This window comes from Oncorhynchus mykiss, chromosome 5 (genome assembly GCF_013265735.2).
Source record: "Oncorhynchus mykiss isolate Arlee chromosome 5, USDA_OmykA_1.1, whole genome shotgun sequence".
NCBI lineage: Eukaryota > Metazoa > Chordata > Actinopteri > Salmoniformes > Salmonidae > Oncorhynchus > Oncorhynchus mykiss.
Window position 1 is genome coordinate 40,942,601 of NC_048569.1, and position 142,757 is coordinate 41,085,357.

The following is a 142,757-nucleotide window of genomic DNA, read 5'->3' on the forward strand; positions in this document are numbered from 1 at the left end:
GGCCAGTGTCATTTTTTTTGAGAGGGCTGGACAAACATGACGTTGGTCAAATTCATACGCATCGTTGTCTGGACTCGTTTACACTTCAAGGATGTCCTTACAAGATGTGTCTTTGACTAACTCTGAAGTTGGTCAAGAAAATCTAATCACAGTCAGATCCCAATGCGTGTTTTGATTGTCTACTCCTGTCGACAAAGTCTAATCTCTCTCTGCCAGTCATCTCATCAGGTCACCACGATTAAGGCCGATTAAATAACAGAGCTCATTGTTCATTTTTTTATGTGTGTTCTAGAGATGGGATGTGATCCTAGCTAAGCCCGTAGGCAATCAAACAATCACATCTAGTTGACAATGGGCATGACTTTGTCTACATATCATCCACAAACCATTAGCATACAGAGCAAGAAAGCAGCAGATGCTATGAGTTTTCGTCCACTGCTCTCTCCATCCTTCTGTTTCTGTCTCCATCCTTTTGTTGCCTTCTGAGGCTTCCATCCACCCTAACCCCAGATGCCCGACTCGACCAACCCCCTTTGTCCTTTAGTGGTGGGCCTGGGTACTGAGGGGGGGGGGGGTGTGTGGCAGAGGTCCTTTAAGTCCCCAGGGCCAGCTGTGATGTTCGGAGACCCCCCTCCCCAACACAACACACACATGTCTTTGTGCCCACGACTATAGAGTGAGCGGTCATTACTTTTACATAAGATCCTTAAACGCCTTACTTTAAGTAGCTCAGAAACAAGCTTAACTGTCAAACCAACAGGGCTCTTAGTGACCAAAGCAAAGACGAAATCGGGCCACTGTTTATTTCGTCAACAAAAATTGTGGCTAAAATATTCGTCATTTTTCAGTGGCAATTGACTGGACTATAAGTGAGTAAATAGACCCAGAAAATACATAACTAAACGAAAATTAGTTTCCATTTCAGTTGACTAAAACAAGACAAGACAATTGTGCACCTCCCACAGTTTGTCCTGGACTTTGGGACTGTGAAGAGACCTCTAGTGGCATGTCTTGTGGGGTATGTATGGTGTCCGAGCTGTGTGCCAGTGGTTCAAACAGACAGCTTGGTGCATTCAACATGTCAATGTTGAACCTGTCAACCTCTCACAAATACAGGTAGTGATGAAGTCAATCACTCCTCCACTTTGAGCCAGGAGAGATTGACATGCATATTATTAATGTTAGCTCTCCGTGTACATCCAAGGGCAAGTCGTGCTGCTCTGTTCTGAGCCAATTGCGATTTTCCTAAGTCCCTCTTTGTGGCACCTGACTAAACGACTGAACAGTAGACCAGGTGCGACAAAACTTGGGCCTGTAGGACCTGCCTTGTTGATTGTGCTGTTAAGAATGCAGGGCAGCGCTTAATTATAGAAAGACCTTTCCCCATCCTCACTACTGCTGTATCAATATGTTTTGACCATGACAGTTTACAATCCAGGGCTACTCCAAGCAGTTTAGTCTCCTCAACTTGCTCAATTTCCACATTATTTATTACAAGATTTAGTTGAGTTTATTGAAAGATTTGTCCCAAATACCATGCTTTTAGTTTTTTTAATATTTAGGACTAATTTATTCCTTGCCATCCATTCTGAAACTAACTGCAGCTCTTTGTTAAGTGTTGCTGTCATTTCAGTCGCTGTGGTAACTGACGTGTGTAGTGTTGAGTCATCTGCATACATAGATACACTGGCTTTACTCAAAGCCAGTGGAATATTGTTAGTAAAGATTGAAAAATGTAAGAGGCCTAGACAGCTGCCCTAGGGAATTCCTGATTCTACCTGGATTTTGTTGGAGAGGCTTCCATTAAAGAACACCCTCTGTGTTCTGTTAGACAGGTAACTCTTTATCCACAATATAGCAGGGGCGTAAAGCTATAACACATACAGTATCAGTCAAAAGTTTGGACACACCTACTCATTCCAGGGTTTTTCTTTATTTTTAAAATGTTCTACATTGTAGAATAATAGTGAGGACATCACAACTCTGATATAACACATATGGAATCATGTAGTAACCAAAAAAGTGTTAAACAAATCAAAATATATTTTGTATTTGAGATTTTTCAAAACTACTTCAAAGTAGTTTGCCTTGATGACAGTTTTGCGCACTCTTGGCAGCTTTGCACACTCCCAAGGCACCTTGAGTTGAACCAGTACCTCCCCCCAGTACATTTTGATCTGTCCCTTAGCTACCCTTTGCCTGGTTAAGAAACACAAGATGCTTTATGAAATTAAAAACAATAGCAGTATTGAGTTTAATAGAAAAACAACAGTTTAGCTATGTCTTCCTCTCTGTTGTGTATCGAGAAGTAGGCTGACTTTGAATTGGTAGGCCTAATTTTGCTAATTCCACCTGTAACTTTAGATCTAGCCAGAATTAACCTTGGGCAACTGAGCGGTTGGTGAATAGTCTATTTCAGTTGATATATCTGATATGAAAATTATATGTTGAGTGCCTCCCGCAGTTGAGTGCCTCCCGCAGCAGTCTAAGGCAATGCATCGTAGTGTTGCTTCGTCACTACAGCCTTGGGTTCGATCCCAGGCTATGTCATTACCGGCTGTGGCTGGGAGTCCCATAGGGCGTCGTCCGGGTTAGGGGAGGGTTTGGCTGAGGGGGCTTTACTCTGCTCATCGCGCTCTATCCTTGATAGTTCCAACTGTGCCACTGGCTTTAATTCCAGTTTGTCTACACATTAATAGTTGACATTTTGAATTCACATCTCCACCACAACCAAAAATCTAAGTTAAAGTATAGGATCAAATCAAACTTTATCTAACATTTGTTTTGATTTGATTTAGTCCTATTCTTTAACTTAGATTTTTTTTTGGTTGAGGTTGAGAGCAATTATTAATTGGTAGACAAACTAGAATTAAAGCCAGACTAAGTCAATGGCACAGATGGAACTATCCAAGCAGAAGATAAATCTCCTTCAAATGTTGACATTTGGTTTGTGTTGACAACCAAATACAATTCAATATCACTTTCGAAATACAATAAATAGCCTATTAACTTGTCGACAAGTTAACAAATTATACAGTATGTTGGATTCATGTCTCCAACCCAACCAAAAATAAAAGTTAAAGGGCCAACCTCATAGTGTGAATATATATATATATAAAACACGCAAAAATCTAGTTTTTGACTGTACTGGGCCTTTAAAGAATGGGATTAAGCCAGTGTCTCAGATTTAACTATCCAAGCAGTAGATACTGTACATCTCCTTTAAATGTTAATATTTAAAGAAACTCTCAAAACATACTGTCCAACTGTATACATGAATACCATTGCTTTACAATAAACATATTTGAAACAAAATGTTGATATTTGTTTGCGTTGTCAACCAAACACAAATGAACATAACTTTAGGCTGTTTACTATATTACAAAAGTTAAGGCTATCTTACAAACTCATGTAACATTCGACATTAAAATGAGAAACCCATCCATGGCCACATTTTGAAGTTCCTAAAACTATAAATGTCTTCCTGTGTAGTCATGTAAAGCATGCTGTGTTCAAGACAGAATGCATGGGTCATTGCAGATCTGTGGAGATCTTGAGCGTGTTCGAGTGGATCACTTTTGTCAAGTCAGTGACCATTGTTAGTCACAGCCTTTCAAAGTGTGTTGCATTATGAGGATAAAAATTGTCTGACTAGCGCCTACATTGTGATCAAAGGTCACATCGTTTTGACTACAGTCGACTGCAAGTTTCTGCAGTTACTCGTCACCAACTTCACCCTGCAGCCATCGCCTGCACTGTGGGAGGCTCTGTCAGTTGCTCGTCACCAACTTCACCCTGCAGCCATCGCCTGCACTGTGGGAGGCTCTGTCAGTTGCTCGTCACCAACTTCACCCTGCAGCCATCGCCTGCACTGTGGGAGGCCCTGTCAGTTGCTCGTCACCAACTTCACCCTGCAGCCATCGCCTGTCAGTTGTGTGTTTTTGTTTGACCCACCTGAACGTGAGCAGAGACTTAACCTAATGTTGCCAGAGTAAAATAACCACCTGAAACTAGATCCTCTACATACTAGTCTTGACTTGAATAAAAAAGATGACGCCTTTGTTAACGTCCAAAAGCGGAAGTCGCGTCACAGGCTCTCTTTCCATTTCCCCTGAAAACCAGAACATCCGGGTTGTTGGGGATTTGGGCAGAGGCTTCCAAAGACGTGACTGAAACAGGAACCAACTTTGCTGCAATTCATGTATACAGTGGATATGTACAAAGGAATGTGATATTTGAGTCTCTCTCACCAATTGAATGTACATTAGACTGGGAAAACAAACACAATTATTGCCTGATGATCTTCTGAACTTCCCAATGTCTTTCAGTCAATTTAAGTAATACAAACCATACTTCCTTCAGCTTGAAATACGGGTCAAAGTACTGTCAGACTGATTTGTGATAGACTCTCAGAGCACCAAATTAAAAAAGTCAACATTGGCTGTTGAGTAAACCACTTTTTTTTTTTTTTTTTACATGATGTGATCGCACATTTCTTTTTACATCAAAATGGGTTCGCGGGCCGAAAAAGTTTGGGAACCCCTGTTTTAGATATTTGAAAGCATCGTGATAACAAATTGTAAATTTAACCAATATAGGTGGTAATATTATTGACCAACGTCTCAACCAAACGTTATCCAACTATCCACGTTGAAATTACGTGGTGTGCCCAGCGGGAAGTAATCTTCTCTGATAAGCTGACTGGTAGAGAGAGTATAGGTTTAGAGGTAGAACAGGAGGCCCTGCCTTCAGTGCCCTGGACCCAACCCACTGATCTCATACTGAGAGGTTTAATTTAATCCCTATCCGGAAGACTGGGAGACTTAACCTCTACTTGAGTACCCCCCAGCCATTCCACGTGATGGATTTATTCTAGAACTAGCACACCTGATTTACAGGACATGTGTGTGTATGTCTACTTTGTTGGCTGTTCATACCAAGCCTCTAGACCACCCATCCCAGCTAACAATTCTAGGGAGAGAGAACATTTTTGTGATTTTACCCGTAATGTTCCCCTGGTGTTTGAGTGTCCAGTTTTATGGAAAGGGAAAGGGGATACCTAGTCAGTTGCACAACTGAATGCATTCAACCAAAATGTGTCTCCTGAATCAGAGAGGTGAGGGGGGGCTGTAATCATGGTTGCCATGTTCTCAGAATATAAGATATTCATGTTCTAGACACCTTTCATGGGAACATTGCAAGAACATTCCATGTCTCCTAGGATGTTGAAAACAGGGTCATGTCATGGTCCCCTGTAAGTTTTTGTCTAGGTCCCCGGCTTGTTCCGGGGACACTCCTAAAGACGTTTTAGGGCGTCGCCTGATGGTCCCAAAGAACATTTCTTCCCCCCATAAAACGCTTTTCATTACACATCGCACCTTGTTCCAGTTTCTGAGCTCATCAAGGCCCTGATTTGTGAGCCACTGGTCCATTCATAGCGCTTTGTCTGTCGGTAAGATAAGGGACACACATTCAGTGCTTTTAACTTGCCTATTTTACACACTTTGACCTACATGATTACATTGTGCATGTTCATTTATACAGTAACACCTCAGATTTAAAGAATGCCTAGAACAATCCCACTGAGCACACACTGGTTGAATCAATGCTGTTTCCACCAATGAGATTATGTTGAACCATTGTGGAATAGAAATTGAATTGACATCTGTGCCCAGTGGGATGTTTCGGGAATAGGGACACTGAGCCAAGCTTTGCCATGTTTAAAGGGTTGAGGCAGGGTCAGTGTCAGAACAAATCAGTTGGGTGGGCATTTCCATGGGGGTGTGGGGCACGTTTTATTCACGGAATTGTGCAAGTGCACCATTTAAAAAAAAAATGTTGTGAGTAAAGACATAATTTAACTGTAACAATGAACCCAGCCAGTCATGTTCTCATCGGATTGTCAAACAAAAATTATTATGTTACCTTCCCATGTTCCTCCAAACAAAATAATACCAACATCCGAACTGTGCACTGTGCACCCACCAAACTTTCCTAGATTCCAGTGATGTAGTGTTATTTTTTTTTAGGTCAGAGAGCACAATGTAAAAAAGTATAGAAAAATTATGTCATTTCTCAACGTTTGTACTGACAGACTATCGAATATCATTCTAGAATAGGCCTATGCATAACATATTTCCTCCTATTGCCATTGTCTGCCTATGCTCACACATTTGTCTCAAAACAATGTTATATTTTTAATACCCCCAAACACCAAGGTTAAATACCTCATTTCAAAATAGGCCATCATCCCAGTCAATTGTAAATGACAATTCCTCACGTTTTAGAGGTGCAATGTCCAAACTGCATGCCAGAAATTTGATCTCAATCAGTTTAATGGGAATATACATTTAGATCTGCTTGAATTACTGTTTCGTGACCGAATTAAAGCAAATTGTGTTAACAAACCATTAGCTTTTCTTCAATATTTTTTTACCAGCTCCGTGATATTCTGCACCGTTCCTCCGCAGGACAGCAGCACTACATCTCTGTATAGCAAGTGGCTTAAACTATCTATTAAATATTGATGGGAAATGTAATGAATGATTGAATTGCAACTAAAATTCCATGAAAACGATAGAATGATAAAGTAACTAAATATGTAAGCTATAGCCGCCTATACATAGGTAAATAGTGGTTTCTTCCCCTTCTCTCTCTCTGGCACCAAAACCACATAGGCAGGATATGTGAAAGCATATATCCTGCCTAGTGTCGAGCGCTGTTGAGTTTTGTCTTTTTTTTTTGCTATTGAGCTTCAGATAAGAAATGACCGAGGATGTGGTTTTGGTGTAACATATTTTAGGACTACCATGCTACAGCATATGCTATTATATTCAGTTATTTTATGTAAAATATATATAATTCAGCTTTGATCTAACTTTACTAAACCAACACCATTGTGAGAAGTGATACTCTTATATTTGTAATAATAATAAGTGATTAGTAGAACTATTAGGCGTAGAAAACAGAATGATGAGGGTTATTTTAAGCGATTTGAGCGCCCTTTGAATTATGGCACTGGACAGCAACTTGACATATCGTTCCGGATTCCACTGCCCAATAGGGGGTCCGTGTTATTTGGCAGACAGGCGGTGAATTTGGATCCTAGATTTCATTGGTGTGACGATAAGGTTCATGCGGTGGATCAGTTTGTTTGCATACGTAATAGAGGTGTACAGAAGGGCGGGTCACGAGTCCCAACCCCAAGTCCATAACGAACTGTTTGGAGAACAGCCGTTTTAGAAACTCCTGGTAGAATTGTCTGTCTTTGGCGTTTCTTGTTTCATCGGATTTGTCCTGCTTGAAGTGGTCAAGCGTCCAACAGACGGTACTCAGAACACGCCTTTAGTTATTCCCACCACCGCCAGAGAGGGAAAGGGAAGAAACCACTATTTACATTTGTATAGGCTGCTATAGCTTACATATTTAGTGACTTTAGCATTCTATCGTTTTCATTGAATTTTAGTTGCAATTAAATCATTCATTACATTTGCCATCTATATTTTTACCAGCTCCGTGATATTCTGCACCATTCCTCCGCAGGACAGCAGCACCACATCTCTGTATAGCAAGTGGCTTAAACTATCTCCCAAAGAAAGCATCCGAGCAAGCGAAACAGCACCCCTCTGTTTTACTACATGTAGCCCATGTACACACACTGAGACAGATGGGCGTTGTTTCGCTCGTTCAGATGCTTTATCTGAGATTGATGTGTCTTTTGGTCGGCACGAGTCTCCTCCAAATAAAGTATCTGTATTTCGATATTTTATTTGAATGAGGAAATGTCAGGGCGGGCGATGGCCCCTAAGGCCTGCCCATAACGCCGGTCCTGGGTTGAGGTCTGTCATAACAAGAGCCTATTATCCCGGGAGATAAAGAACCAAGCGGGTTAATTGGTCATTAGCCTTGCCCTCTCTCAGGTCGAAGATTTGATTTATTAGGATCCCCATTAGTCGACACCAATGGCGTCAGCTAGTCTTACTGGGGTCCAACGAAAAATACATTACGGACAAAATACTTTATAATAAAAACATGAACGTGTAGTGTGTGTGTATGTGCATCTATCAGTTACACATACATGTCAGTACATACACACAAGTAGGTCACATGGGGGAAAGACTTGCTTTGTTTTTTAATCTAGGCTTTCTGTTCACTTGTGCTATATAAAGATGGGAGTTCCATGCACTCACTGCTTTGTATAATACTGTACGTTTCCTTGAATTTGTTCTGGACCTGGGGACTATGAAAAGACCCCTGGTGGCATGTCTGGTGTAAGTTGACTATGCAAACAATTTGGAATTTCCAAGAAGTGATACAGTCAGTCTTTCCTCAACTCTTAGCCAAGAGAGACTGTTCTGGGCCAGCTGCAGCTTAACTAGGTCTTTCTTTGCAGCACTTGACCTTATGACTGGACAATAATCAAGATCAGATAGAACTACAGCCTGCAGGACTTGATTTGTGGAGTCAAAAAAGCAGAGCATCTCTTTATTAGACAGACCTCTCCCCATCTTTACAACCATTGAATCTATAGGTCTTGACCATGACGGTTTACAATCTAATGTAACACCAAGTAATTTAGTCTCCTCAACTTGTTCAACAGCCACACCATTCATTACCAGATTCAGCTGAGGTCTAGAATTTAGGGAATGATTTGTACCACATACAATGCTCTTAGTTTTAGTTTATTACTGGCCACCTAAGATGCTTGTGGCAGGCAGTAATCTGGTGGATCTGAGATCAACCAACTGATTCTTCGAGACTACATGCCGTTTAATCTAATTCACCCACCTTACCCCCACACAGATCAGCACGTGGGGCAGAAAGGTCTGATTTAGAGCCGCATGGGGCAGGAAGGCACGGTAGGCCTTGGTAACCAATAGTCTAAAAGGTAAGCACTGGAGCATCTGAGGACCTATTTTAAATACTACTGGGCTTTTTCCCCCCCTTCAGCCCAGCTCACCACAAAATGATGTTTGAAGTCATCAATTAAAAAAGGTTTTACATAAGCCAGTTGGCAGGGGATGGAAACAGAGGAGTCGCTGCCTGAAAATCCTCATCGTTGTTTCTCTTTTGGACAGCGGTTTTGGACAAGTGCAAAATGTTTAAGTGCAGTAGAGTAGCACCTGTTCTGGCAAGGATAATCCCATACCCAGGTCTTAATGATAACGTTTCAAAACCGCTGAAGTAGATCAAATGACACAGACATCAAGTGTTTGTAGCTGCAACTGGGGTTTATGTTTCAGCACTCGATCACAATTATACATTGGGGAGGGGGGGGGGGGGGGTAATGTGCTCTCTACTAAGATTCTAGAAACGTGCACACACACACACAGAGAGAGAGATTGATATGGTAGAACTTAGACCTGAAACCACAAAAAGGTGCAGACAGTGGCTGACAACAGAGGACAGTAGAAAACAGACATTAAATCAAACGACAATAGTCCAATTAAAAGACTACAGCAATGGACTCAGGCTTGTACAACTAGGGGTTAATAATGTAACAGCTCTTATTGGTCTGAAATGCATGTCTTGTTAGTTATTACAAACATACAGCCCTCTAATTTCCTTCATATTACAAATCTGTAATACATACATAGGTTATTTCATCTTATACATCCAAGTAAAATACCCTTAAGTTAATTATAACATATCCATTCAGAACAAATATAATACATACCATTCTAATCTAAAATGATAAACAGATGTAAGATTCATTATCTTTACAAGACTATCAAGTAAAACATCTTCATAAAGACAGAACATTTAGTACAGCACGACAGCAGGGTTTTTGAATGGGATAATGACCACAATCTCATATGTTGACACACATTAAGACGGTAACATCTTGCATAACGTCAGAGAGGAGTAGTTATGTAATTACACTTCTGTTTGTGCCAAGGATTAGAGAAATGGCTTTTTGGGTCTACATAGTTATCATTATCATCGCTACCATCATCATAATACTAAACCCAAATCCTGGAGATTCAAGTAGAGGGTCGAAGGTGAAAATCTTTTTGTACAGAAAGAGGAATGTCTCCAAATAGAAATCACACACACGTTTAAGACAGCTAACTAAATCCATGTAAGATGTTAATACTAGTAAAGGTCTGGTCTTAAGACATGCAGAGTTAGTAGGTTAGTAGGTAAACAAACAACATTGGTTTATCCTAGACTGGACCCAACCACCTTGGAGCTGATACACGCACACACACACACAGTGTGGTACAGCTAACCTTGTGGGGACACAATTCAGTCCCATTCAAAATCCTATTTTCCCTAACCCCTACTCTTAACCCAAAAACCTAACCTTAACCCTAAAACTAACCCTAGCTCCTAACCCCCCTAGAAATAGCATTAGACCTTGTGGGGACTAACAAAATGTCCCCAGTTTGTCAAATATTTGTTTGATTACTATTCTTGTGGGGACTACTATGCTTGTGGGGAAAACTGGTCCCCACAAGAATAGTTAAACAAGTCCACACACACACACACACACACAATGTTATTTATTCAAGACAGATATAGTCACTAGCGCCACCATTAGAAATGTCCCCCGAGAGAAGATCTACTCTTATCGCTTTTGACTACTAAAGACACCCGCACACACACACAGCATTAGTATATGATTGATATGTGATATGTATTATGACCGTGAGATTTTCTGATTGTATTGGAGTTCAGTAACCGGTTGTGTGATTGCCTTTCGCAGGAATCGACTGGTTGGATGGTTAGTTGATTGATAGGTTAGTGTGAATTCTCCAGTCTGGTGTAACAACTCTTGATCAGGGTCCAATCAGGTGGGTGAAATACAATGATGTATAAAGTGCACAAGATGCTTGATGCTAGCTAGCTGAAGAGAATTACTTTGTACAGGACAACCTCTGACCTTGCAAACAGGATAAAAAGCAGAGGTTACTGCATATATAGGGAATAGGGACTCATATCAGACAGGTCCAAGTATGTGATAATACTGCAGCAGGTCTTTAGTATGGGATCTGGTTCTGGTAATACTGCAGCATATCGTAGGTCTTGCTCCTGAATAAAGACAGAGAACACAGACAGTTAGCATGTGTATGTTGTTTTTCACAATTCCTGACATTTAATTCCAGTACAAATTCCCTGTCTTAGGTCCGTTAGGATCACCACTTTATTTTAATGGGTAATGTCAGAATAATAGTAGAGAGAATGATTTATTTCATATTTTACTTATTTCATCACATTCCCAGTGGGTCAGAAGTTTACATACACTCAATTAGTATTTGGTAGCATTGCCTTTAAAATGTTTAACTTGGGTCAAATGTTTCAGGTAGCCTTCCATAAGCTTACTACAATAAGTTGGGTGAATTTTGGCCCATTTCTCCTGACAGAGCTGGTGTAACAGAGTCAGGTTTATAGGCCTCCTTGCTCGCACACGCTTTTTCAGTTCTGCCCACAAATTTTCTATAGTATTGAGGTCAGGGCTTTGTGATGGCCACTCCAATACCTTGACTTCGTTGTCCTTAAGCCATTTTGCCACAACTTTGGAAGTATGCTTGGGGTCATTGTCCATTTGGAAGACCCATTTGCAACCAAGCTTTAACTTCCTGACTGATGTCTTGAGATGTTGCTCCAATATATCCACATATTTTTCTTGACCCATGATCCCATCTATTTTGTGAAGGGCACCAGTCCCTGCTGCAGCAAAGCACCCCCACAACATGATGCTGCCACCCCCGTGCTTCACGGTTGGGATGGTGTTCTTCAGCTTGCAAGCCTCCCCTTTTTCCTCCAAACATAACGATAGTCATTATGGCCAAACAGTTCTATTTTTGGTTCAGACCAGAGGATATTTCTCCAAAAAGTACAATCTTTGTCCCCATGTGCAGTTGCGAACCGTAGTCTGGCTTTTTTGTGGGGGTTTTGGAGCAATGGCTTCATCCTTGCTGAACGGCCTTACAGGTCATGTCGATATAGGACTCGTTTTACTGTGGATATAGATACCCGTTTCCTCCAGCATGTTCACTAGGTCCTTTGCTGTTGTTCTGGGATTGATTTGCACTTTTCGCACCAAAGTACGTTCATCTCTAGGAGACAGAACGCGTCTCCTTCCTGAGCATTATGACGGCTGTGTGGTCCCATGGTGTTTATACTTGTGTACTGTTGTACTTCTGAACGTGGTACCTTCAGGCATTTGGAAATTGCTCCCAAGGATGAACCAGACTTGTGATGTCAAGCAAAGAGGCACTGAGTTTGAAGGTAGGTCCTGAAATACATCCACAGGTACACCTCCAATTGACTCAAATTATGTCAATTAGCCTGTCATAAGCTTCTAAAGCCATGACATCATTATCGGGAATTTTCCAAGCTGTTTAAAGGCACAGTCAACTTAGTGTATGTAAACTTCTGACACACTGGAATTGTGATACAGTGAATTATAAGTGAAATAATCTGTCTGTAAACAATAGTTGGAAAAATTACTTGTGTCATGCACAAAGTAGATGTCCTAACAGACTTGCCAAAACTATAGTTTGTTATCAAGAAATTTGTGGAGTGGCTGAAAAACGAGTTTTAATGACTCCAACCTAAGTGAATGTAAACTTCCGACTTCAACTGTATATGTGTGTATACAGACAGTAAGCATGTACAGTGCATTCGGGAAAAGCTTTCAGACTCCTAGACTTTTTCCACATTTTGTTGTTACAGCCTTATTCTAAAATAGATTAAATGAACATGTTCCTCATCAATCTACACAGAATACCCCATAATGACAAAGTAAAAAAAATATGTTTTTTGATCAAAACTTATTAAAATCAAAAAACAGAAATACCTTATTTACATAAGTATTCAGACCCTTTGCTATGAGACTCAAAATTGAGTTCAGGTGCGATTCGATTGGTCATCCTTGAGATGTTTCTACAACTTGATTGGTGTTCCACCTGTGGTCAATTCAATTGATTGGACATGATTTGGAAAGGCACACACCTGTCAATATAAGATCCCACAGTTGACAGTGCAAAAAGAGCAAAAAACAAGCCATGAGCTCAAAAGTAATTGTCCGTAGAGCCACGAGATAGGATTGTGTCAAGGTACAGTAAGGGAACCAAAAAATGTTTGCAGCATTCAAGGGCCCCAAGAACACAGTGGCCTTTATCATTCTGAAATGATAAAAGTTTGGAACCACCAGGACTCTTCCTAGAGCTGGCCGACCAGCCAAAGTGAGCAATCAGGGGAGAAGAGCCTTGGTCAGGGAGGTTACCAAGAACCCGATGGTCAATCTGACAGAGCTCCAGAGTTCCTCTGTGGAGATAGGATAACCTTCCAGAAGGACAACCATCTCTGCAGCACTCAATCAATCAGGTCTTTATGGTAGAGTGGCCAGACGGAAGCCACTCCTCAGTAAAAGGCCCATGACAGCCCGCTTGGAGTTTGCCAAACAAAAGGCACCTAAAGACTCTCAGACCATGAGAAACAAGATTATCTGGTCTGATGAAACCAATATTGAACTATTTGGCCTGAATGCCAAGCTTCACATCTGGAGGAAACCTGGCACCATCCCTACGGTGAAGCATGGTAATGGCAGCATCATGCTGTAGGCATGTTTTTCAGCGGCAGGGACTGGGAGTCTAGTCAGGATCGAGGGAAAGATGAACGGAGCAAAGTACAGAGAAATCCTTGATGAAAACCTGCTCCAGAGCACTCAGGACCTCAGACTGGGGCAAAGGTTCAACTTCCAACAGGACAACGACCCTAAGCACACAGCAGCTTCGGGACAAGTCTCTGAATATCCTTGAATGGGCCTGCCAGAGCCCAGACTTGAACCCGATCGAACATCACTGGATAGATCTGAAAATAGCTGTGCAGTGATGCTCCCCATCCAGCCTGACAGAGCTTGAGAGGATCTGCAGAGAAGAATGGGAGAAACTCCCCAAATATAGGTGTGCCAAGCTTGTAGCGTCATACACAAGAAGACTCAAGGCTGTAATCGCTGCCAAAGGTGCTTCAACAAAGTACTGAGTAAAGGGTCTGAATACTTATGTAAATGTGATATTTCAGTTTATTTTTGATATATTTGAAAAAATTGCAAAAAACCTGTTTTTGATTTTTCATTTTGAGGTATTGTGTGTAGATTGATGAGGGAAAAAACTATTTAATCCATTTTATAATGATTGTAACAAACACAATGTGGAAAAAGTCAAGGGGTCTGAATACTTTCCAAATGCACTGTATAGCATCTGTATACAGTTAGTTAGCGTGTATAAATAAGCATGTATAGCATTTGTATACAGACAGTTCGTTAGCATGTATATATAGACAGCATGTATAGCGTGTGTGTATATAGACTGTTAGCCAGCATGTATAGGCTTTGTATATAGACAGTTAGCATGTATATAGATATTTCTGGTTATTGAGATGGGGTTATAGGAGTGAGGAAAGGACCAAGAGACTGGAATGGGGCAAGGCTAGAGTGAGGGAAGGCGCTAGAGACTGGAAAGGGACAGGGCCATAGAGTGAGGGAAGGCGGTAGAGACTGGAAAGGGACAGGGCCATAGAGTGAGGGAAGGCGCTAGAGACTGGAAAGGGACAGGGCCATAGAGTGAGGGAAGGCGCTAGAGACTGGAAAGGGACAGGGCCATAGAGTGAGGGAAGGCGCTAGAGACTGGAAAGGGACAGGGCCATAGAGTGAGGGAAGGCACTAGAGACTGGAAAGGGACAGGGCCTCTGGTGTTACCTGCTGCTGAGGAAGCAGCTCTGGATGACCTTGATGATGTAAGCGGCCGCCTCCTTCTCACTCATACTGGGGTTGAACCGCTGCCTGTGAACCCAAACACACATGTTCAGAAATGGTCAAAAGAGACTTTGCAAAAATGTAATCTATGCACCCTTGTGGTTTATTGATGTACTGACTTGAGCAGTTTGATGGTCTGTCCTCTGAAGCATGGTAGTCCAGTGTCCAGCATCAAAGTGACCAGAGACACCACCGCGTCCATGTAGGGCCTAACGCAGAGGAGGAAAAAAAATCTGATTAACCCAAAAGAACGACAGTTTAGATGCAAATAAGATTGAGACACACCCACTCTTACCTGACGGCCAGGTACCCCCTGACACACATCTCCATGAACCATTTGAAGGGAGTGGCTTCCATCTTGCCTCCCATGATCATCACCATCTCATCAGTCAGCTTGATGTCCGGCTCCCAGCCCAGGTTACCACCAGGAGAACTCTCAAACATGAAGCCAAAGTCTGAAAGTAGATTTTTTTTGTTAGACAACTCATATACAGTGGGGGACTAAAATGATTGACACCCTTGATAAAGATGAGCAGTAAATGACTGTATAAAATAAATAACTCAAATATTGAGCTGTATTGGATGTAAAAAAAAACATTTGGAAAATTGTATTTTATACTAACACAATTACTCAGAGAAATAGATTTAGTTTAAACAAGTAATATTAGTTTTTCCTAAAAAAGATAGGAATCTAAATGATTTACTTTCCCTCTCACCATTACCCATAACGGGAGGTTAGCAGGTCTTGGGGGTATGATCTGTGACCCTTTCTCACTCATTATTCACAATTCATTCAGGATTATCCATAATCTTAGTAGCATCCACATTAATTTAGAAATGTTAAGAAACATTATGTTCTTATTTACAATAAAAGTGACTCCAAAATGACACAATACATGATTTACCATTCATTTCTATTGGGCACAAAATAAACCAGAGAAACAACCAAAACGAACCGCAAATGCATCCAACAAATATTAAACGTTTGACTACTTTATTTTTAAGAATATTTAAGGGTTGTAACTTGAAATATACTTATTCCAGTCACGATATTAGAACTTATTGATTACGTCACATGTACATGTTCAAATTCTATTGGTGTTAGGGGTCAATGAAGAGTGAATAGGAACTTTGGGAATGGAAATTTACTGTGAGAGAAAAGGAAAACAGTATATGACCCCGGTCTGTCGAGTAAAGGTGAACAGGATGTCACTGATAAACATCATGGAGAAGTGACCGGAGAAAGAGGGACTGCTACCAGACTGTTTGACCAGAGCAACAGTTGGGCAACACATAAGAAGTTCCAAGAAGTTGTAACCCTACTCTCGTCATGACATATAAATGGTTGGTTGATCAGCTGAGGCACGCAGTGGGTTGAATAAAATTGGTCTGCGCTTTCACCAGGCGTCCGTTTGAGTCTTCACTCTGTTTGTACAATCATTTTGGCCCCTACCTTTTTGATAACATTTTTTTCTCTGTTTCTCTGAGAAATTGTATTAGTATAAAATAATATAATTTCCCCCTTTTTTGCCTACAATATACCTCAGTATTTTAATTAATTATTGCTCATCTTTATCAAAAGGTGTCCATCATATCAGACCCCACTGTAAATTAAATGAATATCTTTATTGTCCCAAAGATAAATAATGTGTCCCTTGCTATATTAAATGAATGATTGTGTGGATGAGGTTAAGGATGACTGATTGTGTACCAATACGGACTATGTTATGGATGATTTTGTACCTATGTGGATGAGGTGTCCCTTGCTGTCCAGCATGATGTTCCCGTTGTGTCTATCTTTGATTTGCAGCAGAAAGAGCAGCAGGCTGTAGGCTGCCATACTACGGATGAAGTTGTACCTCGCCTAGAATGTGTGGGCGACGGAGAGAGAGAATAGGTTGCGCCTTCTGTGCACAATGTTGGTGAGGTAAAAGAGTTGATGTATATTAAAGGCAACTGTTCCATTTTAATGACAAGAGACATACAGTGCCTTCAGAGAGTATTCATACCCCTTGACTTATTCCACATTTTGTTGGGTTACAGCCTGAATTCAAAATCAATTAAATATTATTTATCTCACCCATCTACACACAATACCCCATAAAGACAAAGTGAAAACATGTTTTTAGACATTTTAGCAAATGTATTGAAACTAAATACAGAAATCTCATTTACAGCTGTGAGTCTTTCTAGGAAAGTCTCTAAGAGCATTCCACACCTGGATTGTGCAACATTTGCCCATTATTATAAAAAATATATATTCATGCTCTGTCAACTTGGTTGTTGATCATTATCAATGCTAGACAACCATTTTCAGGTCTTGCCACTCAGGAACATTCACTGTCTTCATGGTAAGCAATTCCAGTGTAGATTTGGCCTTGTGTTTTAGGTTATTGTCCTGCTGAAAGATCTCCCAGTGTCTGGAGGAAAGCAGACCGAAACAGGTTTTCCTCTAGGATTCGGTTTCTTTGTTTATCCTGAAAAACTCAAGTTCTTAACAATTACAAGCATATTCATGACATGATGCAGCCAAAACTATGCTTGAAAATTTGGAGAGTGGTACTCAGTAATATGTTTGGAGCAAATCCAATACAACACAACACTTTGATTTCAAGATAAAAAGTTAATTGCTTTACAAAATCTTTTGCAGTATTACTTTAGTGCCTTGTTGCAAACAGGATTCTTGTTTGGAATATTTGTATTCTGTACAGGCTTCTTTCTTGTCACTGTCATTTAGGTTAGTATTGTGGAGGAACTACAATGTTGTTGATCCATCCTTAGTTTTCTCCTATCACAGCCAAACTCTGTTTTAAAGTCACCATTGGCCTCATGGTGAAATCCTTGTGTGGTTTACTTCCTCTCTGACAAATTAGTTAGGAAGGATGCCTGTATCTGTGTCTGGGTGTATTGAATCCATGCAACTTATTATGTGATTTGTTAAGGAAATGTTTACACCTGAACATATATAGGCTTGCCATAACAAAGGGGTTGAAAACTTATTGACTGAAGATATTTCAGCTTTTCATTTTTTATTAATTAGTAAAAATCAAAAAAAAAAAAATTCTACTTTGACATTATTGGCTATTGTGTGTAGGCCAGTGACAAAACAAAATCTAAATGTAATCCATTTTAAATTCAGGCTGTAACAACAAAATGTGGAAAAAGTTGAAAAAGTTAAGACGTGTGAATACCTTCTGAAGGCACTGTAAGTATATGTCCAAATCCGTGAAAAAAATACCACAGTGGGTCAGGTCAGGGATGAAGGTTCAGGGGTTGGGGGACAGTCATCTCACCTTCTGAAAGGCCAGAGTGGACTCATCTCCGTACTGGTTCCTGAAATAGTCGTACATCCCAAAGTCTGTCTGTCTGCCCAGCTGGTCACGGGACTTACAGTCGGGGATACACTCGATCACACCACACTGGACATCGAGACAGATACAAGGAAACCATTACTGTGATGCTTCACAGCACAGAGTAACAAGACAACGGGTAACGTCTAAGGGCTGGGGTGTAGACCACCCCAACTTGTGAGCAAAACATTTTAGCGTCCCCCCTCTTGACAGCGGAAAGTAAAAATGGAAGTTTTAGAGCAGATTTCTGCGATTCTACACATTTTAGCAGAGAAGATTTGACAAATGTACAACTAATTTCATGCAATTCTACTCATTTTGCCATGGGTCAGAGAGAAGATTTTGCAAGTTTCTAACTCATTTCATGCAAATCGAAAAATGTTGATATGGGGCAGAGAGAATAATTCACATTTTATTGGTCACATACACATTGTTAGCAGATGTTAATGCGAGTGTAGCGAAATGCTTGTTTATATAACTGGCCTAGACTAACTTACCAATAAAAAAAATCTTAGCTGACATGCTGATGCACGACAAAATGTTGAAATTGCACCTGGTGTATTCCACTATTCTAACTCTGAACAGTAAGTTGAGATAGCTACAGGGTAAAAAAAAAAAAAAGTAACGGTCTCAACTTACTGTTCGGAGTTAGAATAGCTGAATACACCAGGTGCAATTTCGAAATTGATCCGTGGGCCTGCAAAAAAGGGTGTAGAGGGTATTCTTACCCCGGGGGCAGTAGCAACCACTCTGTAGGGAAACACAAACAGGTCCAGTCCCACCAACTGGAAGATGTTCTTAAACAGACCAATGATCTGGAGAGCCAGCATGTCCTAGAGGGACAAAGAGAGAGGAAGAGAGAGGAGGGATGGAGAGAATACAATTATCAGAAAATGCTGATGACATTTTGTGCTGTTTATAAAGTGCTGAGTATGTAAAATATGCGTGTGGTGTGTGTGTGTGTCGTACCTGTCTGCAGTCATCGCCCACTTTGAAGATGGCAGCTTGCCAGACGATCCTGCGAGCTACTTCTTCGCTGTCCTCCCCGTCCTGAGAGTCTGACTGACAACGCAGACCCTCCTTCTCCAGCTCACTGACCCCACAACGCTTCACCTTGAACTTAGCTAGGTACGGGGCCTTGGCAGCACTGGGGGAGACCAGAGACAGCAGTCGGATATACAGTGCATTCAGAAAGTATTCAAACCCCTTCCATTTTTCCACATTTTGTTACGTTACAGCCTTATTCTAAAATGGATTAAATTAATTATTTTCCTCACCAATCTACACACAAAACCCCATAATGACAAAGCGAAAACAGGTTTTACGATATGTATTAAAAATATAAAAAACTGAAATAGCTTATTTACATAAGTATTCAGACCCTTTGCTATGAGACTCGAAATTGAGCTCAGGTGCATCCTGTTTCGATTGATCATCCTTGAGATGTTTCTGCAACTTGCTTGGAGTCCAGCTGTGGTAAATTCAATTGATTGGACAAGATTTGGAAAGGCACACACCTGTCTATATAAGGTCCCACAGTTGACAGTGTATGTCAGTGCAAAAACCTAGCCATGAGGTCGAAGGAATTGTCTGTAGAACTCCGAAACAGGATTGTGTTGAGGCACAGATCTGGGGAAGGGTACCAAAACATGTCTGCAGTATTGAAGGTCCCCAAGAACACAGTTGCCTCCATCGTTTCTAAATGGAAGAAGTTTGGAACCACCAAGACTCTTTCTAGTGCTGGCCACCCAGCCAAACTGAGCAATCGGGGGAGAAGGGCCTTGGTGAGGGAGGTGACCAAGTACCCGATGGTCAACCTGACAGAGCTCCAGAGTTCCTTTGTGGAGATGGGAGAACCTTCCAGAAGGACAACCATCTCTGCAGCACTCCAACAATCAGGCCTTTATGGTAGAGTGGCCAGACGGAAGCAACTCCTCAGTAAAAAGCACATGACAGCCCGCTTGGAGGTTTTCCAAAGGGCACCTAAAGGACTCTGACAATGAGAAACAAGATTCTCTGGTCTGATCTGAAGGAAACCTGGCACCATCCCTACGGTGAAGCAGGGTGGTGGCAGCATCATGCTGTGGGGATGTTTTCAGTGGCAGGGACTCAGAGACTAGTTAGGATTGAGGGAAAGATGAACAGAGCAAAGTACAGAGAGATCCTTGATGAAAACCTGCTCCAGAGCGCTCAGGACCTCAGAATGGGGCAAAGGTTCATCTTCCAACAGGACAACGACCCTAAGCATACAGTCAAGACAATGCAGGAGCGGCTTCAGGACAAGTCTCTGAATGTTCTCGAGTGGCCCAGCCAGAGTCCGGACTTGAAACCGATCGAACATCTCTGGAGACACCTGAAAATAGCTATGCAGCAACGCTCCCCATCCAACCGGACAGAGCTTGAGAGGATCTGCAGAGCAGAATGGGAGAAACTCCCCAAATACAGGTGTGCCAAGCTTGTAGCGTCATACCCAAGAAGACTCGATGCTGTAATCGCTGCCAAAGGTGCTTCAACAAAGTACTGAGTAAAGGGTCTGAATATTTATGTGAATGTGATATTGCAGTTATTTATGTTTAAAAACCTGTTTTAGCTTTGTCATTATGGGGTATCGTGTGTAGAAAAACAATTTCATCCATTTTAAAAGAAAGATGTAACGTAACAAAATGTGGAAAAAGTCAAAGGGTCAGAATACTTTCCAAATGTGCTGTACATCCTGTGAGATAGGTTTATTTTCCTTTCTTGAAATAGCAATAGAAAGGAATAGATATCCACATACCATTGAATGATCCTGTATACTTTATTGCAACGTTTCAACTGGAAGGTCTTTGTCAGGCATAAAAATCATTAATTAAATCAATCGAATGAATAAAATCAATTCGTCAGTACCTTTGCATGGGTGTTCCAGACTTGTAGTCGATGTCTAGTACGATGGCCTCTGGGTTACTGGGCAGATAGCAGCCTGGAGGATGGCCACCAGTGGAGGACAGGCATACAACGGTCAGACACACACATACCTTACACTACTGCTTCCACGTAGCACAATCACAGATATCGGAATCAACTGCTTAGAGAGGTCAAAACACCTTGGGTAAAACTATTCATACATTTACAATACACCTCACTGTAATCGAACACGCACCCGCACAGACATAGGTATTTCATCATTTGGGCAAAAGTCCGTCCTCCACCCTCTGTCCTCTGTGACCCGGAAACCGATAAGTGGTTGAGAGGTCAAGGAGAAGTCAATTTGTTAGTAGGCGAACGGGAAAGTGTCCTCCCCTCGAGGAGGGGAGGACAGTCATGTGTATCCTACTTGAGCCCTTCGCGGAAGAGTTGAAAATAATCTACGACACCCTTTGAAACCAGCTTTTGAAAGCATGCACACGTTTAAAGACAACATCCTATTTATTGTTTTATCTATAAAATGTCTTGCACAAGTAACTTCACTTGTTTTTCATCACTTCACACATTGATTTTGCCATTTGCTTGATGACGCGCGGGTGGAGAGGGAGTCTCGTTTCATACAAGGTCATTTATCACCCAGGTTCCCTCTCCTCAATTACCTTTGACCTGTTTTTTGGTGTTTTTGTTTTTGAATAAAAAATAAATACATTTAAAATGGAGGAGAGAGAGAGAGGACACAGGAGTTGAGCAAATGCAATTAAGGAAAGGCTGTTGTACCACGGATGTGTCCTAGCTGTTGTTACCTGGCTGGACTTTGATGTCAGACAGAGCCTTGAGACAGGCCCTCTTCCTCTCGTCTCCCTTTGGGGTGGGCCTGAAAAACACCAACACTTCAATGTCCAAAAACTGAACTGGTTAACAGCAGTGGACTACATAAGGATGGGTGTTAGTCTCACTTAATGATTGCAGATACGTTAGTGATTTTGTCAAAGAAGTCAAACTCTCTCTGGAAGAAGTCTTTAGCTGCACCAGACTGAGCACCTATTATCTCCTCAACCATCTCCTCCAACAGATCCCCGATGTCGGCTACACGGAGAAACAGAGAGAGAGAGATAGAGACGGTGACAGAGACAGAGGGGGAGAGAGAAAGGAGTGGTAAGAGTGAGTGTGTACATATGCGCGCGTGTGTAAAAGTCAAGACCAACATTATTGATAAAGATGAGCAAAAAAAGACTGTATAAAATCAATTATAAAAACACTGAGCTACATTGTATTTTATGTTCTAAAATGTTATGTTCTTATTCTATACTAATACAATTTTCTTGCTGGAAGATCCACTTGCAAACAAGTATTAGCCTCCTGTCAGAGGCAACCAGGTTTTTGGCTAAAATGTCCTGGTACTTGGTAAAGTTCATGATGCCATTGACCTTAACAAGGGCCCCAGGACCAGTGGAAGCAAAATAGCCCCGTAACATCAAAGATCCATCACCATATTTTACAATAGGTATGGGGTTCTTTTCCGCATATGCATCCTTCTACCAACACCAAAGGGTGCCAATAATTTTGGTCGTGACTTTGTGTGTTTGTGTGTGTGTGTGTCTCACGGTCTTTGTGGTGTGCCTCCTCGTCCAGGTAGATGTTCGTCTTCATGTTCCAGATGAACTGGTGGGCCAACAGCTGAGACTTCTGGGCCGCCCACAGGATGTACTCTCTCACATAGCCCATCTGCCAATCAAACACAAGCGTGGTATCTTTCACACCACACACAGGGTAATGTAGAAACACAGCAGCTAGTTAGTAGTGTCACTCACCTTGTCATAGCGCAGGGCCTGAACTATCTGAGGAATGTAAAACAGGATGGCATCCTAGAGAAGAAACAAATACATTAGGATAAGTGACGGTATAAAGTGTGTGTGTGTGTGTGTGTGTGTGTGTGTTACATACCGGAGGAAACGACCGTAGTACTTTGACCCCGTACTGAGCGGTGAGGGGATGTGGGGGGTACATGGAGGAGAAGTAGGACAGGCCAGTGGGAGGGTCAGCAGGAGCCCAACATAGGATATGACTCAGCTCTGGAGAGTCTGCATCAATGGTGTGCCACGTCACCAGGAACTAGAAAACACACAATTATTTATTTTGTTGAATGACAAAAAACAATTAGAAACACCCACCACTTTTGAACCTGAACTTCGTGGCTCTGACATAAAAAAACAACAACATGTTCTTCAACAAACATCTTTGAGATATGATGAGCATTGGCCACTCCTGTGTAGCAGATGACTGCCGAACTACAGGTTGACTCACCTTGACGGCCTCAGGTACGTCACTGACCGCTCCAGGGTCCAGCCTCACCAGCCGGGTCACCTCAGCCACGATCGCATCGTTCTTAAACCTAAACACACACACACGAGAGGGTTAGCACTAACATGCCACAATCGCAACTTTCTTCAACCTGACAACAACAGTTATTATTCAGGTGGAACCAATCTAAAGCTTTCCACGTTTCCCCTACAAGTGTCTGTGTGAGACTGTGTGCGTTTACCTGGCAGGTAGCTGCATAGCCAGATAAGGAGCTATACTCCAGGCCAGGTTGACGTTGTCTTTCCACTGTTTCTCACTGAGGCTGATGTACTTTGACCTCCAGTTGGCGATGCTGGTCTCCACGGACTGTTCTGTAGCGATGGCCAACTCCTGGGTGCACAGAGGGTTGTACCAGGTAGTCAACCGCTCAATCTCACTGGCCTAGAGGGGGTGGGGTGGGGGGAGAGAGAGAGAGAGGACGTCAGTCCTAGCAACAAAGTGGACGGTCAGAATGTAGGACTAACAGCAAATGAATAGCAAGAAGGCAGAGTCAAAGGGAATGTTACTGTCCGAACAGAAACCTTCCACAGTAAAAATCCCCACTGTTGCTCTCACCAGTAAGGCCAGCAGCAGGGTCCGACGCTTCATGTAGTACTTATGGAGCTGAGTCCCTCTGTTACTCTTCTTAGACATGCCTGGGGACAGGAAGGACATGGTCAGATCGTGTGTGTGGGGCGCATTGCGTCTGTCTGTCTTGTGTGTGTGTGTGTGTGTTACCTGACTTCTTGGAGGCGGTGGACATGCCAGAGGACAGAGGGTAGGTGTTGATCCAGCCACTCTGGCCACTCTGCTGGGAGCGGGAGCTGGAGTCATGAGACATGGTGCTCCTGGGGTCCTGGGCCGTCATCACAGAAAGACTGTTCAAAGACGGGTCCTGGTTGTCTACACACACACACAGGCATACAGTGCTTTCAGAAGGTATTCACACCCCTTGACTCTTTCCACAGTTTGTTGTGTTACAAAGTGGGATTCAAATAGATATCATGATTTTGTTCATGATCTACACAAAATACTCTGTAATGTCAAAGTAGAAGAAAAATTCTAGCATTTGTAAAAAAAAAAAACTCATTACAAATAAAACATTATTACATCTTGATTAGATAAGTATTCAACCCCATAAGTCAATACATGTTAAAATCACATTTGGCAGCGATTACAATTGTGAATCGTTCTGGGTAAGCCTCTAAGAGCTTTGCATACCTGCATTGTACAATATTTGCACATTGTTATTTTTTTAAATCTTCAAGCTCAGTAAAGTTGGTTGTTGATCATTGCTAGACAGCCTTTTTCAAGTCTTGCTGTAAAGCCAATTTAAAGTAAACGCTGTAACTAGGCCCCTCAGGAACATTCCATGTCTTCATGGTAAGCAACTCCAGTGTAGATTTGGCCTTGTGTTTTAGGTTATTGTCCTGCTCCCAGTGTCTGGTGAAATGCAGACTGAACCAGGTTTTCCTCTAGGATTTTGCTTGTGCTTAGCTCTATTCTGTTTCTTGCTGATGACAAGCATAACATGATGCAGCCACCACCATGCTTTAAAATATGAAGAGTGGTACTCAGTGTTGTGTTATGTTTGGGGCAAATCCAACACAACACTTTGTATTCAGGACAAAAAGTAAAGTTCTTTGCCACATTTTTTGCAGTTTTACTTTAGTGCCTTATCCACAATATTAACCTAATATGTCAATTAGGTTAGTATTGTGGAGTAACTACAGTGTTGTTGACCCATCCTCAGTTCTCCTATCATAGCTATTAAACTTTTTAACTGTTTTAAAGTCACCTTTGGCCTCATGGTGAAATCCCTGAGCGGTTTCCTTCCTCTCCAGCAACTGAGTTAGGAAGGACACCTTTATCTTTGTATTGACTGGGTGTATTGATACAACATCCAAAGTGTAATTAATAACTTCACCATGCTCAAAAGGGATATTCAAAGACGGTAAAAATAAAATTAAAACACATCTACCAATAGTTGCCTTTCATTGCGAAGCATTGGAAAACCTCCTTGGTCTTTGTGGTTGAATATTCACTGCTTGACTGAGGGACCTTACAGATAATTGTATGTGTGGGGTACAGAGATGAGGTAGTCATTTAAAAAAAAAAACATGTTAAACTATTACACAGTAAGTCCATGTCACTTATTATGTGACTTGTTAAGCAAATGTTTGCTCCTGAACTTATTTTGGCTTGCCATAACAAAGGGGTTGAATACTTATTGACTGAAGACATTTCAGCTTTTCATTTTAAAATTAATTTGTAAACATTTCTAAAAACATCATACTCCTTTGACATTAGGGTCTTGTGTGTAAACCAGTGACAATTTTTTTTTACATTTTTTAAAATTCATTTGAATTTCATTAATTTTAAATTCAGGCTATAACAACAAAATGTGTAAAAAGTCAAGGGATGTGAATACTTTCTGAATACACTGTAGGTAGGGATAAAGTACACACACACAGTCTTTCTATCCCTTATTATTTGGGCCCTGGGGTTTTCCCGACTATAATCTACTTCCTCATTTAACACTCTCTATCCATATCTCTTTATCCCTCCCTCTTTCACCTACAAACTCAACTATCTCCTGCTGCAATTATCTCTGTCCATCTAACGCCTAATTCCTTCACATTCTCTAGCTACATCTTTCTCCATCCCTCAATGCATTCATCTAAAACAACATTGGCATGCATCCCTCTCTCTACCACTCAATGCATTCATTCCTAAATCCACACGGACATGCATCACCATCCATGGACAAGACATTGTGAAATATAAATGAGGCGACGAGCATCGTCTCAGCATTCGATGGAGAGGAAGGAGTTTTTGAAGAGCGATATGATGAGCTTTATAACGTTAGTCCTGTATTATATGAGATGACCATGCGTTGGTCCCACAGGCAGTGGTAGAATTTACCCCTAACCGCTGATACAGTCAGACATTATTTCACCCACCTGATGGTAAAGGGTTACCATTGAGGGTAGAGTAATCTGATTCTAGATCTGTGGTTAGGGCTAGTTTCTACCCGGCGCGATCCGATGTGTTATGAAGTGAGATCATGTTGTTCTTGGGGTCGCCAGGGACGGACAGGAGGAAGGAGCGGTGTGGGTGGTGGAGAAGAAATACGTCTCAAATTTCTCAATTTGTTTGTTTTCTTTTTGTTGACAAATTGACAAATCGAGCTGAGGGGCGGATCGGCATGATATGTGTAGAATAATAATAATAAATAATCAATCATGCATTTTATCAGAGGTGGCAAATCTGCGCCTTGCTCCGCAGCAGACAAATAGATGGATAGAGTAAAATAGATATAAAGAAAGAGAGACCGAAAGAAAAAGAGAGAGAAAGGAGAGAAAGAGAGAAGAAAAAGAGAGAGAGAGAGAGAGAAAGCGAGACAGAAAGAAAAAGAGACAGAAAAAGAGACAGAAGAGAGAAAGACAAAGAGAGAAAGATAGGAGAGAAAGAAAAAGCGAAAGGAGAAAGAAAAAGAGAAAGAAACAGACAGAAAAAGAGAGAAAGAGAGAAAGAGAAAGAGAGAAAGAAAGAAATATATAGAGAAAAAGAGACAGAAATAAATAGAGTGAGATCCTACAGACTATAAAGATTTATCGATCTATGAGCAACGTATCAAGGAGCCTGATCAGGCGTCAGATTTGACCTGTGTAAAAACATGCTCTTGTAGTCTTGCAATGCTGTTGTTAATCAGCCGGTGTTTCCACCGCTGTAGGCTTACTTAGCATCGATATCGGAGAAGTGCTGGACACGATTAGTGATCCGAATATCCCGGCAGAGAGGGTGCTGGGGGTGGGCACGGCGCCTAGCTCACCGGGAGGAACCAGCTGGCACGCTGCCAGGTACTTCTTGTCCGACAGGATGCTGGCGTAGAAACGAATCATGAAGCTGATGTCCTCACGCAGACGCTTGTCCCCCTGAGTAGGGAACTTAGGAGGGGCACTAGAGGGGGGGGGGGGGGGGGGGGGGGGGGGGGGGGGAATGAGGGAAGTATACAATTAATTAACACAAGAAAATCCTGACCTCTGGATCATTGGCCCCTTCGGGCCAATGACACGTGTTACGAACAACAACATTCTGCAAAATACATACCTTTTTTACATTAGTATTATAATTTTAGCTTACGGCACCTGGTATTCATAGGCGGTCTCCCGTCCCAGTACTAATCAGGCCCGACCCTGAACAGGTGTTCAACAGGTGGAATGGCCACAAGCGTATTTTTTTGTACCCCATTTCCTCCCTGCTCCAAAACCGCCATAAAAAAAGGCAGACTACGGTTTGCAACTGCACACGGGGACAAAGATCTTACTTTTTGGAGAAATGTCCTCTGGTCTGATTAAACAAAAATAGTAGTGTTTGGCCATAATGACCATCGTTATGTTTGGAGGAAAAAGGGGGAGGCTTGCAAGCCGTGAAGCACACCGGTGGCAGATTCATGTTGTGGGGGTGCTTGGCTGCAGGAGGGACTGGTGCACTTCACAAAATAGATGGCAGGAAAATTATGTGGAAATATTGAAGCAACATCAAGACATCAGTCAGGAAGTTAAGGCTTGGGTCTTCCAAATGGACAATGACCCCAAGCAAACTTCCAAAGTTGTGGCAAAAGGGCTTAAGGACAACAAAGCCAAGGTATTGGAGTGGCCATCACAAAGCCCTGACCTCAATCCTATAGAACACTTGTGGGCAGAACTGAAAAAGCTTGTGCGAGCAAGGAGGCCAACAAACCTGACTCAGTTACACAAGCTCTGTCAGGAGGAATGGGCCAAAATTCACCCAACTTATTGTGGGAAGCTTGTGAAAGGCTGCCCAAAACGTTTGACCAAAGTTAAACAATTTAAAGGCAATGCTACCAAATACTAATTGAGTGTATGTAAACTTCTGACCCACTGGGAATGTGATGAAAGAAGTAAAATATTAAATACATCATTCTCTCTACTATTATTCTGACATTACCCATTAAAATAAAGTGGTGATCCTAACGGACCTAAGACAGGGAATTTTTTGCTAGGATTAAATGTCAGGAATTGTGAAAAACTGAGTTCATATTTATTTGTCTAAGGTGTATTTAAACTTACTTTAAAGTATTTTTACTTAAGTACTTTACACAACCGATTGGGAATGAATACAAACGTATCATCAGCAGCATAGTGTCCCGTTTCTTCTCCGCTTTCCTGGTAGCCATGTGTGGAATGTCATTGACCTATTGACCTTATAGTCTATAACCACGGCACAATAATGCACAATCCTCACGCTTGCTGTTTAACCACCACCAGCTATAATAACCTCAAGACCCATCATTGGAACTCCTTTCCCCTGCATAGGGCTACCTGACATCACATCATCTGGCTTTTGAGGATCCTCCCTCGGAGAGGAAACTATTTATTAAAATGGCATATCGCATATTGTTGAGTAAACATGATGCTCTCTCCTTGTGGTAAAGATACTAATTTAGAGAGGGAAAGTTATCGCCCATGTTAGTAGTGAAGGACTATGGAGTAGAACCTCCTGTGTGTGTGTGTGTGTACCTGAAGTAGTCGAAGGCGGTGGAGTAGAACTTCCTGTGTGAGTGTGTACCTGAAGTAGTCGAAGGCGGTGGAGTAGAACATCCTGTGTGTGTGTGTGTACCTGAAGTAGTCGAAGGCGGTGGAGTAGAACTTCCTGTGTGTGTGTGTGTACCTGAAGTAGTCGAAGGCGGTGGAGTAGAACTTCCTGTGTGTGTGTGTGTGTACCTGAAGTAGTCGAAGGCGGTGGAGTAGAACTTCCTGTGTGTGTGTTTATGTACCTGAAGTAGTCGAAGGCGGTGGAGTAGAACTTCCTGTGTGTGTGTGTGTGTGTACCTGAAGTAGTCGAAGGCGGTGGAGTAGAACTTCCTGTGTGTGTGTGTGTGTGTGTGTGTGTGTGTGTGTGTACCTGAAGTAGTCGAAGGCGGTGGAGTAGAACTTCCTGTGTGTGTGTTTGTGTACCTGAAGTAGTCGAAGGCGGTGGAGTAGAACTTCCTGTGTGTGTGTGTGTGTGTACCTGAAGTAGTCGAAGGCGGTGGAGTAAAACTTCCTGTGTGTGTGTGTGTGTGTGTGTGTGTACCTGAAGTAGTCGAAGGCGGTGGAGTAGAACTTCCTGTGTGTGTGTGTGTGTGTGTGTGTGTGTACCTGAAGTAGTCGAAGGCGGTGGAGTAGAACTTCCTGTGTGTGTACCTGAAGTAGTCGAAGGCGGTGGAGTAGAACTTCCTGTGTGTGTGTGTAACTGAAGTAGTCAAAGGCGGTGGAGTAGAACTTCCTGTGTGTGTGTGTGTGTGTGTGTGTACCTTAAGTAGTCGAAGGCGGTGGAGTAGAACTTCCTGTGTGTGTGTGTGTGTGTGTACCTGAAGTAGTCGAAGGCGGTGGAGTAGAACTTCCTGTGTGTGTGTGTGTACCTGAAGTAGTCGAAGGCGGTGGAGTAGAACTTCCTGTGTGTGTGTGTACCTGAAGTAGTCGAAGGCGGTGGAGTAGAACATCCTGTGTGTGTGTGTGTACCTGAAGTAGTCGAAGGCGGTGGAGTAGAACTTCCTGTGTGTGTGTGTGTGTGTACCTGAAGTAGTCGAAGGCGGTGGAGTAGAACTTCCTGTGTGTGTGTGTGTGTGTACCTGAAGTAGTCGAAGGCGGTGGAGTAGAACTTCCTGTGTGTGTGTGTACCTGAAGTAGTCAAAGGCGGTGGAGTAGAACTTCCTGTGTGTGTGTGTGTGTGTACCTGAAGTAGTCGAAGGCGGTGGAGTAGAACTTCCTGTGTGTGTGTGTGTACCTGAAGTAGTCGAAGGCGGTGGAGTAGAACTTCCTGTGTGTGTGTGTACCTGAAGTAGTCGAAGGCGGTGGAGTAGAACTTCCTGTGTGTGTGTGTGTGTGTACCTGAAGTAGTCGAAGGCGGTGGAGTAGAACTTCCTGTGTGTGTGTGTGTGTGTGTGTGTGTACCTGAAGTAGTCGAAGGCAGTGGAGTAGAACTTCCTGTGTGTGTGTGTACCTGAAGTAGTCGAAGGCGGTGGAGTAGAACTTCCTGTGTGTGTGTGTACCTGAAGTAGTCGAAGGCGGTGGAGTAGAACTTCCTGTGTGTGTGTGTGTGTGTGTACCTGAAGTAGTCGAAGGCGGTGGAGTAGAACTTCCTGTGTGTGTACCTGAAGTAGTCGAAGGCGGTGGAGTAGATCTTCTCTCGGAGGACATTTCTGATGGTGGTGTTGGTGACTACGTCAGAATGGAGCAGTGCTAGACCCAGAGTTAGGAGCCTACACACACACACACACACAGAGAGAGATTACCTCAATGAATTTGCTCTGAATCAGAAACTGGATCTTGTGTGTGTGTGTGTGTGTGTGTGTGTGTGTGTGTGTGTGTGTGTGTGTGTGTGTGTGTGTGGACCTAAAGCGAGGTCCGATGGCGGCTACGTGGCGGTTGAGGCTGCTCTTGGCCCCGCCTACATTGAGGGAGAGCGAGCGTTGTAATAGGCTCCCGAATATCTCCACCTGGTCTTCACTGGAATATTTAGCTATCTCAAACCTCTGAACCAGGAACTGGGGAGAGAAAGAGGGAGGGAGAGAAGGAGAAAGTAGAAGACGAGTTGGAGGGGGGGGGGGGGGGCATGGAATAAAAACGTTTTAACAGCACACGTAGGACTCATGCAGTGAATTCCACCTACTCTAGTATTTTAAGCGAACTGGATTGAACACACACACACACACACCTCTATCCAAATACAGTGAGGGGTGACGTCGGGGGGACAGGGGACAGGCTGACTCTCCTCTGAGGCTGCTAGGGGATCAGCCTCCACCTGAGCATCAGAGAACAAGCCCATCTTCAGCTCCACTGTCATCTGCCACGCCCCCGCCATCTCACGCATGAACTACAGACAGAGAGAGAGAATACCCGTGTTAGTGTGGGTTTGAATGAGGGTCCCACCACTATTTTCACAGAAATACACAATGTTACTTCAACTCCAGCAATAGATGTCTACAACATGCTTACCGGGACCTCCACTCCAGTGCGAGCAGCCAGCAGCCATTCCCAGCAGGCGATAGCCGTCTCCATGCCGTGCTCTGTAAACATCTTCAGAGGAGACCAACACAGGTGGTGCAGCAGCTGAGGATCACACTCTTCACACACACAGAGAGACAGAGACAGGGAGACAGAGAGACAGAGAGACACAGAGAGAGAGAGAGAGAGAGAGAGACACACACAACACAAGCCTTCAATATAATGAGACAGACGGACCAGACGAGACAGACAGGACAGACGAGACAGACTGGACATCATTATGGACCGATACATTTTCAAATAGCTGCCCTTTATCTGGCCCGCTAAATACTTCTGATGAACAAATCGATCTGGACAAAAATATGTGCAGCCCTTCAGCTGAATTTTGAAAGCCCGATGTAGCCCTCGAGCCGGAAATGATTGCCCGACCCTGAGCTACATGGTGCATTCCTTCCCTTCCAAAAAAAAGTCAACTCGTCAGCACACACACCTTTAGTGCTGATGAGCAGAGCAGCCAGTTTGAACATGTTCTCAGTGAAGGCCTCAGGGTTCTGAGTGTCAAGGGCCTCTGTCATCTGTTTGACCATCAGGGTGGACAGGTCTGACTGGCTACGCACCGCCTCAATGAAATGAATCATACCTGCCACCTGGAGGGAGAAACACACACACACACACAATGCCGATGTGAACCGCAACATTGTTCTGTTGACTCAGCCGAAGAAATATGAAGAAGTGAGTGTCCGGTCCAGAACTGTAGTAGTGTCTCTCTGTACCTCTCCAGCATAGCGGTTCCTCAGGTTGAGTGAGGCCATGAAGTTGGAGTAGTCTTTCTTCACACAGGCTGGCCTCTCTGTCAGCTGAGTGATCTGGAGGGGAGGAAGGGACTTGGTTAGTGTGTGTGTGTGGACACGTTTTATTATACTTGTGAGTACCAGAAGTCCTACAACTCTGAGAAGTCAGGATATTTTGCCGGTCCTCACTTGTAAAAAGGCTATTTTAGGCTTAGGGGTTAGGGTTAGAATTAGGGTTAGGTGTTAGGTTTAGGGTTAGGTTTAGAATTAGGGTTAGGGGTTAGGTTTAGAATTAGGGTTAGGTGTTAGGTTTAGGGTTAGAATTAGGGGTTAGGTTTAGGGTTAGAATTAGGGTTAGGGGTTAGGTTTAGGGTTAGAATTAGGGTTAGAATTAGGGGTTAGAATTAGGGTTAGGGGTTAGGTTTAGGGTTAGAATTAGGGTTAGGGGTTAGGTTTAGGGTTAGAATTAGGGTTAGAATTAGGGGTTAGAATTAGGGTTAGGGGTTAGGTTTAGGGTTAGAATTAGGGTTAGGGGTTAGGTTTAGGGTTAGAATTAGGGTTAGAATTAGGGTTAGGGGTTAGAATTAGGGGTTAGAATTAGGGTTAGGGGTTAGGTTTAGGGGTTAGAATTAGGGTTAGAATTAGGGTTAGAATTAGGGTTAGAATTAGGGTTAGAATTAGAGTTATGGAAAATACAATTTTGAATGGAAATACATTTTAGGTGTGTGTGTGTTCTCACCCCTAGCGTAGTGCTCTGTCTGTTGTAGCCAGCGAAGTGCAGGATGCTCTCTGTAGCCATGGCCAGGCCAGTGTGCTGGGACAGACCTGACACCCAGTTCTGATGCTTGTTCAGGTACTCCTGGAGATGGAGAAGAACATCAAAAACAGGGAATAAAGACAAGACTCATCTAAAACCTTGACTTCCTCAAAAAAGCCATTTAGAACCTATTCATGAACAATGATTTGACAGAACATCTGCAATTGCTTTCCATCTGCTTTTCCTTTACAAAATGTGTGTGTGTGTGTGTGTGTGTGTGTGTGTGTGTGTGTGTGTGTGTGTGTGTGTGTGTGTGTGTGTGTGTGTAGCTCACCTGTAGGTGTGACTTGGTGACAGAGGGGGCCCACTTCATGGCTTCTTTCAGGATCTCCCCACAGCGAGCAGCAAAGTCCTTCACTATGCTCTACAACCACAGAGAAACGTCAATGCAACATTCAGAAAACACACACACACACACCAAACACCCATTCCTACCTCTCTGGCCTCGTATGTGTCTGGTACAGTGATCCTGTAGGGGGTGTCCGGGATGTCGTAGTACGGCTGGTCCTTATGGATGTCCTATACACAAAGCAGGGGCACAAATCAATACATTGAGGGATCACAGAGAATAAGAAATGGCAGGTGGATACCAGAGAGCATGTGTGCGCACCGCGCCGAGGGAGAGGGAGAGGGTCTGCAGGATGTCCAGCATCGTCTTCAGTACGCGGCCACTCCACAGCAGGTGGGGGAACGTTTCGGCCAGACCTGACAGATATTTGTCGGCCACCCTACGGATCCTCTTGTGGATGTGGTTGAAATTGACCAATAGGAACTGAGCGTGGCGCTCCAACTCCTCCTCGTGGGCTTTAGTCTTCGGCTGGGGAGAGAAACACAGGAGAGAGCAACGGTTAAACCAACCCACCAATCATTGGAGAGGACATGCTCCACAGACGGTCAGGTGTCCTTGACTTTCAGATGCTCTTGCGTCTCTCCGTTTTGATTGAATCTGACGACGGGACGGTCCTCAAATATTCGTTGTACGACTCCATGGCTAGTGTTGGGTGTTAAGTGTTATCCGACAACCTTACCTTCTCAGCCATCATCTGTAGGAAGACCTCAAACACTTTGTCCCCAACGGCTATCACACACTGCATCATACCTGGAGACAAAGAGAGGAGACATTCATTATATCACTGTCTAAATCATGTGGAATAAACGGCAAATATATTTGTAATAAATGTGTAATAGCGGTCTAATACATGAGTAATACCTGTGTAACACCTGTAATACCTGTGTATTAACTGCAATGACTGCAATGACTGTAATGCAGCTTACCAGACTTGTCCTTCTGGATGGCTCTGTCCTCAAAGTAGCGGAACATCACCTGGAAACGGTCAGAGTCTAGAGCACGCAGCATCCTGGTGAGAGAAGAGGGGAGAGATGGATTGGAAACGGTCAGAGTCTAGAGCACGCAGCATCCTGGGGAGAGATGGATTGGAAACGGTCAGAGTCTAGAGCACGCAGCATCCTGGTGAGAGAAGAGGGGAGAGATGGATTAGAGCACACAGCATCCTGGTGAGAGATGGACTGGAAACGGTCAGAGTCTAGAGCACGCAGCATCCTGGTGAGAGAAGAGGGGAGAGATGGATTGGAAACGGTCAGAGTCTAGAGCATGCAGCATCCTGGTGAGAGAAGAGGGTAGAGATGGATTGGAAACGGTCAGAGTCTAGAGCACACAGCATCCTGGTGAGAGAAGAGGGGAGAGATTACCTCATGTACTCCAGCCTGTAGACAGACAGTAGGTAGGTCGACATGGCAAAGTCTAGTTTGTTGATGAGAGCAGATACCTCAGGAGGAGGATCTAGCAGGTTTATAATGGTGCTTCTCAGGTCATTCAGCTCCGCCTGAAAACACACACATACACACAAAACCAGGGAACGTCAGCCAAGTGTGTGTGTGTGTGTTTGTAGTAGGACGTGCGTGTATGTCTGTACACGATCTGTATGTGTGTGTGGTTGCGTTTCGTACTGCGGTGACAGTGTCGTTCTTCAGGGCAGAGTTGTACTGTAGTTCAGAGCGTAGGGGTTCTCCACTGGGGAAAGTGAGGAGGGGAGACTTGGTGGCGATCTCACACACTCCCTCATACCACTCCTCTGGCCACAGACCTGCAGAACACACAAAACCCTTAATAAACCTATGCACTTTTACACAGCAGAATGACTGTTAGCCTGATAAACTCACTTTAATCTTACCATCAGATGGGTATAGGCCACCATTTAAACCACGTCGAGTCAATTCTATAGATTGTACACCAATCCTGGTGGTTTACTGTAGTATATGTTAATATAATCTTAAACAGCCACCTGATCCCTCAACAGCGAAGCCCATCACCACAGAGTAGAGCCAGAAGTCTCTGAACAGCTTCTGCAGGCGAGGCTTCGCTTCCTTGATGGGTGGCAGACGCTTTGTCAGCTACACAGAGAGAGGAGACCCAGATCAACACGGAGTGTAGAGATGAAGTAGTGCTGCACAGACACCAGAGACAAATACTGCACAAACTGTTGAAAATGCAAAATGTATAGAGGCAACCCACATACCACGGCAATAACAGGAATCAGTACGCCAAGGTTTCCTGCACTGCTTGACGCCTGGAAATAAATAAACGATAGCTGAACAATGTCAACGCAAAACAACTAACACAAGCCTGTTGTGAAGGAACCTTGTAGTCTGGCCTAAGTTATGGTTACTGTGTAAATGGAGTGTACCTTCAGTGCGGGGCCCTTGTCCGAGGCCCTCTCGCTGGCCCTCTTGCCCTCCAGTCCAAGCTGGACAAACAGCTCCAGTAGGTTGACCAGCAGCTCATCTACCATCTGCTCTGCGGCCAGGTTAGCTGCTATGTTTGCTAACGCATTGATCACCGCCAGGGAACAGTGTCTGAAACACACATGAGATTAGCATAGTCGTTTTTAGTATAGTGGGTCATGGAGCTGGCTATGTGCAGTGAGTAGGGGTTCGGTAGTGGGGGACTGTGGGGAACAGGGAAGGCCTGAGGATTTAAACAAAATGTGTTTCTTTTTACAATAATTTGAATGATCTTCTGATTTCATCTCTTCAGTTTGAGTCAGAAAGTGAGTGGGTTAATACTGAAGAGAAAAAAATGTCCATCAGGATTTTGCTTTGGTGGTCTCTGGGTAGAACAATCTAACTAGTTCAGCCAGCCATTGGCTAGGCCTTCAGAAGCTGGACAGAAGGCCTTTTGCATTGTTCTGATTGGATGGGGCCTACTGGAGTGAATGGGCTGCTTATTCTTTAACATTATTTGATGCTGTGTGTGACTTCTGTCGTCTGTCTATCAGCCGTGTCTATGTGTTTGACCAAAACTGGAGTCCACAGGTATTACGGACGCTGTCCTTCCAGCACAACGAGCCTGTCACCTTTGATGTGACACTGTTGTTGTCTCTATTGGTGACAGTGGTGTTAGGCTATCATAGGTTGTGTAAACAGTAACCACGTTTACACGCACACCAATATCCCAATATTATTTTTTGGAGTTGACGCATATAAACATAATTAAAAACAGTATTAACCCCTCCACACTCATTTACAGCAACGACTTGGGGAATAGTTACAGGGGAGTGGAGGCGGGATGAATGAGCCAATTAGAAACGGGGGATGATTAAGTGACCATGATGGTATGAGAGCCAGATTGGGAATTTAGCCAGGACACCGGGGTTAACACCCTTACACTTATGATAAGTGCCATGGAATCTTTAAGTGACCACAAAGAGTCAGGACACCCGTTTAACGTCCCATCCGAAAGACGGCACCCTACAAATCATATCCCATTTACCATAACCTGGAAAAGCTTGTATCCGGGTCATGAGAAACCCGGATAAGATAGCTGGGATATGTTGATCTTAGACGGGATACCGTGGCATGTAAACATCTTATTCTGTTTACTGTTGTTTTTCGCAGTCTGCTCAGTTTCACATATCACGGGTGTCGTGTGATGATGTTCTCACCGGATTGTCAATCAAATCCCTTCAGAAAGTAGGCTACCTGCTTGTTGGGAGTACTACACGGCTGTAATGCTAGGGCAAAAACCAAAACGTGCACCGAGTTAGGGGGACGCTGACCTACTGGGTTATGCTACTTTCACGCCTAATTTAAATACGTTTTTGCTTATAATTTCCAACATTTGGTAGGCTATTTGTTTGTTACATAGATACATGCAGATTCTCTTCGGTCATAACTTGTTGCCCCAGAAGACTAAATAAAGCAGTGCTCACCATAATGTCTTACATCAATAGAATGAATGCATTAGTAATCTAGCTGACACCGGTAAAGTTGTCGGTTTCGTTTAGGAAACCGGGGAGAAAAGTCAATAACTCCACAACAGAGGAAAGAATGGACCTGTGCAAAATGTCAACAGTTTGACCGGTTTTAAGGAAATGAAAAGCTGAGAAAATCGATGAAACACGTTTCTGATAAGACAGTTCAGTTCGTCTTGGGTGCATATTTTATGTGGTTGAAATACTGTCTGCTTGCATAACAGTGTCCAAGACAACACGTGACACCCACATTCTCTCAAGAGACGCTGAAAGAAAGCATATTTCTCCACTCCTGTTCCCGAGACTAAATCAACATTTGGTGTATCATTTTACTGCAAGAAATGCATAATTCTGCAGGATTTAATATTATATTACACTACATGAGAGAGGTTATAGACCTACAGTCAGTGTCCAGATGTCAGTTACGATTCCATTTAAACCTGATGATCTTAAATGAGGAATGTTCTGTTTATTCATGGTTACAGGGATACTAGTGAGCGGGATATCAAAAGTGCATGTAAACAGCTTATCCCGAATAAGACCTTAAGCGGGATATGAGCTACTATCCGAAATACTGTGCGCATGTAAACGTGGTCAATGTGATTTTTTTGTTTTGCCGGTCACATTATTTTATGCTGTGTGTCACATGTCGTGTCCGTGCCGGTTCTGACTCTGTGTGTGTGCGGCAGCCCGAAGCGTGGCCAGGCCTGTTTGATTCATTCATGATGTCATCAAAAAGCATCGCTCCTCCTTCACTACAACCACAACGGACCAACTACAGAAGATATCATGTTTTCTGTTGTCTTCTTGATCTTTTTTGTTTGTTTGATATAACGTATTGGAAGATTTCTGGTCCCTCTGAAGCCCTAGCTCCTATAGTCATGGTTGGCTACTGAGGATAGGGGGTAAAGGTTTAGGGGCTGAGGACACCTGTATCCGTGGTCCTTGTAGTCCTTGGTGGAGTAGACCATAGAGGAGGCCTTCACACTGATCTGCTGGAACAGGTTCCACACCTCCTGGTAGATATATTGCTGTGAGGTGAGAGAAAACAATGCGTTTGCTGAGGGATGTATTGCAAAGGGGAGAGAGGGAAGAAGGAATGAGTATAAAAAGACAGGAGCGAGTGTGTGAGCGCCTCACATTCCCAGTGATGACCATGCATCCCAGCTGATCTATAATGAGTACGTCTAGCTGTGACGGCGGCTGGCAGAACTTCTGCTGTAGGATCTGCAGGATGGGCTCCATGACGCGGGGTGTGTCCCTCAGAGCCACCGCGATGTGACCCAGGGCTCTGATGGTGTGGTCTGGGATCAAGTGGGCCTCTCTGGGGGGAGGGGGGGGGGGGAAGTGGGAGACATACGGTTGGTCAGAGGGGCTGCCAGTCATTGCCACAGAGATGGGGATTGGTTAGAGCTCCTATCAATCACTGCAGGACAGTCTGTCTAGGCAGGTCACCTGAGGTTCACTAGCTAACATTGAGAGTTATTTCTCAGAGGTAGTACAGCCTGCTCATAAGTAAAGCAAGAGGTGATGTTGGGGTCAGATAGACTTACTTGTCATTCTCCTGAGAGATGTAGAGACGGTTGGACAGGCTGGCTAGGAAAGCCTCCACTATAACACTGTCCATAGTCAGACCAGCCTTCAGACAGCTGAGAGAAAGGAAAGAAACAGACCGCATATTTGGTGACAGCGGCGAATGAAAGGCGCGAACGTTGCTCATATTTCTCTTCTCTGAAAACAAAAGTATTTTCCTCACCTGCAGATGTTGTCTATGGAGATGTCTCGGAGCTGTTCGTACATGGAGGGCTGGCTCTTCTTATTAGCGTGAGCACTGAACGTAGACTGGGAGTGCTCATTGGTCACGTGGATCTTGACCTCGCCGGTCCCTGTGGTGTACTGGCTGTGGTACTTGTACAACTTGACTAGGACAGGAGAGGGGACCACCAGGAAGTCTCTGAGAGACATGGTGACAGAGTGGGCCACCACCGGGAACCGCTCACACAGACGACCCAGACCCTACACACAAACACACCCAGGAACATTCTTATTAGGTATGATTGATTGGCATTGATTGGCATTCTCTTCAACACAATATTGTGAAGACAGATAAAAACAGGAAGCGACTCGGAGGGAACCACTGTCGGCATTGCAGAACCTACCTGTAGACAGCAGATGAGCAGGGGCATGTGAGCGATGATAACTTTACTGGACGTCTTGGACTGCAGCTTTTCCGACAGCTTGGTACACAGGTTCTCAGCTCCTGATCAAAGCAAAACGCATGAACAACAGTCGGTTTGCGTTCATTCCAAATGAATGACCCAATTTTTTGCCCCCGCTTTTCAAGGCATGCGCACGGGGGAGGGGGGAGCAGCCTTACCCTGCTCCTCAGTGACGGCCCAGACCATGAGGTCGACGCAGGCAGCGTTCGCCTGGCAGCGTAGCTTCAGAGGACTCAGCTCACTGTGGAGGTGATCTACATCATGTAGGATCCTCTGCAGCTCTGACTGGCTACTACTGAACTGCTCCAGGACAAAGTCATGAACCTCCTTCACATAGCCCGTCTGCAGGTCTGGGAACACCGCCACACCAACATCAATAACACGCTCGTGGAACAGTCAGAAACACGTGCAGCAAACAGACCGCTGAACTGATTCTGAACAATAGCAAATCAGGTCATATCAAGAGGCTTTCTGTATATTAGAGATGGGTTAGGTTAGGCTAAAGGTTAGGGTCAGGTTAAAGGGGCAATCTGCCGTTCAAACAACAACACTGGTTTTGCTAAACAGCTGAGGGACTGGACTGGAGAAATGTAACCACTCTCAAATTCACAAAATGATTTCATGCATGAAATCAAAATGATAATTGTAACCATGTTTTGAGGCTGTATAGTGTTTGCTTACAACCAACTTATCTTTTGAGTTCTGATGGGGTACGACAGTTGAGTTCAGGAGGCACTTATAAGATATGGGTACATATCATTCATGTATAGGTCCAAAAATGGATGTAGCAACTGCAGATTTCCCCCTTTAAAAAGGTTTGTGTGAGAGACCAGTGGGGTTGTTACCTTTCAGGTTGTACAGCGTGTCTCTGAGCATCTTGAAGATGGTCACATACAGAGGATCACTGAAGGTCCTGTAGTGCAGGTGCATACCTGGGTTCAACTACAGGGAGAGAACATAACAAACATGATGTAACATCTATCTTGAGGGCTCCACAGGAAAGTGCTTTCATTCAAATAGAGGGGAAATGAACCTACCTCCAGAAGTTCCTGCAAGGTGTCATCCAGTGTTTTCAGAAAGGATTCAGCGACAAACTGCTCAACCTGCACAAGACAAACAGATCACTTAGAAATTAATTCTGAAAAAACGATTCCACAGTTCTATCCAACCCGATTCCACAGTTCTATCCAACCCGAATCTACACATGTACTGACCATGTTGAGGAGCTGGCGCAGAATGTCCAGAGGGACGTCAAACTCTCCCTGGGCACTGCCCGTGAACAGAGGAGACACAGAAAAACTAGAACTGATGGTGGAGAAGTAATAGTCTGGGTCCACAGCACTACCATCAGGGAGATAGGAGCCTGGGGGGAAAGAAAGAAAGAGATAGAGAGGGATAGAGAGAGGGTGAGATGGAGTGAGAGAGAGGAAGGGAGGGTGACAGAGAGAGGGATAGAGAGAGAGAGGAAGGGAGAGTGAGAGGGAGGGTGAGAGAGAGGGAGGGTGAGAGAGAGAGTGATATATAATGAGAAAAGTATCAGTCAAAAAGTGAGACGTGGGCTACTAAATCAACTGAAATACTTCCGAAATACACTGCTCAAAAAATAAATAAAGGGAACACTTAAACAACACAATGTAACTCCAAGTCAATCACACTTCTGTGAAATCAAATTGTCCACTTAGGAAGCAACACTGATTGACAATAAATGTCACATGCTGTTGTGCAAATGGAATAGACAACAGGTGGAATTTATAGGCAATTAGCAAGACACCCCCAATAAAGGAGTGGTTCTGCAGGTGGTGACCACAGACCACTTCTCAGTTCCTATGCTTCCTGGCTGATGTTTTGGTCACTTTTGAATGCTGCCGGTGCTTTCACTCTAGTGGTAGCATGAGACGGTGTCTACAACCCACACAAGTGGCTCAGGTAGTGCAGCTCATCCAGGATGGGACATTAATGCGAGCTGTGGCAAGAAGGTTTGCTGTGTCTGTCAGCGTAGTGTCCAGAGCATGGAGGCGCTACCAGGAGACAGGCCAGTACATCAGGAGATGTGGAGGAGGCCGTAGGCGGGCAACAACCCAGCAGCAGGACCACTACCTCCGCATTTGTGCAAGGAGGAGCACTGCCAGAGCCCTGCAAAACGACCTCCAGCAGGCCACAAATGTGCATGTCTGCTCAAACGGTCAGAAACAGACTCCATGAGGGTGGTATGAGGGCTCAACGTCCACAGGTGGGGGTTGTGCTTACAGCCCAACACCGTGCAGGACGTTTGGCATTTGCCAGAGAACACCAATATTGGCAAATTCGCCACTGGTGCCCTGTGCTCTTCACAGATGAAAGCAGGTTCACACTGAGCACATGTGACAGCCTGGAGACGCCGTGGAGAACGTTCTGCTGCCTGCAACATCCTCCAGCATGACTGGTTTGGCAGTGGGTCAGTCATGGTGTGGGGTGGCATTTCTTTGGGGGGCCGCACAGCCCTCCATGTGCTCGCCAGAGGTAGCCTGACTGCCATTAGGTACAGAGATGAGATCCTCAGACCCTTGTGAGACCATATGCTGGTGCGGTTGGCCCTGGGTTCCTCCTAATACAAGACAATGCTAGACCTCATGTGGCTGGAGTGTGTCAGCAGTTCCTGCAAGAGTAAGGCATTGATGCTATGGACTGGCCTGCCCGTTCCCCAGACCTGAATCCAATTGAGCACATCTGGGACATCATGTCTCGCTCCATCCACCAACGCCACGTTGCACAACAGACTGTCCAAGAGTTGGCGGATGCTTTAGTCCAGGTCTGGGAGGAGATCCCTCAGGAGACCATCCGCCACCTCATCAGGAGCATGCCCAGATGTTGTAGGGAGGTCATACAGGCACGTGGAGGCCACACACACTACTGAGCCTCATTTTGACTTGTTTTAAGGACATTACATCAAAGTTGGATCAGCCTGTAGTGTGGTTTTCCACTTTAATTTTGAGTGTGACTCCATATCCAGACCTCCATGGGTTGATAAATTTGATTTCCATTGATCATTTTTGTGTGATTTTGTTGTCAGCACATTCAACTATGTAAAGAAAAAAGTATTTAAGAATATTTCATAGGATGTGTTATTTTAGTGTTCCCTTTATTTTTTTGAGCAGTGTATATTGCTTTTCTTATATTTCCTCACCTTCAAAGTACTGTGCAGACGGATCAACTGGGCAGCTGAGGGTCAGTCCTGCTCGCTCTGGACTGGCCTACAGAAGAAAATAACATTTTCAGACATTTCAAATACGAGACTCCTTTGACCTCTAGTGGCAGGGTATGGTAGTACAGACGTATTCTCTGTACTGAAATAGAAATAGTAACAGAGGAGCCCTTGCGTCTTATGGTGTCTCCCTGACACACAATGAGCAGTAATGACAGTACTATGGTGAAGCAGTAGTGATGGTAGTAGTGTTGGTATAGTATGGTAATAGTACCTGCTGTGATATGCTGGACACGGAGCTTCCTTTGCGCCTGATGGTGTCTCCCTGACAAACTGTGAGCAGCGAGGCCGGCATGATGGAGCGGAAGTCGTTGAAGGAGCGCCGTCGTGACGGGTCAGCCTCCTCGGCACCGGACAGCAGCGGGGCTCCCGCCCGCGGGAATAGCTTGGACAGCAGGGGCTCCTCTGTGTTGCTATAGCGACCGAAGGCCCGGGCCACGCCCAACAGGCAGGGCACAGTGTACCGGCACAGGTATTCTATGGAGGAAGGGAGAGGGGTGAGAGAAAGAGACAGACAGGTGAACAGCTGCTTTTTTCATTCTATGCTCTTTCTGTGTCCATCTACGTATATCACAACGTTTGTGAGGAGGACAAGAGAAATGAACTCAACAACTAACCTGGAACATTTTCATTAAACACTGTTGAAAGTGAAATGGTGACATAGAGAGCATGCTGGTACCTTTATCATGGCTCTCTGGGTCCAGGCAGATGTCCAGCAGGACCTGCATTATGTCCATGATGGCCTCCAGGATCTGTCCTCGCAAGGTGTTATCTCGCTGGGCAACGTCAGATAGAAGAGTGCCCAGACAGAAGCAGAAGTTCTCTGCTACCGGCAGGATCTCTGTAGGACAGGAAGATAGACCATCAACCAGTCACAGGATGAATTCATACTGAATGCCGTGAGACAGACAAATGCTTGCATCTCATTCCTTACCAAGTCCCTTGCTTCCAGAGCTTTCTTCGATCCATTGAACTCTGGGAAGTCCCTTCAGCAGCCCCAACAGGTAGGGGATGATAGCGTCTTTGTGCTGCAATAAAAACATCAAATCGCAAAACACTCGAGCAAAAGCCACTAAACAGCTAAGGGGGGCACACGGGGTGCTGAGATAGTAGCCAGTTATTGGTCTGACATGGTCAGGGACTCAAGGAACATCCATCCCATTTAAAGCATTATAAAAACACAACCATTAACAGAGTAGGCCTAGCTGCTTCAGTTCAATCTACCTGTAGGTCCGACTCGACCAGGAAGATGCCCAGAGCTATGACCGCATCCCTCCTCCTCTCGTCCAGCTGGAACACCCCTCTGAAATCTACTGGACACATGCATTGTAGCTTCTGGACCTGAAACAGAGATGAACAGCAAACGTAGCTTGTATTTTGCTAACTAGTCAGTCCATCAGTCCTAACCGCCACCAATAGGGGATAAAACAAATATAGTATCTTGCCCTATATCGCAGTTATTCAACCGGTGGGTCAAATCCTGGATGATGATTGGTTAAAACAGCATTCCAGCCGGTGTCTATTCCACATGTTTCCACCGGCTAAAGCTACGCAGTTAAAATGCCTATTTACTCTGTTCCATCTGACTGTGCAATCCACTTTCTCATCAGCCCAGCCAGGCAATTTATGCTCTTGATCGCCACTATGAAAAGCATCTAAACATTATCTCACATTTCTTTCAGACTAACATTTAGTTTTCAACAGCAGAGATGTGTATAAACCTAGCTGTCTGTCTCTCCGACATTTGCAACATTGTTTCAATATTCAAATTGATGTCCAGCTGTCCCATAGTAATGAACGAGTCTGGATGAAACAGACAGACAGGCAGCTTTTCTCAGGCAGTCGAAATCATGAATCAGCATAATTTGTATGGATATATCCAAATAAATGTCACTAGAAAACAGCTTAAAAATATGCAAATGCTGCTACTTTGTTGTTATTCTGGCTGCACTGTTTGGGTGACTAAGTTGCCGTAGTTGGCCAGATAGTAAGCAAGGGATAATAACGTTGCCAGTCAGTGTGGCAATAGAACATTTAGAACGAACGAGTGGGTCACGTCCATAGATAAAGAACAAAAAGACTGACCGATAGGGTCGGCGTCTCTGGCAACCGAACCGAAAGTAAGAACGACCAGCCGGCTCAGGTAGCAACCCTTGATTTGTGTCGGGACTATATCTTGTGGAAGGATGAAATAGTATAAGTGATAATGCCCTTGAAGCCGGTGTTTGGAGAATAACAACACACGTACCAATATATCCTCCAAACACAGGCTTTTCTGCAATAAAAAAAAAAGTTTAAATTGTTGCCAGCAGCACAGTTACAGTCACTAACGTTCTAGATAACATGAAAACAGCTTTACCAGCTCTGCCTGAGTGAGAAAAACAGTGACTGAGGTGTTCTCTCATTTGTGACTGGAAGTAGCTAGCAAGCTAGCCAACTTTAGCCAGTTAGCTTGGGTGCTTGACTGCCGTTGTGAGGTCAGCAGCAGTTACATTACAAAGCATGCTCATCCGTTTTTAGTGTAATTATGGCAAAAGATTATAAAAAAAAAAAGATTATTTGGCTGATAGAATTGTTTTTCTTCTACCTGCCACATTGGCTGGTGGACCAAAAAGTTGGTTTCAGGCTCTAAACTAAATATATTTTGCTATCAAAGCTTGAGTTTTTAAATAAAATATGCTCTGAGAAGAACAACATTGTCAGGCAAGGCATATAGCTAATATGCTGTGATAATGTACAAGTCCTGTCTACTGCACAAACCTCTATCAGGTTGGATGGGGAGTGTTGCTGCACAACTATTTTCACATCTCTCCAAAGATGTTCGATCGGGTTCAAGTCCGGGCTCTGGCTTGGCAATTCAAGAATATTCAGAGACACTTGTCCTGAAGCCACTCCTGCATTGTCTTGGCTGTGTGCTTAGGGTCGTTGTCCTGTTGGAAGGTGAACCTTCGCCCCAGTCGGAGGCCCTGAGCAGGTTTTCATCAAGGATCTCTCTGTATTTGCTCTGTTCATCTATGCCTCAATCCTGACTAGTCTCTCAGTACCTGCCGCTGAAAAACATCCCTACAGCATGATGCTGCCACCATCATGCTTCACCGTAGGGACGGTACCAGGTTTCCTTCAGAAGTGATACTTTGCATTCAGGCCAGCGAGTTCAATCTTGGATTCATCAGACCAGAGAATCCTGTTTCTCATGGTCTGAGAGTCTTTTAGGTGCCTTTTACTGAAGAGTGGCTTCTGTCTGGTCACTACCATAAAGGCCTGATTGGTGTAGCGCTGCAGAGATGGTTGTCCTTCTGGAAGGTTCTCCCATCTCCACAGAGGAACTCTAGAGCTCTGTCAGTGACCATTGGGTTTTTTAAATGTTATTTTCCCTTTATTTAACTAGGCAAGTCAGTTTTCAATGGCGTCCTAGGAACTGCCTTGTTCAGGGGCAGAACGACAGATTTGTACCGTGTCAGCTCGGGATTCGAACTTGCAACCTTTCGGTTACTAGCCCAACGCTCTCCCTGACCAAGGCCCTTCTCCCCTGATTGCGCCGTTTGGCCGGGCGACCAACTCTAGGAAGAGTCTTGGTGGTTCCAAACTTCCTACATTTAAGAATGATGGAGGCCACTGTGTTCTTGAGGACCTTCAATGCTGCAGACATTTTTTGGTACCTTTCCCCAGTTTTGTGCCTTGACGGACAATTCCTTTGACCTCATGGCTTGGTTATTGCTCTGACATGCACTGTCAACTGTTGGACCTTATATAGACAGGTGTGAGCCTTTCCAAATCATGTCCAATCAATTGAATTTACCACAGGTGTACTCCAAGCAAGTTGCAGAAACATCTCAAGGATGATCAATGGAAACAAAATGCACCTGAGCTCAATTGAGTCTCATAGCAAAGGGTCTGAATACTTATGTAAATAAGCTATTTTCGTATTTTATTTTTAATAAATTAGCAAACATTTCTAAAAATGTTGTTTTCACTTTGCCATTATTGGGTATTTTGTGTCGATTACTGAAGTTTTTATTTAATTCATTTTAGAATATGGGCTGTAACGTAACAAAATGTGGAAAAAGTTAAGGGGTCTGAATACTTTCCTATGGGACTGTATGCATGCAATGCTCTGATGCATGTAGTGCTCAAATCTCTGACACCTGAACCGTGATGTGGACAATTATTGTTTTAGGAAAGTAAAACCCCCCCAAAGTATGCTACATATCGAAACACAAGGAATGGTGTTTCGGTAATTTTTTATATGCTGTTTTTAAGGACACGTAAATGTGTCTCATTTGGCCAATATCACTTGTTTATTGATGGCCCTGGCTGCCCTACTTCAGAATCGAATGCATACGGATGTCCGGTAAATTTCTCAAATTGTCTGGTAAATTAAAATCTTCCCAGTCACATTGTTCAGAAACTCTGGTGTGGGGTACAGAGTTGAGGTAGTCATTCAAAAAATCCTGTTAAACACCATTATTGAACACAGAGAGAGTTCATGCAACTTATTATATGGCTTGTAAAGCACATTTTTACTCCGGAACTTATTTAGGCTTGCCATAACAAAGAGACAACTTATTGACCCAAGAGATTTAAGATTTTCATTTTTAATACATTTGTAAAAATGTAGCCCACAGCCCCAAAATCCCACCAGTCATACAGGAAGGATACTAACGTTGCTGCAGATTGCCCAGAATGACCAGTTAGCTGTGTAAACTCATCAGGCCCCAGAACTACAACCACCACTGGCTACTAGTCAGGCCCCAGAACTACAACCACCACTGGCTACTGGTCAAGCCCCAGAACTACAACCACTACTGGCTACTGGTCAGGCCCCAGAACTACAACCACCACTGGCTACTGGTCAGGCCCCAGAACTACAACCACTACTGGTCAGGCCCCAGAACTACAACCACTACTGGTCAGGCCCCAGAACTACAACCACTACTGGTCAGGCCCCAGAACTACAACCACTACTGGTCAGGCCCCAGAACTACAACCACTACTGGTCAGGCCCCAGAACTACAACCACTACTGGTCAGGCCCCAGAACTACAACCACCACTGACTACTGGTCAAGCCCCAGAACTACAACCACCACTGACTACTAGTCAGGCCCCAGAACTACAACCACCACTGACTACTGGTCAAGCCCCAGAACTACAACCACCACTGACTACTAGTCAGGCCCCAGAACTACAACCACCACTGACTACTAGTCAGGCCCCAGAACTACAACCACCACTGACTACTGGTCAGGCCCCAGAACTACAACCACTACTGGTCAGGCCCCAGAACTACAACCACCACTGGCTACTGGTCAGGCCCCAGAACTACAACCACCACTGGCTACTGGTGAGGCCCCAGAACTACAACCCTCACTGACTACTGGTCAAGCCCCAGAACTACAACCACTACTGGTCAGGCCACAGAACTATAACCACCACTGACTACATTGTCTCCTCATCCTTTAAGGACACACTCATGACCTGGTCAGCTCAAAGACGTTGAATCAACCTTGCACAATTAGTTTTATTGGGGAAAAGAGCTGTATTTATACACTACTAGAGTAGCTGCCTGTTGTATTACGATTGCTAATGTGTGCTTGTTACTATATTTAGGTGGAATTGCCCATTGTTGATATGCTGTAAGTGTGTGAATGAGATTAAAACATGAACACATATTGGAAAACTAGTTGGCTTCAGCTATTCAAACAATTCAAACAAGAACAAAACAATACAAAATGAACAAGGGCTACTTATATTCAAACCAACAGTCTTTATAGGCATGACTGTTGTACACAATTCTAAACAAAAATGCTAAATTTACTAAATTCCTATTTACAGGTGGTTTAACCTCCAGCAACTGTTATAACGGCAGCCATATTGGATTTGAAGCAAAAAATACAAGGTAATCTGTGATTGGCCCTTTGACTTAATCGCAAGACTAGGGGCTATAGATACAAAATCACTTAAGGAACCTTGGACCCGAAAAGTTTTTATTTCTATGTCTGAGCCCACTTGTTTTCCGTAGAGCCTATTACAATAGCCATAACATCAACACATTTCCAACTGTATGCATTATTTCCAGGCATGACCATACAGCACTGAATGAGTGCAAAAAGATTACATTTACCATAATGACTTTATATTTCCGCCTATTGTATCTGTCTGTTTACAGGTATAATGCTATTTATGTGTGTAGGGCAGACAGCTGACTACTTGTATAACAAATTTGAGCAATATTAGAGCTTGTAATATTGGGTTACATAAATTTGTGGCCACTCCCCCCTCCAGCCTGGCATTATTCTGCACTGTTTGAGTTAAGGGGTGGTGCCATCAATTTAACCACTTTTGCAGTAAAACATTTTTACACAACCATCCATTTCATAGATGGGAGATATGGTTGTGTTTTGTTATACCTTGCCACTATTGATGACTTCCAGTTTTTTAATAGAGTTTGGCTGACAGTTCCTCCCACGCAGCTTTCCTGCCAACCGCTGAATAATTAGCTACGCAATACAACACACCCCAAATCATGTTGTTGGTTTTATATGACTGTGATATGTGAAATAAGGCAAATTACGTCTGTTGAAATCATAAACCGTATGGTTGAAATAAAGAATTCAGCACATTCAAGTAAATAGTAAATCAATCAATGACCAATGTTGACAAATAAATGGGGGCGTTAACTCATTTGACAGGTTTGACAGCTAGCTTGATAACTAATGGCTATACTAACTTCCTCATTCTGATGGAATGACAATCGACCATATCATCGACAGACAGCTAAAAGCGTACCTAGCAAATTGTTTGCTAGTTATTAAACTAGGTTGTCAGTATGGGCTAGTTCGTTTTGCAAGGCACGGTGCTCCGGGTAGGCGGAGTTTGGTCATCTTAGACCTTTCCATTGGTCCTTAAATGCAATCTTCATCCTCCTGGGCACCGGGTCATGCAAAACGAACTAGCCCAATGTGTAAAACTGCCTTGTTGTATCGTGCTCCGATGTGGAATGACAAGCCAAAGCAAGGGCCTTGTTTGAGAATGAATGACTAACATAGCTAGCTAAGTTAGTAAACTGTTTCCCCAACAGCTGTGTAGCTTATGGAAAACGAGTAGCTAGCTAGTAGCTGGTCTCGATAGCATCGCACATCACTATGAGTTAGCCATGTACATATAGCAACAAGGTACACATGTAATGTTAACCGAACCTAATAGCCAACTTAGCTAGCATTAGCTCACTAATGCTTTTAAATCATTCATACTCACCTTATCTATTGGTGCAGGGCGGTGTGCGGCCAAAGAACGCGCCAAGGACAAGACAGTATTGAAATAAAACCCTCTGGTTCCTGTTGCTTTCGCAGACATTTTTATAATTCAACACAAACAAGTAGTAAGAACATTTTACAGCGCTTACCGCTGCGAAGGGGGCAAGCTAACTAGATAGCGGACACCAACAACTACGGCGAGCACGTGAGTTCATACGGCGCAGTACAAGGTCATTAGAAAAATGCGTTGTTAATGGTAAGCAATGATCAAGGTTTTGAAGTCAAACAATTTGAGAACTCGAATGTTTCTCAAATCATGTCTGCTGAGAACCAGAAATTGAAGAATTATATAAGATTAATTAAATGTAAAATGTTCCAGTTGGGTTGACAATGAATAGGGGATTGTAAACAATAGGTTTGAAGGCTCATGTGGTCACACAAACATCTTGATGTGGGAGGATGCAGCTTTAGGACCTTGACGATAACTACTCCTGTTATCTTATTCTATGGTATTATGGTCTGCAAACAATACTTCAGCTGTAAGATGCCCAAAACACTTTAAAAATCACCCTGTCATAAGAGGCAAAACAGACTCAATCATCTTGTATACAATCCTTTACACTCTTTAATGCACACATGGCATATTCAAAATCCCAAACGCAAATGTTACAAATGTCTCTCAGGCATTACAATCTGCAATGGCTGTGCATGGTCTTTCAATAAAACATGCTTACATTAGATCTAGTCTTTGAGCATAAAAAAATAGATGCATCTTACATTGGGCAGACCATGACAGTGGCAAATGTATTGTTTCATTTAAAATGTCTATTAGGTTTTGCAAAAGATACATCTTAAATAAAAAAATTGGTGTCCCCAAACCCTCCACTAACACTACCAAGAAAATATGTGTGAACTAATTGTAAATCCAAGGGCATTTAAACCTACTCGATAACTGCCAGGTAACATTACCAGGCAATATCTCATCACGTTGAATTACTCAAGGCTGCATTACAAAGATGATCTGGTAAGCTATACTGTCAACTAGTACCAGTAGATTTGATAAACATCTCAGCAAGGCATCATTACAATGTGTTACTGTCTATATCAAATTAACACTTTAAAAACAATGATTGTGTTATTGTATCATACTGTAACTCAGTGAGGAAAAAACTGACCCAGCTAAGACATGCAACATGAATCATTTCAATTTTAGACATTAGTAGCACTAGAGATGTTACACCAGATTTCTAAAACCATCATAAACTACATTTGCAGGCACAAACAATCATTATGTAAATATATTTCTGATGTTTCACATTTACAACTGCAAAGTCCCTCACCATCTCAATCTTGGTCAGTTTTTATGTAATTCACTTGAAAAGTTTTGGTTCATTCTGCAGAATGTCTGAGTATACTGTACAACATGTTCATCTCTGTAGTCGACAGACACCAAAAAACATAGAGATCCTATTAAAAATAATATTTCATTAGGATTCTCATTCTTAATTCTATGCCAAAACAGGGTTATGACAACCATAGAATAAGAATGAGTAGTAATTCAAAACTGAGTTCTTATTTTAACAATTAATATTATACTACTACATACAGTGCTGTGAAAAAGTATTTGCTCCCTTTCTAATTTTACTGAATGATATCAGGTCTTCAACCAAAACCTAATACAAGATAAAGGGAACCTGAGTGAACAAATAACAATCACTTACTTATTTCATGAACAAAATTATGCTGCAACACTGAATGCCTCTCTGTGAAAAAGTAATTGCCCCTTTACACTCAATAACTAACTGGTTGTGTCAGCTTTAGCTGCAATGACTTCAACCAAACATTTCCTGTAGTTCTTGATCAGTCTCTCACGTCGCTGTGGGGGAATTTTGTCCCACTCTTCCATGCAGAACTGCTCTATGGGATCAGTGTCCCTAAACTGGGACGGTTGTTGCTAACGTGAGCTAATGTGACTAGAATGACAACAGCCAACTTTCCAGGACATAGACATGTCTTATATGGGCAGAAAACTTAAATTATTGTTAATCTAACTGCAGTGTCCAATTTACAGTAGCTATTACAGTAAAAAAAAAAAAATAGTATGCTATTTATTGAGTGCACAACAACAAAACACTTATCACAGCAACTGGTTTGATACATTCACCTCTGAAGGTAAATAAATATACTTACATTCAGTAATCTTGCTCTGATTTGTCATACTGAAGGTCCAAGAGATAAAATGTAGCATAGTTTTGTTTGATAAAATCAATTTTTATATTAAAATGTTGGAACTGGGTTCTACAGTTTGAACCCCTGCTGCCTCTGGTGGCCAAAATCTAAATGACACCTAGACTCCTATGATTGACCGTTGATGTAAGGTTCTTACTGTGGAATGCCTGGTTTGGTTTTTGCTAGGCATATACAGACCCATGACCTCCAAAAAGTTGACAAGTTTGCCATAAAGCACCTGGAAGCACCTGGATGATCATCAAGACTCTCGGAAGCAGGGCCAGTCCTTGCTGTTCTGCCCCTCTCAAAATTAGAAGTCCCAGTAAGCAAAATGTTAAATAAATAAAATAAGTATATATTTCTTGTTATTTGTAAACTCAGGTTCCCTTTTGGTTGAAGATCTGATAACATTCAGTATTAAAAAAAATATGCAAAAATAGAGAAACTCAGAAAGGGGGCAAATACTTTTTCAAGGCACTGTACATATAGTAGCTCTCTACCATAATGATATCTCTGAATATAATGATATATAAGGCATTGTGTTGCAATTGCACTCAGGTATGTAAAGCAGCTAAATTGCAAACCTGCATTAAACCTGGAAAACAACCCCCATGTGACACGTGAACAGGCATGTCTGTTGTAGTGCCATCATGTGTATGAACGACGGCCTTCACATCTCTACCAGACCCATTTCACTGGGTCACACCATCGTGTTAAATATAGAACATGGTCTTTGGAGTTAAAAGCCTTTGATCCTCCACCAGGCCATTTGATTTACATCACATTATATTGGGTTTTAGCTATAAGTATTGTTTCATCTTTGATTAATGTACAACATAAGATGTTAATAATAGCAATTAGTGAACTGAAGCACTGTCGGTCTAAGACACTGCTCTGGAATGATAGTGTTCCCATTATTCCAGTCATATAGGCCAAATCCCTAACCCTACCCATGTGCCCTTGCTCACTCCCCCCTGTGGATATAAAGAAGAACAAAGGATGTAGGTATAAACAATATGATAGTAGTATCCCCAATAGGATCATAGGCGAAGTGCACTCATCCCCAGATTGTTTACACTTATCATGGCTGCATTTCATTCCAACTGACTAAAGCAAACAATGGCAGGGGACAGAGACCAACTTTTTTGTAATGAAATATAAACAGCCATGTCAGATCTGTAAGGAGGTAGCAAGTCATGGATAACCTAAGGAAAGGGCAACGGGATTGGGTTTGGAATCAGGCCATAGCCCCGCCTTGCCGGGGGTTCTCCACTCTGCTGGTTGCCACGGAAACGTGATCTCAGTCGGTCTTCCAGACTTTGTTAAGGACCTTCACCACCTCCTCGTAGATTATGAAGACGATGGCTACGTCCATACACACCCTGCCCAGCCTGGGGACTGTACCCTTATAGAACCTGGGGAGAGAGGAAATAATGAAAGAAGGAGGCAAAGAGCAGACAGGATCAATACAATTATATCTGATACAAATCAATGAAAATGAGACAGGAGGTCGAAGTTAGTGTGTACAGAGACACTTACGCTTTAGGTCCCTCATGCTTCATGATCTTGACGGCACAGTCCAGGGTGCTTTTGTACTTGTGAGCCTCCAGACCCTGTTAGTAGAGAGAGGGACAGGGTTTAACTAACAAAACAATAGTATAGTAAAAAGTATAGTAAAAGAGATTCAATTCACTGCAAGTGACCAGGTCATTAATAATGGTGGTGTGTACCTGCATCCTGGTTTTGATGACATCCAGAGGAGTATTTCCAAACACACTGACAGCTCCAGCGAAGGCTCCGAATGCTCCCGTGACCAGAGGGTTAATGGCCTTGTTAGGATCTTCACCTAGGGAACAGAGAGAGAGACAGAGCAGTGAGACACTCTGGATAAACACACACACACACACACAGGAGAGAAGGGTTCAAACTCAGTTGATCTCACACACACACACACACACACACCTTTGTACCAGTTCCTTAGAGATGTCATGACGTAGAAGCGGATGGCCTGGTTGGATCCCTGTTTCAGTACCGTGGCTGTCAGACCCTGGTACGTCCCCCTCAGGCCTAGAGGAGACATAGATAACACAACACGTCAACACACAGGTCGGGCTGCCTTCTGAGAATTCGTAGGCGAGCAAGTGAAACTACACTGCCATCCGTTATATTGGCAAACATGCAATTATTGGAGAAAAAAAAATAGATGGCCTACGAGCAAGATTAAACTACCAATGGGACATTAAACTGTATTATCTTATGTTTCACCGAGTCGTGGCTGAACGACGACATGAAAATCATACACTGGATCAAAAGGATAGAACAGCAGCCTCTGGTAAGACAAGGAGTGGCTGCCTATGTATATTTGTAAACAACAGCTTTTGCACAATATCTAAGGAAGTCTCAAGGTTTTGCTTGCCTGAGGTAGAGTATCTCATGATTAGCTGTAGACCACACTATCTACCTAGAGTTTCTCTGTATTTTCCGCAGCTGTCTGCATAACACCACAGACCGATGCTGGAACTAAGACCGCACTCAATGAGCTGTATACCGCCATAAGCAAACAGGAAAACGCTCATCCAGGTGATGCTCCTAGTGATCAGGGACTTTAATGCAGGGAAACCTAAATCCATTTGACCAAATTTCCACCAGCATGTTAAATGTGCAACCAAAGGAATACAATTTAAAAAATAATAATTTAAGAAAACTCTAGACCACCTTCACTCCACACACAGAGACAAGTACAAAGCTCTCCCTCCATTTGGCAAATCTGACCGTAATTCTATCCTCCTGATTCCTGCTTACAAGCAAAAATTAAAGCAGGAAGCACCAGTGGTCAGATGAAGTAGATGATAAGATAAAGGACTGTTTTGCTAGCACAGGCTGGAATATGTTCCAGGATTCTTCCAATGGCATTGAGGATTAAACCACATCAGTCACTCGCTTCATCAATAAGTGCATTGATGACGTCGTCCCCACAGTGCCTGTACGTACATGCCCCAACCAGAAGCCATGGATTACAGGCAACATCCGCACTGAGCTAAAGAGTAGAGATGCCGATTTCAAGGAGCGGGACTCTAACCCGGAAGCATATAAGAAATCCCACTATGCCCTCAGACGAACCATAAAAAAGGCAAAGCGTCAATACAGGACTAAGATCGACTCGTACTAAACTGGCTCCGACACTCATTGCAGGACATGCAGACTATTACAGACTACAAAGGGGAGCACAGCAGAGACCTGCCCAGTGACACGAGCCTACCAGATGAGCTAAACTACTTCTATGCTTGCTTCAAGGCAAGTAACACTGAAACATGCATAAGAGCATCAGCTGTTCCAGATGACTGTGTGATCACGCTCTCCGCAGCCAATGTGTATAAGACGTTTAAACAGGTCAACATTCACAAGGGCAGACAGATTACCAGGACATGTACTCAGTGCATGCGCTGACCAACTGGCAAGTCTCTTCCCTGACATTTTCAACCTCTCCCTGTCCGAATCTGTAATACCAACATGTTTCAAGCAGACCACCATAGTGCCTCTGCCCAAGACCACTAAGGTAACCTGCCTAAACAACAACCGACCCGTAGCACTCACGTCTGTAGCCATGAAGTGCTTCGAAAGGCTGGTCATGGCTCACATCAACACCATTATCCCAGAAACCCAAGACCCAATCAATTTGTATACCGCCCTAAAAGATCCACAGATGATGCAATCTCTATTGCACTCCACGCTGCCCTCACCCACCGAGATAAGAGCCATACCTATGTGAGAATGCTGATAATTGACTACAGCTCAACGTTCAACACCATAGTCCCCTCCAAGCTCGTCACCAAGTTTAGGACCCTGAGACTGAACACCTCCCTCTGCAACTGGATCCTGGACTTCCTGACGGGTCAACCCCAGGTGGTGAGGGTAAGCAACAACATCTGCCACGCTGATCCTCAACATGGGGGCCCCACAGGGGTGTGTGCTTAGTCCCCTTCTGTACTCCCTGTTCACCCACAACTGTGTGGCCAAGCTCGACTCCAACATTTATCAATTTTGCTAAGGACACAACAGTGATAGGCCTGATCACCGGCGATGATGAGACAGCCTACAGGGACAGCCTACAGTACCTGGCAGTGTGGTTCCAGGATAACAACCTCTTCCTCAACGTCAGTAATACCAAGGAGCTGATTGAGGACTACAGCAAAGGGGGGAGGGGGGAAAATCGGCAGGGCTGGAATGGAGCGGGTCAAGAGTTTAAAATGGTCCACACACACTCGCAGTCGTGACGAACCCCTCAAGAGGTTGAAAAGATGTGTAATGGGCACTCAAATCCTCAAGTTCTAGAGCTGCACCATTGAAAGCATCTTGACTGGCTGCATCACTGCAACACCCACGAACGCATGGCGCTACAGAGGATGGTGCGGACAGCCCAGTACATCACTGGAGCTGAGCTCCCTACCATCCAGGACCTCTATTTCAGGCGGTGTGAAAGGAATGCCCAGATTATTATTATTATTTTAACTTCGGCTACCCAAGCCATAGACTGTTATCTTTGGTTCCGTACGGCAAGCGGTACCAGAGCATCAAGTCTGACACCAACAGGCTCCTGAACAGCTTCTTTCCCCAAGCCATAAGACAGCTAACAAAATGGCTATACAGACTATCTGCATTGATCCTTTTATTTTTACACTGACTCTGCACACTCACAGGTCTCTACATACTCACTCACACACTGACACTCCAACAGCTACATGAGGGGTCTGTAGACACCACACCCTCTCTTCTTTCTGTGGTTCAGGTGGCAGCAATGTTCCTTCAAAAAAATGAGGCACTGAGCACAAACTTGAACGTTGTGAAAATGTGTGCAACTTCCAGCACGCATTTACTGTGAACACTGAGGCTGTACCTGCTTTAACTGGCCAAGTAGGCTACTGTGACTATTTGATAATAATGTAGGTCTACCAGAGTGGCCTATCATTAAAACAATGGAGAAAATGCATCCATAACAATTTAACATGGAAATAGCTGTTCTATCATTCAACCTACAGTAGCAGCCAATGTGCACACGTGGCTACATAAAACTCTTGCTTTGATCTCAAAACAAGCTCATCTACTCACGACCGCTCATGCTGTAAACACAGTCCAGTTCAAAGTAAATAGCACAGATCCATATGTTCTACTTGCATAAAGGCCTACTGCAGCTCAGATCTGGTCTGTGTACACTAGAGTATGGGCGGAGTCGTGCGTGTCAATGCAATAGAATCCTACTCTGATGCGTTCTGCCTACAACAAAATTTGTTTTGGTATATTGCACTGAAAGTGGCTAATATTGCATTGATTTAATCACAATTGCCACAGTAAAGGAAAACATTGATAGGGTTAACAGGGAAAACTCTAGTGGTCACAAAACCTTTCCTTGTCAAGATCACTTTGAGTCAAAACGCAAGCCAAGATCTACCGCTCAGATTTCTTTTTAAACATGACTTAAAGAAACGTAAGCCTGTGCATCATTAACCAATTAAAAACAGTACTGTAGCAATGAGGTTTGTGCAGTAAGCTATAGGCCCAATACATTGTCACCACATATTGGCTTTGCTTGAATTGCCCTGCTGTTCGGGCCATTTTTTGGAGGTAGGCTATATGATCACACCGGTAATAGATCCTTTGATGTATTACTTGTGAGTCACAGCTGAGTGAGCATACATTTAAATAATTCGCTTTTTATTTTACTGGGCTGATGGTGCCTGCATCTAATGGTCAGTCTCAGTGCAGAGAGAACGCAGCAGACTGAGGGTCCCCCTCTCAACATCCCTCTAACCAAAAAGGCAAACAGTCTTCCAGCTGATGGCGAAACTCGAGTCGCCCCACATCATTTTTTGCCTCATGCACAAATTCAAGTTGTTACTCCTATGAACAGAGAAAGTGAAATATTCCTTGAGCCGCTAATAATAAACAACAACGCAAGTCTATAGATACATTTTCCTACTCATTCATTTCTGCTGCAGTGCTTGTTGTAGCGATGAGTTGAAATAGGAAGAACGCACATTTTATGGCTTATAAAATTGTTGAATACAAAGTGTTGACAGTGCTGAATAAGAACTTAAACATGAACACACTCATAAAAACAGCAGCTCTTTGCTGTATTCGTTGACAGCCTCTCTCTAGTCACGGTTTTAAACGTTTTGAAATCTCACAGTATCAACTTTGTTGTAGCCTTTCATGCCTGCTACGTTACTGCAGATACTGTAATCTGAGATTACCAGCAGTAGGCCTATAGAGGACTTGATTAGCTCTCCGGGCCCGCCGGGAAGGCAGAGTTTGTACCTTCAGACACATGAAATGGTTCAAAATGGCAACAGTTCACCTGATTTGGGTGTGCCTACAAACAGCCCCAGACAACAAAAAGAAATAGGAACAGGAATAGCTTTATGTTTGGGTTTTTTACAGAAATGTTTGCCGATCGACTAGGAATGCCTTGGAGATCGACCGGTTGGTGACCACTGCTCTAGTAAGTTGAGTGAAGTTCAATCTCGTGCTTCTCTCTGTGGGCTGATATTTATTCTGTGCAGCAGTCCTGGGGGAGCTGCGAGGCAGTCTCGGTGGAACATTGGGTGGCAGTAAACTCACAGTGTCTGTCTCGTTTCCTTACCTTCTGTTCTGACGATCTCCCTGACTCCATGGAAGAATCCCCGGTACTTTGGGTTGGCTGACGATTGGTCATGGATAAACTTTACCTGAAATGACAAGAGGACAACACAGATTCAAGTTATATGCAGACCTTTGTTTTTTCAAACTAGTAACGTCACACACCGATACATGCAGATAACGGTTTAAGATTTCCGGTTTAAGAATTTAAGACACACACACACCTTGACCGTCTCCATGGGGCAGACCACCACCACAGCCTCAGCCACTCCAGCCCCCAGCCCACAGAGAAGACCCCGGGTACTGTCCAGCTTCCCACTCTCATCACGCATCTTATTACTGAGGAACTCAAAAACACCAAACCTGAGAGAGAGAGAGGATGTCAGGGACATTGAAAATGGACCGAGACAGAGGATGAGGCAGAGAGGGACAGTGTGATGTGTGTGTGTGTGTGTGTGTGTACCTGACAGCTGCTTTGGGTATGGAGCCATAGAGCAGTGAGCTGAGCCCTCTGTATAGACCTCTCACCCCATGACCGTCTACCGTCTGCTTCACACAGTCAACTACAGGAAGGGTAAGGAAGAGACAGAGAGAGAATCAGATTGAGAGAGGACACAAAAACATATAGTCAACTGCAGATATTTCAAATCACTTTTGAGTTGTTTTTTTTGCATGGTGTTTTGTGCATGTTACCTGTGGGACATTCAACGGTATTTTAGCAAGTAACTTAGTGCATTGTACGGGTACAGGAAACTGTTAGTGAGAGTCATGGTGCTAGCAGCCACAGTTAAGTCCAGGAGTGTGAACTCTCAGTACTGACTGACTAACATGTTGTTTCAGACAGACTACAGGCCAAAGTTCAGTGACTCTGAACATACAGATAACACGGCTAGGCTGAACACACACACACACACACACACACACACACACACACACACACACACACACACAGAGGAAGCTCTGAAGTTCTCAGGAAAGGCGCTGGAACTCACTAGCAGTGTAGTGGTGTGGGGGCTGTGCTTCGGCAAAGTGGGTCTGATTATATCCTGCCTGGTTGGCCCTGTCCGGGGGTATAGTCTGACAGGGCCACAGTGTCTCCCGAACCCTCCTGTTTCAGCCTTCAGTAATTATGCTGCAATAGTTTGTGTCGGGGGGCTAGGGTCAGTCTGTTATATCTGGAGTATTTCTCCTGTCTTATCCAATGTGAATTTAAGAGCTCTCTCTCTCTCAAAAGCCAACTGACATTTACTCCTGAAGTGCTGACCTGTTGCACCCTCTACCACAATGTGATGATTATTATTATTATTATTATTATTATTATTATTATTATTATTATTATTATTATTATTATTATTATTATTATTATTATTATTATTATTATTATTATTATTATTATTAGACCCTGCTGGTCATCTATGAACGTTTGAACATCTTGGCCATGTACTGTTATAATCTTCACCCGGCACAGCCAGAAGAGGACTGGCCACCCCTCAGAGCCTGGTTCCTCCCTTTCTAGGGAGTTTTTCCTAGCCACTGTGCTTCTACATCGGCATTGCTTGCCGTTTGGGGTTTTAGGCTGGGTTTCTGTATAGAACTTTGTGACATCGGCTGATGTAAAAAGGGCTTTATAAATACATTTGATTGATAGAGCCGCTGTTTTAATACACAAACATTTCCACTTTGGACTTCTCCTATTGATTTACAGATCCCTTGCTCAAGGCTTTTTATTAATCTGACATGTAAGGCCTACTGTAAGGCCTCATGCAAACAGCTGCTGACACCCACACAGTATTCAAAAGCATGTTGTGTCTCAACGATGGCGGGCACAACACAAAAACCTCAGATGATGTAAATAAAATATGGTTTAAGCTACAAAATATGCGAATATGAGAAGAGTCTAAGTTAATGCGTTAATTCCTATCTTAAAAAAATAAATGATTAAACACTTTGACAACCCTGTTTTTTTTAGCTTTTAAATTATAACAAACTCAACCGTTTATCTTTTCCAGTGATGAAGACATGGATGTCTCATGGTAGGGTGGGCTATGCAAAATGGGTCAACTGAATGTTTTGGCATTCGGGTCCAAAAAGTCACTTTAACCTTCTTTCCTGGGTAAACATGTATGGAAAGTTTTTGTTTAAAACAAATGGGATGCTGTCAAAAAAACAAATATTTCCCTCTCCTGTTTAGGAGCAACTGTTGGCAAGATGTATCAGTGCACCTGGTCTGGAACCAAGAGGATCCTTAAACTTCTTAGGGCTGAGATCCCGCTAACGGGATCGATAGGACAACAGCCAGTGAAAGTGCAGGGCGCCAAATTCAAAACAACAGAAATCCCACAATTAAAATTCCTCAAACATAGAAGTATTTCACACCATTTTAAAGATATACTTCTTGTTAATCCCACCACAGTGTCCGATTTCAAATAGGCTTTACGGCGAAAGCACCACAAACGATTATGTTAGGTCAGAGCCAAGTCACAGAAAAACACAGCCATTTTTCCAGCCAAAGGGAGGAGTCACAAAAATCAAAAATAGCGATAGAATTAATCACTAACCTTTGATGATCTTCATCAGATGACACTCATAGGACTTCATGTTACACAATACATGTATGTTTTGTTCGATAAAGTTCATATTTATATCAAAAGATCGCAGTATACATTGGCGCGTTACATTCAGTAGTTCCAAAAACATCTGGTGATTTTGCAGAGAGCCACATCAATTTACAGAAATTCTCATAATAAATGTTGATGAAAATACAAGTGTTATGCATGGAACTTTAGATACACTTCTCCTTAACGCAACCGCTGTCAGATTTCAAAAAAGCTTTACGGAAAAAGCAAACCATGCAATAATCTGAGTACAGAGCTCAGAGACCAAAGAGTTTTCCCTGTTAACCAAAGATATCCGACATATTGTGCAGTCAACAGAAGTCAGAAATAACATTATAAATATTCACTTACCTTTGATGATCTTCATCAGAATGCACTCCCAGGAATCCCAGTTCCACAATAAATGTTTGTTTTGTTCAATAAAGTCCATCATTTATGTCCAAATAGCTACTTTTGTTAGCGCGTTCTATAAACAAATCCAAAACTCACGAAGCACGTTCACTAGTTGCAGACGAAAAGTCAAAAAGTTCTGTTACAGTCCGTAGAAACATGTCAAACGATGTATAGAATCAATCTTTAGGATGTTTTTAACATAAATCTTCAATAAATGTTCCAACCGGAAAATTCCTTTGTCTTCAGAAAAGCAATGGAACGCGAGCTATCTCTCTCACGAAAGAAACGTCATGAGCTTGTGGCAATCTGCCAGACCACTGACTCAAAGAGCCCTTATGAGCCCCTCCTTTACAGTAGAAGCCTCAAACAAGTTTCTAAAGACTGTTGACATCTAGTGGAAGGAAGTGCATTATGACCAACATCCCACTATATCTTCAATAGGGAATGAGTTGAAAAACGACCAACCTCAGATTTCCCACTTCATGGTTGGATTTTTTCACAGGTTTTTACCTGCCATATGATTTCTGTTATACTCACAGACATCATTCAAACAGTTTTAGAAACTTCAGAGTGTTTTCTGTCCAAATATACCAATAATATGCATATATTAGCAACTGGGACTGAGTAGCAGGCAGTTTACTCTGGGTACCTTATTCATCCAAGCTACTCAATACTGCCCCCAGCCATAAGAAGTTAACAGCTTCTACCCCCAAGCCATGAGAATGCAAACAAGACAGAAAATTAGCTAATCAAACAGCTACCAGAACTACCTGCATTGACCCTTTTTTGCACTAACTCTATGCACACACACTGGACTCTACCCACGCATAGTAAAACTGACAACCCAATACACACACTACATACGCTCACATGCATACGGATGCCACACACACACACACACGCTTTAACACTCACCACATACAGTATACTGCTGCAACCTAGTCACTTTACCCTTACTATGTACAGTACCAGTCAAAGGTTTGGACACACCTACGCATTGAAGAGTTTCTTTATTTGTGCTATTTTTTACATTCTAGAATAATAGTGAAGACATCAAAGCTATGAAATAACACATATGGAATCATGTAGTAATCAAACAAGTGTTAAACAAATCAAAATATACTACAACATTCTGCAGCGATACGACATTCCATCTGGTTTGCACTCAGTGGGATAATAAATTGTTTTTCAACAGGACAATGACCCAACACACCTCCAGGCTGTGTAAGGGCTATTTGACCAAGAAGGAGAGTGATGGAGTGTTGCATAAGATGACCTGGCCTCCAATCACCCGACTTCACCCCAACTGAGATGGTTAGGGATGAGTTGGACCGCAGAGTGAAAGAAAAGCAGCCAACAAGTGCTCAGCATGTGGGAACTCCATCAAGACTGTTGGAAAGCATTCCTCATGATGCTGGTTGAGAGAATGCCAAGAGTGTGCAAAGTTGTCATCAAGGCACTTTAAAGAATCGAAAATCTATTTTGATTTGTTTAACACTTTTTTGGTTACTACATTATTCCATATGTGTTATTTCACAGTTTTTGATGTCTTCACTATTATTCCACAATGTCGAAAATAGTACAAATAAAGAAAAATCCTTGAATGAGTAGGTGTGTCCTAACTTTTGACTGGTACTGTACATACTACCTCAATTACCTCGTACCCATGCACATCGACTCGGTACTGGAACTCCCTGTATATAGCCAAAAATGTATTTTTATTCATTGAATTTATTCCTCATGTCACTTTCTATTTAAATGAATACAATCTTTAACTCTGCATTGTTGGAAAAGGACCCGTAAGTACGCATTTCACTATTAGTCTACACCTGTTGAAGCATGTAGCATGTGACAAATAACACTTGATTTGAGATACCCACCGATGCCTTTATATCTGGGAGGGTTGGCCTTCTCATCCAACTGCAGCTGAGTCTTCACATACTCTGTAGGGAATGTAATACAGATCTCTATTCCTCCAGCAATACCACCTAGAGAGAGAAAGGGAGAGACAGAAAAGTTATGGTCGTTAGGCGGATCTCTATTCCCTCTGCTCCATCTGGAACAACAGACAAGTTCAGTTAAAGGCTTGTGTCTTCTCTGCTGTGGCTGAATAGATGGCATCATTTTATGTATAACGTTATTACTACATTCACCAATAAAATACAATAAAGTATCATCAGTGTCTCAAAAACATATTTTAATATTTTTTAAGTCCTCTTAATCAGTTTCTCTGTAACTGTAGTTTTATCGGTAACCTCCTGGTTCCACCTTAACAGCCGGAGCTCCACACATCTGCAGTTGAACCGCTAACATAAAAGAGGGCTCTGATTGGCTGAGCTGGGATTCTGTCCACAGGATACGCCCCTCTGCTCTGATCAGTGGGGGTGTGATTCCACTGACAGAGAGAGTTAAGACGTCAGTCAGCATGTTTCAGTTCGGAACTCAGTTAGCCGAACGAGTTTGCTCGCATTACTCCCTTAAAATACCTTTGTTTGAAAAACGAGAAAAAGTACTGCTTGTCCATTTTGAGACGCCGTAGCCAGTATACACTTAATATATAACTAATCCAAGAGAACTCAAGAAATCTGTAATTTATTTTGACGTTGTTTGCCGAATAGATCTTTCGCGCAGTTTTACAACTAACTAAGATGTTTGGTGAATGAAAACGAGTCGTCTCTCGTTGAATAACAACAAACTTTATTGAAGAATCCCTACTGTTAACTAATCACAGACGAAGGGGCGTAGACTTCGGCTCCAAACTTCGGCTTGCCTCCAGAAAAAAAAGTGGTGAGCCCGAACAGCCGAAAAACCCTCACCGAAGTCCATATGAACAAAGACGTCACAAAATATGCACGAACTCTACCGAACTGTTTCGGCTGAGAAGCATGTGGACGCCTCTCTCACACAGATTCGTCATAAACCGATAGAGTTTGTCGCTGGCAACAAACAAACATAGCATGCTCAACCACTGATCTCTAACCAGTTAACTGAACAATCCCCATTTGAAAATCTGTTTGATTTGAAGTGGGGAAAGCTGACCCTAATGTGTGTGTGGGAAACGTCCTGGTTGAGTCTAAACATCAACCCCATGCTGATGCTTCTGAAAGAGACATTTGTTGAGGCTCTGGACTTCAGCATGCCTTTCACCTCTCCACACAAGCATGCAGGGTGGTCAGTCCCACACAGGAATAGTCATGCAACACTTCATTATCCACAAGCACACACACAATTAGTCCCTCTTAGTAGTGGCATGTGGGTAAAAAAAAATATATATTTATTTTAATCACTTGGGAAGCCCCCCCCCCCCCTCCCCCCAAAAGCCATATTACAACCTACACTACATGACAAAATGTGGACACCTGCTCGCCGAACATCTCAATACATAATCATGGGCATTAATATGGAGTTGTTTCCCCTTTTGCTGTTATAACAGCATCCACTCTTCTGAAAGGCTTTCCACTAGATGTTGGAACATTGTTGCGGGGACTTGCTTCCATTCAGCCACAAGAGCATTAGTGAGGTCGGGCACCGATGTTGGACGATTAGGCCTGGCTTGCAGTCGGCGTTCCAATTCATCTCAAAAGTGTTCGATAGGGTTGAGGTCAGAGCTCTGTGCAGCTCAGTCAAGTTCTTCCACACCGATCTCGACAAACCATTTCTGTATGGACCTCGCTTTGTAAACAGGAAAGGGCCTTCCCCAAACTGTTGCCACAAAGTTGGAAGCACAGAATCATCTAGAATGTCAATGTATGCGGTAGCGTTAAGATTTCCCTTCACTGAATCTAAGGGGCTTTGCCAGAACCATGAACAAACAGCCCCAGACCATTATTCCTCCTCCACCAAACTTTACAGTTGGCACTATGCATTGGGGCAGGTGGTGTTCCCATGGCGTTTGCCAATCCATGATTCATCCGTCAGACTGCCAGATGGTTTAGCGTGATTCATCACTTCAGAGAGTGCGCTTCCACTGCTCCAGAGTCTAATGGCGGCGAGCTTTACACCACTCCAGCCAACGCTTGGCATTGCACATGGTGATCTTAGGCTTGTGTGCGGCTGTTCGGCCATGGATACCCATTTTATAAAGCTCCAGAGGAACAGTTCTTGTGCCGACGTTACTTCCAGAGGAAATTTGGAACTCGGTAGTGAGTGCTGCAACCGAGGACAGGCTATTTTTACACGCGTCAGCATTCGGCAGTCCCATTCTGTGAGCTTGTGTGGCCTACCACTTCGCAACTGAGCCGTTGTTGCTCCTAGACATTTCCACTTCACAATAACTGACTTGTTGGAAAGGTGGCATCCTATTAAGGTGCCACGTTGAAAGTCACGGAGCTCTTCAGTAAGGACATTCTACTGGCAATGTCTATGGAGACTGCATGGCGGTGTCCTCGATTTCTATATACCTTTCAGCAACGGGTGTGGCTGAAATAGCTGAATCCTCTAATTTGAAGGGGTGTCCACATACACTATATACAGTGCCTTGTGAAAGTATTCGGCCCCCTTGAACTTTGCGACCTTTTGCCACATTTCAGGCTTCAAACATAGATATAAAACTGTATTTTTTTTGTGAAGAATCAACAACAAGTGGGACACAATCATGAAGTGGAACGACATTTATTGGATATTTCAAACTTTTTTAACAAATCAAAAACTGAAACATTGGGCGTGCAAAATTATTCAGCCCCTTTACTTTCAGTGCAGCAAACTCTCTCCAGAAGTTCAGTGAGGATCTCTGAATGATCCAATGTTGACCTAAATGACTAATGGTGATAAATACAATCCACCTGTGTGTAATCAAGTCTCCGTATAAATGCACCTGCACTGTGATAGTCTCAGAGGTCCGTTAAAAGCGCAGAGAGCATCATGAAGAACAAGGAACACACCAGGCAGGTCCGAGATACTGTTGTGAAGAAGTTTAAAGTCGGATTTGGATACAAAAATATTTCCCAAGCTTTAAACATCCCAAGGAGCACTGTGCAAGCGATAATATTGAAATGGAAGGAGTATCAGACCACTGCAAATCTACCAAGACCTGGCCGTCCCTCTAAACTTTCAGCTCATACAAGGAGAAGACTGATCAGAGATGCAGCCAAGAGGCCCATGATCACTCTGGATGAACTGCAGAGATCTACAGCTGAGGTGGGAGACTCTGTCCGTAGGACAACAATCAGTCGTATATTGCACAAATCTGGCCTTTATGGAAGAGTGGCAAGAAGAAAGCCATTTCTTAAAGATATCCATAAAAAGTGTTGTTTAAAGTTTGCCATAAGCCACCTGGGAGACACACCAAACATGTGGAAGAAGGTGCTCTGGTCAGATGAAACCAAAATTGAACTTTTTGGCAACAATGCAAAACGTTATGTTTGGCGTAAAAGCAACACAGCTGAACACACCATCCCCACTGTCAAACATGGTGGTGGCAGCATCATGGTTTGGGCCTGCTTTTATTCAGCAGGGACAGGGAAGATGGTTAAAATTGATGGGAAGATGGATGGAGCCAAATACAGGACCATTCTGGAAGAAAACCTGATGGAGTCTGCAAAAGACCTGAGACTGGGACGGAGATTTGTCTTCCAACAAGACAATGATCCAAAACATAAAGCAAAATCTACAATGGAATGGTTCAAAAATAAACATATCCAGGTGTTAGAATGGCCAAGTCAAAGTCCAGACCTGAATCCAATCGAGAATCTGTGGAAAGAACTGAAAACTGCTGTTCACAAATGCTCTCCATCCAACCTCACTGAGCTCGAGCTGTTTTGCAAGGAGGAATGGGAAAAAATGTCAGTCTCTCAATGTGCAAAACTGATAGAGACATACCCCAAGCGACTTACAGCTGTAATCGCAGCAAAAGGTGGGGCTACAAAGTATTAACTTAAGGGGGCTGAATAATTTTGCACGCCAATTTTTCAGTTTTTGATTTGTTAAAAGTTTGAAATATCCAATAAATGTCGTTCCACTTCATGATAGTGTCCCACTTGTTGTTGATTCTTCACAAAAAAATACAGTTTTATATCTTTGTTTGAAGCCTGAAATGTGGCAAAAGGTCGCAAAGTTCAAGGGGGCCGAATACTTTCGCAAGGCACTGTATGCAAAAGTATGTGTTGAGAATCTTACGTTGTTTGCTGTATAACCTGTTAGGCCTATATATATCACGGTCGCAAGGCATAGGAACTAAGGCCAAGGAAATAAGACACAGTGTTAGAATAAATTCAACCACACCTTTGTTTCATCACAAAACTGGAGTGCAACCTCTGTCCGTTGAAGTCCACAAAGCATATTGCATGTAACAAATAGCTACATGACCTACAGCACCCTAACCCTAGACATCCAGATTGCCTCCCACAATTTTCAAATGTTCCGGCTTAACAAGTCTGCATGTAACAGAAAACTTTAGTTTGGCATAGAGGAACTATGTCACTTCCTTAACCGCTTGAATAAAAAACAAACTAGTAGCTAGCAAGATGGAGATGAGTGGTTCTTTTTAATGAGTGCATTTCGCAAGTGGCTAGTTTACATAAACTAGCTTCACCTAAAACCACTTTCTGGCACGTGTACCTCATGATTTGTTGGGAGAGTTGTCTGTCTGAAGTGGGCCCAGCCCAGAATTTTTTTCCCTCCCCTTTTCAAAAAGATGCCTAGAGTCAGTTTTTTTCTCATAAGTAGGCTCATGTTCATTATCTTGTTATTACACAATAGGCTAGAAATTCTGCGCAGTGCACGGCTCTTCCTGTCATAACGCTACATATCATTAGACATGTCCAATTGTTTCCTCATAACAGGCCAGTCATTCATTCCCTACTCTACTATTCTAAGGAAGCAGTGAAGGAAGCAGGTGTCAGCTGAATTATAAAAAGGCACACAACCTGAGAGATAAGAAGCAAGCCAAACGACTGCATGTTTCACAAGATATAACTTAATCTGGGTAGATGAGGGTGTGTAGAGTGCCATAGTAATGCTCAACAACATTACTAATTAATTTTACAGCACATTTTATTAGGTCTCAGAGTGCTTTGCATTCTATGGGGGGTAATCAAGTTCAAAAAGTGGACTGAAGAGTGAACATTGAAGGTAAATTATAACCCCTCGACCCGCCAGCATGCGCCCCCGGTCTGGTGAAAGGGTGTTGTAAACCAGCTGCATGTGTGCCGTGTGTGAAGCATTGTGTCTGTGCAGGAGTGTGTGTGTGTGTACAGTGTGGGCAGGAGTGTGTCTGTGTGTGTGCTCTCTGAACTGCAGAAGTGTGTGCAGTTTGTGCTGTGTCATCATGGCTCATGGATTCAGGCAAACAACACTGTACTGCACTGCAGGCCTCAGCCTCCTGTCAAGCACTCACACTACTGGGTGAATCTCACTGGTAGTGTAATAGGTTCCCTGTCATCTCCTTTCCTTCATCTGGTTTGATTGTGAAAGCACTTCCTGGTAGACATCCATCATATTGCTCTCATCTATCCTGTGAGCGCAAATGAGTAGGCCCCGATAGCTTACAATTTACTCCAGGTGAAAGCGTAGTTGCTTGACAAGGATAGGCTGATAGACATGGGAAAACAGGCCTGAAACATGTGCCAGAGAACTGAGACAGACAAATGGTTTATATCACCTGATAGGAGAGGATAGTTCTACTATATCAAGGAATTGGAATGGATCAGTGTTCACTTGTTACTCTTGCAAGAAGCAAGATACAGAAGCAATTTACGCAAACAAACGAGTTATCAACCATGAATGCCCTCAATAATGCGGCGCCATGCATTGTCCCAAAAGAGACAAACTAAGTAGCGCAACTGCATTCAAGGATGCACGTGCAGCAACGGTTCCATCTAAGGACCTTACTCGTCAGGCTGCATGCAAACCTTGACACGCCTTACTAGGGCTACAAACCTCTACACAGCTTTGGAACACAAGGACATGGTTGGCTTGGATTTTGTACCTCTGTAGCCTAGCTTTACAGTGTCCGGCACATCCCACTCAGTGCTGTGAGAGGAGTCTGCCAAACTCCCATTCATAAGCCATGATGACCACACTCTGCTGGACTAAGGGAAAGGGGGCTTTGGTATGATCATGGGGTCAGGAATTACCAGAGAAAAGGACCATGACACATCTAATTAACTCTACACACCCTGGAACTGACGACTAGAACAAAGCATGTGTCCTTGTAGAACAGGAGTGATCTGTATTGAAACCCAGACAAAAAAATGACCATGATTTGGAGGATTTTAACAAAATGTTAATCATAGAATGGTCCTTTGGAGGAAGGATTGTTGACACATTTTAATCTAACAGCATAATTGAGAAATAACCTGTTATTAACCTAAGTTTTAGCCATACCAAAGCCTCCATAATATTTTGTGTGTTGATGCTACATAGCAAACAAGATTGTCATATGAAGCTTTACGGCTTGCTCTGTAATAGTAGTAGTAGTTCTTACATGAATTTGAATGTTTCAAAATATAAAAACATGAATATTGAAAATAAACCATAATTGAGTCAGCAAATCTTTCAATACATTGTCATAGTAGGCAATGTAACCAATCACAGCCCTCCGTTTATCATTGCCCACTCTGGAACTTTAATATGCCCATAGACCAGCGTTTCCCAAACTCGGTCATGGGGACACATTTTGTTTTTTGCCCTAGCCCTACCCAGCTAATTCAAATAATCAAAGCTGGATGATGACTTGAATCAGCTGTGTAGTGCTAGGGCAAAAACCAAAACCCCTTGGGGTCCCCATGACTGAGTTTGGGAAACGCTGCCAAAAAGTATATTATGTTCAACAATATATTTTTAAAAATTGCGAAGTCAAACATCTTATATATTCATGTTTATTTTACTATACTAATACAGTTCTGTAAGAACGTTTCTATTGAAATCAGTATACTACTCATATTACAGAGCAAGCGGTAAAGCTTCATATGACACACATTTTAGCTTTGTTGCGCCAACATGGAGTCTTAAAGGAGGCCTGGGTATGGCCAAAATGTAATAAATATGCCAACTTTTATTATTTATTTCTTTATTATGCTTTTAGATACAAATGTCAAATATATGTCAACAATCCTTCTTCCAAAGCACCATGCTATGGAATACATTTTGTGAAAATCCCCCAAATCATGGTATTTTTTGTCAAGGTTTCAAGAAGAATAACAGATCACTCACACAGACAAGTTGAATCAAAGGTTAAAAGGGCAAATTGATAGTTCAACAGATGCAGCCAGTTCTCCTGAACTATAGTCAAAATGAGGTGTGCACTTTGGGAGTGCACAATTTGAAGACAATCCAGGCATAGACATTGCAGACAATTTTTTTCTTCCAAACAATTGAATACTGCCTTGTATTCCTAAAGTCTCATATGCATTCAATAATTATCATATTGCAGCTCCATGTGTGCGAGCACACACACACACACACACACACACACACACACACACACACACACACACACAGAAGGCAGGCTGCAGATTCATGCCACTCCTCAAGTTCCACAGTGCATGAAGACAGTACATCGCACTCAAAGGGTGACTAGTTACTTTTGAATCACAAACCTCCCCCATCAGTCACAAAAAACAAGGCATATGACCAGATACACAATATCTCATGCCAAAGCACATTGGATACTTACTTGGCACTGGTGCCGTTTTAGAGGTGGTTTGGACACCCTGTCGAGCACAGGACATAATTGTGTTGCTATATTGTGATCAAATGTGCCTTACTCCCTAGCAACGGACACGTAGTTCATGAAGAAATTAAGAAAAAAGGCTGAATAGATTAGTAGACTTAAATAATTATTTACTACACTAACAAAGTTCACGTTGCCTCCCATGGCAAGCTCTATACAGTAGGCAGGCAATAGTGTTGAAATATCTTGCTACAAACTGACTGCCACTACAAAAGTAAAAATAAAGTCCTGTATTATATATTGTATTGTCACAGTGACAATGATTTGCATTGTTACAACGTAACAAGACGCTATAATGAACGCTGCCTGAATTGTGAAGCAATATCAGCAGCCTACACAAGGAAAGATGAATGAATGTATCCTTACCTGCTAGAATGGCTTTGCCAGGGTGGGTGAGTTTGGCTTTTCCTGCCTGGGCGGCAGCGGCCAAACAATGGGGTCTGTGGAATGGACTCACGAATGTGGGATTCCTGGACATATTGGCAACAAACGGCCCCCCAAAACAACCAAAAACTTGTTCACTTCTAGGACGACACTCTTTATCCCTCCAGATCGTCAGCCTCCGTGCACTCCGGCGCTTTGTGCACAAATTGCGCCTCGATCACACCTACAGCGTTTGATGTGCGATCACTTACAAAGGCGATGCTGATAATTGAAAAACGCACAGCTCAAAAGCTAATGTGTCCTCCACTTTTGACAGTTGAAGTTCACTCGTGCATTGCAAGTGTTCACAGGGCGGGGCTTTCACCCTTCCACGTAAAAAGAGAACGTCTCCATATTTTTCACAAACAAACCAGATTTAAGGTGGAACGGGAAATTCCCTCAGATGCTTTGATTAGCCTAGTAGTTCACGGTGCCATAGTCCAGACAGAGTAACTGCAGCCTCCCCTAAAGAAATATATCAGTCAGTAGTCTCGTGTTATTCATAGCGGCCCCATAGCCCTTGTTGGCCTCAACCACCACATTTATAAAACGTTTCCGACATTGACCTCTTCAAACAACCTGTACATTTCTTAGGGTGGCCTGGTATGTAGGTATAAACAAAAATATTCACCAATGTGACCCTCACATTGGGCTTTAAAAATATATATATATATATATATATATATATATATATATATTATTTAACTAGGAAAGTCAGTTAAGAACAAATAATTATTTACAATGACGGCCTACTCCGGCCATACCCGGACTACACTGGGACTATGGGACTCCAAATCAGGTAACTATAGTGACGCCTATTGTTCTGAAGTTCAGTGCCTTAGACCGCTGCGCCACTCGGGAGCTTTACAAAAATTATTGGCAGCCTTCTACACTAACACGTCATTGGACCCTATATTAGGTAAGCTTACTACATCATCCCCCCCCCCCCCCCCCCCCCCCCCCCCATTTATGTGGCCTACAACAACAGTAGTGACGACTTCTTATCTTTCTTATCCTATTATTTGTCACTAAACAATGCTATTTTCGTCATAGGCTGCGCAGTCGCTAGTGGCCACTTTGGATCTCCAGTGGATGCGGTTTCCACTAGTTACCATGGCCACAAAGTCAAAGATGGCTATATCACAGATACACAATTGTTCTATAAATGTGAAGCATCTGCTTAGCGTTTCCACTCACTAACAAATATGGTAGGGAGAGGAAGCCCACTGGCCGGCAGTGGGAGAATACGGAACGAGATGGATTTAGGCCGAAATTCTGCACATTTTCTCATCAATGAAACATTTGATCTCAATACAGTTCTGTTCCCAAAACTATAATATGTTATGAACAGAGTGGACTACGATTTGTAGACTTTACCCTTTGCAAAAGTTTTTTTTTAATCTCGTTGTTTAGAAGTGCAAATGCATACTTCACAGAAGAGGCGTACCCTAACGAAATCTGCAGTTGATGCGGCTGACCAAATAAATTGTAGGTTGCAAAAAGTCTGAAGATTGCAAAAGAGCCAGTGTCCCTCCCAAGCCCTTTGAGATGCAATTTTACTATGAATAAATTGAATTCACTGAATATATTGCTTTATTGGCAAATGCTGGAATGAATTTGACAAATTATGTAGCTAAAACATTCTGCTGCAGTCATTCATGCCCTCGCCCCGGTGAATTGCGCATGCTCATTGCGTCTCCTTCACTGTGCCCTATCTTTGCCAAGCAGATTCTTCATGCTAGTTGGTGGGAGAGAACTAAAGTACGCTAGCTTTGACAGGGTGAAGGAAGAACAGTGCTCAGACGCTTCACAACATAACATCGGTATGAACAATCTAGCTAATATAAAGCACAACGGTTTATTTGTTATAATGCTGTTTATTGCATGGAATAATCATGGAAAATGCATGTCACTAACTAGCGCGTTTGTCCAAGGTTAGCCACTGCACCAACTAGCCGGCTACAAGGGACTATTCCAATGTCCATCTGTTGAGTAATGTGGTTGGCTAGCAAGCTAACTAGGTAGTTCAGAGCACTGGCTAGTGCCCTAGCAAATGTTACATAATGTTTGCCAATGTCGTACCGTCTAATCCCAAGTATAATTTTGTGTTGAAACTCAATATATAAATTATTACATTGCAATGACTTAACATACTAATTACTTAGATGTTGGCTAGTTGGCTAATTTACTGATGAAGTCAAGCCACCCCAACGCAGATGTAGCTAGTTACCTAGCCTAGCCAGCATTCCAACTAGGACAATTTGGCTAGCCTTGCTAAAGACCACTCTCCAAACTGTCCTTTGTCCGAAATTGACGGTGCACAATACATGTTAAGCCCGATATTGGGGCACAAAGGTATTATTTTATGCCGATGGCCCTCACCTTCAAGATACTAGCTTTCAGCTAAAGCTAGCTAACGTTAGCTATCATTGACTGCTCATTTTGAAAGAATCCACTGTTCCTATAATAACTGATTTGCCTAGTTAAATAAAGGTCAAATAAAAAAATCAGGAGTGGATTAACCAGTCTCATTGTTAGGTAGTTGGCAGGATAATACAATTTTATAGCGTTGAACATTAGCTAACTAGAATAGCAAATGATATTTTTTCAATATTATAAATACATTGACTAATTATTAGTTACCTGATCATTAATGAATAGAAATGCTTTGCGACATTTAAAGGTATCTCAAAATACACATGAATAGAAATGTCTCTGTAAAATCAACTAGTTAGCCATCGACAAAATGTTGTAATGAATAATGTGGATATTTAGCAAATTGAGGTGACTAAACTGCTTGAAGTAACATTGGATTGTAATCTGTCATGGTCAAAACTAGAGATTAAACGATACGAACATTTCATATCACGATTATAGTGACCAAAATGATCAGTTATCAGCATTATCGCGGTATTGTTCAAATGTGCTGGAAATGTTCAAAGTACTGATATACACACTGAAATAATTTCACCAAGTGTTATATTGAAAATCAACAAATACAATTAGCAGAACTACGCACTTTGCACAAACATTAAAATAATAACATTAAAGATGGCACCATGTGGCCATGAGGTAAATTTCTCTTGTGCAGGTTTAAATGAACACAACCTTAAGTAAGCAAATGGGATAAACAACAAATAAAATTAGCAGCACTATGCACTTTGTGTGCATAAACATTTAAAATAGTAACAATAAAAGATGGCTGCACGCCCATTCTGTAAACAGGGGAATAGCAAATGGATTATTAGTGTTACATTATAATAATAATTATTATTGTGTCGAAATTCTGTGTTGCATTTGAGTATATGCAATGACTCATGCACAATTGACATAAATACAATTGAGTCTTAAGAAGACAGTGATAGTAATTGCAATGAGCCCAACAATTGACATAAATACAGGAGTCTTGTATAAGAGTCTAGTGTTTCTCCTGTTTGAACACTTTTACAACCAAGTCGACAACTGCCGGATTTTAAATGAACAAAATATGTTGGTTGCGTGACTAAACGACAACGTGTTATCCTGTGCAATGGACGAATAGTGTGCAGACACACGTCGCATACAGCAGCAGAACAGCGTGTAGTGTTTTTACAAAAGTAGTTAACACTGAAAGCTTCAGTTTACATTATTGACAAGCTATTAGCAAGTTAGACAGACAAAGCATTACATTTTCCCCCATTACGAAGTCCCCACATGCGTTGAGCTAAACGTTGAATTACCTTTCATTCGCTATAAAGTAACGTTAGTGGGTGTTGGTTACGAAGATGACTCATGAGATTTGAAGTGTTGCCCCCTTTCGCAGCGTTTTTTTGTCGTTGCATGTTCTGCAGACAGAGTGACCATCTTCGATTAAGCTTCCTTCAGCACTCTTGTAAAACTCAAAATACGACCACACTTCAGATGTTGACCTCTTATTAGAAGGCTGAAAAATCTCCCGATCGCTGTCACTGCCTTCCGCCATGTTTCCACATAAAATAAAACCCATGCTGCGCCTGCGTTCGACTGTTGCTAACTTTGGTTGATGCTGGACAGTATTTACCGTGCGTTTTAACGATAATAAAAATGAGAAACAGTAATACTAACCGTTGGGAATTTTATCGTGAAACCGGTAACCGTTTCATCCCTAGTCAAAACATGTTGATACAACAGTACCTAAAATGGGGAGAAGTCTGTCCATAATAAAGCGCTGCTCTGCCTTCTGTTAGATTCTACATTTTCAGAGTAAATAACTCATGGACACTAGAGAAGGTCAACCCAGTTGAATTCTTCTCAAGGGGTCGTTACAGCTGTAATTCAGACAAAGACAGGTTCCTACCATCACAAGTATATATTCTCCACTTCAGACACCCCCCTTCTCTCCAATCCTTACATCTTATGGTTCCACAGGAAGAGGGTCATGTTGTACTGTTTTATCTTTTGTTTTATGTGTGATGTATGTACCTTAATGTGTTTGGAACCCAGGAAGAGTAGCTGCTAGGATCCTTAATAAACACAAATACACTTGCTTTCTTAGTTTGGTTTTGTGATGCCTGCAAATATTGTTACAATATGTGTCTATACCCAGTCCCGTCAAGCCATAACAAGGGTCTAGGTCTGCAAATACTGCAGCCTGTTCTGTCAAGAAAATGCATACCACCTCTGACTTTTCCAAATCAGTCCTGAGGTAATCGTGTCGGCTGTTTGCAATATTCTAGAAAATCACACTTCACTGACTAACCACCTGATTGATCTATGTGAACTGAGTCAAATATTGCATTGGGACACAGGCCTACATGTGTTGAATGTCCTGTCTTCTCTCTTCTCCAGGTGCAATGGCTGTTCCTCCTTCATATTCAGACCTGGGCAAGACTGCCAAGGACATATTCAGCAAGGGCTATGGTGAGTTAATAGTAAAAATGTTTGCACACCTGAACAGTAAGGCTGAGGAGGAGAAGCCACAATTCCACACAACATATGACCGCCAGGGAGTTGGCTAAAGCAGTGAAGAACAGATCAAGTTACTGTTTATAGCCTGGTCTTGCCAGAATTTGAAACGCAGAAGTCAACTGGGAATCAGTCAATGTGATGTAATACATTTTAAAATTGCACTTGGCTGGCGAGGTTATGGTTTGTTAGAAAGCAAGGCAAACCATATGTGTAATTGAATGCATCATAAACCAATTGTCATTCATGCTTTCTCAGAAGTCTTTGACTGTATCGCGGCCATATGTGTTTTATGACTCTACGAGTCTGCTCAGATGTAACATTAACTCATCAACCTCTTGTTTAACCATCCAGGCTTCGGCATTGTGAAGCTGGACCTGAAGACCAAGTCTCAGAGTGGAGTGGTGAGTCTTCTGTTACTGTCCTTTTCCCCTTCATCCTCTGTCCCACCTGCTCTGCTCTGCCTCACTTTATCCTCTGTCCCACCTGCTCTGCTCTGCCTCACTTTATCCTCTGTCCCACCTGCTCTGCTCTGTCTCACTTTATCCTCTGTCCCACCTGCTCTGCTCTGCCTCACTTTATCCTCTGTCCCACCTGCTCTGCTCTGCCTCACTTTATCCTCTGTCCCACCTGCTCTGCTCTGCCTCACTTTATCCTCTGTCCCACCTGCTCTGCTCTGCCTCACTTTATCCTCTGTCCCACCTGCTCTGCTCTGCCTCACTTTATCCTCTGTCCCACCTGCTCTGCTCTGCCTCACTTTATCCTCTGTCCCACCTGCTCTGCTCTGCCTCACTTTATCCTCTGTCCCACCTGCTCTGCTCTGCCTCACTTTATCCTCTGTCCCACCTGCTCTGCTCTGCCTCAGCTTCTCTCTCTCTCTAATCCTGTCTATGGTTCTGTAATAACACAACCATTCTATAGGTTGTGTGTAAGGCCTGGTGTGTGTGTGTCTCCCTATCTGCCATCCTAACCCCTGCTCTGTCCCGCTGCCTCCTGGATTGCTCTCTACTGTAGATGGTAAGACTCTCTCCCACAGTGTACTGATGTCTGTACTGTATACAGCATGATCCGTGATATGTTTTATTTCACCTTTATTTAACCAGGTAGGCAAGTTGAGAACAAGTTCTCATTTACAATTGCGACCTGGCCAAGATAAAGCAAAGCAGTTCGACACGAACAACAACACAGAGTTACACATGGAGTAAAACAAACATACAGTCAATAATACAGTAGAAAAATGAGTCTATATATAATGTGAGCAAATGAGGTGAGATAAGGGAGGTAAAGGCAAAAAAGGCCTTGGTGGCGAAGTAAATACAACATAGCAAGTAAAAAAATATATATGTGTGAAATGTGCCGGGAGATTCAGACGGTCTGATCTCACTGTTCAAATTATGTCCCGCTGATGGTAATGTCGGTCTGTTTGCATTTTCATCACTGTCCAGTGAATATGATAATTATTTTTGTCTCCATCCAAATGATCTATCCTTCCTCTCTCCCAGGGATCCAGTCACCCACCATCCTTACCTTGCATCCCTGATTTTCTTGACCTTTATTTTCCTCGCATACTTTTCTTCTCACCTGTAATGTTTTCTGTGTCTCTCCTCACATAATGCATGATTCTGTCAGGATGTCTTCTGCAGTCAGCACAAAACTGCCCGTTTCAACGATCTGCTCTTCTAGATGTCTCTTTCTCCCGTTCTCTCACTCGCACACTCATTACTCATTCCCTCAGTCCTTTCAAACTCTTTGACCTCAACTCTCTCTCCCCTCACACCGTCGCTTGTCTCACACATTGTCCCACTCTCTTTTTGTTTCCTCTCTCTCACCCTCTCAGGAGTTCAACACATCAGGTTCCAGTAACACAGACACGGGGAAGGCAGCAGGTAACCTGGAGACCAAGTACAAGATGAAGGAGCTGGGCCTGAGCTTCAACCAGAAGTGGAACACCGACAACACCCTGGCTACAGAGGTCACTGTGGAGGACCAGCTGGCTCAGGGACTCAAGGTGGCCCTGGACACATCCTTCGTACCAAACACAGGGTGAGAGAGAGACGTCAATCTGATATGTATGGACAAAACATTAAGAACACCTGCTCTTTCCATGACGTAGACTAACCAGGTGAATCAAGGTGAAGGCTATGATCTCTTATTGATGTCACCTGTTAAATCCACTTCAATCAGTTCGAATTAAGTGGAAGAGACCGGTTAAAGAAGGATTTTTAAGCCAATCGACACATGGATTGTTTATGTGTGCCATTCAGAGGGTGAATGGGCAAGATATAAGATTGAGGTGCCTTTGAACAAGCTATGGTTGTAAGTGCCAGCCGCACCGGTTGGAGTGTGTCAAGAACTGCAGCGCTGCTGGGTTTTTCACACTCAACAGTTTCCTGTGTGTATCAAGAATGGTCCATCACCCAAAGGACATCCAGCTAACTTGATAAAACCGTGGGAAGCGTTGGATACAACATGGGCCAGCATCTGTGTGGAACACGTTCGACAGCTTTTAGAGTCCATGCCCTGAATTGAGGCTGTTCTGAGGGCAAAAGGGGGTGCAACTCAATATTGGGAAGGTGTTCCTAATGTTTGGTGTACTCAGCGTATATATGCCATTTACAGGTGTTAACGTTTTCGGTGGGCAATAAAAAATCTCAGGGGAGGGGATAACATTGCCTAATAAAGTAGCATGTCTATTCGATGAAATAAATTCCCAAATAATGTTGTGCATTCTATGCGAGAGAAATATTTCTACGTTTTTGGGGGGCACTGAGCAAATGACAGGTCTGCTGAGTGCGAACCAGAACATTGTGAAAATTCTGTGCAACTTCCAGGGCGCACGTTTACTGTGAAAGCAGGATGTACCCGCTTTAAGTTAGTTTTAACAGTGGTCAAGTAGGCTACTGTGGCTATTTGATCATAATGGGGAAAAACTATGGAGAAAATGCATTGCATAACATTTTATCATGGAAATAGCTGTTCTATCATTTAGCCTACAGTAGCAGCCAATGTGGGGTGTTCAATGTAGGCCTACATACCATGAGACTTATCCAATTGTCCTTCAGACAAGGAGGTGACTGAAAATGTTGTTGTGGTGTTAGATGCAAAAAAAATACTTTACAAAATAAAATGCTACATTATTCCCATACCATTATTACTGAGAATCAGACAAATCATGCTACTCCCCTATTGCTGTCTACAAATGATCTACAGTACCAGTCAAAAGTTTGGACACACCTACCCATTCCAGAGTTTTTCTTAATTTTTTACTGTTTTCTACATTGTAGAATAATAGTGAAGACATCTAAACTATGAAATAACACACATGGAATCATGTAGTAACCGAAAAAGTGTTAAACAAATCCAAATATATATTGAGATTCTTCAGGGTAGCCACCCTTTGCCTTGATGACAGTTTTGCACACTCTTGGCACTCTCTCATTCTCTTTGATAATGATTAATTATTACAATAATGGAGCTGGTCAACGACCCACCGTAGGTGATTCGTTGAGAGCCTAATGATTCTGAGTTTGGGCTTGCCTTATATAGCCCAACCTGGTTACATTTCCATAATCCACCACAACTGTCTCAATGTGGGTGGCAGGGTAGCCTAGTGGTTAGAGGTTTGGACTAGTAACTGAAAGGTTGCAAGTTCAAATCCCCGAGCTGACAAGGTCGTTCTGCCCCTGAACAGGCAGTTAACCCACTGTTCCTAGGCCGTCATTGAAAATAAGAATTTGTTCTTAACTGACTTGCCTAGTTAAATAAAGGAAAAATATATATGAAAAATGTGTCGAACCAACCCATATCTACTAGAGGTCTCCTGCGAGACCTAAGAACAGTTTATTCTTAGAAAGAGGATAAGGAGAGATTGTTCGGAATAGAGATACCTCGTTCCGAACGTGCAAGTTTCAGAGTACAGAGGGTGGGGGGTAAGAACACGAGATGTGCACAGCCGTGGTGAATTAGGTACAGAGTTATGTGAAAACAGCACAACCAGAGTACAACCAGAGTAACACTCCTATCATTTATATAAGCCTTAAGGTAATGCAAAGACCATTTCTCTTCTCTCACAAACGTTGATGGAGTATACTAACGGGGAAAGTTCTAGAAAGTTGAGTGAAGTTCAATCTCGTGCTTCTATGCGCAGGCTGATATTTCTTCTGTAAAGCAGTCCCGGGGTACGTTGGTCCAAGCTCTCCATCGCAACCACATTTATATCGCTACTCCTACAATTGCACGTGGCATCGTTTAAAAATAAAAAAAAGCACGTACAACTGGAGTTTCAAGCATTGTTTAGACCAGTGTTTCCTATCTGGTAGGGGGTGATTTTATTTGTCCCTCCAAGTGTTACGTTACAGCCTTTTTCTAAAACGGATTCAATCGTTTTTTTCCCCCCTCATCCATCTGCACACAATACACCATAATGACAAAGCAAAAAAACATTTAATTTTTTTTATTTTTATTTAGCTCTAAGGACAATTCGTTCAACCTCGTGGCTTGCTTTTTACTCTGACATGCACTGTCAACTGTGGGATCTTTATATAGACAGGTGTGTGCCTTTCCAAATCATGTCCAATCAATTTCATTTTTCACTGGTGGACTCCAATCAAGTTGTAGAAACATCACCAGAACTGAGCTTTTCAGTCCTTCTACATAAAAATGATGGGGGACCCCTTTAGTGATGGTAAATTCATCAGGGACCCTCTCATAATCAAAACACAACTCAAGTGACATAAATATAGCATACAAGGAGTTCTAATAGTGCATGGCCAGACGAACCCAAGTCTCGGGTCCCTCGGAAGGAATATTTAAAGGCTCATCTCTTGGCAAATTTCCTGCTTTTTCAACACATTTTGTTATGAGGCAGAGAGAGAATTGCAGTTTTAAAGCTTAAATTACAGTGCATTTATGTCGAAAAGAAAATCACTTTTGGGGAATCCAAGAAGTATTGAGTTGAAAAATGTATAATTGGTGGAGTAGTGTGGATACCAATATCCCTGTGAGCCTGCCAGGCACATGTTCCATGGATCCCTTGGACAAAATTATATATGAAGAGACCTGGCCACGGACCTCCTGCAATACCCTACTTTGAAAAGCCCCCCTAAACAAGGGGACTGTAATTGGTCGAACTCACAATTTAATACATGCCCAAAATGACCTAAAAGCATGATGTTCATGATGTTTTTACATGAAAGGCGAGGTTAACTAAAATATGACTTGACAAAAAGATATAAAAGGATTTAGGATTTATTTATTGACGATGCTATCACCTTTTTTTTAGAAAATCAAGGATCAGATATGAAAGGATATTTGTTGGCTGTTTAATTTGCTCTTTCTCTTCTCCATCTGTACTCAGCAAGAAGAGTGGCAAGCTGAAGACTGGCTACAAGCGTGACTTCCTTAATGTGGGCTGTGACGTCGACTTCGAGGGTCCCATAATCCACGCAGCAGCCGTGGTGGGCTATGACGGCTGGCTTGCCGGGTACCAGATGGCCTTCGATATGGCCAAGTCCAAACTGGCCCAGAACAACTTCGCCCTGGGATACAAGGCTGGAGACTTCCAGCTCCACACCAACGTGTGAGTATCTCAGTGCAGTGTCATGGCTAAAAACGCTGGTTTTGTTTTTGTGAATCACCATAAATGTAGAAATGTGTTAAATGTAGAAATGTGTTAGATGATACAAGTTTGGTAACTGTTGCCCTGTGTCTCTCTAATAGAAAATGAATCCATAGAATGGCTTGGAACCTCATGTTAAGTCAAAATGACACAACGACAAGATTCCAGTTTAACGTTTACTCAGCCGTATTAGCGCAGTACATGGTTGCCATTGCACTTAGGCCGTGTTCATCAACGAGACTCCTGCGCAGGCGCACTAATAAGGGTGATAGCGCCGTAATAACAGAAATATCGGGAGACTTAAAACATGAACGTAACACCTCTAACCCTAGCAATTTGACTGGTTAACTCATGGGTTCACCCATAATGCCACCATTGACATGAATGGGGAAGGCCCGCTCTATGCATTCTTTCTCAGTAATAATGTCATGGAGCAGGGAGGTATTCATTCATTTTAGGATGGTTTCTTACTGTATCTTGCCCCCCTCTCTCTTTCAGGAACAATGGAGAGAGGTTGTCTAGGAGTGTGAACTAGTGCTTGATTTGGGCATGTCTATCTGTTCTCTCTCCTCTTTCAGTAATGATGGGACTGAGTTTGGAGGTTCTATCTACCAGAAGGTGGATGACAAGCTGGAGACGGCGGTCACTCTGGCCTGGACGGCCGGCAGCAACAACACACGCTTCGGCATCGCAGCCAAATACGCCCTGGACAAAGATGCTTCCCTGTCTGTGAGTAACACACACACACTCTGTCTATCTTAGTCTCAACCCAGGCTCTTGCTGTAGCCCCACCCCTAGCAGGGATGCAGCTCTTTGCAATTTGCTTTGCAGTTTTGCTCACCAGAACACGTTCAATGACTGCCTGTGTCTCCCCCTGCAGGCCAAAGTGAACAACGCCAGCCTGATTGGAGTCGGCTACACCCAGACCCTCAGGCCAGGTGAGTCACAATCACGATTGTGATCTAATGACTGATTGATTTGATTACAATTCATGATATCCTCTGAGCAAGGTCTCTGAGCACAACTGTCATTTTAGGTCGAGCTCTACTGCTTTACATCTCCAGTAAATTCCTCTCCTCTGTAGGTGTGAAGGTGACTCTGTCAGCCCTGATCGACGGGAAGAACTTCAACACCGGCGGCCACAAAGTGGGCCTGGGCTTCGAGCTGGAGGCATAGAGCGGCAGGGAACAAGACCCAACAACCAAGAGAAGAGCCCAGAACCAATCACCCCCATTCCCAACCCCACACACCCTACCACAGCCCTTATCCAAAACCATCATCCTGTAGACACTCCATTCCCACCTCTCTCTCACACACCACAGTCCCTTTACACTCACACACATTGAGTGTTTTGGCAGTAATAGTCAAACCTGTGGCCGTCATGTCCATCTTGACTAATGTGGCTAAAATACATGAATGAATAGAGAGACCGAGAGAGGCATTCTGTAATGTCATGGCCGTTATAGTCTAGCCTTTTGGTTTAGTTGGTTAGTTATCACTACCGGTCATCTAGTTTGAAATTGAGTGTTTCAGTCTGAGTGCATAAAGGCAAGCACTGGGGATGGATACCTCCCCTTTTAGCTGACGTTGTACAGAAACACTGGCTAAGTTTTTTTTTGTAAATCTTCTGACTGGTTACTGAAGTGGCACTAATATTTCAGTAGGAGTTTGGCTGAGTAGTCCTCGGTAAACGTGTCGCTCGGCGTGAACTTACATACGTTTATTTTCCCCTTCGTATTTCATTGTAAGCATGTCTGAATGAATACCGGGTGTAGGACCGAAGGCTTCGTAAGGATGGAAGCCGGATGCATTTGAAGCCCGGTGTTCTCTTGGTTTAAAAAGAATGCCGTCTGTTTCTTTTGTATTGGTTTGAGTATAAAATGTTTCGGTGTATTTTGGTTGTGCTGTGTTCAGTTGTGGACCATGTTGTCTGTTTAAACCCAGTGTGATCGTAGGGTGTTTGTGATTTTGGATGGGCACAACTTCAATTGTATGCCACTTCAGCCAATTTTCTTTCAATTCCTGACTTGACCGAACTGAGATTTTAAGTGAGCCCAACCCTGAGAGGGAACCAACCATTTCACCACCGCTACAGTCTGCTGTTACTGTAACTACACTGAAGACGGGAGTCTGCAGGAGAGTTTAAGGAAGATTCTACATTACGCATACAGCGCTAGAAACGGAAGGACCTATTAGGATTATTGTCGGCTGAATGCAGTTCTACATGTCCCAAAACGCAATATATCTTCATCTCCTTGTCTTTGCTCTGAGGCCACTCTTCTTTAGAGGACAGCTGGTAGGTGAAAGCAATATGGTGAAATCTTCCCAGTAGGTGAGAAAAGATGGCATTTCTACAGTGTTGCTTATATCTATCTACTCTTAAGATCTGTGGTCACATGAAGAGGGATGTGGATGTTGTTGCTCATGCTGCTTTAGACTACACTCCTTCCTGGCTGTCATTGGTGCCCGTGGGAGCCAAACGACCCTCCCTGTATGTCCCACTCTCTGTACATAGTATACATATTCTCCTCCCGAGTTTCACTCGTACGGTGAGACATTTGAAGGGATGCTGTTGTGTAGGCTCGGTCCCTCCTTTACCAAGTCATAAACCATGACTCCATGTATCTTTGTTTTCTTTCCAATTTTGTCATAATTATGAATCTTTTTGAATTGGTTGTGTTCGAGACACAGCATCTCGTTTTTTCCCCCCAACCTCAAGTAATGGAATTGTAATTAAAAAAAAGCTTGTCTTGATGATGTCTTTTATTTCTCAATGTTATTTTGAGAATATTTGTGGTCCATTAACACTTTAGTGAGAATAGTAGTGATAGAGAGTTGAGATTATAGATAACAATGTGATGAGTAGAGGCACGGTCTTTCTGAGATTGTACCATACCAGCCTGCTTATTCCAGTACTTGGTTCAGTTGGAATCATTTGCATATGTATTTTTTATTTTAAATGATTTCTGGGGGCTTCAGAACAAGCATTATGTCCCAAACCCCTTGGTCGCTGTCAACCAGATAGATGAATAATTCAGAAAGCATGATACAGTTTAATCAATATAGTATGTTGACAAAATACAACTACTTCATCACATTTTCCTGTGCTGCTCTTGGCCCTGTCTTTGTCATTGCCACAACCAGACTCATTTGGTACGATTACTAATATCTTCCTCTATTGCGGTGTTATTCAACTCTTAACCTACGAGGTCTGGAGCTTGCTGTTTTTTTGTTTAGCCCTGATAACTAATTGCACACATCTGTTGTCTCAGGTCTAAATCAGTTCCTGATTAGAAGGGAACAATGAACAAATGAAGTGGAACTGGCTTCGGGGTCCAGAGTTGAGTTTGAAGGCTCTATTGGGAGCGGGTCTGTGTATTACTGTCAGTAGTTTGACTAACAGCATCATGGGGGAATGAGCAGTGGTGCTTCACCATGACCACAACTCCTGATTTTGACTCCTCTCCAGATGTGCAGGCTATGATATTAGCCCTACCTCTCCTATCTCATACCTAAATGGTAATTATCTAGTAACCAAGGGGCTCATTCCTGGATGGTGCTAAGTTACATAACGTAGAAAAGACGATTGATTATCTGACATGATTAGCCTTCATCATGGAGATACTCCTTATTCTCAGACATACGACAATGTTTTTTCCCCAATGGTGGGTTCTGGCGAGTAACGTGGGCTTTGTTTGCTTGATGGATCACAAGAAACACCAAAAGTCTTTAGGCTCCAAAAGACTATGGGCCAAAACAGTTATTGGAACCGCCACTGACACTGTCCAGTAGTATCTTTTCTCAGGGCACATCTTTCTCGGTCCCTGTCATCTCAACATCCCTCTGTAGGTCTCTCATAGCAGGTTGACCTTCGCCACAACCTGTTTACAGCCTGTCCGGGCATACACCCGGCCCCATACCACGGGGTAGTACTCTATCTCCCCTGCCAGCCTCTCAATGTTGGTACGGTCCGGGTAGAACCCCTCCCTCATCATCTCATCCAGGAAGCACTCTGTCACGTGACCTTTCTCCAGCAGGGTCAGAGGTATGAGTTCAGCTTCTGCCCACAGTGGGTGGAGCATCTCCAGTGTGTTCCGCAACAACGGGGTCAGCTCCTTGACGAAGTTGCCATGGTACTCAGACACGGTCATCATGGAGTCGCTGGAGGAGTTGTGCAGCAGGTGCTTAGTGATGTGATTGTGTCCTTGGTTACTAAGGAACAGGTAGACTGCGTTAAGGTATTCATTGGAGAGTTTTGATTGCACCAGATCCCGCAGCGCATCAAGCAGCTCTGGGTGAAGGTGCTCTGCTTCGTCAAAGATGAATACTGGAATTTTCTCCTCCTCCTCTGCTCTCAGCACCGTCTCCGACACTAAGATCGTCAGCGCTCGGGCGCATCGCCAGGCGTCATCCTCCAGGGGGCAGTGGTGCAACACAAAGTACTGGAGAACCAGGGGCTCCCCCACTACTGAGCGGAAGTGCCCAGCTAGGAGTCTCCCTACGTGGCTCTTCCCCACGCCGCTGGTTCCATGTAAGGAGAGGACCAGGGGTTTATTGTGGACGTAGGTAGAGAGGTAGTCTCTGAGTTGGGCTAACAGAGCCTCCATCGCCCCCTGCTGGCCAAACACCTCCCTGCACAGAGTCTTCTCTAATCCCTCCAGGTCATACCTCAGGACATGGTCGTCAAGGTTTTCTATGGCATTATACACCTGTATGGAGGGAGGGAGGGATAAAGTACAGAATGAGACATTAAAACACAGACACAGACAAAGAGGAAGATGAAGATCAACCTCACACACATACACATTACCTGGAGGAAGAGGATGGTGCAGAGGAGGAAAAGGCAGTTCTTTGCTCGGCTGTGTTCCTTTATGACAGGGGCCCTGCACCCCCCTCCACTGGGGAACATGACCCGCCGCGACCTCTTCTTCTTCTTCTTCTTTTGGAGGAGTGAGGAGAAGGTCGTGGTGGTGCTGGAGGGGGTCAACCCCTCAAAGGTGAAGATTTTGGGGCTGGTGCGAACAGGGGCCCCAGTGAAGAGACCAGCCCCTACCACTGGCCCTACTACACCCAGCCCGGCTAACTCCAGCCGTCGTTTCTTCATGGTCAGGTATTTCTGTCTAATGCGAACCACAGCACGTAGAGAGGATGAGAACTGGTACAAACTCTCAGCGCCTGTCCACGACCCCCTCTTTTCACTCTCTCCTTCGCTTTCTCCTTTCTCTTCGCCCATCTCTCCATCTGTCTGGGACCCAGACAGTCTGTCATAAACATCTTGGTCGCCCATCTGAGAGAGAGAGAGAGAGAGGCTTTAATCATTCAATTACAGTCACAGTGAATTACGATCCGTTTTCTTTTTTTAAGAGGGTGGAAAAGATACCTAGCCAAGAAGGGATGCCAACTATTGAAGAATGTACTTATAGATGCAATTAACATACTATATGATACCACTAATGTATTGGTTATGGTGTTAGATTTACTATAGTCGTAAAGTTACATGGAAAAACCCAGAGGGTTACAGCTTAGCCACTGAAACTGAATTACTTCTTAAACTGTCTAAACTAACTTGCCTGTCACTGAACAAATAGACCTGTAAAAAATATCCAATATTACACATGCTCAGATATGTCAGTATCAGATAGTACCTGGTAAAATGACCTGGGTATGTAATTGTGTCAATATATTTGACAAATATCCTTGTTGAGGTATTGCAACTCAACAAGGATATTGTGTCATCCTTTCAGGCCGTATATTTATGTGCAAACAGTCGCATCTGACTGTAGTCAAACTTGGCATGCAGTGCTACCCTCAGCCATTTCCTCTATTCAGATATAGGCTCAGATCCTAAGAAGTAGCAGACTGTGAGAACTCATTTCACGTAATGTGACTAAACACATGAACAATCTACGAAGGTTTCAGGGCATTTTTTTTCTGCTGATTGACAGATAACGATTACGGGAATAGAAGTGAAGCCATTAACCACATTTCGCAGTTGCGGCAAGAGTTCTGAGGCAAGATTTCAGCCCACCCCAACACTTTCTGATAAGGAGATCAGAGACTTGAACGTTCTCCAATAGAACATACTTTTTTCAGCATCCCAAAACACACAAATTTCTACAATCATATTTTGGCCTGTGTGTCTCGAGAGAAAGTGCTTGGAGGCCTATAGTCCACTACTGGTTGTGCAGCACCTTGTGTGGCTGATTAAGTTCATTCTTTGCCACAATATAGCAATAACACGTATGTTATTTCAAATCATTATAGTGCATTTATTTAATCATTACAAATTGTTGTAGTTTTGTAGTTTTACAGAAACACACAACTATTATGACAAGGGGTTAATTACAGGCACTTGGTCCTCACATATTTTTCAGATGTTCCAGCTGAAATAGGAAACCTCTACTCTCCACCAAACAAGCAGAGGTTTTTCCACACAGTGGATCGCACAATGATGTTCACTCAAAGTTAGACATCATTACTTACTTTAGTTTATTGTGTGTTATGATGGCCTCCTGAGTGACGCAGTGGTCTGAGGCACTGCATCGCAGTGCTAGAGGCGTTATTATAGTCCCGTTTCATACCCGGGCTGTGCCATAACCGGCCGTGGCCAGGAGTACCAAAGGACGGTACACAATTGGCCCAGCGTCGTATAGGAGGGTTTGGCCAGGGGGGGTTTAATTGGCTCATCGCGCCCTAGCAGCTCCTTGTGGCTGGCCGGGTGCCTGTAGGCTGACCCCGGTCGCCAGTTGAAAGGCATTTCCTCCGACAGATTGGTGCGGCTGGCTTCCGGGTTAAACTGGCGGGTGTTAAGGGGCACGGTTAGGTCGGTGGATCACATGACTCCACCTTCGCCTCTCCCGAGCCCGTTAGGGAGTTGCAGCGATGAGACAATATCAAAAAGGGTGGTAAAATTAAAATACAAAAATAAAGTGTGTTATGATGTGAACAAAACATATTTTGAGAGAGAATGAGGTCATGAATTAAACTAATTTGCTTACTCTACAGTGCATTTATAAAGTATTCAGACTTGTCAACTTGTTCCACATTTCGTTACATTACAGCTTTATTCTAAAATTGATTAAATAAAACAAATCCTCATCAATCTACACACAATACCCTATAATGGCAAAGCAAAAACAGGTTTAGAATTTTTAGCAAATGTATTAAAAAATAAAATACAGAAATACCTTATTTACATACAGTTGAAGTCTGAAGTTTACATACCTTAGCCAAATACATTTAAACTCCGTTTTTCACAATTCCTGACATTTAATCCTAGTAAAGATTCCCTATCTTAGGTCAGTTAGGATCACCAGTTTATTTTAAGAATGTGAAATGTCAGAATAATAGCAGAGAGAATGATTTATTCCAGCTTTTATCACATTCCCAGTGGGTCAGGCATTTACATACACTCAATTAGTATTTGGTAGCATTGCCTTTAAATTTTTTAACTTGGGTCAAATGTTTCGGGTAGCCTTCCATAAGCTTCCCACAATAAGTTGGGAGAATTTTGTCCCATTCCTCCTGACAGAGCTGGTGTAACGGAGTCAGGTTTGTAGGCCTCCTTGCTCGCACACGCTTTTTCAGTTCTGAATATGTCGTTCTGCCCCTGAACAGGCAGTTAACCCACTAGGCTGTCATTGAAAATAAGAATTTGTTCTTGACTGACTTGCCTAGTAAACTAAAAAAATTAAAATGTTGGTTGTGAACCACTTGACAACGTGGAAGACCTCAGCAGCCATCCTCTAGTAAATCCTGTGAAGCGTTAGCCTTATCAGTCATCTGTACTTATCTTGGCACCAGTCTCAACCACCAACCTTGTGCAGGCCTGGCAGAAACAGAGGAATTAGCACATGCCACAAGACAAATAAAGACATTTAAAGAGAGTGAATGTTGAAAGTAACTGCTCCGAAAGCATGTACAGGTAGTCTAGCTCATCTGACTAGCTAGTTTACATTGGCACTGCTGTCAGGAAGTGTTACACACTGTGTCAGTGTCAGCCATTCTCTGCCCAAGTACAATAGGATTAGACTACACCTTAATGTGTCCGGCAGCCGGGGTTGGGTAAGTTAATTTCTAAATGTAATCCATTAGTTACCTGTCCAAAATTGTAATCAGTAATGTAACATTTGGATTACCCAAACTCGGTAATGTAATCTGATTACTTTCCCCATAAGAGGTATATAGAAGAAAACAACAGTGGTCTCCGACTTGTGGTCAGACTCGTTCAGGTGGAACAAACTTAAACTTGCACCCTTTTTCAATACTGAATCGAATGTCATGAAAAAACATAAAGGTTTAAAAGTAATCAAAGAAATAATCATGTAATTTCTCAAAAGTATCTATTCTAATTACAATCTTTTTTGCTGGTAATGTAACACATTACAGTTACTCCCCAACCCTGCCTGCGGAGAGGTAAAGTCATAAAAAGCCCTTTTTATCACTTAGATTTGCTTCCCTCCAGCATCCTACCTCCTCTGTCTTCTCTTGCCTCCTTTTGAAAAAGTTCAAAGTCAATCAAGGGGAGTCGGCGAGGAGAGTGAACGTGGAAGCACTTCCTTCTCTACATTTGCACATTATTAGGCAAATTACGTTTACAGGGGTGGATCCTAAAACAAATGTATAAATTGCTCAAAACAAATTAAGTTACTTGTGTAAGACATTTTATAGATATAACAATAAGTAGCATATTGTTTTAAAACAGTAGGATATACACGAGTATCCTCAATGAAAGGTGGCTATCAAGTAAGGGAGGACACTATTCTGCTTGTCTAATGAATTGACACACTCCTCGACCACTTGACCTCTTATTGGTTTTCCGGGTCATGGAGGAGAGAGGACGAAGGATGGTCTTTTACCCAAAAGAGAATCTCCCCATCTTAACCCCCTCCTTCACCAGCCTGGTCTCAGACTAGAAGTAACCTAGTAAACGTAAATCCGGGACACTCAAATTTAATGGTATGGTTACATAAGACTACTTAAGACAAAACAAAAAGGCTGTGGGTGTATAACACGGACATCTAGAAACCCAAAGGTTGCGAGTTTGAATCTCATCATTGCAAACTTTAGTATTCTAGCAACTTTGCACTTACTTACTACTATCATGACGTTGGCCTGGGGGTAGGTTTATGACAGTCATAAATACCTCTTTCCCCCTTTTTTCTCTCTACCCTACTGATGTTACATTTCCAAAACCTTTGGTTAACATAGAGATTCTGGGAACATCAGAAGGTGGGGGGAAATGAACTATATTCTGGTAATCTGACCAATTGAACATATGCGGTGGTACTTAATGAATATGATGTCAGTTCGGTTGTCATCTGAGACATTCTCATCAATGATAAGATGAACTCTACAGTGGAAAGTCTACACATCAGAGTTATCGGATTCACATGGAATTGTTGTTCAATTTAAATGTTTGAATGTTAAATTTTTGAATATGAAATTATTCATGATGGGATGAAATGTGATTTTAACTTCTAAAATGTGAGATTTGGGTTTTCATAAGTTAGGGCTTTGCTCAATCAGTGGCCCGCCCCTGTGAAGGGACATGGACTATAAAACTTTTCAAACACGCCCTCCTCTCCCGTCCTATATAAAGCCTTGATGACAATGTGACCTCCTGTTCCGAGGATGTGAGGATGACGGTCCGATGTCAGAATGGTTCAGATAATAACTACAGAAAAAAAGCCAACATCAGCGTGAGCTTTGGTTGCGAATTGTATGAACTTTGAACTCTTATTCACTACAGAAGTGATACCTCCTAGCCGTTGAGTTAGCAACAGCAGCTGCAAACGCAGGTTAGGAAGGAACAGACAGAGTATCCCGTCTACCACACAACAACGTTACTACAACGTATTCAATTTACCAGCAGAGATATTCTTCAAAGGACAAAGGACTCGGTTGGGCAACACGGCCTTCCATCTACCACCAACCTACTGAAGCGCAGCTCAGAGTAAATATTTATTGCATTTTCCTTTTCCAAATGGGCGGTAATTTAGAATGCATAAGATATTGTATTCACGATAGCACAGCTTCGCCCTTTGTTCCTCAGTTTTCCCTCTCTTCCACTCAAACCCAGCCCCTTTTCTTTTGTGTAACAAGCTGTCATATCTGTTCCGCCCGTTAGGGACGTTTTCCTTTATGATGTAATTTGTAATCAAGTTATGATTAATTATGTGTATGTGTAATTCTGTGTGATTAGTTAGGTATTTAGTAAATAAATAATTAAACCCAATTTTGTATTGCTGATTCAACTTGTTAGCCAGGGTTCGTGCAGATAACCAAGAATTTACAACTTTCAGATGAGACTGAATTAAGGTGACGATTAATATTGACTGCTATTGATGTAAAATATTACTAGGTCTTTAAGAGTTTATTCGGAAGATAACAGCTCTATAAATATTATTTTGTGGTGCCCCGACTCTCTAGTTAATTACATTTACATGATTAGCTCAATCGGGAAATATTAATAACGAGACATTATTTTATAGAATAGCATGTCATATCACTTAATCCGGCATAGCCAAAGACACAACACTACTTTTTAGCTACTTTGCAACTACTTAGCATGTTAACTAACCCTAATCTTAAACCTCATAAAACTATTTGCAACCATTTTACATCTAAACTCTTTTGACACCAACTGTGACCCATGTCTGAACACATTCCTCAACTAACCCATAGGCTGAGAACATTCCCCCCCGCTACCGTGGCTGTAGCTGAAGTATTACTCATACACTTAATTGTTTTATTTCACATTTTTTTAACCAGGTAGGCCAGTTGAGTTCTCATTTACAACTGCGACCTGGCCAAGATAAAGCAAAGCAGTGCGACAAAAACAACAGAGTTACAAACAAACGTACAGTCAATAACACAATAGAAAAATCAATGTACAGTGTGTACAAATGTAGAAGATTAGGGAGGTAGGGCAATAAATAGGCCATAGAGGAGAAATGATTGCAATTTAGCATTAACACTGGAGTGTTAGATGTGCAGATGATGATGTGCAATTAGAGATACTGGGGTGCAAAATAGCAAGAAGAAAATAATGAGGATGAGGAAGTTTGGTGTGCTATTTACAGATTGGCTGTGTACAGGTACAGTGATCGTTAAGCTGCTCTCATAGCTGATGCTTAAAGTAAAAGAGGGAGATAAGTTTCCAGCTTCAGTGATTTTTGCAATTCATTCTAGTCATTGGCTGCAGCGAACTGGGAGGAAAGGCGGCCAAAGGAAATGTTGGCTTTGGGGATGACCAGTGAAATATACCTGCTGGAGCACGTGCTACAGGTGGGTGTTGCTTTGGTGACCAGTGAGCTGAGATAAGGTGTGGTTTTACCTAGCAAAGATGACCTGGAGCCAGTGGGTTTGGAGACGAATATGTAGCGAGGGCCAGCCAACGAGAGCATACAAGTCACAGTGGTTGGTAGTACATGGGGCTTTGGTGACAAAACGGATGGCACTGTGATAATAGACTACATCCAGTTTGCTGAGTAGAGCTATTGGAGCTATTTTGTAAATGACATCGCCGAAGTCGAGGATCGGTAGGATAGTCAGTTTTGCGAGGGTATGTTTGGCAGCAAAGGAGGCTTTGTTGTGAAATAGGAAGCCGATTCTAGATTTCATTTTGGATTGGAGATGCTTTTTATTTTTTTTGAATTTTACCCCTTTTTCTCCCCAATTTCGTGGTATCCAATTGTTGTAGTAGCTACTATCTTGTCTCATTGCTACAACTCCCGTACGGGCTCGGGAGAGACGAAGGCTGAATGTCATGCGTCCTCCGATACATAACCCAACCAGCCGTACTGCTTCTTATCACAGCGCGCATCCAACCCGGAAGCCAGCCGCACCAATATGTCGGAGGCTACACCGTGCACCTGGCAACCTTGGCTAGCGCGCACTGCGCCCGGCCCGCCACAGGAGTCGCTGGTGCGCGATGAGACAAGGAGATCCCTACCGACCAATCCCTCCCTAACCCGGACGACGCTAGGCCAATTGTGCGTCGCCCCACGGACCTCCCGGTCGCGGCCGGTTACGACAGAGCCTGGGCCCAGGGACTCTGATGGCACAGCTGGCGCTGCAGTACAGCGCCCTTAACCACTGCGCCACCCGGGAGGCCTGGATTGGAGATGCTTAATGTAAGACTGGAAGGAGAGATTACAGTCTAGCCAGACACCTAGGTATTTGTAGTTGTCCACATAAGTCAGACTCCTCCAGAGAAGTGATGCTAGTCAGGCGAGCGGGTGCGGGCAGCAATCGGTTGAAGAACATGCATTTCATAGCATTTAAAAGCAGTTGGAGGCCACGGAAGGAGTGTTGTATGGCATTGAAGCTGGGTTGGAGGTTTGTTAACACAGTGTCCAAAGAAGGTCCAGATGTATACAGAACGGTGTCGCCTGCTAGGAGGTGGATCAGAGAATCACCAGCAGCAAGAGCGACATCAATGATATGTTCAGAGAAAAGAGTCAGCCCGAGAATTGAACCCTGTGGCACCCCATAGAGACTGCCAGAGGTCCGGACAACAGGCCCTCCGATTTGACACACTGATCTGAGAAGTAGTTGGTGGACCATGCGAGGCAGTCATTTGAGAAACCACGGCTATTGAGTCTGCCGATAAGAATGCAGTGATTGAAAAGCCTTGGCCAGGTTGATGAAGACGGCTGCACAGTACTGTCTTTTATTGATGGCGGTTATGATATAGTTTAGGACCGTGAGCGTGGCTGAGGTGCACCCATTACCAGCTCGGAAGCCAGATTGCATCGTGGAGAAGGTACGGTGGGATTTGAAATGGTCGTTGATCTGTTTGTTAACTTGGCTTTCGAAGATTTTAGAAAGGCAGGGCAGGATGGATATAGGTCTATAACAGTTTGGGTCTAGAGTGTCACCTCCTTTGAAGAGGGGGATGACTGCGCCAGCTTTCCAAACTTTGGGGATCTCAGACGATACGAAAGAGAGGTTGAACATGCTAGTAATAGGGCTTGCAACAATTGTGGTGGATAATTTTAGAAAGAGAGGGTCCAGATTGTCTAGCCCAGCTGATTTGTAGGGATCCAGATTTTGCAGCTATCTGAATTTGGGTGAAGGAGAAGCGGGGGGGGGGGGGGGGGGACTTGGGCAAGTTGCTGCAGGGGGTGCCGAGCTGTTGGCCGGGGTAGGGGTAGCCAGGTGGAAAGCATGGCCAGCTGTAGAAAAATGCTTATTGAAATGATCGAATATTGTAGATTTATCAGTAGTGACACCTAGCCTCCGTGCAGTGGGCAGCTGGGAGGAGATGCTCTTATTCTCCATAGACTTTACAGTGTCCCAAAACCTTTTGGAATTAGTGCTACAGGGTGCAAATTTGAGATCTTGGTCGAAGACGGCAGAGGTGTATTTAGAGGGCAAGTTGGTCAGGATGATATCTGAGAGGGTGCTCATGGTTACGTATTTGGGGTTGTACATGGTAGGTTCCTTGATAATTTGTGTTAGATTAAGGGCACTTAGCTTAGATTGTAGGACGGCCGGCTTGTTAAGCATATCCCAGTTTAGGTCACCTAACAATACGAACTCTGAAGATAGATGGGGGGCAGTGAATTCACATATGGTGTCCAGGGCACAGCTGGGGGCTGAGGGGGGTCTATAACAAGCGGCAACGGTGAGAGACTTGTTTCTGGAAAAGTGGATTTTTTTAACTAGAAGCTTGAATTGTTTGGGCGCAGACCTGGATAGTATGAGAACTCTGCAGACTATATCTGCAGTAGATTGCAACTCCAACCCCTTTGGCAGTTCTATCTTGTCGGAAAATGTTGTAGTTGGGGATGGAAATTTCAGGATATTTGGTGGCCTTCCTAAACCAGGATTCATACACGGCTAGGACATCAGGGTTGGCGGAGTGTGCTAAAGCAGTGAATAATACAAACTTAGGGAGGAGGCTTCTGATGTTAACATGCATGAAACCAAGGCTTTTACGGTTACAGAAGTCAACAAAAGAGAGCGCCTGGGGAATGGGAGTGGTGCTGGAGGCTGCAGGGCCTGTGTTAACATCTAAATCACCAGAGGAACAGAGGAAGAGTAGGATAAGGGTACGGCTAAAGGCTATAAGAACTGGTCGTCTAGTGCGTTCAGAACAGAGAGTAAAAGGAGCAGATTTCTGGGCCTGGAAGAATATAATGTACAGACAAGGGTACGGTAGGATGTGACTACAGTGGAGGTAAACCTAGGCATTGAGTGACTAGGAGAGAGGTTTTGTCTCTAGAGGAACCAGTTAAGCCAGGTGAGGTCACCGCATGTGGGGGGTGGGACAAATGAGCTATCTAAGGCATATTGGGCTGGGCTGGGGGCTCTACAGTGAAATAAGACAATAATAAACAGCAATAGACAAGGCTTATTGACATTAGGGAGGGGCATGTGTAGCCAAGTGATCATAGGGTCCAGAGAGTAGCAATAGGTGAGTCAGGGAGCCGATTCAGTAGTTGCTACTACGCGGCGATTCAGACAGCTAGCGGGCCGGGGCTAGCAGGTGGGGCTTTGGCGATGTCACAATGGAAGAGCCTGTTGAAGCTACCTCGGGCTATTACGTCGGCAGACCAGTTATGATGGATCGGCGGGGCTCCGTGTCGGCAGTAAAGGGTCCAGACCAATTGGCAAAAGAGGTATTGTAGCCCAAGAATTAGCTGGTGGACCTCTTCGGCCAGCCGGGAGAAGGGCCTAGCTTGAGGCTAGCTCAAGGCTAACTGATGCTTGCTTCAGGACAGAGATCGGATAGTAGCCAGCTAGCTACGATGATCCGGCGTAAAGGTTCAGAGTTTGCGGTAGGAATCCGGAGATTTGGTTCAGAAAAAGAAGTCCGATATGCTCTGGGTTGATATCGCACGTGCAGACTGGCAGGTATTGTCCGAGCTGAGGCTGGCTGATGTCCTAGTTAATGGTGAAGACCGCTAGCAATGGCTAATTGACTACTAGCTAGTTAGCTAACTAGCTTCTGATGTGAGTTTCGGTTCTAAAGTATAAAAATTGCAGATCCGTACCACATTGGGTGAGACGGTTGCCGGAGAGTATATGCAGTCCTTGCAGTGATATTAAAATATATACGAAAAAAATAGAGGAAAACGATATATAAAACGATATTACTTCTTGCCATCCGTAACTACTAAGAACGGGTGCTTTCCCTTTTGAGCAAAATCTATATGGCTGTGCTGCCGGGGCCTCTCAGGCTATTTCCAAGGATGCACTGGTGCAAGGTTCGGCATATGTCTATTAGACTGACACCTGGCATCTCCTTATCATGTCTTCTATGTCTGAGTCTAACCTGGGCCGGCAAAAGTGGCTCCTTGCAAGAGCTTTCATTTTGACCATGCCCCAGTGGTTTTCATGTAGCTCCTTCGGTAAGTCCCTCTGTAGAGTAGCCGGCACCACCGCTCTCATACCCCATAACACACAATCACTTTCTACAGTGAGCTCAGCCCTTCTCACCTAATAAGGCTTTAGTTCAGGATCAGTAACATGATTACTGTAAGTGTAAAGTGCCTCACTTTTGCAAAACCCTTGTCCTTGGTAGTTTCCCTGGCTGTGCCAATGAAAAGTACATCTAAAAATGACACTCGATAGTTTGGATGGCTCTCTGACCCCCCCCCCCCCCCCCCCCCCCCCCAAGGTCTACCTTTATGTAAGAGCTCTGTCATGGGTTTGATGCAAGTAGAGAGATTCTCCATGAACTTGCCATAGTAGGTAAGTAGAGCCAGATATGCTCAGAGCTCTGTCACGTTAGTTGGAGCCTTTGCTATGGCTTCAGTCTTGTCCTGCACTGGATGTAGCCCCTGTTTGTCTATCCTGTGACCTAAGTGACACTAGACTGAAAAAATGCACACTTGTCCCTGTTTACTCTTAACCCACGCCCTTGCAGCCTCTTTAACACCGCTTCTACGTTCTGTAAGTGGTCCTCAGCCAATTTCCCTGTGATAAGAATGCCACCTAGAAAGCACACAACCCCAGGTAAACCCTGCAGGACCTGGTCCATAATACGTTGGAATATAGCTGGAGCGTTTGATACTCCATAAGGCAGTCTATTCATCTGGTATAAACCCTTCAATGTGTTTATAGTCAGGAAATGCTTTCTCTTGATCTACCTCCACTTGCTGGTAGGCCTGTGTAAGGTCTAACTTTGTGAACTGTTTACCCCCCGGCTAGAGTAGCAAACAAGTCCTGGGTCTTTGGTAAGGGGTACTGTTCCACATCCACCCATGCATTTACAGTCACCTTGTAATCATGACATATTCTGACACCCCCGTTTGTCTTTGGAATGCAAACCAGAGCTAGAAAAACACTCCTTGTTTTTCTAGCTCTGTAAGCTGTTTGTCTACTGCCTCTCTGAGTGCATAAGGCACAGGTCTAGCCTTACAAAACTTTGGAACAGCTTTCTCTGACACTTGAATTTTAGCTTTAACTCCCTTTACCACACCCAGTTGATCACTAAATACTGCAGCATATTTATCGCACAGCTGTGCAACTGGGTCTGACACATAGTTCACTCTTGACCAGTCTAATTTGAGCTGTTGAATCCAGTTCCTCCCCATTAGCGTAGGACCCTTCCCCTTTGACACTAATAGAGGTGGTGGTAACACCTGAGTACCACATTTCACTTTAACCTCCAGCTGTCCCAATAACTGAATCGGCTGAGCTGAGTAAGTCCTCAAAACAACATCACATGGTTGCAGTTTATGCTTCTTAAATCTGCTGTTGTACAGCTTCTCTGAGACAATAGACACGGCAGCCCCAGTATCTACCTCCATCTTCATCTTTTCCAGTTACATCTCACCATGACCATGAAAGGTTTCACATACTCACGATCACTACACACTACTACACACACAAAAGTTCCAAGTCCTTTTCTGACTGGTGATTTCCGACTGTGCTGGAGCCTGCAGGCAATAGCAGTTCTGCCTCCTCAACTTGATCTGTTGTCAAGTAGCGTGTCTCCTTCACTGGATTAGTGCGCTGTTTGAGAGCGTTGCTTAGAGAACGTGCTGTTCCCAGCAGATACTCTCCCCATTGCAAGCCCTTTCAAGATGTCCAGTCTTCTGGCACGCTCTGCATTGGAACTCCTTGTAACGGCAGGTCTGCTGTGAATGTCCTGTCCCCAAACAGCAAAAACAGGGCTTTGATGTCTCCCCGCTTTGGTCTGACATCCACTGTTTCTCCCTGTCAGATCCGGTGTTGTGCCGAAAAGCTCCCCCTGCCCTGTTTTGCACTCAATTCTTCATTGCTGCAACTTGCTTGCTAGTTGAGATTCCTGATCATGTTCGGCTGCGTTTCATTTCATTTTTTTTTATGTCTGTTTGATAGCGGGGGAGGCACTAGTAATGTCTGCCGTTTTCGGTTTGGCTATTTGTTTCAAGTGTATTAGTCTATAAATAAATATTTTTGCCAAAATTCATAATTTCTCATGTCTTATTCGATCAGTAGCTGTTCAGAAATGTTTATTGCTTGTCTACATTTTACTCCCTCTATGTTAAGTATAACACACATACATTAATTATTCATTTCGGTTGCCTATCCTGACGTGAAGTCTGTTCTATAGAAAGTATTTGACTCTAGCCACAAAATTAAGGAAATTAGAAGGGGGGGAGGATTTCGGCAAGGCTATTTTCTTGCTTGCAAAAATTCTCCCCCTCCTTCTATCGCGGGATTGCAAGGCCTGGCATACTTCTGAATAATTTTGGTAGATCATGTTGAACAGTAGTGTGTGCCAGAGAAAGTATTTGACTCTAGCCACAAAATTAAGGAAATTAGAAGCGGCGGGGATTTCAGCAAGACCATTTTCTTGCCTGCCTAAATTCTCCCCCACTTCTATTTTGGTATTTTATTAGGATCCCCATTAGCTGTTGCAAAAGCAGCAGCTAGTCTTCCTGGGGTCCACACAAAACATGAAACATAATACAGAATGACTTAATACAGAACATCATTAGACAAGAACAACTCAAGGACAGAACTATATACATTATTTAAAAATGCACATGTAGCCTACATATTAATGCATACACACAAACTATCTAGGTCAAATAGTGGAGAGGTGTTGTGCTGCGAGGTGTTGCTTTATCTGTTTTTTGAAACCAGGTTTGCTGTTTATTTGAGCAATATGAGAAGGAAGTTCAATACAATAAGGGCTCTATTTAATACTGTACGTTTTCTTGAATTTGTTCTGGATTTGGGGACTATGAAAAGACCCCTGTCGGCATGTCTGGTGGGATAAGTGTGCGTGTCAGAGCTGTGTGTAAGTTGACTAAGCAAACAATTTGGGATTTTTAACACATTAATGCTTCTTATAAAAAGAAGAAGTGATGCAGTCAGTCTCTCCTCAACTCTTAGCCAAGAGAGACCGGCATGCATAGTATTTATATCAGCCCTCTGATTACAATTAAGAGCAAAATGTTCCGCTCTGTTCTGGGCCAGCTGCAGCTAACTAGGTCTTTCCTTGCAGCACTGGACCACACGACTGGACAATAATCAAGATTAGACAAAACTAGAGCCTGAAGAACTTGCTTTTTTGGAGTGTGGTGTCAAAAAAGCAGAGCATCTCTTTATTACAGCTAGACCTCTCCCCATCTTTGTGACCATTGAATCTATATGTTTTGACCATGACAGTTTACAATCTAAGGTAACACCAAGTTATTTAGTCTCCTCAACTTGTTCAACAGCCACACCATTCATTACCAGATTCAGCTGAGGTTTAGCACTTAAGGAATGATTTGTACCAAATACAATGCTCTTAGTTTTAGAGATGTTCAGGACCAGTTTATTACTGGCCACCCATTCCAAAACAGACTGCAACTCTTTGAGTTGACTTCATTAGCTGTGGTTGCTGATGTGTATATGGTTGAATCATCAGCATACATGGACACACATGCTTTGTTTAATGCCAGTGGCAGGTCATTGGTAAAAAATAGAAAATAGTAAAGGGCCTAGAGAGCTGCCCTGCGGTACACTACACTTTACATGTTTGACATTAGAGACGCTTCCATTAAAGAAAACCATTTGAGTTCTATTAGATAGATTGCCATCTCTTGGATTCAGAGCTGAGGTTGAAAAGCTCTTGCACTTAAGTTTTTTCAACAACAGGTTATGATCAATAATATCAAAGGCTGCACTGAAATCTAACAGTACAGCTCACATAATCTTTTTATAATCTATTTCTTTCAACCAATCAGTCATTTGTGTCAGTGCAGTACATGTTGAGTGCCCTTCTCTATAAGCATGCTGAAAGTCTGTTGTTAACTTGTTTACAGAGAAATAGCATTGTATTTGGTCAAACACAATTGTTCCAACAGTTTGCTAAGAGCTGGCAGCAAGCTTATAGGTCTGCTGTTAGAACCAGTAAAGGCTGCTTTACCACTCTTGGGTAACGGAATTACTTTGGCTTCCCTCCAGGCCTGAGGACAAAGACTTTCTTCTAGGCTCAGATATATTTTGGGACTGCAAGGGCTGGCACACTTCATAATCCTTTTTGGTGACCTATCATACCCGATGATGTGATGTGTGCCACAGGAAGTATTAGACTCTAGTCACAAAAGGAAGTGGTTATTTCAGCAAAAATAGTTTTCTACTCTTCTCTTTACCCATCCCTTAGTCCCCCATTCCATCGTGTTTTTCACTCTTATGGCTTTTCCTAAAAAAAAAAGTACGCTTTCTCTGTTTTAGTTTTTAAGAATGTAGGTTCAGTAGTAATAATAAAAAAATAACAATAAATCAAAAGTTTGTACTCTGGGCCAAAAAGAACGTTCAAATATACAGTTGAAGTCAGAAGTTTACATACACCTTAGCCAAATACATTTAAACTCAGTTTTTCACAGTTCCTGACATTTAATCCTAGTAAAAATTCCCTGCACTTAGGTCAGTTAGGATCACCACTTTATTTTAAGAATGTGAAATGTCAATAATAGTATAGAAAATGATTTATTTCAGCTAATATTTCTTTCATCACATTCCCAGTGGGTCAGAAGTTTACATACACACAATTAGTATTTGGTAGCATTGCTTATAAATTGCTTAACTTGAGTCAAACGTTTCGAGTAGCCTTCCACAAGCTTCCCACAATAAGTTGGGTGAATTTTGGCCCATTACTCCTGACAGAGCTGGTGTAACTGAGTCAGGTTTGTAGGCCTCCTTGCTCACACACACTTTTTCAGTTCTGCCCACACATTTTCTATAGGATTGAGGTCAGGGCTTTGTGATGGCCACTCCAATACATTGACTTTGTTGTCCTTAAGCCATTTTGGCACAACTTTGGAAGCATGCTTGGGGTCATTGTCCATTTGGAAGACCCATTTGCGACCAAGTTTTAACTGATGATGAGATGTTGCTTCAATACATCCACATAATTTTCCTCCCTCATGATGCCATCTATTTTGTGAAGTGCACCAGTTCCTCCTGCAGCAAATCCCCCCCCACAACATGATGCTGCCTCCCCCGTGCTTCACGGTTGGGATGGTGTTCTTCGGCTTGCAAGCCTTCCCCTTTTTCATTTTTGTTTCATCAGACCAGAGGATATTTCTCTAAAAGGTACGATCTCTGTCCCAATGTGCAGTTGCAAACCGTTGTCTGGCTTTTGATGGCGGTTTTGGAGCAGTGGCTTCTTCCTTGCTGAGCGGCCTTTCAGGTTATTTCGATATAGGACTCGTTTTACTGTGGATATATATACATTTGTACTTGTTTCTTTCAGCATCTTCACAGGGTCCTTTGCTGTTGTTCTGGGATTGATTTGCGCTTTTCACACCAAAGTACGTTCATCTCTAGGAGACAGAATGCGTCTCCTTCCTGAGCGGTATGACGGCTGCGTGGTCCCATGGTGTTTATACTTGCGTACTATTGTTTGTACAGATGAACGTGGTACCTTCAGTCATTTGGAAATTGCTCCTAAAAATGAACCAGACTTGTGAGGTGTTGGCTGATTTCTTTTGATTTCCCCATGATGTCAAGCAAAGAGGCACTGGGTATGAAGGTAGGCCTTGAAATACATCCACAGGTACACCTCCAATTGACTCAAATTATGTCAATTAGCCCATCAGAAGCTTCTATAGCCATGACATCATTTTCTGAAAGCTGTTTAAAGGAGTCAATTTAGTGTATGTTAACTTCTGACCCACTGGAATTGTGATACAGTGAATTATAAGACAAATAATCTGTCTGTAAACAATTGTTGGATAAACTACTTGTGTCATGCACAAAGTATATGTCCTAACTGACTTGCCAAAACTATAGTTTGTTAACAAGAAATTTGTGGGGTGGTTGTAAAACGAGTTTTAATGACAACTTAAGTGTACGTAAACTTCCAACTTGAACTGTATGTATTGCAAATTCGTTACATATTGCACAAATTGCAATTCATAACATATCATTAGAATTTGAATTCTTAACATATCATACGAAATAGATGATTAACATCAACAAACGAATACATACCCAGCAATTTTTCCAGTGTTTTTTCAACATCGAGAGTGTGTCAAACTTAAAACTCGTCCAGTGTCTATAGGAGTCCACACTTTTCACTATTAAATTAACACACTGCAGAGTAAACCATTCTTCTGCCTGGACTTTCGAGTGAATTGTAGTGACCACTCATGACGCTATTTGTTCGTTAAATAAAGTCCCCGTGTGCAATCTAAGTGTCACATGATGTGTCACATGATCTCATTATATATATATACGCCTGTTCTGAAAGGCCCCAGAGACTGCAACACAACTAAGCAAGGGGCACCACGAAGACCAAGGAGCTCTCCAAACAGGTTAGGGACAAAGTTGTGGGTTTGGTTATAAAAAAATATCAAAACCTTTGAACATCCCACAGAACACCATTCAATCCATTATTTAAAAAATGAAATAATATGACACCACAACAAACCTGCCAAGAGAGGTCCGCCCACCAAAACTCACGGACCAGGCAAGGAGGGCAATAACCAGAGAGGCAACAAAGAGACCAAAGATAACCTTGAAGGAGCTGCAAAGCTCCACAGTGGAGATTGGAGTATCTGTCCATAGGACCACTTGAAGCTGTACACTCCACAGAGCTTGGCTTTACAGAAGAGTGGCCAGAAAAAAGCCATTGCTTAAAGATAAAAATAAACAAACACGTTTAGTATTCGCCAAAAGGCATGTGGGAGACTCCCCAAACATATGGAAGAAGGTACTCTGGTCAGTTGAGGCTAAATTTAGCTTTTTGGCCATCAAGGAAAACGCTATGTCTGGCGCAAACCCAACACCTCTCATCACCCCTAGAATACCATCCCACAGTGAAGCATGGTCATGGCAGCATCATGCTGTGGGGATGTTTTTCATCGGCAGGGACTGGGAAACTGGTCAGAATTGAAGGAATGATGGATGGCGCTAAATACAGGGACATTCTTGAGGGAAACCTGTTTCAGTCTTCCAGAAATTTGAGACGGGGATGGAGGTTCACCTTCAATGACCCTAAGCATACTGCTAAAGCAACACTTGAGTGGTTTAAGGGGAAACATTTAAATGTCTTGGAATGGCCTAGTCAAAGCCCAGACCTCAATCCAATTGAAAATCTGTGGTATGACTTCAAGATTGCTGTACACCAGCTGAACCCATCCAACTTGAAAGAGCTGGAGCAGTTTTGCCTTGAAGGAGCTGGTTATGCATTCTCAAGTTTTTTTGTATTATTTCTTGTTTGTTTCACAATAAAAAATATTTTGCAAAGTGATAGGCATGTAGTGTAAATCAAATTATATGAACCCCCCAAAAAAATCTATTTTAATTCCAGGTTGTAAGGCAACAAAATAGGAAAAATGCCAAGGAGGGTAAATACTTTCGCAAGCCACTGTAAACTGAAACAGACTTTTCAATAATGGGGGCAATAAGTAACATATTGGATTAGTTTAGAAAAATATATGTTATGTGTATTTGAGTAGCATAACATTAATTCATCAATTAATGTACATGCAAAAACATACATATTGAAACAAACAATACAATTCCAAAAATCTACCTGCAATAGAGCATGCTGAGAAACATGATAATGGTGGGCGTGGTTTACCTTTAACGCTGGTTATTAACACCAACACTAGGGTTGTTTTACACCAATGAGTGTTATTTTAACACTTATAGAGTTCATTTAACACCTGAATCAACACTAGAAATGTTACACTGAAAAATCAACACTAGGTTACACCGGCCAATTTGCTGCGTACCATACAAAACATAACATATACTAAATGGAGTGAGATAGATTTACTTTTGATATGTTACGTCTACCCCCGAGTCCAGGTTGCCTTCACATGTACAGGTAGCGAGCGGCCTGAGAGGTGATGTCTCCATTCCACACATTGTACAGCAGGGCTCTCTAACCTTGTTCCTGGAGACCTACCCTCCTGTAGGTTTTCGCCCCCCAGTTGTAACTAACCTAATTCAGTTTATCAACAAGATAATTATTAGAATCAGGTGTGCTAGATTAGTGTTGGAGTGAAAATCAACAGGAGGTAGCTCTCCAGGAACAGCTTTGGAGAGCCCTGTTCTAGAGCCTTTCCCTGGCTGCATTCCAGAAGCTTTCTGTCCCTCTCCCAGACCCTCGCTGCTCTCTGCTGACTACATTTCCTTCCTAGCTCACACACACACACACTGAAATAGAGAGTAGCATAAATGTTCCTCTGTGTCTTGTGTAACATATAGGTTTTCTTATGTAAGGCAGAAACCAGAAGTTTGTGGCTTGTTTTTTGAATGACTCTAAAACACACTAGATCTCACTTCACACTTCACAACCTGTTTCCATTGCTGAATATAGATTTTCAAGTGTTTTAGGTGGAAGCTTTTCTAACCCTGATAGTGAGTGAGTGAGTGAGTGAGTGAGTGTGAGAGAGAGAGAGAGAGAGAGCGAGAGAGTGTGTGTGTGAAGCTGGCCAGAGGCCTAGAAACACATCTGCAAATACCTCACCCAGAAAACCATGTAAGCAAGGAAGGGGAGGAATAGGAGAGGGAAGAGGAGGAGAATAGAATGCAGAAAGAGAAATTCTGGAAAACCAGTCTGCTTACCTTGAACGTATGGGTAATACCAAGCCTCCTATAGACTGAGTTCTTCACTAGGCTCGCTCCATGAGTTTTGTGGGGAGAGAACAGTAAACTCCTTCTGTGGAACTCTATCACTGAATAGTGAGCTGGTTTCAGATCAACTACAATACCACTCCTATCTCTCTCTCACCCTCCCAATTCCTGCTTCTGGCCTTTGCAGACTCCTCCTCTTCCTTCCTCTTTTTCTCTTTTTCTCTCTCTTTCACTCTCTCTCTCTCTCTCTTTTTGTCTTTCCACCCACTATCTCCCCCCTCCGGCTCTTCCATTCATGTTGTTGAGATGAGAGTGAAAATCAGGCTATTGTGACTCTCCTCCTAGTCATGCACCTAATGACCTTTACTCCCAGCCTGCAGTCATGGATAACTTTGTTTAATTAATTTGTTTACTTTGTTAGAGGTCCTCTGCTGGGTGGTGGGATAAATATTTGCATATTTTATGTTATTTGCCTCACAGCAAATATGAGAAGAGGAGACCGACACCCAAGCAGTGGGAAAACTATTAGGGCCTTCATAACGTAAGATCTATGTGAACGTGATGATTGGTAGCCAAGAGCTCAAGGAGAGAATTTTGTCATATAATAACCAATCGTAACAATAATGGAGTATATGACATAGATAGTTGGTAGCAGAGAGCCCATGGAAAGAAGGTCAATATTACGCCCGGTGTCGTTTTGCATGTTTAAGTCACGAGTCAGTCAGTGACCATGTTCTTATGAATGGTTGTCATGGTTGTGAACAAGGACAACCTTTAATACAATATGGGCTCTCCCCTTGAGTTATTTTCTGCTATTGTAAGTCGTTTCTGTGTAAATAAAACGATAACAAAAACGTCACAGGATTAGGTTCCCTCCAAATCCATTTCATACAATAGGTTACATTCCACAAAAGTTTGCGTTTTTGTCCTGTGATTGAAATAGCTTGCACTAGCCCCAGGCAACATACCTTTTAACACCACGTCTATTGTCTACCTCTCCTCATCCTTCAGAATGCCTCTGTGTTAATGTCCCAAATGATCATGATGCTGCTAAAGAGAACAATTCAGGAAACAAAGTGATATTCATTCTGAGAGGGTGTGAGTGTCTTATTAGCAAGTTTGGGTAGTAGTAGAATGTCTGTGTGTTATTAAAGGTCCAATGCAGCCATTTCTTTTTTTTATCTCAATGTCAAATCATTTCTGAGTAATTACTGTGATTGTTTTCAATCAGAATGGTGAAAAGAAACAGAAATAGCTTCTTACCAAGAGCAATTTTTCTAGCAAGAATTTGCTAGGACTGTCTGGGAAACCTGAAAACAGCTGTTACTGGCAGAGAGGTTTGGAACTCTCTTTCTTAATGGTCTATTAATGGTGACGTCACCAGGCAGGCCAAAACTCCATCCCACAGAAACAGGCTGAAATTTCAGGCAGTCTTTTCAGACAGCTCTTACACTAAAAGGGCAATATCACCATTTTCACAATTTCACAGTATTATTCCAAACTCATAGTATGGGGAAATAAGTAAAACACAGAAAAATCAAATGTTTGACTGCACTGGGCCTTTAATGAGTGTATGTTAATGAGTTTAGGCTTGGTGTGGTCGTTTTGTAACAGGAAAAGGGTCAGTGTGTTTTATGTGTAGATTAAGAATATTGCAAATCTCTTTTTTTGTAAGTAACCACTGAGTTAACCTTGTCTTGCCTTCACTATAATATCTTAAGGATCAGAGAAAAGGTTAATCTCCTTCAAGGTTGGGGTCAATTTAGTTTTCAATTCAGGAAGTGAGTTATAATGGTATTGAAATATCTTCCTAGAAAATGTACCACACTCTGTATATATATATATATATATATATATATATATATATATATATATATATATATATATATACACTGTACGTGTCTGTCACATGGAAATAACCACAACCCAAGCTACTGTAGCATTGTTCTCTCACTGGCAAATCTCATAGTTCTGGGCTTGACTCTATGACTCACAGTTTATAGTTTACTTTCTTTAACCTGACAGCTTAATTTACCATCTTTTCGTTCCCTTTACACAGAAGTCACACAGAAGTGACTGAGCAGACTGTGTGGGTGGTAAATAAAGTATCATTTAAAAGGAGGCCCTTTCTAGGAAGTCTTAATTTTGACAATCATGAACCTTTGAGGAACTTGTAAAACAACACTGTTACAAATGCACGGAGGCTTGTTGTGCAATTAAACTGAACACCTTTACTTCAGACCAACATGTTAGCAACTCATACAAACTCGTTTGACACCCACCAGTGGAGGTCGATGCCGTTTAAGATGAAAGGAGGTAATAAAAAAAAAATTATGATCATGGCTTTATTTCTATTACAGCATATTAGATGACTGCCATTCATATTCCATTCACCCAGTTCAATGCAACATTGATAGGTTCACAACGTATGTGCACAGGTCGAAAGATATTTGAGTAATTAAGGTGACAAACATTGACACATTCAATACCACCTTGCACACACTTGCCTGCATCTAGCTGATATAGGGTGTACTCATTAGTCCAACAGTTGCAAACGAGAGTTTCTATTGGACAAATTCAAGTATGTTTATCCCCATTTTGTTACGTTTGCTTCCATTGAAGATTTTTTTTTTTTTACAGAATCGGTGGAAAGAATACACCATGATCACACGCAAACACAGTTCACTTTCATAGCAGCCACATACAAACAGCATGATCCCTGTGATCGTTGTATAATTCCTTCTCCCATCTACGCGCTCTCCTCCTCTCACCTTTTCCCTTCGCTTGTGGACTTCAGTGCACAACACATCAGCTGTCTGTGACCAGGCAAAAAAAAACGTTCCAGGCCAAACCTTCATATCATAACCGCTAACCGCTACACACAGCCTAAATCGTTGTCACCATATTAGCTAACGTCATTGTCAACATAGCTACTAGAACTAATTAGTTAGTAAACCCAAGCAGTTTAGCAGTTACACTGGTGGGCCCCAGTGGCAATAAATTTATAAAACCAAAAGCTTACCTTGACTTGGAAGAGTTCCAGTGTTGGATAGCCATAGCCAGCAAGCTACCTTAAATAGCATCCCTCTCTGTTTCAGCCAGGTGTTTGATTAGGCTAAATTTGCTAGCTGCATTCACTAGTTACATAAGGGAAAGTGAAAAAATATATAACTAAATAGCTCTCTCTTTCTTTCTTGCTTATCCTTCATTTCTGAAGAAATGTATTTGTTCAAAACTGTTCAATTATTGTCTTTCTCTCTCTTTGAGTCAACTACTCACCACAGTTTTGAAAAAAAAAAAATCTTCAGAAATGAAGGAGAAGCAAGAAAGAGAGAGCGGATTGTCATTTTTTTTCAGTTTCACATACTTAGCTAGCAAATGCAGCTAGCTAGTTTAGCCTACTCAAATACCCTGCTCAAACAGAGGGATGTTATGTTAGCTAGCTGGCTATGACTATACAAAACACATCATTGGAACTCTTCCAGGTCAAGGTACGCTTTTGGTTTTTACTCATTTATTGCCACCGGGAACTGCTTACTGACTGTACACTGTAACAATACTGCATGACTGTAGCGAGTTTACTAACGTGTTAGTTCTATTTGCTATGTTGACTATGACGTTACTTTAGCTAATATGTTGACAACGATGTAGGCTGTGTGTAGCATGATATGGTTTGGCTTGGAAAGATTTTTTCACCTGGTCACATGTTGGCCTTCTAGGCAGAGTTCCTCTGTCTGTGTTATTTTCCCCCTCTTAATATTTTCTTCTTATTGGCCAGTCTGAGATAGGGCTTTTTCTTTACAACTCTGCCTAGAAGGCCAGCATCCCGGAGTCGCCTCTTCACTGTTGACGTTGAGAAGGGAGTTTTGCGGGTACTATTTAATGAAACTTGCTTGTGAGGCATCTGTTTCTCAAACTAGACACTCAAATGTACTTGTCCTCTTGCTCAGTTGTGCACCGGGGCCTCCCACTCCTCTTTCTATTCTGGTTAGGGCCAGTTTGCGCTGTTCTGTGAAGGGAGTAGTACACAGCGTTGTACGAGATCTTCAGAGTCTTGGCAATTTCTTGCATGGAATAGCCTTCATTTCTCAGAACAAGAATAGACTGATGAGTTTCAGAAGAAAGTTCTTTGTTTCTGGCCATTTTGAGCCTGTAAACGAACCCACAAATGCCGATGCTCCAGATACTCAACTAGTCAAAAGGGCAGTTTTATTGCATCTTTAATCAGAACAACAGTTTTCAGCTGTAGTAACGTAATTTCCAAAGGGTTTTCTAATGATCAATTAGCCTTTTAAACTGACAAACTTGGATTAGCTAACACAACGAGCCATTGGAACACAGGAGTGATGGTTTCTGATAATGGTCCTCTGTATGCCCATATAGATATTCCATAAAGAATCTGCCGTTTCCAGCTACAATAGTCATTTACAACATTAACAATGTCTACACTGCATCTTTGATCAATTTGATGTTATTTTTATGGGGAGAAAAGTGCTTTTCTTTCAAAAACAAGGACATTTCTAATTGACCCCAACATTTTGAATGGTAGTGTACAACTGGAAGGCTTGAAACCAGCCAGCTACCATATACAACTGGAAGGATCGAAACCAGCCAGCTACCATATACAACTGGAAGGATTGAAACCAGCCAGTGATTCCATGGTACAGGTTGACACACCACCCGAAGCTTGGAATTGTGCATGGTGATCATAGGCTTGTGTGCGGCTGCTCGGCCATGGAAATCCATTTCATGAAGCTCCCAACAAACAGTTATTGGGCTGGCGTTGCTTCCAGCGGCAGTTAGGAACTCGGTAGTGTGTGTTGCAACCGTGGATAGACAATTTTGCTCCTTGTTGCTCCTAGACGTTTCCACTTCACAATAACAGCACTAACAGTTGATCGAGGCAGCTCTAGCAGGGCAGACATTTTACAAACTGACTTGTTGGAAAGTTGGCACCCTATGATGGCGCCACGTTGAAAGTCACAGAGCTTTTCAGTAAGGCCATTCAACTGCCAATGTTTGTCTATGGAGATTGCATGGCTGTGTGCTCGATTTGATACACCTGTCAGCAACGGCTGTGGCTAAAATAGGCGCATCCACTAATATGAAGGGGTGTCCACATACTTTTGTATATATAGTGTATTACTGTGACAGTCAGATACTGCACTGACAGAGACAAAATAACTTGTCTCACTGCAGATCACTCAGGTTCTTTCCTTCTCTCTCTCTCTCTCGCTCTCTCTTGCACTCGTTCTTGCTCTCTCCTCCAGCAGTGTATTTCACACCCCACTTTCCAGTCCTCCACCAATCAAACACACACACATCATCTTGGTAAGTCTTCAAAGAGTGTATACCAGTGATGTTGAACTATTAATTGTGTCATGGCTGCTTGTAGTGATGTACACACTCGCAGGGTATGTGTGTATGTACACTGTCCAAACAGAGGATGAAAGGCTTATGACTCAGAAGAACACAGAGCAGAAGATCAAGACTGGGGATTGTGGCGATGTGTGTGTGATGTAATGGTGGTGTAAATGGTAACAGAAAAAGGCAACTGGCTGGCTGGTTGTCTCCCTCTCTCTCTCGATGCATGAAATAAAACAGTGTTTGTTGGAAGAGAAATCCCTAAAGCAACCTTATCACATTACAAAGGAGAGGGGGAGAGGAGAGGATACGACAGGATGAGAGGGGAGAGGAGAGGATAAGACAGGATGAGAGGGGAGAGGAGAGGATAAGACAGGATGAGAGGGGAGAGGAGAGGATAACAGGGGAAAGGAGAGGATAAGACAGGATGAGAGGGGAGAGGAGAGGATAAGACAGGATGAGAGGGGAGATGAGAGAATAAGACAGGATGAGAGGGGAGAGGAGAGGATAAGACAGGATGAGAGGGGAGAGGAGAGGATAAGACAGGATGAGAGGGGAGAGGAGAGGATAAGACAGGATGAGAGGGGAGAGGAGAGGATAAGACAGGATGAGAGGGGAGAGGAGAGGATAAGACAGGATGAGAGGGGAAGATAAGACAGGATGAGAGGGGAGAGGAGAGATGGTGAAGTGTGATTCATCACTCCAGAGAATGCATTTCCACTGCTCCAGAGTCCAATGGCTGCGAGCTTTACACCACTCTAGCTGATGCTTGGCATTGTGCATGGTGATCTTAGGCTTGTGTGCCTGCGGCTGCTTGGCCATGGAAACCCATTTCATGAAGCTCCCGACGAACAGTTATTGCCCTGAGATGGCTTCCAGAGACAGTTTAGAACTCGATAGTGAGTGCTGCAACTGAGGACAGACGATTTTTACAGGCTAAGCGCTTCAGCATTCAATTCAATGTTTGTGTGGCCTACCACTTCGCATCTGAGACGTTGTGGTTCCTCTTCACAATAACAGCTCTTACAGGCAGAAATTTGACAAAACTTTGACAAACTGTGACAGTGCCGTGTTAAAAGTCACTGAGCTCTTCAGTAAGGCCATTCAACTGCCAATGTGTGTGTATGGAGATGGCATGGCTGTGTGCTCGATTTGATGCACTTGTCAGCAACAGGTGTGGCTGAAATAGCCAAATCCACTCATTTGAATGATATTCACATACTTTTGTATATATGGTGTGTCTCTACACTGAGTGTACAAAACATTAAGAACTCTTGCTCTTTCCATGACAGACTGACCAGGTGAAAGATATGATCCTTTGTTGATGTCACTTGTTAAATCCACTTCAAATCAGTGTAGATGAAGGGGAGACGGGTTAAAGAAGGGCGTTTAAACCTTGAGACATGGATTGCGCATGTGTGCAAGACAAGATGAGCAAGACAAAATATCTAAGTGCCTTTGAACGGGGTATGGTCGTAGGTGCCAGGCACACCGGTTTGTGTGTCAAGAACTGCAACACTGCCGGGTTTTTCATGCTCGACAGTTGACCTTGCGTGTCGGGAATGGTCCACCATCCCAAGGACATCCAGCCAACTTGACACAACTGAGGGAAGCATTGGAGTGGAATGCGTGACACCTTGTAGCGTCCGTGCCCCAACAAATTGAGGCTGTTCTGAGGGCAAAAATGGGTGCAACTCATTAGGAGAGTGTTCCTAATGTTTTGTACGCTCAGTGTGTGGAAGATAGTGCTGCTTTATTGTCCAAGTCAAATTTCCCCTCAGGGACAGTAAAGTATATCATATCATATATCGTGTTCTTCTCTATAACATGGAATACAAAGTATGACACCAGAACCAACGTTTAATTTTGTTCCCTAACAACCTACTTAAAGCAACAGCATTCAATACTCAACTGAGCTAGGACTGCACATTACTGAACAAACACCCTCACCCAGAGTACAAATAGTAAGATCATTTATTGAGCGCTTTAACAACATGAATACAAAACAGTGAAAACTTAAACTGCTAAAATAAAAGGTGGTATGCAGCTGTGTACCGTTTGAATGTCTATGTTGACCTGGACACCATGCTCTTAACAATGTTGATGCTAAACTAGTGGAAAGCTGTGCCTGAACAGAACATACTGGAAGGCTTTTAGCAATGCAACACAAACAAACAGGAACGTAAACAAGGAACACAAACAGCTCATAATGGTCAGTAGAGGCAATAGAGTGCTTTTTCATGCTTGAACGAGGTGGGTTATTAGTGAAGAATATGGTGATCACATACATAGGTAGGTGCATGGAAACAGGAGTGAAACTGATGTAGACTGTATTTGTAGAGTATTGTACTGCATTACAGGGATTTACATATATCTGCTAGGCACTTGTTCGAAGATTCTTATTACTTGCCCCAAATGTTTTTATTTGCTATTTACATGCAGAAGTGCCATTTCCCCTACACATAGGGGAGGAATCAAAGATCAGTACTGGAATTTTTTGTATTTTCAAAAAAATACAAGGCTGGCTAAACTTGCCTGATTATAAATACGATAAATTGTCTGTCTTTCACTTAAACAATCGGGAGGAACCATAAAGATCCGTTTTAGGCTACTGGAATTATTTGCAGTTTGGTTATGTTCACACAACATCAACAAACAAAACAAATTCACCTGCCCAATGGGGAAACCTCAGTGCAGGCTCAACTTGCGTGACTGCTAAAGTCTCTTGCCCAAGGAAATAGGGCAACCCTTGATGTCAAACCCTGGTATTATATATTCTAGATTGTACAGATGCACATCTCAGTTGTGTAGGAATGCCAAAGCATCAGCCACATAATCCTGTGCCAAGTCTATAGGTCTGACACAGGTCATTCGTAAATTGAGAAATTAAACAGTTCAACACTTGACTTAAATCTCGGATCTTCAGTTCTGACACGTTAAAATGATCAAAATGAAGAAAAAAAACCCCAGCAGAAACCCCATTCTCACGATAGGACTGAGTCATGACATTTCATGAGATCAGATGAATCAGATGTTGGACAAAACAAATGACAAAAGTGCAGAGAACCAGCTGGTAGTGAACTTCCCACTGATCCAGAACACCTTCTAAACAACTCATGTAAACTGTAGTAACACACATACCTGTACATACAAAAATGGACTGATTTTAAATTTGGAAAAGCCTGCATATTCAAACATGAGAGGTATTTTCTTTCTCTTTCTATCATTACTGTCCGGTTTACTCACTTCCTTATTCCCATGAATCTTTCCTCCTTTAAGGACGTAAACAAGCAGGTCAACCCCAAAAAATTATGTAACGAGGAAGAAGAGCACACCTCTTTCAAATCAATCATTTTTTTAATTCAGCAAAGTGGGCGCCTTAAAGCAGAGATATACACCTAACGTCTGACCTCTTCATCTACAAATAGTGTCTAAGGAGCCAGGGTCCTTTTGCAAAGCACAAACACAGGCACACACAAAGGCACAAAAACGCACGCACTCTCACACACTTCAATAATGTCATTTTTGTGGGTCACTTCCGGCATCCCTTCCTCTCTCCACTTCTTAGTTGTGTCCTCTCTACTTCCCCCTTTTGGACCGCCCCCTGCGGCCTCTGCCTATGGCGGAGGGTCCTGGGGCGGGAGTGGCTGCTGCGCCGATGTTGATGCTTCCTTCCTGAATCTCAGTCCTGGTCTCTGGAGGAAGACCTTCTATCTGCTGCTGAGTCTCCAGGTAAAACATTACATCTCTCAGCTGCTCCTGGAGCTCGGCTATCACCCCGTCCTTACGCTCGCCTGGAGGAGGGAGATAGGATGGACTTGTCATTTAGATAATATTGTCATCCATTACACTCCCAGATAAAGATTATGTCCACAAAATAGGGCTCTAGTCTCCCTCTGACTCACCCGTCTCTCTCGCCTTGCGTTCCTCCTCGGCCAGCTGGGCCTGTAGTTGAACCTGATTGGCTCTCAGACAGCGGTTCATTTCCTGTTCCTCCTTCAGCTCATGACCAAGCTTTGTCACACGGGTCGACAGCTGACCACACCTGGGGGGGGGGGGCACGACATACAGCATGAATATGTACCTACCACCTACAGGTAGATGGTGCTACCAAGACACACAGATTCTCAATAACAACTTCTCTCCTTTCTCCCTACTACTTTATAGAGAGAATGATGATGTACAGCATGACTATGTACCTGCAATCCACAAGCAGATTCTACGGATTCTAAAATCCTACTGTGTCAGGATGATTGACAGCTGCAGTGTGAGAGGCTCCACCTACTTCTTGTCCATGCTCTGCTTGTCCTTGGCCAGCTCTCCCAGCCGACGCTCCAGGTTATCACAGCGATCTATGGTCTCCTTAAACTTGGCCTTCATGTTGTTGATCTAAAACACACACAGGGCATGAGCGTACGCACACACCAAGCATACATGAACCACACATTCAGCTGGGCAGATGCGTACACACACACACATTCCGAACACATGTCCACACTGTATCAGGCACTTAGGTGAATGGACAGATAGGAATCAATGCTGCATGTCTACCTCCTCCGCTGTGTCCTTCTCCAGGTGAACTATCTTATTCTCCCAGTAAATGCGCTGGGACTCCAGTTGACTCGTTAGCAGGTAAGAATACTGCAGGAAGAGGAAAGATCATTCTGGGGGAGACAAATCTTCTTTAACACGTGTGTTAACTAACAATAGTTCACACTTTTTGTGCCACATTATATAACACATCAAACTGTAAGTTGATGTCATTACATTAGAATGAAAAATAGGGTGTCACACACACAAACTATCCTTGTGGGATTCCCATTCAAAATCCTATTTTCCCTAACACTTAACCTAACCCCTAAACCAGTGGTTCTCAAACTAGAGGTTGCCTGATATGACTAGTGTAGTTGAAGGAAAATGACCAAAATTATACACCCCAAAAAATATTATATCGTCTTAGTATCTCAAAAGCATTGTAATGTGGTTAACCTTAAAAATCTAAATGAAAACTATTCAGCGTGCCCTTAGATCAGGGAAAAAAGGCTCGACTCATTCCCATGATGAAAGGCTAGACCCGCTAGGATATGAAACCACACACTATTACAGAGGCTTTGATAATACCGGCCTCAATTGATATGGTGAAAACAATATGTGGGGAGGCAGAGGCACAGAAAATCACATCGATACCTTTGTCAGATATCACTGTTAAACTAGGAATTGATGCTATTGATAGCAAGCAAGAAATAACTGACTGAACGACTCAAACTGCCCAGCTTACGTTCTCCAAATGAACGTTAGCTTTGAGGGCCGAGATGCCCATGCATTGACTTTTGTTCGGGGGATGCTATTCACCAGGACATATTGTTCTGTCTCAGCATGAAATAGGGCACAGAGGATGATCCGTGTGTTGCATGGCTATATTGACAAATACTGATTCCATGGGATCAAACGGTGGGCTTTTTCACAGATGGAGCTCCATCTATGGCGGGAAGGCGGGCAGGCCTGTGTCTCCCTCTGCCATATGGACGCATTGTATGACGCACCGAGAGCAACTGGCGGAAAAAAAGCTGAGCACAGAATTCGGAGATACACTGCAGCAGGTAACTTTGATTTGTAAACTAAGAATTCTTATTAGAGAGTCTTTCAAAAGCGAACCATGTGCCCCCTTCCCTCGGCTGTGCAGGTTTCCAACAGAAAACAGCATCAGTAAATGTCCCACAGCAGTGATGACTGCTCACCTCCAACGCTTGGAAGAGCACTTTGGGACCTACTTTCCAATCCGTTTGACTGTGATCCTGGCTCAGTCGACATGGCGGTAAGTGAAATCGAACAGCTGATTGAGCCGTCATTGTGACTGAATGCTGCAGACAACGCATTCACGGGTCACCACGGAGGAGTTTTGGTTCCTGACTCCTGACGGTAACAGTAACTGTCAACCACGCCCACTGACATCGAGAAGCTCTGACTCGACATGCATCAAGCACACCCACCTCATCAGTGGTGGTGAGATAAGAGACATTATGTCAGACTCATTTGAAATTGACTGTCATAGCCCCACATTAAAAGTACGTGATGGTGAGTTGAGAAGACCATCAGAAATACTGTTCAATTGACTGCCATAGTCCCAAATTTAAAAAAAGTTAACATTGGCTGTTGATTACATACTTTTATCCCACATGGTTGTGTTCGCAATAATTTTCAGATAACAAAATGGGGTCGTGGGCCCCCCCAAAAAAGTTGGGTCCACCTAAAATAGCCTTTTTCCTTGTGGGAACCGGCAAAATGCCCCCCCCCCCCATTGTCCGATATTTCCTTGTTTTACTGTCCTTGTGAGGACTTCTCGTCCCCACAAGGATAGTAAAACCAGAAGCACACACACACACACACCTCTAATTGCAGAGCATCTATCTTCTCCTCATGGCAGGTTTCTCCTTCACACCCGTACTGAACCATCTTCCCATCAGTCTTACTGGCCACCAGCCTGTGAACGTAGTTATCTACAACACGCACGCACAATCAGTTAAGCACCTTTGCAATGCTACACACAGCGTTTTATACACATTGGCATTTAAAAACACAGAAGTCTGAACTCCCCACAGTCTGCTGTACCTCCAGCATAGTCCCAGACACGGTGGTTAGTGAGCTGCATGGCGTACGTGTGTTGCGTCTCTTCAAAGTGTTTGTAGGCATGACGACTGACGTAGCGACCACAGCCAATATGACCACAGATCAGGCAGATCCACAGGTTCTGGAGAGGGAGGGGCGTAGGAGGGAAAACATGAACCAGGGGGAGGGGCGTAGGAGGGAAAACATGAACCAGGGGGAGGGGCGTAGGAGGGAAAACATGAACCAGGGGGAGGGGCGTAGGAGGGAAAACATGAACCAGGGGGAGGGGCGTAGGAGGGAAAACATGAACCAGGGGGAGGGGCGTAGGAGGGAAAACATGAACCTTGCTAATTTTTTTACACCAATAGCAACTGTAAATGACAGGAGTACCTTTAGAGGTATGTAAATGTATGTCGTTTTAGTATGTAAATAAGGTTTACTTCCTGTACGCCACATTCAAAGCACTTGTTCTCCTCTACAGGCTCTGGGGTCTGGCAGTACCGACACACAGGACACCTGGAACAGAACAGTCAACACCTTTAAACACACATCAAAACTACCAGCTACCACTTTTTTTGTCTCCATGCTAAAACACAATGCCATATTGTTCAAATGTGGTGTCAAAAAAGGACCCATTCAAAGCACAGGGATAAAACAGCAGCACATGACAGTGATTCACTGGCCAGAGAGAAAGGAAGGATGGAGAAAGAAACACAAGGCCATGTTGTGAGTAGGGCCGGGATGATACCAGTATCGCGACACTCGTTAGTATCCTGGCAAGGAAACAAAACACGAAAACAGCCCTAATGTTGGGTTTTAATTTTTGCCATGGGAAAAAAATATTGCGATACTGGTATCGTCCCGGCCCTAGTTGCGAGTTGAATCAGGCCCAAGTACTCACGAGGCGTCCTCCCAGCGTTGCAGACACAGGCTGTGGAAGCTGTGGTTACAGAGTGTGGTGAGAACCCCGTTCACTGACTCGTCCATCCTCTCCAGACACACGGTACACTTAGGAAGCTCTGTCAGCTCCATCACTGGAAGACTGGCGCCCTGAGGGTGGGAGGGAGGGAAAGGTTATTATAATCCATATCCTGCAGCTACACTGCTAAGACAGTCTTCAAAAGGACTAGTGTACATACGGCACCTGCTCAGACTTGATGACCTCAGCTCTCTCCACATAGACCAGCTGGCAGACTGCGTCCTCTATGGAGTTGAACGTACGGCCATTACACGCTGTGTAGAAACTATCTGCGTCAGCCTGGAAGGGGGGGGGGGGGGGGGGGGGGGGGGGGTGTTGTAGAGAGAAAGGTGAGAGAGAGAGAGAGAGAGACCCAAGTAAATAATTACACAGTTCATAAGCAGACCTTAAATTACAACAAACGCAGTGTTCTATGATCATACTCATCTCACCTGGCTACTGAACTTAATCAGCACCATGTACTGGTTAGGGGTGGGGTCTCGTATGATCTTCATGTGCTCCATGACGTCATAAAATGGTGCCACAAACTTCATGAGGTCGTGGCTGGTCATGGTGGAGGGGACGGTCAGGATACACAGCATGGCACTGCGACGCACGTCCTCCGTCAGGGACGTCATCTTGCTGCGAGGGGACAGACAGGGGAAACCAAATTGTCTCAATGCCAGTGAGATATCTTGTCAATAAATAGTATCATCTTTGGTATACTGTAGTTAAAGGGTAGACTATGCATGCATGTACACTGAGCAAAAATATAAAAACTTCAGAGATTTTACTGAGTTACATTTAAAAATCTGTCAATTTAAGTAAATTCATTAGGCTCGAATGTATGGATTTCACATGACTGGGAATACAGATATGCATCTGTTAGTCACAGATATATATTAAGTATGGGCTTGGATCAGAAAACCAGTCAGTAACTGGTGTGGCCACCATTTGCCTTATGCAACACATCTCCCTGTTGATTGTGGCCTGTGGAAAAAAAAAAATGGGGTTTTCTATATTCATGTTTACACTTTCCAATATTCATAAATTAATGTATTTTGATTTATTGAAATCAAAATACTACTCATATTACAGAGAAAGTGGTAAAGCTTCATGACTCCGATTTTAGATTTGTAGCATCTACAGATGAAACATTATGGAGTCTTAAAGGAGGCCTGAGTAAGGCCAAAATGTCATTTAATATGTCAAATATACAGTATGTTAACAATCCTTTCTCCAAAGGACTATTCTATGGATGACATTTAGTTACAATCCCCCAAGTCCTGGTCTTTATTGGTCTAGGTTTCGTGAGAAATATAAAGGCAACAATTTAAAAGATTTGACTGAGTTACAGTTCATATAAGGAAATCTGTCAAATGAAATAAGCGCGGCACATTTCCTTCTCATAGAATTGATCAGGCTGTTGAATGTTGTCCCACTCCTCTTCAATGGCTGTATGAGGTTGCTGGATATTGGCGGTAACTGGAACACGCCATCGATCCAGAGCATTCCAAACATGCTCAATGGGTGACAAGCATGGTGAGTATGCAGGCCATGGAAGAACTGGGACATTTTCAGCATCCAGGAATTGTGTACAGATCAACATGGGGCCGTGCATTACCATGCTGAAACATGAGGTGATGGCAGTGATGAATGGCACGACAATGGGCCTCAGGATCTTACCCTGTTATCTCTGTGCATTCAAATTGCCATCGATCAAATACAATTGTGTTCGTTGTTTGTAGCTTACGCCTGCCCATACCATAACCCCACCATGGGGCAACTCAGCAAACCGCTCGCTCACACAACTGCCCAGTACAGTTGAAACCGGTATTCATCCTTGAAGAGCACACTTCTCCAGCGTGCCAGTGGCCATCGAAGGGGAGTATTTGCCCACTGAAGTCGGTTACGACACGCCAAACTGCAGTCAGTTCAAGACCCTGGTGAGGACGACGAGCACGCAGATGGTTTCTGAGATGGTTTCTGCCAGCTTGTGCAGAAATTATTTGGTTGTGCAAACCCTCAATTTCATCAGCTGTCCGGCTGGCTGGTCTCAGACAATCCCGCAGGAAAAAGCCAGTTGTGGAGGTCCTGGGCTGGCGTGGTTACACGTGGTCTGCGGTTGTGAAGCCGGTTGGATGTACTGCCAACTTCCCTAAAATGATGGAGGCGGATTATGGTAGAGAAATTGAGATTAAATTCTCTCTCTCTGTCTCTGGTGGACATTCCTGCAGTCATCATGCCAATTGCACGCTCCCTCAAAACTTGAGACATCTTTGGCATTGCGTATCAAAACTGCACATTCTAGAGTGGCCTTTTATTGTCCCCAGCAAAAAATGCACCTGTGTAATGATCCTGCTGTTTAATCAGCTTATTGATATGCCACCCCTGTCAGGTGTATGGGTTATCTTGGCAAAGGAGAAAGGCCCACTAACAGGGACGCAAACCAATTTGATCACAAAAGGCACCTAAAGGACTCTTAGACCATGAGAAACAAGAATCTCTGGTCTGATGAAACCAATATTCAACTCTTTGTCCTGAATGCCAAGCGTCACATCTGGAGGAAACCTGGTACCATGCCTACAGTGAAACATGGTGGCAGCATCATATTGTGGGGATGTTTTTCAGTGGATACTTTTGTGCCTGTTTCCTCCAGCATCTTCACAAGGTCCTTTGCTGTTGTTCTGGGATTGATTTGCGCTTTTTGCACCAAAGTACATTAATCTCTAGGAGACAGAATGCGTCTCCTTCCTGAGCGGTATGACGGCTGCATGATCCCATGGTGTTTATACTTGCGTACTACTGTTTGTACAGATGAACGTGGTACCTTCAGGCATTTGGAAATTGCTCCCAAGGATGAACCAGACTTGTGGAGGTCTACAATTTATTTTCTGAGGTCTTGGCTGTTTTCTTTTGATTTTCCCATGATGTCAAGCAAAGAGGCACTGAGTTTGAAGGTAGGCCTTGAAATACATCTACAGGTACACCTCCAATTGACTCAAATTATGTCAATTAGCATTTTTTAAGCTTTTAAAGCCATGACATAATTTTCTGGAATTTTCCAAGCTGTTTAAATGGCACAGTCAACTTAATGTATGTAAACTTCTGACCCTCTGGAATTGTGATACAGTGAATTATAAGTGAAATAATCTAGTCTGTAAACAATAGTTGGAAAAATTACTTGGCTAGCTAGTTAGCGGTGGTGCGCTCTAATAGCGTTTCAATCGGTGACGTCACTCGCTCTGAGACCTTGAAGTAGTGGTTCCCCTTGCTCTGCATGGGCCGCGGCTTTTGTGGAGCAATGGGTAACGATGCTTCGTGGGAGGCAGTTGTTGATGTGTGCAGAGGGTCCCTGGTTCAAGCCCAGGTAGGGGCGAGGAGAGGGACGGAAGCTATACTGTTACACATGCACAAAGTAGATGTCCTAACCGACTTGCCAAAACTATAGTTTGTTAACAAGACATTGGTGGAGTGGTTGAAAAATGAGTTTTAATGACTCCAACCTAAGTGTATGTAAAATTCCAATTTCAACTGTATGTATGTATGTATGTATGTATGTATGTATGTACAGTGGGGAGAACAAATATTTGATACACTGCCGATTTTGCAGGTTTTCCTACTTACAAAGCATGTAGAGGTCTGTAATTTTTATCATATGTACACTTCAATTGTGAGAGATGGAATCTAAAACAAACATCCAGAAAATCACATTATATGATTTTTAAGTAATTAATTTGCATTTTATTGCATGACATAAGTATTTGATACATCAGAAAAGCAGAACTTAATATTTGGTACAGAAACCTTTGTTTGCAATTACAGAGATCATACATTTCCTGTATCTCTTGACCAGGTTTGCACACACTGCAGCAGGGATTTTGGCACACTCCTCCATACAGGCATTCTCCAGATCCTTCAGGTTTCGGTGCTGTCGCTGGGCAATACGGACTTTCTGCTCCCTCCAAAGATTTTCTATTGGGTTCAGGTCTAGAGACTGGCTAGGCCACTCCAGGACCTTCAGATGCTTCTTATGGACCCCCTCCTTAGTTGCCCTGGCTGTGTGTTTCAGGTCATTGTCATTCTGGAAGACCCAGCCACGACCCATCTTCAATGCTCTTACTGAGGGAAGGAGGTTGTTGGCCAAGATCTCGCGATTCACATGGCCCCATCCATCCTCCCCTCAATACGGTGCAGTCGTCCTGTCCCCTTTGCAGAAAAGCATCCCCAAAGAATGATGTTTCCACCTCCATGCTTTACGGTTGGGATGGTGTTCTTGGGGTTGTACTCATCCTTCTTCTTCCTCCAAACACGGCGAGTGGAGTTAGACCAAAAAGCTAGATTTTTGTCTCATCAGACCACATGACCTTCTCCCATTCCTCCTCTGGATCATCCAGATGGTCATTGGCAAACTTCAGATGGGCCTGGACATGCGCTGGCTTGAGCAGGGGGACCTTGTGTGCGCTGCAGGATTTTAATCCATGACGGCGTAGTGTGTTACTAATAGTTTTCTTTGAGACTGTGGTCCCAGCTCTCTTCAAGTCATTGACCAGGTCCTGCCGTGTATTTCTGGGCTGATCCCTCACCTTCCTCATGATCATTGATGCCCCACGAGGTGAGATCTTGCATGGCGCTCCAGACCGAGGGTGATTGACCGTCATCTTGAACTTCTTCCATTTTCTAATAATTGCGCCAGTTGTTGCCTTCTCACCAAGCTGCTTGCCTATTGTCCTGTAGCCCATCCCAGCCTTGTGCAGGTCTACAATTTATCCCTGATGTCCTTACACAGCCCTCTAGTCTTGGCCATTGTGGAGAGGTTGGAGTCTGTTTGATTGAGTGTGTGGACAGGTGTCTTTTATACAGGTAACGAGTTCAAACAGGTACAGTTAATACAGGTAATGAGTGGAGAACAGGCGGGCTTCTTAAAGAAAAACTAACAGGTCTGTGAGAGCCGGAATTCTTACTGGTTGGTAGGTGATCAAATACTTATGTCATGCAATAAAATGCAAATTAATGACTTAAAAATCATACAATGTGATTTTCTGGATGTTTGTTTTAGATTCCGTCTCTCACAGATGAAGTGTACCTATGATCAAAATTACAGACCTCTACATGCTTTGTAAGTAGGAAAAGCTGCAAAATCGGCAGTGTATCAAATACTTGTTCTCCCCACTGTATGTATGTATGTATGTATGTATGTATGTATGTATGTATGTATGTATATATATATATATATATATATATATATATTTTACATATGGGTGGTCCCGAACCCACTATCCTGACATTGCAAGCGCCATGCTCTACCAACTGAGCTAGTCTACTAAATGACTGAAATGTTATTGAAATATAAAGCCAAGGGTTTTAGACTGAGTGTTGCATATAGCAGTAGAGACTCACTTGGTCTTGTAGAGGTGCATGATGCCGTGGACTATCTCCACTGAGGGGTTTCCACTGAAGAAGGAGATCTGGTCTGGAAGATGCTTGGAGGGCGAGTCTGGAGCCGTCTCTGTGCCATCGGCACTGTCCTCTGTAGTGCCCTCATTAGGGTCCCTCTCGTCTGGTTGATTCTCTAGAGGGCGGGCTCCTCCACCCTCCTCTCCCTCTGCCCCAGTCTGCTCAACCTTTCCTTTATCTACAGAGGAGAGATGAGGTTTAACTAGAGACTTCTGTTCCTTTGAAGACTGACAGATGGATATTCACAGCTGTATTTTCTTTATGAAATCTCAGAATATGTCATAACACATCCCAACCCTTATAAAAAAAAAAAAACACTCAACATTTATTACAGCATTATTAAACCCCAACAATCACTAATACATTGGTGTGTGTACAGAATTGCATTAATTAAATATGTGATCCATATAGCTATACACCCTCATTTTTTACCAGGGTTGGGTGCGATGGTCTCGATGACCATGTCTCCCATGGCTCTGCTGCCGATGTGCTGGTGTAGGACTGCTGCTCTCTCCAGTTCTGTCTTCCCACTCAGAGAAAGCCTGGCTGAGCCCAGAGCTTTCTCCTGCAAATCCTCCTCTGACATATCCTCAGCTACAGGGGCAGAGAGGGGGACAGGTAGAAAGAGGGAGAGTAGACAAATACAAAGCATCAACTTCTGGAACAATACAATACCTATTATCATCATCCAAAACAGTGCGTGTATGTGTGTAGATAATTTTCCATAATGGCTGAGTCACTGAAGTTACTCTGAGCCAAATGTGTTCCAGAAAACGTAACCTGAGCAGGTCTCTACTCCTTAGAGGGGAGAGTGTCTTGCTCTGATGCTGAGGCTCAGAATATTAAATGTTTTAGCCTAGCTAGTTCTCATGCTCCTAGTCCTCATACTCCTGTGAGGAAGAGTGCAAAAAGAAACACCATTTGTCACTGTTGACTAGCTAATTAACAGTTGCTAGCTAACTAGCTTCTGCTAGTATCTAGCAAGTTGGTGACGTCGATAGTAAATCTGAAATGATTAAACTCACCGGCGGTGTATTGGAAATTCCGTGGAGAGAGAGACTGGTCTGCGAGCTCCAGACGGATAACGACCAGTGATACACTCATGTGTTATGAAAGAATGACGATTCTTCTCTACGAAAAACCAAACCAAACCAAAACAAAGACTGTCTGACAGCTAGCAAGTTGCAGCTAACCTAGCCAGCAGCTACTTACGTGAGTATCTAAGTTAACAAGCCAAATGTCTGGTTAAAGAGAGGGATAAATTATGACGTTTAACGAAACACCAACATGACGACTTTTTAGCGATCATTCACATACCACTGAATTATCAAAATATGTGTTTCAAGAATTCACCATTTAGCTTCGAAAATGGATCTGACCCCGTGAGGAACTTCTTCCGGGTTATTAAATTGACGTCATGATAAAAACTGTTTGCCTAGCTATAATAATAATAACTAAAGCATCACTGGAATTGCGTCCAAGATGTCCGACCGTTGTTTTCAAGTTAATCTACTCACGTTCACATACACCGATTCGTGGTATCGACTTGTTACCACAGCCACAAAGTCAAAATTGGCCTATTTCGTTACAATGAATGAAAACAACAAATAATTTAAAGTTAGGCATACGGTTATCAGTGTGGTTTGGTTTCAAATCGGATCTTAAGAAGATCAAGTATTACTTTGTGGCTGTGATTATGGATAAACTGACAAGAGACAAAGGGCGGCGCACAATTGGCCAAGCGTCGTCCGGGTTTTACCGGGGTAGGCCGTCATTGTAAATAATAATTAGTTCTTATTAACTGATTTGCCTAGTTAAATAAGGACTACATAAACAAAATACATGTCTCTCCGCCCTATCAATGGAAGTCGTTGTCCACAAAGCGGCACGACGGGCTGCCTAGCCCCTGCCTATACTTTCTTTGGATTGGTGGATACATCTTATTATAATTGTTTTAATATTCGACGAGAGTTGTTAACGCCTGTATTCAATGGAAAGATAGCCTTATATTATGAATATTCATAGCCATCTCGAGACAACTCTGAAATAAAATATTTTTTTCTCAAAGTTGCCGGCATGTCATGTGTCCTACTTATATCAATCAAATGTATTTATAAAGCCCTTTTTCATCAGCCGATGTCACAAAGTGCTGTACAGAAACAGAGCCTAAAACCCCAAACAGCAAGCAATGCAGATGTAGAAGCACGGTGGCTAGGAACAACTCTCTAGAAAGACAGGAACCTAGGAAGAGACCTAGAGAGGAACCAGGCTCTGAGGGGTGGCCAGTCCTCTTCTGACTGTGCTGGGTTGAGATTATAACAGTACATGGCCAAGATGTTCAAATATTCATAGATGACCAACAGGGTCAAATAATAATAACCCCAGTGGTTGTAGAGGGTGCAACAGGACCCAAGATCCATAGATAACGCTGTACAGTGCATATAAGTATGCCCCAATGCAATTCTGAAGTCTAATACACACACAGTGCGATTTCAACAGATACACACTTTTTTTGTGTCAAATTAACTCAATTCCAAAGTTATATAGTCCAATTATATAGTCCAATTGTGGTACTGTTCCACTATTTCTATCTGTTTGCATCAGTTTCAATGGAGGACATTTATTTTGAAAGCGAACTGCTGAGTCCACTATTATTGCTCACACTTTAATTACAGTTTAGTCATTTAGCAGATGCTCTTCTCCAGGGCAATTTACAGGAGCACTTATAGGATTAAGTGCCTTGCTCAAGAGCACATCAACAGATATTTCACCTAGTCGGCTTGGTGAAAAACCAGTTACTGGCCCAATGATTTTAGCTACCTGTGAGTTCAAGACACAGGGGTGCCAATATATGCATTTTTTTCCCCATACAACTTGATTTTATTTTGAGTAGGATAGCAGCCTAAACGAGAAATAACTACCAATATTGGTTGTAACCATCGGAAAGCCACCTTGATGTTTGTGTGCATCTGTTAGAGACAATTTATGCTTGATCAGTAAAATGTGGAAGGAGGCGCCATATGGATGGTGTGGTGCAATTGCTGAGCCTCTGGTGGATGCAGAGGCAAATGAGCTCGTAGGGCATCGTGTGCACCTCTCAAAAGTTCTAACTATGTGGAGGCTCCATATAGCTCAGCATTGACATGATTGGTTTGTGGTAGGTGAGGGCGGGAGGTCCTGAACAAACAAACTCACTTCCTTGACACAGCTCTGCGCTGTTCTGTGAAGCACAATAAGTACGAATGCCCTGGCTTCTGCAGAGGCCATATCACCGTAAATGCTTCCTGATTTATGCAGAGACCGTATCACCGTAAATGCTGCACGGCCAATGCAGACGGCGGATTGACCATGTAGCGCCTTTAAGTTGTTGTTTATAGACGTTTGTATATGGGGTGAGGAAAATATTATAAAGGAAAGCCACAATGATACAATCTACTATTCAGTTGGGAGAATTTGCACTGCAAGTCGACAACAAAACAACATGAAGCAGTATCCTTAGCTCTCGTTTGTCGCAGTAAGGAACGGAAAGTAGCTAGATAGTGTAGCCACAAGCATAAACTGGTTAGTTGGGAAGAACTCCTCTGGACGATAGACTGAACCGAATCCGTTGGTATCCACTCGACTCTCACTGCGCGACAAATTTAATCAATTTGGGCACCAGGCGTGTCAATACACAACTGTGAACTCGGAAAAATAAAAGGTCAAATAATGACGTCAGTGATAATCAGGTTGGAAAGTCGGAGCTCTAGAAGAGGCCCGAGTTGGATGACTTTCATATCGATTTTTCCCAGTCGGATCTAGTCTTTTCCAAGTGTTTTTGAACGCTCGGAAGTCGGAGATTTCCGAGTTCCCAATTGTTTTGAAGGGGGCATTAGTTCCACTATGAATCATAAAACCCGGAAATGGTTGCAATCTTTTTTTCACCATTCATTTTTCCATCAGGGATTTTAGAACTACTTTATGTAAGGTCTGTATTTCGTGTAGGCTTATCATGGCAATCTCAGACAAGGTAATTTGTATCAATAATTACCATAGCTAATTTTTTTGAGTAAATTGAGGCGAATATATTGATAAAACTGACCTTGTCCGAGAGAGAATTACACAGCTATCAAAAATCACGCCAAGGGAAGCCTACACCAGACGCACAATTAATTTACATTTGTTGTAAAAAAAAAAAAATGAATGGTGGAAAACCCATTGCAACAATTTCCATGTTTTTATGGGTATTATGACATGTCCACTGTGGCGGACCATTGCCGCGTTCAAAACAGCTGTGAACTAGTACAGTACATTACTGGTAAGGACGGGAGTGGGGATCATTTCAAGTGATCTGCTGGAGTTTGGTTAAAGTGGCAATCTGCAGTTGCTAAATCAATTTTTTGACATATAAACCATTGATATGTACCCATTGATTATTGAAGAATATAACTTAGAAATGCCTCATTAGCTTAGTTCAACTGTCGTACCCCATTAGAACCCAAAATGTAAGCTTGTTTTGCACCAATGTTTTTAAACAAAGTAAACACAAACAAACACTGTATAGCATCAACATGGTTAAACTATCATTTCGATATAATGAATGGCCGGTCCTTGCATTCTTAGCTCTGTCTGTGAATTTGAGTGGTTGCGTATCTTCAGCCCCATCCCTCAGCTCTTTAGCAAAACAGTGGCAGGGAATGTGCTTTGTTATTGTTACAACTGCTGTTTGCCGCTTTAAGACGTCACCCTGCAACGCAGATCGGTAGATCACTTATATTGTGATCAATTACATTTTCTTGGAGACATTTTAAATTATAGTTCTGCTCTAATCTGAAATATTTTGTATCTCTAGAACAGGTGAGTCGGAGGGGTTTGATAGACCAAGGGCAAGAGTGATCCGATAATGGGGTCAGGTGCAGCAAAGAAAGACCTAGCAAAGCTGCAGCTGGCTCAAAACAAAGCAACACACTCTGCCCTTAACTGCACACACATAACTAACATCATCAACATGCATGATAGTCTTCCATGGTTGAGGAGAAATGTACAACTTCTCTTCTAATCTTTTTAAGAAACATTTGTGTGTTGAAAATGCCTAATCACAGGTATAATCTATTTGCATACACTTCAAACAGACATACAGTACATACCCCACAAGACACACCATTATGGGTTTCTTCACTGAGTTATGCGTCGCTCAGTTATGTATAGAGCCATGTCATCGTGGAATGCTCTGCCACCAGAGGTTACTCAGTAAAAAGTTTTGCTTTAAAAAACAGATTTAAAAAAACAACAACAAATGGCATCACAGCACCTCTCCTCTTTCCAAAGGTCTAATTTAACTGTATATAATATGAATATGTATGAAAAGTGTGTAAATAGTATATATATATTTTTTATCTCTTGGTGTCTTTCCAATATATAACTCTTATTTTGTATTATTATTGTTTTATGTATTTATATTTTATTTATTTATTTAATGTCCTTGTCTATAACTGTTCTGTATTTTGACATTTATTTGTACATTTTATGTGGACCCCAAGAAGAGTTGCTGCTGCATGTGCAGTAGCTAATGGGGATCCTAATAATCTAAAATAAACTCCTAGTGGCACAGTTTAACACAACAGTCACGTGTCATTGTGAACTGGATGAAAGAAATAACAGTCTGATATTTTCAAATGATAACGTCAATATGGGCTAATGGCAGTTGACAGACATACTTAGACTGTATTGTAACATTTATTTTTCATAAACTGTTTTGAATTTATTGAAAACTCAGTTGAATTCTACTGAAATCCTACTCCCGCTTTTAATTCCTGTCTGTCAGATTGGATTTTAACAGAAGAAGTAGCATGACTTTTGGTTAGTATTTTTTATTTTTGGTAGTTAGTAGGAATTTGTTTTTGGGGATATTTTACTACCCCGTACAGTAGGTGGCGGCAATACACTTTATGAGTGTAGTCTGCCAATAAACCTCAAAGAAGAAGAAAAATCCCTGCCTGTTTGACGCGACTGCGCATGCTCAGCCATATACCCTGGTAACCTCCAACATGGCGGCGAGAGGCCATGTGCAAGACCCTAACGACAGGAGACTCAGACCCATTTACGGTAACAATTCGCAGAAAAACAGCCAATCTCTGTCTGGTTAAATGTTTTGTCAGTGTTTATCGACGTACCGGAGAGGTCGTCTGGTCAGTACCTTGTGTCTGGGACTCGGTGGGCAGTACCGCGGCCCCCGAAGTCTTAGCCCCGTTCTCAATTCGCCTGCAGTGCTGAATGACAGTGCACCTTGAGTGGATGTCAGCACAATTCTGACAGCGCACAGCTGCAGACCGTTTGCCCACCAATAACGCACAATGAGACAGCTTTGCTTTAAACGAAACCCCAAAAGAGCTCCAACGATCAGTCTCTCTCACTCGTAAAGTTCAGGTCTCCTATATTTGACAGCTAGCTAGTTACCGGTAAGCTACCTAATAAGCTAGCTAGCCATGTTAGTTAGTATGCAGAAACCGAGATGAATCTGAACCGTATTGCAAATAGTTCTGTATGTGGCAGAAATATCAACAACTAACTTACGTTAGCTAACTAGGTAGCTAGTTGATCAGATACAGTACATCGGGGTGTATTATTAGTTACACAAATTGATCGGATGCATTTTAACGTCCGAGCTAGCTCACCTCGCTAGAAAATGCAGCCACAGGGGCAAGACAAAGTGTTCATGGTTGTGAACTGTGATGCCAACGTTAGCTAGCTGGTTAACTTGCTTTATTAGCGGGTGTGTTTCATTTCGTGCCTCATTCTGCTGATTTTAGGTGATCAGATCAGTGATCATGGCTAGTTAACGGTAACGTTATGTGTCAGATGAGCATAAGAGGATTAAAGTTGGCTAACTTGATAGGCCTGGTTGTGTTGATGCTGCAACGTTAGCCTCTGTTTTTGGCCATTCGATTACATTCTAGTGACGTGTTCCATCATACAGATAACTAGATCCAGTTAGATTTATATCAATGACTGCTATAATAAACACTCACCATTGTTGAGGCTTCTGTTTTCTCTCAACTTTTCTCTTTCCTCAAAAGCTCTGCTAAAACCATGTAGAGTTGATTATCATCACGTGACAGATGCTGTCAGTGAGTGGGCACACAATGAAAAATAGACCTGCTATATGGGTCAGGAACTGTATATACGTTGGCACTGATCTTGGAGAACTTGGTTCATGAAGAGTGGGAAACCGTAATGGCCAACACGAGACACAATGATTAAGGCCTAGCTGCCATTTGGGCTGATGACATAGTGTAGAACACTGTGTCTGTCTGTCTGGCAGGGTTAATTTTGGCACCCAGCTGTCTAGAAGCCTAGACTCCAAGCTTGCGCTGGTAAAGGGACTGTGTGTGTGCTTGTGTGCTCTGCTGTGATCCACGGGAGGACCACGGTGAGAGACAGTTGTGTGTATCAAGGTCGCAAACAATGGCAGAGGTCAGAGACCGAATACACAGACACTGTCGATCGGTCATACAAATAGACATTCTAATCTCGTCACACTCTTGGGCACTCGCACAAATACACATATGCCCAAACACCTCCACTCAAGACAGTACACATAGTGAACCACATAAACACGCGCACACACACCACGGAGTGTATTTTCAGGTTTAGTTTATCAGACAGGCATTAGCAGAATGCTGCAGTCTCAGCTGGTTTTAGAAAGGTACTCCTCTCTTGTTTTTTTTGTTGTCTTCTAAACATCAGGGCTATGACTCTTTCTCAACCTCTCCCAGTTACTGTGTTATTGTTGTTGTCATGTCCTTCATACATCTTGAAAATGCCATTTTAGAAACTCCTTTTAGAGCCTGAGAATGGCTTTGGCTGAATTATTGAAATCTGTGCCGGTCTATAAAAAAACTGTGGATGCTGCGGCGTCTTAGGACTCCGTGAATGGTTGGTAGAGAAATAGAAGTAATAGCTCCTTTGCCCTTTGTGTGGGACTTGACTGGGTGTGGGCGTGTGCGTCATACTATGTACTGTATGGAGTAGGTTGATTGATGCTGTGATGTCATCTCCCATCAGACTACCTGGACAATGGCAACAATAAGATGGCGATCCAGCAGGCTGACAAACTGCTGAAGAAACACAAGGACCTGCATTGTGCTAAGGTGGGTGGGACTCTGGCTCTGGGCTGTATTTAGGGTCCAAGATGGAGCCCAGAGTTGTTCAAAACGGACCCCATAGGCCCCTACCTCAAACCCTACCACCAACCTCTACTCCCCACCCCGATGATGATGAGGATGATGGTGGCATGTTACTGAGGCAGATCTCCCTCTCCCCAGGTGTTGAAGGCCATCGGTCTGCAGCGAACAGGGAAGCAGGATGAGGCGTTTAGCCTGGCCCAGGAGGTGGCCACCCTGGAACCTACCGACGACAACTCACTACAGGCTCTCACTATACTGTACCGAGAGATGCACCACCGTGAGTACACACACACACACACACACACACACACACACACACACACACACACACACACACACACACACACAGAGAGAGAACTCTCTATATGATATTTTCGATGCTGTGACGCTGTTGACTCTCCCCCTCCTCTCTCTCTGTAGCTGAGTTGGTGACTAAGCTGTATGAAGCTGCGGTGAAGAAGGTTCCCCTCAGCGAGGAGTATCACTCTCACCTGTTCATGGCCTACGCCCGCGTTGGGGAGTACAAGAAGATGCAGCAGGTCAGAACACACACACAGTAATAACATGTGAACAAATTATGTATTGTGCTACAGTAATTAATGTATTTTGTGTAGTTCTATCTAATGTCTCTCTTTCTCTCTGGCTGTAGGCAGGGATGGCTTTGTATAAGATCGTTCCTAAGAACCCCTACTACTTCTGGTCTGTCATGAGTCTTGTCATGCAGGTAGGCATGGTCTCTCACTATACAGTTGAAGTCGGAAGTTTACATACATCTTAGCCAAATACATTTAAACTCAGTTTTTCACAATTCCTGACATTTAATCCTAGTACAAATTCCCTGTCTTAGGGCACCACTTTATTTTAAGAATGTGAAATGTCATAATAATAGTAGAGAGAGTGATTTATTTCAGTTTTTATTTCTTTCATCACATTCCCAGTGGGTCAGAAGTTTGCACACACTCAATTAGTACTTGGCAGCATTGCCTTTAAATTATTTAACTTGGGTCAAACGTTTCAGGTAGCCTTCCACAAGCTTCCCACAATAAGTTGGGTGAATTTTGGCCCATTCCGCTGACAGAGCTGGTGTAACTGAGTCAGGTTTGTTGGCTTCCTTGCTCACACATGCTTTTTCAGTTCGGCCCACAAATTTTGTATAGGATTGAGGTCAGGGCTTTGTGACGTCCTCTCCAATGCCTTGACTTAAGCCATTTTGCCACAACTTTGGAAGTATGTTTGGGGTCATTGTCCATTTGGAAGACCTATTTGCGACCAAGCTTTAACTTCAATATATCCACATAATTTTTACTTCCTCATGATGCCATCTATTTTGTGAAGTGCACCAGTCCCTCCTGCAGCAAAGCACCCCCACAACATGATGCTGCCACCCCCTTCACGGTTGGTATGGTATTCTTCGGCTTCCCCCATTTTCCTCCAAACATAATGATGGTCATTATGGCCAAACAGTTATATTTTTGTTTCATCAGACCAGAGGACATTTCTCCAAAATGTACGATATTTGTCCCCATCTGCAGTTGCGAACCGTAGTCTGTCTTTTTTCTGGCGGTTTTGGAGCAGTTGCTTCTTCCTTGCTGAGGGGCCTTTCAGGTTATGTCGATATAGGACTCGTTTTACTGTGGATATAGATACTTTTGTACCTGTTTCCTCCAGCATGTTCACAAGATCCTTTGCTGTTGTTCTGGGATTAATTTGCACTTTTCGCAGCAAAGTACGTTCATCTCTAGGAGACAGAACGCATCTCCTTCCTGAGCGGTATGACGGCTGCGTGGTCCCATGGTGTTTATACTTGCATACTATTGTTTGTACAGATGAACCTGGTACTTTCAGGCATTTGGAAATTGCTCCCAAAGGATGAACCAGACTTGTGGAGGTCAACAATTTTTTTTCTGGGGTCTTGGCTGATTTCTTTTGATTTTCCCATGATGTCAAGCGAAGAGGCACTGAGTTTGAAGGTAGACCTTGAAATACATCCACAGGTACACCTCCAATTGACTCAAATGATGTCAATTAGCCTATCAGAAGCTTCTAAAGCCATGACATCATTTTCTGGAATTTTCCAAGCTGTTTAAAGGCACAGTCAACTTAGTGTATGTAAACTTCTGACCCACTGGAATTGTGATACAATGAATTATAAGTGAAATAAGTAAAAATGACTTGTCTCATGCACAATGTAGATGTCCTAACCGACTTGCCAAAACTATAGTTTTGTTAACAAGAAATTTGTGGAGTGGTTGAAAAACAAGTTTTAATGACTCCGAGGTAAGTGTATGTAAATGTCCGACTTCAACTGTATATATACCCAGTGGCCAGTTTATTAATTCACAGAAATGGATTGCTCCTACCGACAGTGAGTCAGGTGGCTGTGGCTTTCTTTATAAAGCAGGCCGACTGGGATCAATGCATTCAGTTACTGTTCCATTGTACGTTAGAATGGGCAAAACGAGTGACCTAAGCGACCGCATCCAGTATCTCAGAAACGTCCTCCTTCCTGGGCCTTTCACGCACTGCATTGTCTAAGGTTTTACAGAGAATGGTGCAACAAACGAAAACATCCAGTCAGCGTGGAAAAGCATTGCCTGGTCCGACGAATCTCATTTCCTGTTGCGTCATACTGATTACAGAGTCAGGAGTCCATGGCCCCATCCTGCCTGGTGTCAACGATACAGGCTGGTGGTGGTGGGGAACTGTTGCGGGGAATGTTTTCCTGGCACACGTTAGGTCCCTTGATACCAAATGAGCAATGATTGAACGCCACGCCCCGAAGAATTCAGGCAGTCCTGGATGCAAAGGGGAGTCAGGCCCTGTACTAGATGGAGTGTATATAGCTTGTGTGACTGAGTATGTATGTGTAATTGTGTGTGTGTGAGACACTGTATGGGGTGACTCACTCTGTGTGTGTGTGTGTGTGTGAGACTTTGTATGTGTGAGTCTGTACGTGTGACCGTGGGTGGTGGTTTGCTTGCATGTGTGTCATTGCTCTGTGTGTTTCAGGCCATCTCTGCGCAGGATGAGAAGCTGGCCCAGACCATGTTCCTGCCCCTGGCTGAGCGCATGGTGGAGAAGATGGTGAAGGAGGAGAAGATTGAGGCTGAGGCTGAGGTGCAGCTGTACTTTATGATCCTGGAGCGACTGGGGAAGTGTGTGGAGGCTCTTGATGTGGTCCGCGGTCCACTGGGAGGTAAGAGTGGTGTGTGTGTGTGTACGCAGAACAGAGATTGTGTGTGTGTTAGAGACCCAGAGAGAGGATCTGTGCAGCTTGTAGGTTGTGAATTATTAATGTCTTTCTACTCATTCTGTTTATGTGCATGCTTCCATAGAGAAGTTGACCAGTGAGTTGCGGAGCAGAGAGAATAAGTGTATGATGATGTACCAACGACTGCAGCTCTGGCCTGAATGCAACGCTCTGTCCTACAAGCTGCTGCTCAAAAAGTGAGAACCCACACACATATTCCGATAAATAGTCACATTTATGCACATTCAGCATTTCTGTGTCTTAAAACTCTCCCACACTAACTCCCAATCTTTCTCCCTTTCTCCTCTCCTCACCTTTCTCCTCTCTCCTTTCTCCTCTCTTCTCTATTTTCTTCTCTCCTTTCTCCTCTCTCTTCTCTCCTCTCTCTTCTCTCCTTTCTTCTCTCCTTTCTCTTCTCTCCTTTCTCTTCTCTCCTTTCTCTTCTCTCCTTTCTCTTCTTTCCTTTCTCTTCTCTCCTTTCTCTCTCTTCTCTCCTTTCTTCTCTCCTCTCCTTTTCTCTCCTTTCACCTCCTCTCTCGCTCCTCTCCTTTCTCCTCTCTCTCTTCTCTTCTTTCTCTCTCTCCTCTCTAGTCCTGATGATTGGCAGTTCTATCTCTCCTATTTTGACTCTCTCTTCCACCTGATGGACAAGTCCTGGAGCCAGCCTGAGGAAGGAGAGCAGTGAGTACTGTGTGTGTGTCTGTGTGAGTGAGAAAAGTTTATATAGTAGCTGACTAGACTATTCCTCTTGATGGATGTTTTACGATGTCATGTAAGAGAAGACGAACTGATCCTCTCTCACTTTGTCCCTCCCCTCTTCCTCCAGCTGTGTGGAGGGCCCAGTGCAGACCACGGTGGCAGAGGCAGTGAAGTTTGTGGTGGACAGGATGGAGGAGCAAGACAAGAAGGAGTCGCGTCCTCTCAGAGGGCCCTACCTGGCCTGCCTGGAACTCATACACAGACTGAGACAGAGGGGCTGCCCAGATGAGAAAGAGCTAGGTACGCACACACGCACACACACACACACACCACTGTTTCCTTGGCTGTTTGCGTTGACTGTTTCTATTGGCTGTTGGTCTTCAGGTGACCCGTTGGAGTTGATGGTTCAGTTTTTTGGGAAGTTTGGAGACAAACCCTGCTGCATTACTGACCTGAAGATATACCTACACCTTCTGCCCCCTGAGCAACGCTCACAGGTACACACACACACACACACACACACACACTCTCACCTGCAGAATAGCAGTTGGTCAACCAACCAAGCCCTTCATGATTTCAATACCATATCTATTTCCCTCCTCTCCTCTCTCCTTCCTCCTCCCTGTAGTTTAAAAAGCGTCTGGGGGAGTTGGTTCCGTTGGGGGAGGCGGGAGAGGATGGCTTTGGGTTTCCGGGGGACACGAAGGCGTTGCAGAGACACCTGTGTGTGTGTCAGCTGAGCCGGGCGCTGGGACTACAACATGCTCTGGACACAGAGGGCAAACTACGCCTCATCACAGAACTCAAAGCCCACTACCACCACGGACTACAGTTTGGTAAGAACAGCAGCACCCCTCTCTCTCTCTTTCTCGCTCTCACTACCACTATGTGGGCTGCAATTTGGTAAGGGCATCCGTTCCTCGATACGTCTCTAATCCATCTTCATCCATCCCTCTCCGTCTTTCAGTCTATCCAACATTTTATGCATCTAACTTAACTGCAGGAAGAGATGCAATGACAATTTTGTGAAAACAGATGAATGGTTTGAGTCTGACTGTAGTTAGTGTGTGTGTAACAGGGAAGTCGTGTCTGAAGACAGAGCTCCAGTTCTCTGACATGTACTGTCTCATGGCCGCCCACGTCTACGTCGACCTCTGGACAGAAACTGGTGAGTCGTCTCTCTCGCCTCTCTCCCTCTCCGACCTCCTACTCTCGCTGTCTCCGGGCGTTCGTCAACATGCAAACATACATTTGTGTCTATGCGTTGTTAGGCGATGAGAACATGCTGTGGCAGTGTCTCGGCGTGTTAGAGGAGGGCTTGTCCTTCAGTCCCTCCAACGCCCAGTTCAAACTACTGCTGCTGCTGCTCTTCTGTCGCCTGGGAGCCTTCCAGCCCGTAGTGGACCTCTACTCCAGCCTGGATGCCAAGCATGTGCAGCACGACACCATAGGGTGGGTTTATAGTACGAACACATCACCACACAATACGGTTACCATACTCAATGCACTGGTCCTTATATTCTCTCCTCTCTCCCAGGTATCTGTTAACTCGTTATGCTGGCTCGTTGGGGCAGTTTGCTGCAGCCTCCCAGTCCTGTAATTTCTCCCTCAGGTTTTTCCACTCCAACCAGAAAGATGTGAGTCCCATTCGCATCTAAATACGTCCTTAAATATGTCATATATTCTGGTGACACTTCCCCAAGTTTTTTTCTCACCTCGGTCCTCTTTCCTCGTCTCTTCTCCCCCAGACCTCCGAGTACATCATCCAGGCCTATAAGTATGGAGCGTTTGAGAAGATCCCAGAATTCATAGCGTTTAGAACCCGGCTCAACCAATCGTTGCACTTCGCTCAGGTCCGCACAGAGAGGATGTTACTGGACCTGTACACTGAGGCTGACGTGTTAGTATACACACACACACACACACACACACACGCACACACACACACACACACACACACACACACACACACACACACACACACACACACACACACACACACACACACACACACCTGTAACATATTCCTGTTTTGTTCCAGCACATTGAGTCTGGAGGAGAGTGTGAAGGCGATGGGTGTGTGTCCTGAGGAAGATGATATTCCCTGGGACAACATGAGAGACAACAGAGACCTGACTGTCCTCGTCAGCTGGGACCCCAAGGACAGGTACACACACACACACACACACACACACATATAACAAGGACTTATATCCGTTTTTCTGCCACCATCCTGTAGCTTTGGCGCCGTGCCCACGGCAAAATCATTGCAGCCACGCCACAAATATGGAACGTGAAGAAATATCCCTGAAGATGCTTAAACAGTCCACAGACTGTTCCTCTGCAAACACAACAAACAATGAATGGAACAAACAGACAAACCCATAGTTGAACAGTTGATCTATTTACCTAGTCATCGTGTGGTGCGTTCTAGGAGAGATGTATATTCCTCTCAAGGCACATTGTAGTTGCGAGTGCCATCGGGAGGGAAAGATGCATTCTGACAAGTCGTCAATGCACAACAGTTCATCGTGCAATCACTGGGAAAACAGCCGTTCCAATGGCCGTTGTTAAAGTAAGGGGCATCCCAGCTTTCCATTCCTACTTTATTTATCAACTCCTAAATATTGCGCGTACTGCAGTATTTTAGCAGCGGCATGGTTACGCATGTTACCACGTGGTAATTAGTTGTGAGTGGATAGAGGAGAGTGGGGCTGAAAGGGTCAAACGGGTCAAAACACCATCCACCATCCCATTTTTGGGAGTGACTTAAATTGTGATGAGACGGAGTACATTTCTAGTCGCGCAAGAGTAGGAGTGGCAACCAGGGAAAGTGTTGAGGGGGGGGGGTTTCTTTGACAGGCAGTTGGGGTGTTACTCCGGGTGGCGTTTTACTGCCAAGTTACCCTAACAGGTACGCCTGCATTATTGTCACTGTTTATGCCAGTTTTGTGGGGCATCAATTTCATCAATATGATGCTAGTTAGTTAAAAGATGCCATTTAGGATCTAGCTAATGATTAGCTGAGTGAGGTAAATACAGATGGACAACCCCATGCGTCAGCCTATTTATTTCTAGCCACTATGCTGCTCTGTTGGGCTACAGGTGATAAGGATTTCTTCTATTTGAATTGAACCTTTATTTAACTAGGCAAGTCACTTAATTACAATGGCAGCCTGCCAAACCCCCCCCTAACCCAGACGCTGCCCTATGGGACTCCCGATCACGGCCGGTTGTGGATCGAACACGGGTCTGTAGTGACGCCTCTAGCACCTTAGACCGCTGTGCCACTCGGTCCCTTATGGACCATGCACAGGCTATATGCATGGTCCAATATGTTCAAATCATTGTATTAACAAATCATTTTACCAGTATGTTATTGGACTCATTTCTGGACATTTTATATAGTGTCATTATAATTACATTTACATTCATTTCGGAGTAGAATGGCCTTTTAAAAGTCAGCTGAACTGAGCTTCTCAGTCCTGCATATAAAATGAACACAGTTAATTGTGTGTGTGTGTGTGTGTGTGTGTGTGTGTGTTCCAGGGAGCTGACTGAGGAGCATCGTCGTCTGTCTCTAGAAGAGGAGTCCGTCTGGTTGAAGGTTCGCTCTCTCACACTCCGCCTCCTCGCCTCATTGGCTCTGCTCGGACATGCCCCCTCGCCACGGAACTCTGATAAGACCAATGAGAACGGTATATCGGCCAAAAGCTCCACCCTCCAGACCCTACTCTCCCAGCTAGATCAGACACTTGAGACTGCTGCCCAGATCACAGAGAAACAGACACAGGTACACACACTAATATATTTAAGCAATAAAGGCCTGAGGAGGTGTGGTATATGGCCAATATACCACAGCTAAGGGCTGTTACTGCCTGGATACAGCCCTTAGCCGTGGTATATTGGCAGGTTGATCATCCCCAGAGGTGCCGTATTGCTATTATAAACTGGTTACCAATGTAATTAGAGCAGTACAAATAAATGTTTTGTCATACCAGTGGTATACGGTCTGATGGGTGTGGGCCAATCAGCATTCAGGGCTTGAACCACCCAGTTTATATAATGTATGCTATTTAGCAGACGCTTTCATCCAAAGCGACTTACATCAGTGCCTACATGTTCATATGGGTGGCCCCAGCAGGAATCGAACCCACGACCCACGAAATTGGTAGCGCCGTGCTCTTACCAACTGAGCCACACAGGACCACTAACTGTTGTTGTGTTGTTCCAGTACCCGTTCCTGGGGCCTCCCTCCTCCCGCCTGGCCTCTGCTCTGTCTAGTGGCAGCTGTCACTGTCAGGCCTCTGCTCTGCAACTATCACTGACTCTACGAGAACTAGAGACCACTGGACTGGGTAAGACAGGGAGATGAGGGGAGGGGGGGAGGTGGAGAGAGAGGGATGTAGGGTCCACTACCACTTGCCTCCAACAATCTACAGGAGCAGCAGGACTGGGAAGGAGATGGAGGGAGGGAGAGTGGGTGGAGAAGGGAGTAGCGGAGAGGGGAAGAGGAGAAAGGAGGGAGGTCTTTGTCATGCTCTTTATTCAGTTTCTCTCTCCAGACGACTCGACGGAACTCCAAACCCAGATCTGTAACGCCTTCAAATCGTCAGTAGCACAGCTCCAAGGTACACCGTCACAGATATCTTTATTAAAGATGATCAACCTGTCCATGGTAATAATGACTGTCTAGTCAGCCACAGGAGACGTCATAGCTTCAGGTCTCTAGTTGAGGTCTAGTCGAGTGGGTCATTCTTATTCCCCCATGCTGATCTGTGCCCCTCGCTCCCCTCTTCTCTTTCCCCTCTCCGCCCAGAGATGTTATCCAGATGTAAAGGAGAAGTGTTGGAGATGAAAGACGGCAGATTGACGACCCGACCCTCCCTATTAGAAACGCTGGTCTTCTTCGTGGAGGTCAGTGTACTACACTTATAGTCACGCTAGACATACACAAGTAATACATTACTAAAATGTACATGTATTATAATATGAAACGTGCAATGGTGTGTGTGTTTGTCCTGGTCAGACGGTGTGTGTGGTGCTGTGGGTGGCCAGTTACTCTGCCAGCGTACTGCGACCGCTCAAGTCCAGCCTACAGAAGAAGAAGAAGAAGAAGAAGGACAGCAGCAGCGCCATGGTACTCCGTTACTACCTCACCTTTATCCTCCGACGACCCTTCTCCAAAATCAATGTTATTTAGTTTTTTTCCCCCCCCGCAAAACTAAAATAGCATTTCAGTCATCAGAAAACAACGTATTATTTTCGAGACGACAGGCTATAAAGTTCTGGGGAAAGTTGTGGAATTTACATAGAACTTTGGGCTACTTTTGGTGAATTTTTTTCCCATATTTATTACACCCATTCTTATACGGAAGCAAATGAGGCGGGACCTACCTGCATTTGTCCAATAGAAACTCTTGTTTTATTGGCAAAACGTTTTGCCACTGTTTGGACTAATTATTACACTCCTGCTCTTTCGCTTCGCTAATGATGCGAGTGTGTTCAGTCTTCGGTCTGTTGCGTGTACAATATCCATGCCTATTCATTGATGATAGGCCCTGCTTTACTGAAGTCGCGAGACACATGCAAGCCAAGAGATTGTGAGATACAGCTTTTAATTACCGATAGATAGGTCTAGTGCACGGTTCTGACTGTCTGCCTGGTGGCTGACATGCCTATACAGTGCCCCCCCATCTCTCTTCTGCCCTCACTAGCTTGCTATGAAAGATGCTTTATGTTCTCAGAAGTTTGTGTTTTCG

At 43.3% G+C, this 142,757-nt stretch overlaps 6 protein-coding genes across 13 annotated transcripts in view; 2 read left to right on the forward strand and 4 right to left on the reverse strand.

Annotated features, from left to right (window-relative positions):
* Positions 1-9,211: 9,211 nt before the first annotated feature.
* On the reverse strand, positions 9,212-52,068 carry LOC110522943 (phosphatidylinositol 4-kinase alpha). 3 transcript variants are annotated; one of them, XM_036977511.1, is made up of 51 exons: positions 49,968-52,067; positions 43,937-44,053; positions 43,647-43,740; positions 43,392-43,553; positions 42,927-43,189; positions 42,635-42,701; positions 40,686-40,834; positions 40,509-40,574; positions 40,317-40,413; positions 39,630-39,821; positions 39,412-39,512; positions 39,009-39,268; positions 38,806-38,901; positions 38,393-38,576; positions 38,183-38,283; positions 35,687-35,855; positions 35,519-35,569; positions 35,285-35,393; positions 34,950-35,086; positions 34,692-34,825; positions 34,257-34,339; positions 34,010-34,080; positions 33,592-33,798; positions 33,417-33,500; positions 33,256-33,345; positions 32,904-33,023; positions 32,147-32,239; positions 31,864-32,020; positions 31,365-31,492; positions 31,084-31,242; positions 30,762-30,913; positions 30,521-30,628; positions 27,194-27,321; positions 24,097-24,261; positions 23,935-24,014; positions 23,561-23,760; positions 23,323-23,410; positions 22,963-23,130; positions 22,830-22,883; positions 22,623-22,743; positions 21,975-22,104; positions 21,822-21,892; positions 21,001-21,073; positions 19,084-19,261; positions 18,843-18,947; positions 18,058-18,183; positions 16,508-16,628; positions 15,060-15,219; positions 14,884-14,973; positions 14,708-14,791; positions 9,212-11,034 (listed from the first exon to the last, which is right to left on the reverse strand). In XM_036977511.1, exons 1-51 carry the CDS (start codon positions 50,064-50,066, stop codon positions 10,983-10,985), a joined length of 6,294 nt encoding a protein of 2,097 aa, XP_036833406.1. In that variant the 5' UTR covers positions 50,067-52,067; the 3' UTR covers positions 9,212-10,982. The 3 variants fall into 3 exon arrangements, with proteins under 3 accessions (XP_036833406.1, XP_036833405.1, XP_036833408.1); XM_036977510.1 differs by having other exon boundaries at positions 27,101-27,321; XM_036977513.1 differs by lacking the exons at positions 9,212-11,034; positions 14,708-14,791; positions 14,884-14,973; positions 16,508-16,628 and having other exon boundaries at positions 15,135-15,219; positions 27,101-27,321; positions 49,968-52,068.
* Positions 52,069-53,372: 1,304 nt separating this feature from the next.
* On the reverse strand, positions 53,373-75,902 carry LOC110523827 (tricarboxylate transport protein B, mitochondrial). 3 transcript variants are annotated; one of them, XM_021602881.2, is made up of 10 exons: positions 71,873-72,002; positions 71,450-71,486; positions 63,717-63,824; positions 59,292-59,391; positions 59,053-59,191; positions 58,833-58,917; positions 54,158-54,262; positions 53,926-54,041; positions 53,735-53,808; positions 53,373-53,610 (listed from the first exon to the last, which is right to left on the reverse strand). In XM_021602881.2, exons 5-10 carry the CDS (start codon positions 59,158-59,160, stop codon positions 53,496-53,498), a joined length of 603 nt encoding a protein of 200 aa, XP_021458556.1. In that variant the 5' UTR covers positions 59,161-59,191; positions 59,292-59,391; positions 63,717-63,824; positions 71,450-71,486; positions 71,873-72,002; the 3' UTR covers positions 53,373-53,495. The 3 variants fall into 3 exon arrangements, with proteins under 3 accessions (XP_021458556.1, XP_021458555.1, XP_021458554.1); XM_021602880.2 differs by lacking the exons at positions 71,450-71,486; positions 71,873-72,002 and adding an exon at positions 75,649-75,902; XM_021602879.2 differs by lacking the exon at positions 71,450-71,486 and having other exon boundaries at positions 71,873-72,492.
* zgc:56235 (porin) lies at positions 73,601-85,223 on the forward strand. Of its 2 annotated transcripts, XM_036977515.1 has the most exons (9): positions 73,601-73,752; positions 76,736-76,807; positions 77,207-77,256; positions 77,867-77,869; positions 78,690-78,895; positions 82,209-82,430; positions 83,048-83,198; positions 83,350-83,407; positions 83,554-85,223. In XM_036977515.1, exons 1-9 carry the CDS (start codon positions 73,665-73,667, stop codon positions 83,643-83,645), a joined length of 942 nt encoding a protein of 313 aa, XP_036833410.1. In that variant the 5' UTR covers positions 73,601-73,664; the 3' UTR covers positions 83,646-85,223. The 2 variants fall into 2 exon arrangements, with proteins under 2 accessions (XP_036833410.1, XP_021458558.2); XM_021602883.2 differs by lacking the exon at positions 77,867-77,869.
* LOC110523826 (torsin-4A) lies at positions 85,218-106,692 on the reverse strand. Of its 2 annotated transcripts, none has more exons than XM_021602878.2 (3): positions 106,488-106,692; positions 87,280-87,756; positions 85,218-87,178 (listed from the first exon to the last, which is right to left on the reverse strand). In XM_021602878.2, the coding sequence occupies exons 2-3, from the start codon at positions 87,754-87,756 to the stop codon at positions 86,324-86,326; spliced, it is 1,332 nt and encodes a 443-aa protein (XP_021458553.2). In that variant the 5' UTR covers positions 106,488-106,692; the 3' UTR covers positions 85,218-86,323. The 2 variants fall into 2 exon arrangements, with proteins under 2 accessions (XP_021458553.2, XP_036833409.1); XM_036977514.1 differs by lacking the exon at positions 106,488-106,692 and adding an exon at positions 88,953-89,369.
* Positions 106,693-113,816: 7,124 nt separating this feature from the next.
* On the reverse strand, positions 113,817-126,742 carry LOC110523830 (BRCA1-associated protein). 2 transcript variants are annotated; one of them, XM_036977516.1, is made up of 13 exons: positions 125,907-126,742; positions 125,314-125,475; positions 124,825-125,059; positions 119,877-120,066; positions 119,611-119,724; positions 119,368-119,516; positions 118,907-118,982; positions 118,470-118,608; positions 118,248-118,357; positions 116,412-116,501; positions 116,146-116,249; positions 115,766-115,905; positions 113,817-115,654 (listed from the first exon to the last, which is right to left on the reverse strand). In XM_036977516.1, exons 1-13 carry the CDS (start codon positions 125,983-125,985, stop codon positions 115,440-115,442), a joined length of 1,803 nt encoding a protein of 600 aa, XP_036833411.1. In that variant the 5' UTR covers positions 125,986-126,742; the 3' UTR covers positions 113,817-115,439. The 2 variants fall into 2 exon arrangements, with proteins under 2 accessions (XP_036833411.1, XP_036833412.1); XM_036977517.1 differs by lacking the exon at positions 125,907-126,742 and adding an exon at positions 125,557-125,581.
* Positions 126,743-130,827: 4,085 nt separating this feature from the next.
* LOC110523829 (N-alpha-acetyltransferase 25, NatB auxiliary subunit) overlaps positions 130,828-142,757 on the forward strand; it is a 16,164-nt gene continuing 4,234 nt past the window's right edge. The window contains exons 1-21 of the mRNA XM_021602884.2: positions 130,828-130,965; positions 132,925-133,010; positions 133,185-133,323; positions 133,467-133,585; positions 133,696-133,770; positions 136,056-136,242; positions 136,382-136,493; positions 136,888-136,977; positions 137,123-137,295; positions 137,380-137,492; positions 137,624-137,831; positions 138,074-138,163; positions 138,267-138,447; positions 138,533-138,632; positions 138,744-138,895; positions 139,037-139,162; positions 140,545-140,788; positions 141,230-141,353; positions 141,561-141,626; positions 141,815-141,912; positions 142,025-142,135. Of these exons, the coding sequence (XP_021458559.1) occupies positions 130,908-130,965; positions 132,925-133,010; positions 133,185-133,323; positions 133,467-133,585; positions 133,696-133,770; positions 136,056-136,242; positions 136,382-136,493; positions 136,888-136,977; positions 137,123-137,295; positions 137,380-137,492; positions 137,624-137,831; positions 138,074-138,163; positions 138,267-138,447; positions 138,533-138,632; positions 138,744-138,895; positions 139,037-139,162; positions 140,545-140,788; positions 141,230-141,353; positions 141,561-141,626; positions 141,815-141,912; positions 142,025-142,135 (2,652 nt within the window). The 5' untranslated portion in view covers positions 130,828-130,907. The remainder of the gene's footprint in view (positions 130,966-132,924; positions 133,011-133,184; positions 133,324-133,466; positions 133,586-133,695; positions 133,771-136,055; positions 136,243-136,381; positions 136,494-136,887; positions 136,978-137,122; positions 137,296-137,379; positions 137,493-137,623; positions 137,832-138,073; positions 138,164-138,266; positions 138,448-138,532; positions 138,633-138,743; positions 138,896-139,036; positions 139,163-140,544; positions 140,789-141,229; positions 141,354-141,560; positions 141,627-141,814; positions 141,913-142,024; positions 142,136-142,757) is intronic.

Excerpts from the sequence above, each read along its gene's own strand:
- LOC110522943 (XM_036977510.1), bottom strand. The coding sequence starts at position 50,066 with ATGTCTGCGAAAGCAACAGGAACCAGAGGGTTTTATTTCAATACTGTC. Across the intron at positions 38,577-38,805 it reads ATCTCTCAGGAGAATGACAA|AGAGGCCCACTTGATCCCAG; the intron begins GTAAGTCTATCT and ends CCCTCCCCCCAG. Across the intron at positions 33,024-33,255 it reads TCACCAAGTCACACCTACAG|GAGTACCTGAACAAGCATCA; the intron begins GTGAGCTACACA and ends CTCCATCTCCAG.
- LOC110523827 (XM_021602879.2), bottom strand. The coding sequence starts at position 71,984 with ATGTCCAGGAATCCCACATTCGTGAGTCCATTCCACAGACCCCATTGT. Across the intron at positions 58,918-59,052 it reads GCCCCATGGAGACGGTCAAG|GTAAAGTTTATCCATGACCA; the intron begins GTGTGTGTGTGT and ends TTGTCATTTCAG. Across the intron at positions 54,042-54,157 it reads TCTAAGGAACTGGTACAAAG|GTGAAGATCCTAACAAGGCC; the intron begins GTGTGTGTGTGT and ends TCTGTTCCCTAG.
- zgc:56235 (XM_036977515.1), top strand. The coding sequence starts at position 73,665 with ATGCTAGTTGGTGGGAGAGAACTAAAGTACGCTAGCTTTGACAGGGTG. Across the intron at positions 73,753-76,735 it reads CGCTTCACAACATAACATCG|GTGCAATGGCTGTTCCTCCT; the intron begins GTATGAACAATC and ends TCTCTTCTCCAG. Across the intron at positions 78,896-82,208 it reads TCCTTCGTACCAAACACAGG|CAAGAAGAGTGGCAAGCTGA; the intron begins GTGAGAGAGAGA and ends ATCTGTACTCAG.
- LOC110523826 (XM_021602878.2), bottom strand. The coding sequence starts at position 87,756 with ATGGGCGACCAAGATGTTTATGACAGACTGTCTGGGTCCCAGACAGAT. Across the intron at positions 87,179-87,279 it reads GCACCATCCTCTTCCTCCAG|GTGTATAATGCCATAGAAAA; the intron begins GTAATGTGTATG and ends CCCTCCATACAG.
- LOC110523830 (XM_036977516.1), bottom strand. The coding sequence starts at position 125,985 with ATGAGTGTATCACTGGTCGTTATCCGTCTGGAGCTCGCAGACCAGTCT. Across the intron at positions 118,609-118,906 it reads TTGAATGTGGCGTACAGGAA|AACCTGTGGATCTGCCTGAT; the intron begins GTAAACCTTATT and ends CTCCCTCTCCAG. Across the intron at positions 116,502-118,247 it reads TAGATGCTCTGCAATTAGAG|TATTCTTACCTGCTAACGAG; the intron begins GTGTGTGTGTGT and ends CTCTTCCTGCAG.